The 113,956-nt window shown below is 39.6% G+C and overlaps 8 protein-coding genes and 1 non-coding gene across 12 annotated transcripts; 5 read left to right on the top strand and 4 right to left on the bottom strand.

The window, feature by feature from the left end:
• The first annotated feature begins 14,115 nt into the window (after positions 1 to 14,115).
• Positions 14,116 to 20,238, top strand: mpx (myeloid-specific peroxidase). The gene is made up of 16 exons (XM_031742508.2): positions 14,116 to 14,263; positions 14,395 to 14,460; positions 14,558 to 14,645; positions 14,845 to 15,020; positions 15,206 to 15,338; positions 15,735 to 15,864; positions 15,963 to 16,169; positions 16,265 to 16,622; positions 16,841 to 17,001; positions 17,084 to 17,342; positions 17,430 to 17,600; positions 17,698 to 17,935; positions 18,196 to 18,407; positions 18,536 to 18,570; positions 19,000 to 19,116; positions 19,443 to 20,238. The coding sequence occupies exons 2-16, from the start codon at positions 14,397 to 14,399 to the stop codon at positions 19,449 to 19,451; spliced, it is 2,358 nt and encodes a 785-aa protein (XP_031598368.1). The 5' UTR covers positions 14,116 to 14,263; positions 14,395 to 14,396; the 3' UTR covers positions 19,452 to 20,238.
• Positions 20,239 to 26,833: 6,595 nt separating this feature from the next.
• trnad-guc lies at positions 26,834 to 26,905 on the bottom strand. Its single transcript has one exon. It is a non-coding gene; the product is annotated as a tRNA-Asp (tRNA).
• Positions 26,906 to 30,467: 3,562 nt separating this feature from the next.
• On the top strand, positions 30,468 to 36,726 carry loxa (lysyl oxidase a). The gene is made up of 7 exons (XM_031742542.2): positions 30,468 to 31,386; positions 31,672 to 31,780; positions 32,240 to 32,371; positions 33,811 to 33,967; positions 35,724 to 35,819; positions 35,924 to 36,039; positions 36,157 to 36,726. Exons 1-7 carry the CDS (start codon positions 30,768 to 30,770, stop codon positions 36,161 to 36,163), a joined length of 1,236 nt encoding a protein of 411 aa, XP_031598402.1. The 5' UTR covers positions 30,468 to 30,767; the 3' UTR covers positions 36,164 to 36,726.
• A 2,009-nt stretch (positions 36,727 to 38,735) lies between these two features.
• On the top strand, positions 38,736 to 46,028 carry snx24 (sorting nexin 24). The gene is made up of 7 exons (XM_031742456.2): positions 38,736 to 38,927; positions 40,849 to 40,932; positions 44,151 to 44,255; positions 44,393 to 44,487; positions 44,601 to 44,630; positions 44,777 to 44,841; positions 44,958 to 46,028. The coding sequence occupies exons 1-7, from the start codon at positions 38,859 to 38,861 to the stop codon at positions 45,026 to 45,028; spliced, it is 519 nt and encodes a 172-aa protein (XP_031598316.1). The 5' UTR covers positions 38,736 to 38,858; the 3' UTR covers positions 45,029 to 46,028.
• Positions 46,029 to 46,861: 833 nt separating this feature from the next.
• ggcx (gamma-glutamyl carboxylase) lies at positions 46,862 to 53,702 on the bottom strand. The gene is made up of 15 exons (XM_031742455.2): positions 53,489 to 53,702; positions 53,067 to 53,270; positions 52,823 to 52,981; positions 51,269 to 51,434; positions 51,105 to 51,183; positions 50,909 to 51,015; positions 50,667 to 50,830; positions 50,291 to 50,592; positions 49,957 to 50,088; positions 49,499 to 49,650; positions 49,247 to 49,416; positions 49,014 to 49,144; positions 48,785 to 48,932; positions 47,755 to 47,959; positions 46,862 to 47,662 (listed from the first exon to the last, which is right to left on the bottom strand). Exons 1-15 carry the CDS (start codon positions 53,511 to 53,513, stop codon positions 47,503 to 47,505), a joined length of 2,304 nt encoding a protein of 767 aa, XP_031598315.1. The 5' UTR covers positions 53,514 to 53,702; the 3' UTR covers positions 46,862 to 47,502.
• A 4,626-nt stretch (positions 53,703 to 58,328) lies between these two features.
• gmcl1 (germ cell-less, spermatogenesis associated) lies at positions 58,329 to 67,723 on the top strand. 3 transcript variants are annotated; one of them, XM_031742503.2, is made up of 15 exons: positions 58,329 to 58,669; positions 59,919 to 60,096; positions 60,200 to 60,323; positions 60,409 to 60,505; positions 60,586 to 60,683; positions 60,781 to 60,893; positions 61,018 to 61,083; positions 61,999 to 62,083; positions 62,171 to 62,261; positions 62,663 to 62,803; positions 62,910 to 62,979; positions 63,108 to 63,183; positions 63,264 to 63,409; positions 64,918 to 65,005; positions 65,087 to 67,723. In XM_031742503.2, exons 2-15 carry the CDS (start codon positions 59,921 to 59,923, stop codon positions 65,225 to 65,227), a joined length of 1,512 nt encoding a protein of 503 aa, XP_031598363.1. In that variant the 5' UTR covers positions 58,329 to 58,669; positions 59,919 to 59,920; the 3' UTR covers positions 65,228 to 67,723. The 3 variants fall into 3 exon arrangements, with proteins under 3 accessions (XP_031598363.1, XP_031598364.1, XP_039471690.1); XM_031742504.2 differs by having other exon boundaries at positions 59,914 to 60,096; positions 65,087 to 65,227; XM_039615756.1 differs by lacking the exon at positions 58,329 to 58,669 and adding an exon at positions 59,377 to 59,419 and having other exon boundaries at positions 65,087 to 65,227.
• A 73-nt stretch (positions 67,724 to 67,796) lies between these two features.
• Positions 67,797 to 69,684, bottom strand: fam136a (family with sequence similarity 136 member A). Its single transcript, XM_031742505.2, has 3 exons — positions 69,413 to 69,684; positions 69,195 to 69,335; positions 67,797 to 68,118 (listed from the first exon to the last, which is right to left on the bottom strand). The coding sequence occupies exons 1-3, from the start codon at positions 69,497 to 69,499 to the stop codon at positions 67,930 to 67,932; spliced, it is 417 nt and encodes a 138-aa protein (XP_031598365.1). The 5' UTR covers positions 69,500 to 69,684; the 3' UTR covers positions 67,797 to 67,929.
• A 421-nt stretch (positions 69,685 to 70,105) lies between these two features.
• pcyox1 (prenylcysteine oxidase 1) lies at positions 70,106 to 74,125 on the top strand. 2 transcript variants are annotated; one of them, XM_031742452.2, is made up of 7 exons: positions 70,106 to 70,348; positions 70,554 to 70,698; positions 72,293 to 72,499; positions 72,581 to 72,755; positions 72,842 to 73,053; positions 73,144 to 73,296; positions 73,401 to 74,125. In XM_031742452.2, exons 2-7 carry the CDS (start codon positions 70,578 to 70,580, stop codon positions 74,069 to 74,071), a joined length of 1,539 nt encoding a protein of 512 aa, XP_031598312.1. In that variant the 5' UTR covers positions 70,106 to 70,348; positions 70,554 to 70,577; the 3' UTR covers positions 74,072 to 74,125. The 2 variants fall into 2 exon arrangements, with proteins under 2 accessions (XP_031598312.1, XP_031598313.1); XM_031742453.2 differs by having other exon boundaries at positions 70,106 to 70,409.
• Positions 74,126 to 84,458: 10,333 nt separating this feature from the next.
• slc20a1b (solute carrier family 20 member 1b) lies at positions 84,459 to 95,752 on the bottom strand. Its single transcript, XM_031742509.2, has 11 exons — positions 95,436 to 95,752; positions 93,665 to 94,374; positions 93,315 to 93,455; positions 91,385 to 91,470; positions 91,018 to 91,114; positions 87,578 to 87,697; positions 86,110 to 86,367; positions 85,345 to 85,975; positions 85,065 to 85,250; positions 84,850 to 84,934; positions 84,459 to 84,645 (listed from the first exon to the last, which is right to left on the bottom strand). The coding sequence occupies exons 2-11, from the start codon at positions 94,005 to 94,007 to the stop codon at positions 84,490 to 84,492; spliced, it is 2,103 nt and encodes a 700-aa protein (XP_031598369.1). The 5' UTR covers positions 94,008 to 94,374; positions 95,436 to 95,752; the 3' UTR covers positions 84,459 to 84,489.
• Between the last annotated feature and the right edge of the window lie 18,204 nt (positions 95,753 to 113,956).

Genomic DNA, 113,956 nt, shown 5'->3' with positions numbered 1-113,956 from the left:
ACTGATGCTTTCTGTAAAGGTTTACAAAGCCATTTCTAATGAACCATGGTGACAGCCATTATCTACAAACAGGTAAACCTTGGAAGAGTGCTGACCCTTCCCAGAATTTGTGAATTTCCCACCTCAAAATGAATCCAAGAGCACATTCACAACTCACAAAAGAACCCAGAACAACATATACAGATCTGCAGGCCTCCCTTCCCTCTGTTAGGGTCAACAATAAAAAAAAGATTAGACGGAGGGACTTTCGCACTGGAGAGGTTGGCTGAGACTTTCATCCTGATTTGCTCTGCTTCTGTCTGTGATAATTTATTAATCCGTGTGGTGTGGCTGTGATGAGGTCCACTATGGGCAACTGTTGCGGAGAAATGGCGAAATTGAGTCCTTTGGCTAAAACCCTCTTTTCAGGTTCAGTGAGATTCCGGTCTGAAAAGTTCTTTACCCATTCTCCCGACTGTCTTCAGGTGTGTTTTCTTCTCTGAGTTGTGTGGTTTCAGACTGAGGAGTGTGGGTTTTTGAAAGCAAGGTGTGAAATTTCCTGCGTTGTCTTTCTTTTCCTTGAGAGTGTTGGGCCCTTGAGCCTTGTCCACAAACTTGTGAACCTCTTCTAAGATTGGAGAGGGTAGAAGGGTTTCCAATTCCTGCAGAGTCTGGCTGATCTTGATCTGGAGGGCATCTATAGTGAAATGGACCTGTCTTATCCTTTCACTTAGAAGGTGATTCTGTGCTCTCTGTAGAATCAAGTCTGCTCTGTGTCCCCTGACAGTGGATCCAAGGCGCAAGCTCTTAGGAACAACTCTGCTTTGTCTGCATCTTAGGTTGAAAGCAAGGTAATCCTATAATCCGCCAGTTTCCTTGATTCCTTTCATACTCCCGTACCAGTTGAAGGGTGTTCCTCCCAAAATGTATGAGCAATATGTCTGTGAAGGTGCTCAGTCATCAGGTCATCGTAGTCAAAGGATGACTGACTACGATGACCTGGATGACTGAGAACCTTCACAGACAATAAAAAAAGAGACTGACCAAAAAAGCATTTCATAAAAAGAACGTCACGCTAACAGTCAAACACGGTGGTGGTAGTGTGATGGCCTGGGGCTGCTTTGCTGCTTCAGGACCTGGATGAATTGGCATAATTTGTTGGAACTGTGAATTCTGCTCTCTATGCAGCAGGACAATGATCCAAATACACCTGAAAATCCACGTCTGAATTGCTCAAAAGCAACAAATCAAAGTTTTGGAGTGGCTTAGGAAAAGTCTGGACATGAGATGCTTTTGGCATGACCTTAAACAGGCTGTTTAACCTTTAACCGTAAAAATGTGGCTGTAATAAAGCTGTTCTGCAAAGAGGACTGGGACAAAATTCCTCCACAGTGATGTGAAAGACTCATGATTACAGTTCTTGTTGCCATGGGTGGGACAACCAGTTATTAGGATTAGGGAGCAATTATGTAAGTAGTTTTAGCTTTTTCCTCTTAATAAATGAAATCATTTAAACTGATTTTTTTATTTGGTTATCTTTTTCTAAAATTAAAATGTATTTGATGGTCCTGAAACATGTAATTATGACAAATATGCAAAAAAAAAAAACATCATTAAGTTTCAGCAGGTTCCTGGTCACTAATTCGTGCAGAGTAGTGTGGGGGTTTTTTTGGTGAAGATGTGCATTATTATTTCACTGACTGCTGTAGAAGATAACCGAGGCCAGATTGTTTGCACTACATTTTGTAACACCTGCGCAATCACATGTTCAGGTTCAAATAAAATGTAAGTCAAAAGCAGCACGAGGCTTCAGTTACAGGAAATCACGACACTAGTTCCCTTTCTTGCTTCTTCAACTTTTATGTTTGCATTGCAACACAAGACTGCTCAGTGACACCTCAGATGTACCTGCTCCCACAAGTTTAGACAAGAAATAATCCGAAAGCTATTCAACTGGAAATTGTACCAAATATCAACATACAGGGAGTTCGTGGAGTGATTTTGTTGGAAAGACGCGGCTCTCTGGACTTTACAGAAATCTTTTTTTTTTTTTTCATATAGTTAAATTGTAATGCAAATTGTTGAAGTCGTTTATTTCTATACAAGACAATGTAGAAAATTAGAATTTAGAAAACTGTAAGCCTATTCAATTATAACAACTTAATAAGGACTTTATATACATTTTTAATGGATTTGGCTGATTTAACCAAATTCTATAAACCTTTGAGTCATATTTATCTAGATTACAATTATTTTGTATTATTTAAAAAGAAATATTTTGTACCTTTGTGTTTCTGCTTGGTTCAGAAAAATGTCTCTCACTCTTTTGATAACATCCTGATTTTTTTTTTTTTTTTGATTAAATCTCACACCAAACCAAGTGAAGTTCTGAAAATTGCCCTGTTCACAGCTGTGGACACAGATAAGGGGAAGCGTCACCGTTTTGAACAGCAGTGGTCTGAGACTGCAAACCTCTTCCAGGGCCTGAAATTCCCTCCACAACAGGCACGAATTGAGACCATGAAGACTTGCAACAGAAAGACATCTGGATTTGGATGCATTCCTGATATGTTCTTGAGAATTTTGATTGTTTGTTTGCTTTTTCCTTTAACAATCAATGTGCATTTGTGAAGATATGCTGGGAAACATGCAGTTTTATAAAGCCCAATTCCAAAAAAAAGCCTGGATCCACATCAAACAGCCCAGCAGGTAGCTCTGCGTGTTTGATTTAGCAGATTTTTTTATGCTCGATGTCCTTCCTGTTGCAATCTGGGATCACCAGGCAAATGTGTAAACCACTAAACTTGGTGCAGCTCATGCTGTTTTTATATAGTCTCTACCTGATTAACCTTGGAGGGGAAATCTTAGGTCATTAAGTCACCGTGAGTATTTTCAATGTTTCTGTTTCTCTCATTCTTGTTGTTCACAAATTTCCAAAACCGTATTTTCACAGCACAGTCAATGACTTTACACACAGCACAGATATGTGCAAGTTTTCCATATAATAAAATCATTCCCTATATAAAAAAAGAGTAATATAATAAAACAATAACAAAATATGAACACAGTGCAAATTGCAGATGGTTTCAAAATGACTCAGGTAATGCAATAATATGGTTGCAGTGCAGGTTTGCAGTGTGGTAGTTAAAACTGTGTCTAAACAGTTGTTATGCGGACATTTGATGGACTAGTTAAATGTGTTTATGGCTCTTGGCTCGTACTTCAGAGCTTCAAGGTCTATGTGTGAAAGGTTGCTCTAGTTTGCTGGATGAGAGAAGTTCAATTTGGCTGTGCATGGGTGTGCTTGGCCCTTGCAGATGGTGTTGACTTTCCTCAGTCAGTGCCTGCTGTAAATGTTTTCCAGAGCTGAAAGCTGTCCCCCGACAGACTTCCCCTTTCTCGATATAACCTGAGTTTTCCTGTGAGAAACCACAAAAATACAGTAGCAGCACCTGTCAGAGGAGAACATATCACTTCAGTTATTTCAATATGCCTTACAGTTTCAGTCTAGATGCCAACAGTGAGACAGTTTTACATAAATGTCATTCCCTTTCATCCCCATTACAGTCTTGGTGCACAGCTCCTTATCATTACTGGAGTGTTTTTCTGTATTCTTGCAGCAAATCTGCCTGCTATTTAGATTTGAGGTAACATCCAGGAAATTTGTCCTCCTTAACAATAAAAATACAAATAAATCTTTGTAATTCAACTTTTGTTTTGAGTGACTATTTTTTTAGAATATTATACATAATGATCAAGAATTTGTTATATAGTTTCTAGAGTTTCAGTTACAAATAAAGCAGTGAGCTACAAAGAAGTGAAAGGACTCTGTTTGTAACCCATGCTTGATTTACACTGTGCAACTGTAACTGCAACTTTTTACAGTAAAGTTCTGCTTTTTTTAAAACTTATGCTTGTAAATTTATGGTGGTCGGAGAGTTTGCTGCCTCTTCTGTGCTGTGACTCAGAGTTCTCATCATAGGGGGGACTTTCTACTTCACGTCCCTTATGTCTGTCACCAAACTTTGCCTGTCTCCTGCGCCCTCAGATATACAGCCGGGGCATATTCACCTGGAAGAACAGGGAAATCCTAAGCTTCCTGTTGTTCTTCTTTATCTCTTGTATTGGTATAGATATAGCTTAGTTATTGATTATTCCCTAACCCACTCAGGTGTAATAGGAGATAATACTGTTCTGTTTCTATTCTCAGCCAGTGTTTGGTTCAATCACTCATTTACCGGTAGGGTGTGTTGTGACACCCATAGACTTGACACAGATAGTTTATCAGTTCTTGACCTTGGTAAGAATGGCTTTTACTGAAACACTTAAGCCTGGGGACGAACTTCCCATCCAAGTCACGTGAGCAAATCCAGGAAAACCAGAGCTGACAGCAGGTGAGCTGTTCACGTCAGGCAGGGTACTCACCACAGGGATGGACAGTGGTGACCTCTGGTGGGGGGAAAATTGAAACAGGGACCATCCAGGCTCTGTGAATGACTGGAAGGTTTAATTATTACAGTCTTCACTATCACTGGAACAGATAACTATCTTAGGTGACATCATTATTGACACACTGCCAGTAAGTGTTAGAAATCCTGCTAAGAAATCAATTCTCTGGAATGTGTGTTACAATGGCAAAGGTGTGTGATGGCCAGAGCTTCAGCTTTGCAACCTGGTTGAGCACGTGATCACGTGCCACAAGGCTTGGTGCAGCAGTCTAGGTGTGATTCTGTCTCTGAGCCCAAACCATAGTTCAAAAGTAAAAGTCAGAACCAAACAGTGATTCTGGAGTATCATTTAATCCCAAATGATTACTGAAAAAACTCCAGGGCTTGAGCACAGTTCTTTGTTGGTGCTACATTGACCTTTGCAGACATATGTAGCTGTCAGGTGTCTAAATCTGTAGAACAACTGGAAATGTAGGCTCCTCTTCTTCATGTTTCTGTTTGTGTTTAACCTTTAGCCTAAGTGCTGCACAGATGACCTTAATTCAGTGTGGGTAAAGCACTTCTTTGTAACAAAGTGAAACAGCGGCATGCATGGAAAGGGAAATAACCACTCCTGACCAAAAAGTCTCACATTTGTCAACAAACATCTTGATGATCCCCAAGACTTTTATGGACTCAGGAGACAAAAGTTGAACTTTCTTGGAGGTTGGAGTCCCGTTACATCTGCATAAAACTAATACAGCATTTGATAAAAAGAACATCACACCAACAGTCAAACATGGTGTTATGGCCTGGGGCTGCTTTGCTGCTTCAGGACCTGGATGAATTGCCGTAATTTGTTGGACAATGATCCAAACACACCTAAAAATCCACATCTGAATTGCTCAAAAACAACAAAATGAAAGTTTTGGTGTGGCCTAGTGAAAGTCTGGACATGAGATGCTTTTGGCTGTCCATGCTTGAAAACCCTCCAATGTGACTAAATTAAAACTGTTCTGCAAAGAGGAGTGGGACAAATTTCCTCCACAGTGATGTGAAAGACTCACCGGCAGTCATCACAATTGCATGATTACAGTTCTTTCTGCCATGGGTGGGACAACCAGTTATTAGGATTAGGGAGCAATTATGTAAGTAGTTTTGGATAGAGTTTTCCCCTTAATAAATGAACTCATTTAAACTGATTTTTTTATTTGGTTATCTTTTTCTAAAATTAAAATGTATTTGATGGTCCTGAAACATGTAATTATGACAAATATGCAAAAAAAAAAAAAATCCCAATCACAAAAATCACAAATGCATGATTACAGTTCTTGCTGCCATGGGTGGGACAACCAGTTATTAGGATTAGGGAGCAATTATGTAGGTAGGTTTGGATAGCCTTTCCCCTTAATAAATCAAATAATGAAACTGAACTGAACTGAATTTTACATTTACTCAGGTTATGTTTGTCTAATATTAACATTTATATGTTTTCCTGAAACATGTAATTATGACAAATATGCAAAACAAAAAAACAAAAAACAAAAAAACCACTAAGAAACTAGTAGTGACCTCTGGTGGGTGAAAGGATTAATTATTACACTCTTCACTATCACTGGAACAGATAACTTAGGTGAGAACATTACTGACGCACTGGCAGTAATAACAGTAACAACCATTGTGTTTTTAACCCAATCATTGAAGCCTTAAGTCAGTTTTAGTGCCAGTTTAGTGCACCTGATTAAGCAGGTGACCGTGTGCCACAAGGCTTGGTGCAGTAGGCTGGGTATGATTCTTTCCTCTTCTACTTTTCGGTCTAAAAACTCTTCCGTCCTATTAAAGGTGGAAAAACTTTTTTTTTCTTTTTTTTTTTTAAGGAATATTTAAAAAAAATCTAAAGGATAGAGTGAGAGAGAAGCCAAGACTCGGCTGATGTGATCACATCTGATAAAAGTGATAAAACGCCACTGCCGTGTTTTGAATTCATAATCAGGAAGGAAGTGGCGTTTCTTCACTCTGAGGGTTTTTGTCCTATTCGTGGCGCAATCATTATTATCATACCTGTTGCAAAAAACATTTTTATCCACTTCCCCAGAACCAAACTGTGATTCAAAAGTCAAAGTCAGACCCACACAATGATTCTGGAGTTTTGTTTATTACTAACTTATTACTGATGAAACTCCAGGGCTTGAACATGGCTCTTGGTTGGTGCTACGTTGACCTTTGCAGACACATGTAGCTGTCAGGTGTCCAAATCTGTGGAAGAACTGGAAATGTAGGCTCCTCTTCTTCATGTTTCTGTTTGTGTTTATCCTTCAGCTTAACTTCTGCACAGATGACTTTAATTCAGTGTGGGTAAAGCACTTCTTTGTAACAAAGTGAAACTGTTACAAAAAAACTGTCTGCTGCCACCATTGTCTGAGCTTCTTTAATGTGTCGTTTTCCCTCACATGTTCCTCTTTTGTGGTCAGCTCTGTTGCCTTTGTTCCCTTTCATGTTCCAGCTTACTTTTCAAGTAATCACACAGCTGATTGATTTATTGTTTTAACTGCTGGCCTCCTAGGAAAGTAATTAGAATATTAGTATTCAGTGTCAAGCGTACATCACGTTCATGTAAATCATGTATGTTCATGAGCCGCATACAACGTACTTTGATCTTAAGTGGTCTTTCTGTCAGTGCAAAGTAGTTTAACTGCAAATTGAATTCCTGAGAGGTCTCAGTATAAGAGAAAGAAGTGCCATTTCAACAGTACCTCTCAGTTTTGTTTTTTACATGATAAAGAAACACTGCTGAAGTAAATGAAAGATGTCTGTCAGGGCTTGAGCTTAAATTGTAAGAAATAAATGTGTAAAATTACAGAAGTTTTTTAAGTCATAGAAAATGTCCTATTTTATTTGATTTTATTTATTTTTGCTGTCAGCAAACTGCTGAAAAAGAGTGGAAAAAACAGGAGCTTTTCTTTTATTTAATTGTTCACCTATTACTTCAGTTTAGTTTTATGAATGGCTGTGGGGAAGGACAGGCTGTAAAATTTATGAAAATACGGTTAAAAGTCCAAAATTTATGGCCCGCTCAGGCTTTATGTTTGAGGATACAAGTCGACATACAGCGGGAAAAGGAGAGTTTGTTCCTGGATCAAAATGGGCCTTTGTGGGCTGACTCTTTATGTAAGCATAACTGGTCTGCATAGTGATTCTGTATTGTGCTACTTAAAAGAAGTTAAAAACAAAAATCTATATATTATTTTGATTAAATAAACCGTGAGCCCAAAGCTTTCTTGGAGGAGCTGCCAATTTATTTTTCATTTTATTTTTGCGTGCATGCAGGAAAAACCCAGTAAATGTTGCACAATATCTAAAAAATACTGAGCAAAGCTGGTCTGAGATGTTTTAAACTGTCCACTGCCAGCCAGAGATCAAGAAACAGAGTGGCTATTTCTTTTTTGACAGCTTAATTGCTTGTTAAATATTCTTCCAAGAACTGCCTTGAAAAGCTGCTAAGAAATGCAGTTTGGCATCACTATCCTCATTGTGAATTGTATCAACCACATGGTTTAACATCCAACGTCACCTCATAACCTGGTTCTTTAATACTGCAGGAAGATCCTTCCTCATCTTTGCTATTCTGCAAAACCCCACAGTCATTTAGTTAATCACATGATCACTTAATAACTTATCTTTGTACAATAAGAAATGCACTGCCCTGTGAGTAATAACGTACTTTTATGATGGTTGTTAAAGGTTGAATAGGTATCTCACGCCAACTAGGTGACTGCAGTAAAGAGTGTTGGATTTGTTTTGCAGAGGCGTGTACTGAAATGAAAAATGATTAATATTTTCTTTTTGTTCTTCTGCTTCACTACTCAACCCTATAAAAATAAAACTTCCTGGTGAGCATGTGTATCATGTAATCTGAATCAGAGGAGATGACAGACATTAACAGAAAGCCATAGTATCGTGTTCCTAGTGTCACAATAGATACAGTAAATAAAAAGGCTGGAATTCCACTGAATATTGCATCACTCATTGTTTAAACCCATTGTTTTTTCTTTCTCCAAGGTACTTTTTCTTTCACAGCTTGTGAAATCAGTTTGGAATTCTGCACATTTCCTCTTCCTTCAACCTCACAATTTGTGACGCGATCAAGCTCATCTGTTCATTGTAGATCACAGTACGGGTATTTTTTTTTTCTTTTGTCATTCATGTATAACCAGAAACAATAAATACTTGTATTTGCAGTGAAGCGAGGACACCAATCACCAAACAAAAGCTGGAAAACAGTTGCTACATGCAGTACAGTCTTGTAATACAGTCTCGTGAAATTTGAATGGATATTTGAAATTTGATGCTCAGAAGATAAAGCCAGTAGCAAATATAGTTTAATTTCAGGGGTGGGACACGTGGAAGCTGCTTCTCTGAGGAATATGAATTGAAGCTGAAAAACAAACATAGATTTAATATACATATTATCTTTGTGTCTGTCTCTATTGCTCTGTGTGTTTCTGTGCACACTTGCTGGAATCCTTTTGTCTTCAGAGATGCCTGAATACTTCATGACACAGATTCAAAAAGGTGCGGGAACCATTCCTCAGACATTTTGGTCCATATGGGCACGATAGCATCACACAGATACTGTAGATTTGATGGTTGTGTCCATGAACTAAATCTCCTGTTCTAATACATCAAAGATGCTTTACTGGATTGAGATCTAATGACGGTGGAGTCAGTTTGAGTGAACTCATTCTCATGCTCAGGAAATCAATTTGAGATGATTTGAGGTTTGTTTTTTTTCTGCTACACTGTGGTCATATGGGGATGGACATGGCTAGCAACAATATATAGGCTCTGGCATTGCTGAATTGCTAAATTGGTACTAAGGGGTTCAGAGTGTGCTATTAAAATACCCCCTACATGATTACTCCACTGCCAGCAGCCTGAACTGTTGATACAAGACAGGATGGATCCATGGTTTCATCTTGTTTACATCCAATTCTGACCCTGCCATTCAAATGTTTCAGCAGAAATCGAGACTCTTGAGATGAAGGGATATTTTTCTAGGCTTCTATTGCCCAATTTTGGCGAGTCCGTAAATTAACTTCTTTCCTCGTCGTGACGCTCTGTATGAACTTCAGCAGGCGTGCGTAATGAAGTGGCCAGTGTGTTTATTATGACCTACTTCAGAACTCTTATCTATATGAGGTAGAAAGTTTTAGAATTACTCATTGATATAAACACGATATCCAACTACCAACCTCTGTATATTTTATATATTTATTTTATTTTTACTCTATTTAATTTGTAAAATATGTATACACACACACACACACATATATACACACACGTAGACATACATATTTAGTATACACATTCAGTAATATGCATACACTCTTATATTGTACATATATTTATTCATATAATTCTCAGATTTAGCCATTCTTATATTTGCTTGTTCTTATGTTATCGTACTTTGCAAACCTCTGTTGCTTGTGAAGCTCGCACACAAGAATTTCACTCACATGTACTGTACCAGTGTACCTGCACATGTGATGTGACAATAAAAGTGATTTGATTTGTTTTGATTTGATATAAACAAGTGTAGTCACAACCATTTGAATCGCATATTAAACCGTTGTGCTGCAAATGTAAATACTGACTGTAAAGTATCTGCATTTGTGTTTGGGTCAGTTATTAACTGGAGCAACACAGAACTAAAGTTCAAAGAGGTGACGTGATGCCAGAGCTGACAGAAATCCTTTTCTGCTGTAATTTATAGATTTTTTATTTTTGAATCAAGCATTTGAAATGGTAAATAATAATGAACACACACTCTTCGTATGCAGGCTGGTTACACTATAACGTTTGTCTTTGTTTAAAAACAGGAAACACACATGAGAAAACAGACATGCTCCTTTGTCTTTTAGTTTCATAAGACGCGTCGAAACTTCAATAACGGAGTTCCTGAAATCCAGTTTAATACCTTTAATGCTTTTTATCAAATGTCAATGTGTTCCCTGAATATTAGGATTTTGTTCAGGCTGAAATCAGGTCAAGCAGCTAAGTTTTCAATTCCAAAAAGAAAAGTCCGGGTTCTTTCAGGTAAAATGGGCCCCTTTTTTAGCCATTAAAAAAACAAAAATGTATTTTATGACAAAGCAAATGAAACCTTGCTTTAAAAAATGGTTACAAAGATTTTTTATTATAGCCCCGATGACCCTAAACTGCTTTGGTGGAAAGAAAAACAAGGGGAGTGAACCAGATTCAGAAAAACAAACATAAGAAATGTTAATATGGTTTAACCATTAGGACAATGTGATAAAGGTGGTGAGTTAAGATAAGATTTCGTGCATGCTGAACTCCTTCTACCAAAGCAAGTGTGACGATTTATTGTCTCTAGTTCCCAGTCCACTGTTTGCTTACTGTGTTTATAATGAAGGTGAGTATAAAGCACCAGTGGAATTATTAACTGAACTAAGAGGCATTGTTCAATCTCACAAAATAATTTTAGACAAAAGAGATCATTAAAAATGAAAGTGCTGCATACAGTTTGTATCCACCTTTAATTTTGCACTGATTGTGCAGCTTTGTTACTAAAATCTAAAAGCAGAATCAGGTGTAAAACATAACACCTCGAAACTTACTACCCAACCCTGTGGTGAAATCTGATTTCTTGCTAAACCTTGAAGTTAGTTAACAGCATTTCAGTCGTTGCTATTTATTTCTGCTTTTTTACTTCCTTCAAAGTCTGATTTGGACACGGCTGCAAGTGAAATCCTTCAGTTAATGTTGTGAAAAACAGAGGTTTCTTCACAAAAAGAACGAAAAATAAAACTTTTTTTTTACCACCGGCAGACAGTCTGAACGAAAACATGAAGCATATTTCTTAATGTTTAAGGTTTTAGACACATCCAAAGATTTGCATGCACTGTCAGTCACTAATCTCAGTTCATTAACAGTAATGTGTTTTGATGTGCGGGAAATGTTCTTATTTTGAGTCAAGCTTTTCATTACCACATCAAAGCAAGCATTAAACTGTCTCATAACAAAAATATAGAGTCACCGGGCTCTTTGTGAGGTGCACCTGTTCAACTGCTCATCGATGCAACTCATTTAGGTATGCAAAAATGGTCAAGATCACCTGCTGACCGTTGAAATGGGTAAGAATGGTGATTTAAGTGAGTTGGAATGTGGCTGCTTCAAGTTGAAGCAACAGGAGATTCTCATCATGGACGTACGGCCGACAAATCTGTCACATCAGTATGGACCCAAATCTCTGAGGAATGTTTTAGCTGCTTTAGCTTTAGCTGTCAGACAGATGGCTTCACATTTGACCTTAGAGTACTTTGGTATACAGAGGAGCTCATGCTTGACTCAGTGACTGCAAGGTGTCCAGGTCACTCCACCGTCGTGCTTCACATTGCACCATGCACTATGGCCAAACATCTCCACTTTGGTCTCGACTGTCTAAAGGACATTGTTTCACAAGTCTTGTTATTGGTTCAGATGCAACTTTGCAAACCTAAGCTGTGCTGACATGTTCTTTGTAGAGAGAAGAGGCTTTCTCCCTGAAAGCCTTCCAAAGAAATCACACGTGTTCAGTCTAATTGTCCTGCCATGAACTTTAAAAGTTAACTGAGAGTCTGAGGTGTAGTCCTTGCTGATATCTTTCCTCCTTGGTATTTTATTAACACACACCTGACGTGCTTATCATTGTTGATGATTAATTAAATGAGTGCATTTGATTAGCATCACTTAACTGAAACTTACCTTCTTAGTTACTATGGAAACAGTAAGGATGTCCTTAGTTTTTCCACCCTCTGCTTCTGCATTTTGACTTATGTCTGTTAAACAAATAAAATAATGGCACAGTATAATAAGGCATGTGTTGCTGTTCATCTGAAGTTGTGTGTACCTTACTTAGTATCTAGTAAGGATGTTTTTTTGTTTTTTTAAATTAATATTACGCCCTGAAATGTAAAACCTTAGACTCACAAGTCCTGTCTTTTTTAGATTAAAAAAAATGAAATAAAAAAAATAAAACCCCAGCGTGGCAAAGATACCCACCCTGTGAAATGTCCTTCTTGAAGACAATGGTGGCAAAAATGGTGCAGAAGTGAAGTTGTTTTGCAGCTTGAAAATGTACCTGTTTAATTTTTGCACCTCAATTTTTAAAAAATATTTCAAAAACAAAGGTCAAAATATTTTGTTGGATGGATGATCAGTCTGCTCGCAGTATACAAATCACTTCCAGGATAAACACAGTAAACATGCAAAGGATGACCTGAAACACAATGAATGGAAAAAAGATGGTTTTCTTCACACGCATAATGAATCCAGTCTCAAGAAGTGAATATTTGTAGCTGACCTAAAATAAAAACAAAATGATTTATTTCTTTGTTCGATCAGACATATAAAAACACATGCGATTAGTTCCAGCTAGGTCAGCTTCTAATGTAATCCTGCAGTCTGTCAACAGAAATATGAAGTCTAATAATAAATGAAAGGTGTTTTTCATCATAGACTGTCACGACTCGCGTTTTCAGCTAATCTTTGAGCTTAACGAGAATAAGTTTCGTATTCCTGTGACTACGTGCACATAGTTATTGTTATCCAGGTTGATGGTCTTCTCACAGACTTGTTCCTTGTGTTATTATCCCTTTTGTCACAGGTTGCCTTGACAAATAACACAAAGTCACTGTATATACAAAAGCTACAGGAATCTCCACCCAAACACAGATACACAGGTACAAGGTAAAATTATGGTTCACTGCATTTCCTCATTGCTCAAGCATGTCTCACAAATATAACCTATTACTTATTTACTTGTTCCTCTGTGGCTAACGCCTTCAGTTAATAAAGCATTGATGCGAACTGCCCAGAAGTAAACAATGGTAAAAAACATAATTACTGATTTTTATGCTTAGTTTTCAATGACGATTTTCATTTCTTCTCAATAAAAAAAAAAAATCTGCCCCAAGTTTCGCAGGAAGTTTGTATTGTAATGCTGCGCGTCGCTAACTACATCAGTAAATGAAACAAAAAGAAAGATCCTGTAAATGCTTTAAAGCCTTTTATAAGAACTGCCTGAATGAGGCAACACTAACATTGCTCCCAACCCAGCACAGTCTGACTTTTATTTATTAAAAGAAATAAGAAGAAAAAAGAAAGTTAGTGTGCTTGTCTCTGATGGCCAAAGCTGAAAGTGATAAATGTGAACCAAAACGTGCAAGGTTCATATCTACATAGAGGCCATTTTTTGCATAGCATTCCCGCTCCTATCTCCTTTAATTTATTTAAATTATTTCCATTGTTTCGGATGCAGCAGGTCTGTGTTGAGCAGAATGAAATATAAAGTGCAGAAAAGCCAAATGCAACGTGCTCTGATAAGACTGCAAAGTCAGCTCAGGAGATTAATCTGAATAAAAAAAACATCATTATGTTTGATGACAGGAAGCAATTAAATAATACTGAAAAAGAAGATAAATCATTTTATTTAAATCCCTAAATGAAATTACAAATATAATTTTTTTTTTTTTCTCTGCTGTTGCCATGATGACAACCACCTTAAGTGGTACGTATGGCAAAATATTTATATTGTTTCCCAAGAAGTATTGTCAGTCCTATCAGTTGACCAGAAGAAGTAACTGATTAGATAAAAAACAAAGCATTTCCTTCAACACATATAGAAGGAAGAAGGAAGAGCTCTTTACTGACAGTATCTGTACCTGCTCTATCTGTGGGGGCGAGGCCTCTGGCCTCTCACAGAATATAAAAAGGATGAAAATGTGAGAGGCAGCATCACTACCCTCAGGTTTCAAAGAGCATCTGAAGCCCTGAGAGAGCATCTGAAACCTTCACGGGTAACAACATTTTTTTCTTTCTTAGATATTTTTATGTGACACCAAATTAAAAAAAATTTTAAAAGTTTTTTGTTATTTTGTTTGTTTGTTGCTGTGTTTTTAATTGGATTCTGATTAAATGTTTGTTTCAGAAATGCATTTTTCTGTCCTGCTTATGCTGGGCATCTGCCTGGTGCCCGCTGAGCTTAAACCAGCAAGTAAGTCTTCACGCTGCTGTTTGTCACTAATACTCATCCTGACCTGATATTTTTTCCCCCCCAGTCATCTCATAAGATTGTTATTCTTTGTCTGCAGATGAATATCTTGGCAGTCCTTTTCTTCAACGATCTTTTGAAGAAGCAAGGAAAATTGTGGATGATGCATACAAGTATTCCAGAGAAGAGTGAGTTAATCTCATAGGCTTTCTTTTAAAGTAACCCCACATACCTACACCGTGAAATGCTGTTTATTTGGCTTGTAAGCCAGTAGTAATGCCATAATTCATCAGTTGAAAAAAAAAGAAGAAGAAGAAAAGACAAAATCTCCAAACAGACCTCCACTTTGCACCTTTTTCTCCAACTGTGTGACTTTTTTCCCTCCAGGAGTCTGAGACGAGTCCGCAGGGATGTGGTGAGTCCTCATGATGCTCTTCGTCTCCTGAAGCAGCCCCGAGGTGACACACGCTCAGCTGTGCGATCTGCAGACTACATGGCACAAACCATCCGTCTTGTGCAGGAGAAAGTGCATCATGTGCACAAGCGCTCACTCAATGCAACAGGTTAGACATGCAGCGCCCACACAAATGCAACACAAACAGTCTTTGCGGCAACTTGTACTGGCTGGAGTTGAGAATCTTTAGTGTTTCATGATGCAAGACTCAATTCTCTCTTAATGTAATTAACTATTAGACTTGTGAAGGTGACAAAGTTGCACGCATTTAACCGTTTCTGTCACATTTTCCAGATTTGCTCACTCCCGAAGATCTTCAAAAACTTGCTCAGATTACTGGATGTGCCGCTCGAGTCAAAGCTCCGCAGTGCGTCACCACACCGGACCTCATCAAGTACCGCACAATCACCAGCGTGTGCAACAACCTGTAAGAGAAACTTTCTACTTTAACCTCTGTAGCATTTCTTTTATGCATATGCAACAACGCACACCATTTTGCATTTCAAACATATAATATAAAACCATTCTCATTTTTTAAGAGAAAAATACTGCATTATTCATCATGTAGTCTATTTTAATTTTCATGGATAATAATGTATTGCTGGGGGTGGGGGTGGGAATTTAGATATAATTCCAAAAAGAAAATTAAAAGATCTTGTGAGGAATTAGTTGATTTTGAGACCAACTACAGTCTAAATTCAAAGGAAATCCTTATGCAATACACCTAAACATTTGAAACCTCCTATAGCAGAAGATGTGTACACTTCCCTTGGAGTTTCTCAAGTGGTGTTTCCAAACATGGTTGTTTCTTGTTTGCTTTTAGAAAGAACCCACGCCTCGGTGCTTCCAACACACCCTTCACCCGTTGGCTGCCTGCTGAGTATGACGATGGCGTCTCCGAACCCAAAGGATGGAACAGGACCCGGAAATTCAACAACTTCTTGCTCCCACTGGTAGGACGCAGACATATCAGACTTTAATTTTAAATTTGATGAATATATTTACTAGTTTTTATACCAGAATTGTGCATTCTTACTTTCTTTACTCTCAGGTCCGACAAGTGTCCAACAACATCCTAAGCACACAAGACGCAGGCATAAGTAACGATTCCGTGTACTCTCACATGGTGACCTTGTTTGGCCAGTGGAACGACCATGATCTCACCTTCACACCCTTCTCACCCAGCATCCGTTCCTTCAGCAATGGGGTGAACTGTGACGAAAGCTGTGAGCAGACCGAGCCATGCACCCCCATCCCGGTTAGTGTCTGAAGCACGAAACCAAACAGTGGCATGTTGTTTTCGCTATCCATGACCAGCAGTTTTTTCACCCATATTTTCTTGTCTATGAACAGCTTCCTCCCGGCGACCCTCGCTTATCCTTCTCTCAGTGCATCCCTGCGTTCAGATCCGCCCCGGCTTGCGGCACAGGATACAGTGCCTTAAATTTTGGTGGTGAGCCAAACAGGAGAGAGCAGGTCAACGCGCTGACAGCCTTCCTCGATCTCAGCCAGGTGTACGGCTCTGAAGATAAGCTGGCTCTAACTCTTCGCAATCTCACTGATGATGGCGGACTGTTGCGCGTAAACACAGAGTTCACAGACAACGGGCGTGAGCTGCTGCCCTTCCACAGTCTCCAAGTGCAAATGTGCGCTACTCGCAAAAGAGTCACCAATGATACAAACGCCAGGGAGATTCCTTGTTTCATCGCAGGTTAGTAATTTCAGGGATTTTTTAAATTGTAATTCGCAAATAGTGAAAAAAGCAGCCTCAAGCACTCATTAAAGGAACTGCACTTAGCGGCACTTTGGTTTTATTTTTTAATGCCAGAAGTGGCTGCTCAGTTATTACTAATCCATTAAACTGCTCAAAATTTACAATCTAAGCAGGAGATGAACACTATTGATGTTTGTTTTCTTTCTGTTCGTAAGGTGATCCCCGTGTGGATGAAAACATCGGCCTGACGTCCCTTCACACGCTGTTTTTGCGTGAGCATAACCGCCTTGCTCGTGCACTGAAGAGGATAAACCCCCACTGGGACAGCGAGACACTCTACCAAGAGGCTCGCAAGATCATGGGTGCTTACACACAGGTAACTAAACTTCAGAATCAGCTTTTATATTCTCCAACATTTGCTCATATTTACTCAAATTAAAGCTCTCTGTCTCTCTCAGTTGTTTGTGTTCAGAGACTATCTGCCGCACATTGTTGGCACCGATGCAATGCGCAGACAGCTTGGCCGCTACCCCGGCTATAATCCCGCCGTTGACCCCAGCATCTCCAACGTCTTTGCAACCGCAGCTTACCGCTTCGCCCACTTAGCTATTCAGCCACTTATGTTCCGCCTGGATACAAACTTCCGGGAACACCCTCAGTTCCCTAGTGTGCCCTTGTTTAAGGCCTTCTTCACACCCTGGAGAATTGCTTTCGAGGGTGAGTTGCATGAAGAAAACTTGTGTTGAATTTTCTTTTTATCCTGTCTTAAACTGTCAGCCTAATCTTTTTCTCTTTTATTTCCAGGTGGAATTGACCCTCTGCTGCGTGGTTTGTTTGGCAGTCCCGCTAAACTGAACACCCAGGATCACATGATGGTGACCGCTCTGAGAGACAAGCTGTTCCAGTTTGTACAGCATATATCCTTGGACCTCGGTTCTCTCAACATGCAGCGGTCGCGTGACCACGGCATCCCTGGTACATCCCTCATTCACTTTTAGGTTTTTCCTTCTAGCATTTCATCATCTCAGAATTGTTCTCATCTGTGCTAACTTTATGTATTTTTCTTCTTCAGGCTACAACGCCTGGCGAAGGTTCTGTGGTCTGTCTCAGCCCAAGAATCAAGAAGAGCTGGGTAGGGTGCTGAACAACAACGACCTGGCCCGCAGGCTGCTGGAGCTCTATGGAACCCCCGACAACATTGATGTTTGGCTTGGAGGCGTTGCAGAGCCATTTGCCCAGGGTGGTCGTGTCGGGCCTCTGTTTGCTTGCCTCATCGCAACCCAATTCCAAAGGATTCGCCAGGGTGACAGGTCTGTATGGGTATGAGTGCTTGCAAAACGGGGTTGGATATGGTGTTTATAGTTTATAGTTATGGTGTTTATAATTTATACATCATGAACGTGCCTTTTTTTCCCTAGAAAACTAAGATAAGAAGTCTGAAAACAGAAAATCTGAAACTTTACTAATGCATGTGTATTTATATTATTTTATTGACATCAGTATATCATTTAAGATATAGATTCTGTTGACACTAATCTCTTCCTTCCTCCACTTGGTGAAAATTTCTCAGGCTGTGGTACGAGAATCCAGGTGTCTTCACCACACAGCAGAAAGCGGCTCTGTCTCGTGTGACACTGTCCAGTATTATCTGCGAAAACACCGGGATTCAATCTGTCACCCGTGATGCCTTCACTGTCACGTCTGCAAGCAACCGGCTCACGACATGCTCAGCGGTGCCTCGTCTGAATCTGGCCGCTTGGCGGGAGAGACGCTGCAGCTCAGGTGAGACAGCACTAGAACAAACACTCAGCACCAAAATCACACTGATTTTTCACCCACAGCAGTTTAATGTAACAATTTTACATCTTCTGTCAAATTAAAAATAACAAATGTGGTTTTTGATCTTTCAGACGACTGTTTTCCACCCAACGAAGCCAAAGCAGACGTGAGTATTAATCACTAACTGCTAGTCACAATATAAAAGCACAACACCTATTTACATATCTTGTGGCTCAGATGGGAACGTCATTTAATCCCTGCTTCCACTAAACTGCATGTCAAAGTGTGCTTAGGCAAGATAGTGAAGTATACTTTTGACTTAATCTTCACACACTCACACCCCGATCCGTCCATGCAGTTTCCATACTGTGTCAGTGAGGTTAAAGATCCTTAGGTAAAGTAAAAAGCCCTTGTATGATTGAATAAATGAGGCTTGAGAAAGAATTTTGAGTGCTCAATTTGACTACAAAGTGTAATGAAAGTATCCATTAGTTTCACATCTTGCTAAAGCTGCTACACAAAAACTTAAAAACCAATAATTGTTTACTAATATGTGCATTTTTGAATTAAAATTCTGAAATTTCTTGAAATACAGATTCTGAACAAGCTGCAAAGCCTCAAGGGCAAGAAGGTTGGTGAAGACCTTCAGGACGATGGGATTGCTGAAGACCTGGAGGCCAATGGGGTCACACACGACGTGCAGGGCAATGAGGTATTCTACTCCTTTATCTTACTGTGCTGCTCTCAGATCATCCTTTTCCATCCAATTAACAATACTGAATGTTTTCTAAATAGCTCAAAAATATTGAAATAATATCAAATCTAATAGTGTACAGACCCAAAACAAAACAGCTGTTTACTGTAGCTGATATGAAGTTAGAAACTTGTTCCCATTTCTAAACTGTTTAGTTTTGACCTTGAGGGTGAAAACTTCTCTCAAATAATCTGAGAGGTGGAATTGTGAAAAATTAAAAGTCTGCAATATTTAATGTGTGTTTACAATATTCTCAAGTGATTTACATTTTTGCTTCTCTTTAGTTACAGTAGGACTACAATGGCCCCAAAGACCCACCTTGACCTCCAGCATTCATGCCTGAATGAGTACATCCATATCCAGAGAGAATCACTTGTTCCCATTAGCTCATGTACAACAAACAAACCCACTGGAGTGCACAGACAGCCCTTTCTACATGCATTATCCCTGGAGTCTATGGGTTTGGCTTCATCGGTGCAGAAAGTGTAGGCCTGTGACACAGAAACAAGCTGCTGCTGTACATTTTGAAGGTCTACCAGGGAGTTCAGCATTGGTCATTGGGAGACATGGCACTTAACTAAAAAAATCTGCTCTTCCCTGTATGACACACTGAACTGCAGACTGTCTGTCTGTCTTTGGATCTGTTATCATTACTCTGCACTTTGCTTTACGTTAATCCGGTCATAAAAATTGAGCATTATTGGGGAGGACATACTGTTTTTTTTCTGTATGGCTAGGTTAGGGCACATTGTACAACTACATTTTATATTATCCTGAGAGATTAACATATTATTTGAATTTTAGCAATCAGCTTTAAGAGTGTGAAATGTGATTTCAGCAGATATGTTCAACTCTGTTACAGTATGCAGTTTATCATACCAAAATTATTATTTTATCAGATTTGATGATGAGATTTACTAGTGCTGTTACGAAGATTTTATGCACAGATGAGATGTAAGCATACCTTGAAAATGTTGTATATTTTGCTTTGTCTGCTTTTCATGGAACTTGTCCATCTTATGTTGCATTTTGCATTCAATAAAAAATAACTGAGCTGCAATAAACAGTGTGCTCCTTGTTTCTCCAACTGTGAGCTCCAGCAACAGCCTAATTATTTATTGTGTGAACTATAAAGTCTCAAGACAGTTTACTTGATTATCATTCCTCCGGGTTTCACCCGATTTTTTTTTCCTCAGTGTTTTAAATCAACTCAGCATGTTTACTGCTCACAAGTAAAGATGGAGTATTTCAGTTACACAAAATCTTAACACAAACTATTAAATCTGAGCCAAATAAATAAAGTCAAGCCAGGATACCTGTGACATTTAACTACAGATTCAGTAGAAGTATAGATACTAGTGTCACAAATATACTCCACAACTTCTTTACTTAAGTAAAGGTGAAACAGTACAGGCTCCGAAAAGTACTGCAAGTAAGAAAGTAAAAAGTAGCTCTTTGAAGGATGTTTCTACCAGCTATTTTTACGTAAAACTAGCTGAACCTTGAGCTATATTAATGATATAATGAAATAATATTAGTAGATGGAAATACAAAATTTACTTTAATCAAAATTTGAAATATAATCAATATTCTCAGCTTTAATCAGTTAGGTAGAACATGAGCAGAGAAAACAAAGGAAAATAGCATCTGTTTTCTGTTGTCTACACTGTACAGGGGCCTTTGAACAGAAAATGTGGACAGTCAGGGGCTAAATGGGATTCAGCAGGTTGGGGAACTCAGTGTGGGGAAACGAACCATAACTCACAATAATTTCTATTGAGAGCTTCAGTAGATTTTCTTAGTGCACAGGCTGTGATCAGCTGAACTGCTGCTCTTTGTGGATGTACACAACTTAATTGAGCAACTTAGTTTGTCTTGCAGCACATTTCACAATATAGCACAATGTCACATGTACATATATATCAAACATCTGATTTAAAAACATGTGGACTTAGATGTAAACTTTAAGTTTCCAGTTTATCAAATAGCACTGAGCAGTCCTTACCTTTAAATCTAACCTCTCTTCTTCTTCTCCTGTTCTCTTTCTTTTCTTTCTCCATCTGGGAGTGAGGTTACCTCTCTTTCTTTTCTCCCTGTGAAATACAGCTGGACCTTTAGCTCAGTGTTTCCCAACCTTTTCAAGGCTACGGCATATATTTCACATTAGAAAAATCACACCACCAAACAGAAATGTCACAAAAAGCATATTGATAATTTTTTCCCCGCACCAGGCATAGCAGAGTTGGCTCGGTTTGTCCCCAGTATACCTTTATTGTTTTCTTCTGATCACTACTCATGCTCAGGACCCCGGTCAGATTGACTACTTTTTCTTTTCAAATATTTATCTATTGCTATTACACGCTGCTTCGTCTCACAGCATGATGAAACTTCTTTTTCGTCTTCTTGTTTGACTGGCAGTTGACAACCCATTTAATTAGAGCAGGTAGTTGTACTGCCCTCTAGTGGAAGAGAATGCAATTGTTCTGCCCGTTACTCAGGCCAGTCGCTTAGAGTACTAATCAGGTGAAACCAGATAATCTTCCACGGCATAGCTGATCATTTCTCACAGCACACCTCTGTGCCGTGGCACAGTAGTTGGGAAACACTGCTTTAGCTAGCAACACACTGTGCTATAAGTGTGCTAAAAAAACAGCCCACTTTAACCCCTGACTATGGGACACAGTTTTGCCTTTTTTATTCTTTTTATGCAACATCCCGTGGTGAGGAATAAACGAACAGGATTGCCTTTCCTGTGTTACTGTTTAGGCTCAAATCGTTATGATGCTTGAAGGCCAGCAATGGTGGGAATAACAACTCCCCTCTCCTCAAATGTGTTAAAGCAATGATGGTAAATGTAAGGATGAAAGCCAGTTTTTTATAAATGCAGCGAGTAAAAGTCCCTAAGGTCAGAAAAATAAATACCCAGGTTTTCTACTTAAGCGCTAACAAATGCGCTTGTACTTCGCTTTCTGACCTCTGCAGATTGTAATTAAAAAAAGTGTATTCAAGTTTAACTTCAGCAATTCAATTGATCTGTGATTGTGCTTTTACTGTTTGTGACCTGTAGATGGAGCCATCCTTCTTTCTAAACAAAATTATCTTAAGTGAAGTGACAGTCAGACCTTCAAAGCACGCATCTATATGTATCTATGCCTGCCGATTTATAGAAATGGCCAAATTGATAAGACACCTCTCATTTATTTTTGTTTTTGTTTCATAGGAGCCAGATTGTATTGGAAATTTTTAAAGTGGTCTTGAGCAGTAGTTGTTCAGACTTTTTGAAGTTCTTTCAAAGTTTTTTTTTTTTGTTGTTTTGCTTCTTTTTTAATGCTTTTTTACTCATTTTCAGTCCAGTCCACATACTTGGTCTTTTTCAGAGGAATATGCTTTTTGTTTGTTAAGTCAATTAATACTGACCTATAAATTGTTTAAACATAAAAAGGCCACTAACTCAAGGAATAAATCAATATTTTGTCTACACATAGCAAAGAACTCATTTTAATTTGTATCTTTAGACACTTTTTCTTTAGACACAGATCATTTGTTCCCATTTCTATAGCTGAATCTAATAACACAGTTTTGATTCCCAAAGAGCAATTAGCTGAAAACTTGACATATCTCGATATGGTGTACAGTGTGTCCTTACAAATTTGAGGAAAGTAGACAAGTGGAGGACAAAAAAAGAAGTAGCAGTCCTAAAAACACTGTGTACAACAGGTGAACAGTATCTAAAACTAATGTCCATAAGAAATAGGAAAAAGTCCACAGAAAAATCTGATACAGGACCTGAGAAATGTATCTGGCTCGTCAATTGATCCATCTACTGTTCACTTACGCTTCATCACAAAAGGTCTCAGTGGAAAGATGTCTGTCAAGAAGTCATGCTTAAGGAGGGGAAGAAAGGGGGGGGAAAGGCTGAGGTATCCCACATTACACAAGAACTGGACTGAAAGTCAGTGGAAACAGTCTTATAGAGGGATGAATCCAAACTTTCAATTTCTTTCCAATATTGTTGTCAGTATGTATCGAGGCAGTCGGGAGAGAGGTACAACAGTGAGTGTGAGTAGAGGCTCTGTCATGGTTTGGAGCTCCATTTCAGCAAGGGGTGTTTGGGCATCTGATTGTTAACAGCTTCATTTTCAGCATGAAAACAATCCCAAACATACTATCGATGCAATAAAAGCATGCCTGGATAGAAACACACACAGTGGAACTATGCTATGAGTCATGGACTGGCCTCCCCAGAGTCCAGACCTCAACAATATTGTAGCAGTGTGGGATCATTTGACAGAGAACAGAACAAAAGGCAGCCAACATCCAAACAAGAGCTTTGATTTTCCTTTAAGAAGCCTGGAGAAAGAGAAAGCTGCCAGACTGTGCTGAAGAATATAGGTGGTCACACCAAATATTGACCTTCAAACTCACTACAATTGTACAGATTCTGTTTTGGTTTTTAATGTAATTCTCAAAAAACACTATTTTAGGTGGTTTGCACTAGTTTGTGCAAACCAAACCCCTTTATGAAAGTCAAAGCAAATCCGTGGCACAGCAGAAATGATCTCCTGCTGGTTGTTTATGTTGCCAGGTGAAAAGCTTAAACTTAAGTATGAATGAGAAAAATAACGTGTTTGTTAATTTGCTGATTTATTGATTTGGTTTTGTCATTCTAAAGGTATCACAGAAGTCTAACCTGCCATCATGAGCTGGATATGATGGAAATGACAGACAGGCTAACAATTACTTAGTAAGACTTACACCTGTGTTTAGCTTACTGCATGTTTTCCAGCCCACTTGGGCGGCATGTGTTCTCACTGCGGGAGGAAAATGGAGTATATAGAGGAAAGGGGGGTGAACGTGGGAAGAAACATGCAAACCTGTACAGGGACGAGGGACCGAGATTTACACTCAGAACTTTCTGACTTGTGGCACCACGTTCAAAGTTCAACAGTGCATTTATTCCCGATTTTCTGATGCTTTATTGCTCAGGAAACCCTCAAACTTCAGCAAAATTAAGCAAAGACATCCATTAAATGAACTTAGCCTTCTCTTTCTTGATAAATGACATGTAAACAGCACGAAGGTGGATGAATAGTGGTTTACTAGACTATGATTACAAAGTGGAAGCTTTCTTTGCAGGCAGTTATCTCACCCCCACTGTGGCTGCCCCCAGCTTTACTTTACTGCTTTTCATCTGATGCCTTGGCATCCTCCTCACAACCCAACTTTACTGTTCTGGTTCACTTTCACTGCTCTCATAGTTTTCAGTCAGTTTTCAGTTAAAAGGCTCTAAAAACCAACCATATCCCATCTGCTCAGTACCAAACAGCGTGGTTAGCAATTACCTTGCGGAAATAGTGAACTATTAGCAGCTAATGAGAGAGCTGTTTTCTTTGGGTGTTAGTTGACAAAAATAAGGCAAAGCAAAATTTACAAAAAAACAAAAAAAACAAAAAGCTAAATCACATTATTTCAAGAGCAAAGTCTCCACCTTTGCCCGAGTCCCAGTTAAAGTCAGATCAGGGATGTTGATAACAGTGCAGTTTCAGTGTATTCACCAAACAGTAACTTGCAGGATTATTAGAAACAGCTGTTTCTTGTTGTGTGATTGAACAAACAGATCCCTTCAGAAATCAAATAAAAGCAGATACTGGGAGTGAGAAATATAAATCAGCATGAGTCACTGCATAATGTAAAGTTTGCTTGGTTCTGTCTTGATAAAGCACTCCTTCTCCTCCTCCTCCCGGTTACAAAAACTGCAGTGTATGTGCAGATTGCCACGTAGTCCACCAGACTGTGTGTGTTTGTGTGTGTGTAGTGCAAGTCCCAGCTTAGGTACTCCAACAGTAATGGAAACCCAGCATTTATGAGAGAGGAGAAAATATTTGAATTGTCTGTTTCTGTCATAGAGGTCTGAGCTGAGCTTTATTCGATGAGGGAGGAGGGGAAGCCTGAGTGTAAATCTGAGAGTGTACAAATCTGTGATCAGGAGAAGCAAACTGTTGTGGGACTGAAGGTTGGAATCCTGGGAGCAGAAGAGAGGAAGTAGGCTTTAATTTAATGTGTGTGTGTCTGTGTGTGTGTGTGTGGTCCTCTTTCACTGCGATGAGATGATCAGGATGTCATGAAACTGAATGCAGGAGACATTTAAGAAAGTTATATTCATTATAAAGCTGAACCTGGATTTTAAACATGTTTTAAGGACTTATTTAAGTCCCAAAGTACCTCTGTGGGGATTACATCATACTAGTAGTTGCTTATAAAAAAGAATCAGACATAAGTACAGATGTTGAGTCAATGATGGCACTGAAAACTGGCGCTGATTTTTGATACATTTAGCATTATGAAAGTATCTTTTTTGTGTTTTACACAGTGGTGTTATTATGCAGGAGTCTGTCCCCTCCTCCATATTCTGCATCCCAGACGTGGATTTTTTGTCAAATTCTTTTAGCCCAAATGAGTGCCCAGAAAGTCAGGAACCGGGGTGAATTCCAGCGACGTGGACAAAAGAACTGGGTTAATTCCTTGCAGATGTGTCTCCGAGCTGTGTGAGCAAACGCTGCGCTGCCCTCGAAGGAGGGAGAGAGAAGAAATTTCAATGAAATATGAACAAAATACATCAGTGACCTAGTACAGCTGGTTCTGGCTGTCTCTCCGGTGTTCCAAGGAAGGGAGGAGGAGGCAACCCGGGAACACGTGTACAAAGTTTTCACTCTCTGGAATAACTGTTGTTATGCAGAATGTATGTTAGTCATCCTAAAAGCAACAGCACAATCATGTCTTGGCTAAAAAGCGGGCTTTAATAGCAGATTTATTCTGGAAAAGATCCCAAATAGTTCAGATTCAAATGGTTAGACGGCATCTAGAAGACAAACTGAAGACAGACAACAATTGCGCAACAGCAGTGGATTATATTGCTGTTGCTGCTGTAGCTTTTTCATAAGAGTTTGCTTTTCTATCATTCATGCCATTGTTTTTTATCCTGATTATTGTGAAGCCAGGTTCCATCTATCACCTGGATAAATGAGACTTTGGGACCTTCCTCTGTATCCACATGTACCTTTAGATCAACAGATTCACTACAAGGTCAATATACTTTTTCAAACTCTTGTAACTGGCTCTGACTCAGAGTTTGCACAAGCTTAAACCTCCCTCCAGCAGCGAGATGATGTGTGTCTGTCATTATCCAAGAACAATACGGCTGGCTTAACTGTAATTTACAGTATGATTCAATCAGTTTACTCTACCATTAAATCGAGCCCATTTTTAGCCTATAAAGTATTTTTAGCATCCATTTTCTCTTTACTTATTTTATTTTACATTTAATTCAGAAATGTTTGTCAAAAGTTTTTTTAACACTCTTGAAATGTTAGGTCAAATATTCATAACTTAATATAGGGAAGAACAAGATGGCTAGCAACGGGACTGGTTAATGGTAGTTTAGATCAGCCACAGGACCGTTATATAGTTTGGTTATAATTTTGCTTTATTTCTTATTTGGTCACTCGTCTAATCCTCATTTATTGTGTTTTTTATTTACTTGTGTTTATTTAATCTTTTCTAAAGCCTGTTTTGATTTGCTTTTTAAAATAAAACTGATGGGCTTTCATTTTGTGTCTGCACATGGTGCTAAGTTAACTAATCTCATATATTAGTTATAAAGAAAAAAAAAAATTGCCTCCCCGTCGGGGAATCGAACCCCGGTCTCCCGCGTGACAGGCGGGGATACTAACCACTATACTAACGAGGATTAGCTGTTATGCTAGCTTCCGCATTGCAATGCTATTTGTGTCAACGAGAAGTTGTTTCCTTCCCAAGCGGCGCTTTTTGCTGTGAAAAAAATGTGACCATGGTTCGAATTCTTTCTACATGTCTTCATTTTTATAAAGAGACTGAGTTCGAATCATTCCACTGTACTATGATTCTGGTTGTTACGTTGCTAACTATGGCTGACTAAATAGTCACCAAGCCATCGGAGGCACATGTGCAAAATGCTATCAAGAAAGCTGCCACTTCTCCAGAAGAACGAGTCCTACTGAAATGTTTTTTATGTGAGCTAGATGATTCATAACCAGCATAAAAATGTAAAAGACTGTGTAGCTTGACATCAGTGTTTTTAATAAATCCAAACAGAGTGCAGCATGGATGCACCAAAACGGCAATATTATTGTTGTAAATCACATAGCCATTTATTTGTATTAATTCGAGTGCAATGCTTAAAAGAGTACCTACATGGTATTTTTTCATCTTTTTAAATGTGTTATTTTTATGTAAAAAGCAGCTTTGTGATATAGTGACACACTGATGTAGTGCAATACATTATAACGACCAGAGAAGTTAAATAATGTCCTGTAAATACTGGTTAATATTACTAAAAATGCAAACCGTAGTCTACAGTCCCACACACCAACACAAACCCCTAATCCTAATGAGGACACATATGCAATCTTTCTTTTAGTATTTAGGTATGTAAACAACGCAAAGATGGAAACCAGCACGAATAAGCTTTACCGTTATCACCACAGTGTTTCAACTTTAGAAACCTGAACAGGTAGAAACAGCGGCTGTAAGCTTGACTGTTTATCACTGCCTTTCTTACCTGTTAAAGTTCAGGGTCTGGCTGCAGGCCTGGGCTCCACACTCTGCTTTATCATCACTCGGGGTTCTCTGCTAGCTTAGCGTTAGCTAACATGCTGTCTGCGTAGATGGTTGCAAAGAGTTGACGCTGTGTTAGCAGTTTAATGTAGCAGTTTCTCTCCTGGACGCAGTTTTCAGTTTATTAACGTCCTCTTGTCTTTTTGTGCAATAAAAATAAAAGTACAGTGCATATCTCCACTCTTGAAGACGGCCACCATTTGCCCTCCTCCTGCACACGCACTAACATCAGCTAATTGTAGCAAGTGAACAGGAAGATATTTGTTAGCTGTTTCTATCTTTCTGTCCACCTGGGATGCAGACAACTGAAGAACCTTTGTAACCCAAGTAACGACATAACTGTAGCTATAATGTGATTGCTAAATTTAGTACAGTACGTGACTGAGTTATTAAAAAATGTAATGTAATTACAGTAATGTGTTACTTTGTAAAGTGTTATAACCAAATCTGGTTTCAAACCTTGGTACAGAAAACTGCTGATAGAATTTCCTTTTAAGTTAGTGTGTAACATCACAATGAATAGGTGATGGACAGGTTAACAGCTGAGGTCAGGCAGGAGGCTCCGTGGACTATGATGTTCACAGACGATATCGTGATATGTAGTGAAAATAGGGACCAGGTGGGAAAGAGCCTGGAGAAGTTGGGGTGTTCTCAGGAAAGAAGAGGAACAAAAGTCGGTAGAACAAGACAGAATACATGTGTGTGAATGAGAGGGAAGCAGATGGAAAAGTGAAGCTGCAAGAAGTAGAAGTAGTGAAGGCAGACCAGTTCAAATACCAGTGGTAATCCAAAGCAACAGACAAAGCACAAGAGAGGTAAATAAGAGAGTGCAGGCAGGGTGGAGACAAGTGTTAGGGTGATTTTTGACAGGGAAATTCAGTTTCCAATAGCACAGCACTGACAGAAGTAAGTTACAGAATGTGAGCAGGTGAATTATTATTTTATGGTGAATATGTACAACACCCTGTAAAGGTTGAAGATTTCCATAGTACTTAACTTATCCAACAAGTAACACAAGTCATTTTGGGATGAAAGAAGAAAGAGAAAACAACAAATTTAAATTACCCCCCATAATCATCATCATCATCATCATGGTCAACAATGAGACAACCTTGAGGAAAACCCAGAACCCCCAAAATAACAACCATAAGCTGCTCCAGTGTTGGTGCTCACTTTCAAACAGATCAGACTAACTTAATTGCATTCAGGTATAATGTGTGTGTGTGTGTGTGTGTGTGTGTGTGTGTGTGTGTGTGTGTGTGTGTGTGTGTGTGTGTGTGTGTGTGTGAACTGAAATAAAGGTTAAATGTTCTAAATAGTGTTATTACCATTTTTTGTGACACTAATTACCGGCACTTAACTCCACAGCTGAAGGTAACTCCCAGGCGCAGATTTCAGTTTCAGCAACATTTTTTTTTTTTTGCCAAATTTTGAGACACAGATTTAAAACCCATCAAGAACTAGAAGTAAATCAAAGAAAATAAGTACAGGTGTAGAATTTGCCTGTCAGGTAATTTTTTCGGGTACTGTTTAGAGAAATAAAATGCAGTATTGTTTGCAGTCATCTGCTAGCAATAAGACACCAAATGATCTGTGATACAGAACATTTGTTTTTATTTTTTCCTGTATTCATTAAACAGCCGTGTGTCACATGAAGTCAAATTCTTTTTTTAATGCTCTTTTTTCCTTTTTTCTTCACATCTTGACTAAAATGAATCAAGATGTGTTGTGCAGCTACGTTGCTTGCTTGTGAACTTTGTGTTTTTAAAGATATATTGCATGCGTACATGTTGGAAGCATATATAATCTAATACAGTCCAGATTCTTTCCCTTTAAGTCGGTTGTTCTCATAAAACTTTGCGATTTGAGAAGCTGTAAAATCCTTGTGACCGTTTACTGTGGTTTAGCAGCAGGCTTCCTGTGGTCAACTGTGTACATGCTAGAAAGAATTTCCTAGTTTGCGAGAGAGAGAGCGAGAAAGAAAGAACCGTGGATTAAGTTTCCCAACATATGCATTATACATCTGGTGTCACCACCAGGGCAGTGATTTGACTAGGCTGCAGCAAATGACTTGGATTTATCAGCAGAAGAGCAGAGTTTAGCAGTCAGCCGCCAGACACAGTCAAGCAGATATCAAGTATCACTAGAGGTTCCTCGGAACAGACTAATTGTGACTTTTGCTAAAAATTTGCATGTGATGTGTGTTTCACGTTTTCAGCAAAGCTCCAGTGCAGATAGGGTTGAAGTTGGAGGGTGGATATGTGGCAGATGGTTTCCCAGAAAGTGTTGCATGGCCATCAAAGAGTCATGTTTAGGTTTGAAATTCTCCTATGAAAGAAAAATAATGGATGAGTGGATAAAGTTTTGGCACAGGGTGTTGCAATATGTTTGGGAGTTCATCCAACAGTCAGGACAAAAGTTTATCATGACTTTTTATAAATCTGGCTGGAAAAAGAAAGAAATGAAGACAGTATAGAGATATTTCAAAGAAATGGGGACATATTATTCATCATGACTAAAACGAAATGGATTCACAAAAACAGCTTTCGTCTGCTGCTGTGTCTGTGTGATGCACAGGCATACGTGTTTGCTCTTTGTGCTGAAGAAAAAAGGTTTTACTGCTGTTAAACTTGCCAGACTGAGCAGTTATCAAACACTCTTGGCTGGGCACGATCACACTTCCAGTTGTTATATGAGCAGCAGCACCAGACTTGTGCAACAGAACCAGCAACTCCAAATGCTGAACTCCTCCTCCTCGTCATCATCATCACCGTCGTCTCACAGAGAGCATCTGCTGCAGGAGGAGAGCGTTATGAGTTTACACGGATACACTGAAACTTAGCTTTTCCTCACTGCTCGCGTAATATCCTTCAGACATAAATGAAGGATAACTGAGTCAAAGACAACCTCGTTATAACAGTCGCTTTGTCACCGTCGGTTTCCTTTAACCGTGCACAATGGGATTGCGCGTGTTTGGCACACCGCTTTACGCATACTCCTGGGTCTATTTATTTGTTTTCATCCTGCAGGCTGCTCAGTCTCAGAGGAATCCGGGAACACAGCAAGGGAATGACCAAAGAGGGGCCCTCCGGCAGACGCTACAGTGGTCACACAACGGCAAGATATTTAGCATTCTAAGCCAAGGGTCTGAGTATCAGCCGGCCAGACGTAGGGGCGCAACGCAGGAGCAAGTGCAGGAGCGACCTGTCACAATCATCCGGGATGCGGACACCCAGAGACAACCGGTGGCCCAGCAGCAGCCTCCCCGGCCGGCCTCCAACCCGCAGGGCCAGCGCAGCCTCCCGCTGCCGATCCAGAGGCTCGTGAGAGGCCAGGAGCACCGCCAGCATCACCAAGCGCGTCCCGGTGAGCGCACAGGGACGCAGAGGAGCCGCAGAGTAAATGAGACCCAAGAGCAGGTCGATGTCAGAAGAGAAGACATGATGGTGGGAGACGATCCATACGATCCCTACAAGTCCATCGACACCGATAATCCATATTACAATTACTATGACGTTTACGAGAGACCGAGGGAGAGATCGAGACCCGGATATGGCACAAGGTATCATCAGTACGGTAAGAGTGGGAAAAGTGCCCTTAAGACATTTAAATTATCAGAAAGATAGATGTTAAACACAGAGTGGAGCAGGGAAATATATGAATAGCTACTATATCAAAAGATTAAGATTAAAATATAAGATGGAAGCATGTTTCATATCAAAAACAGTCACTCAAGTAATCAGTTTGCCTCTAAATTTCAGCATTTTTTGCTTTTTATGTGTGAAAATTATCCTACTTGTTGATCCGTTTCTATTGCATTCTAATGGAGATTATGTGTCATCATTATTTGGTGTATTGTAGGTCTCCCTGATCTGGTTCCTGACCCATATTACATCCAAGCGTCGGCCTACGTCCAGAGAGTCCCGATGTACAACCTGAGATGTGCGGCTGAAGAAAATTGTTTGTCAAGGTAGACTGCTGTCAGGACTAGTCCACGGAGGGGGAAAAAAAGTGAAAGAAAATAGCGCACCCGCTTTTGAGTGTGATTCAGAGAGTTGTCAGCCATAACAACCACTTTAAAGTGTTTGTGGGTGAAAGCTGCCCAGTGGGAGCATGAGATGAGGTAAAATTAACCAAATCCTGCCGCTGATGGTGCAGAGGGGGTGGAGTGGAGGATTTCTGTAAAAGTTTAATCATAGCCTCCTCTGGGAGAGAAAGCCTGAATGGTAAACACATTATTGAAAACTAACCCAAACAACCACTTTGCCTTTTAAAAAATGTTTTCCACCCACCATTTACACATGAACTCGCTCCACTCAGAAGAGGGTATGTAGCAGGGAAAACAAATCTTAGTGACATCACTGTGTCCACCTATAATAGTGTTTTGGGGTTTTTAAAAAATCTTTTTATCTTTGCATCCTGTCTACAGCTCCGCCTATAGAGCACGAGACTACGATAGCCGCATGCTGCTGAGGTTTCCTCAGAAAGTCAAGAACCAGGGCACCGCGGACTTCCTCCCCAACAGGCCACGTTACTCCTGGGAGTGGCACAGCTGTCACCAGTGAGTATAATGTCATGCCAGTGCTGTCCACCTCATCCTCACTCAGACAAAGAGTCTCTGTGACATGTCATTGCATTAAACCTCCCGAGTTCAAACTGATTTTATGCGCGCCTTTTTGTCTTCATGAGACACTTGTTAAGGTGTCTGCAGGTTTCCATAAACCCAAAGTACCAAAAAAACAGAAAGACACACATGTATAGAAAAGCTTGAGATGATTGTTTCTCCGGATACTGCAGGGGGAAAAGATGAAAAGTGGGTTGATCCAGAAAATATTCAAACATTAATAATATTCTCAGAAAAATTGGATTTTGGATGCACTTACAATACATCTCAGCTTGACTCTGCATGCTAAATAAGAACATCAGAAACACAGCTGAAAAATCAAAAACACTGAGTGTATTAATATATAAATACATGAACTTAGGAGGGATTTTTAAAAAGGCATTTAAATGAACAAAAAACGGCTCTAAACTCAGTCTGGGAATTCTGCCCTGAGTGTGAAGTGAGAAGCTTTGGAAAGTCACGTCTCAGTCCATCCATCAATCCATCGACACTTCTTCTTCTACTTCCAGGCTGATGTTTATCAAGACTATGATTTAAAGGACAGGGGCGGTGTTTGGACATTAAAAGTGTTTTTCAGGAGATGCTACCAGAATTACTGGTTGTCTGTTGCAGTCTGCAGTTGTGGTATGGCACCCCCTGTTGAACCACAGCTGTGTTACTTTTGGCTGTTTTTCTCTTTTTGCAGAGATTTGATATCTGGAACAATGTCTCAACACAAGTTTTAGCTGTATCTTTAGGCGTTTGAAGAGGAAATCTTCTGTTTTTTCAAGCTCAACATTAAAACACAAAGAGCCTGTCTTTTCAATCTAAATCTAAAGTAGCCTAATTAAATATTTCATTCATTTACATCTGCAAAGTCATTAAAGCTGCATGACGAGGATATTATGCCCAAAGGAAAACCTGCTAGTATTTTTGTCCCATGTTTGAACTTACAGAAATGTGACTGGTTTTTCCAGAAAAACTACCTCAGTCCATAGTTATGCTGTGAAGCAAGCGGTCCTCTGAGCGACTCCCCAAGATGGAGCACTTTTGACAGACAGCCAGGAAACCGTTTATGTAGACTCTATAGATTTTTTTCCGTGTTTTGAAAGTCAGCTGATGTTAAAAACCAGACTGCTTTTGTTTCATTTAACAAACTCTTTCTTCCTGATAGTGGAGGTGAACCAGATGCCTATTCCTATAACCGTCTACATGAGGAATAAAATATAGTTTTAGTCACTGTGACTTGAAGCCTTTTGATCCGAATGTATTTGACACATTAGTCTTCGTTTATTGGCTGACAAATGAAAACCTTTGAAAACTTCACACCGATGCGAAGTTCACTGAGTTTAGTGACTTGTTCCCTAAGTTGCTGTCACTGTGCTGCTGATCCACAGGCACTACCACAGCATGGATGAGTTCAGCCACTACGATCTGCTGGATGCCACCACTCATCAGTCAGTGGCAGAGGGCCACAAGGCCAGCTTCTGCTTGGAGGACACTTCCTGTGACTATGGATACTACAGGCGATACGCCTGCACCTCACATACTCAGGTCTCAGAGATAAGTGCTGTAAATGTAACTGTAAAGGTTGTACCTTACTTTGAAAAGGGTCACATGACAAGATTGCGCATACGTGAAAGGTCTTATACGTGGTAATATATCCACAGAGGAAGGAGAAAGGTGATCATCAGCACATTTAAGCACTTTAGAGTCTTTCAGGTTCATTGCTTTAAATTTAAAGGCCAGCTTCACTCTTTTGGCTCAGCTGCAGCAATTTAAAGCATGAAAGTATTTAAAAATCATAAACTACATGTAAAATATGGACTAGCTACCATGACAACCAACATTATGATTTAAGAAGTCTCATTCTGAAGCCTTAGTTTGAGCGTATTGGGTGTTGCCTTCTTAGTTTTCTGAAAAGTGTATGATGAGTGAGGGGAAGCTACTTTCATGTGCAGTGGTTTACATGTTCGCCTAACATGTGAAAAATCCCCCATTTGAGACCATTAATAGACACAAATCCCTTAGGGGTTGCATGAGAAAGTGCATCTGGTGTAAAAATTTGCCAGATCGCTGATGCGCTGCCATCTGCTGTGGCAACATCTTTTAGAGAAGTGTACAACTGTGAGATCACAAAGTAGCAGCTTGTTCATCATAAGGTAGCTGTGCCCTAAAGCACACCCTGCTTTATTGTCCTCTAGACTCTAATGGAGACCATGTTTTACAAGGTGACCATCATTTTGTATTTAATAAGACCTGAAACTAGCGGCTGAGTCTGTAAACTCAGATACAAATCACATAGGCAGCAACGCTGTCTTCTGTAAAGAGATCTTTCTGTAGACAGAGAAGTCGTCTGCTGCCTCCCTTTAAAAACAAATCCAGGTTTAGCTGCTCAGAAAGCGTTGGTTAGCATTTAGTAGAAACACAGCTCATATGTTCATGCTTTATCTGCCAGATGTACAGCTGTTTCCTAACAAGTTCACTGTGTAAACAACTGGTTTTGGCTGCCTCTTTGTGCCACAGTGTACTAAATTTATCCAGTTAGCTCCTGTTAGAAGAAAGTTGGAAAAAGTTTGAATTTTGCAACTAGCTGGTGCTTTACAAGCTCACTTACTATATACCTCTGTAGAAACCATAGTTTTTATTTTTGACTTGAATTTCATGGATTACTTTTTTGGTGGGCACTTCATTTTGATAGGAAACAACAATAGATCTGTTACACTCAAGTATCCCAGTTCAGCACAATTCAGTTTAAAAAGTAAAAAAAAAAAACTTTCTTGGCAGATTGCATGTATAAGAGACATGTCTGTGAGCTCCCAGACTTCAGTACCTCTGATTCATTTAGATTCTGAAGAATCTGACGTATGATTTGGTTTCTTAAGTGTCTAAAAAGGAGAGTTGGGCTAACATAAATAAGCGCTGCTGTTTTCCCGAGGCTCCTGCGTTTGAGAGAACAGCTTTAGAATTTCCTTTCTGCATGAGCCAGTTCTGATGGTGATTTAATGATTTCCTGTCTCTCCTGATGATTCACCTGCGTGACCGTCTGTGGTCAGTTTTTCAGCGCGTTGACTAATTTTCCATCAGGTTTTTTTTGTAATTTTAACTTGTATTTTGGTCTCTCTTCTTGTTGACATTGGATCCAAAATCACCTCCAGGACTGAACCAAAAACGTTATTTTTATATACTGATGGGAAAAACAGGTTGATATCAAATACTGTTGTGTTTTTTTTGCATGTAAAAAACATTAAATGATTTAATATAAAGTTTGCTTATACTTTGTTCTATATGGATGCTGTCCAACGTGCAGGGCCTGAGCCCGGGATGTTATGATACCTACAACGCAGACATCGACTGCCAGTGGATTGACATCACAGATGTGAAACCTGGCAACTATGTCCTGAAGGTTTGTTAGAAATACCACGACTTCCTCCCAAAGCACCTTTAAAGGAGTTTCACTTATCAATATTTCTTGTTTTACTAACAGATCTTTTACCATATTGTCCACAGATCAGTGTAAATCCTTACTACCAGGTCCCAGAATCGGACTACAGCAACAATATTGTGCGCTGTGATGTTCGCTACACAGGCAGCTATGCCTACGTGTCAGGTTGTCACATGTCAACGTAAGTACGATGTCTGAAGTGACACTTTTAGTCCTAATATTTCTCACTGTCTCCATCAGTTATCGTGTTTTTATTCAGATTTTCACACAAAAACTATTTATGTGTTCACTTTTTTAGATATTAAAGAACGACAGTCATCCACAGCGGCTCAGCGGACAAACTGTGTAAATGACAAAGAAGAGGACTGCACATGAAGGCATATAAAGCAACATAGAAAAACTTTTTTTTGTTTGTTTTCTTAAGACATGCATTCACTTTAAAATGTAATCACTCCCAGTTTAGGAAAGAACAAGTAGGAATCATCTGATTATTATAGCAGCAGATAAAGTTGAATTTTTCTTTGCTTGTGTGGGAAGAGAAATCTTTGTTTTTTTTCCTTAATGAAAATCATATAACCTCAGCTTTTTTCTTTTTTTTTTTGCTTTGTTTTTGAAGGGGGGGTATTTTTCATAGCTCACTTCTGTTGGATTGTACTGTATGCTTGCCTTTTACTGCCACTTGTTAGAAGAAATAAAATCCATAAAAAAATGAGCCTAAAAGAGAAAAATCGCAGCATAAATCATGTATATCACAATGTTATATTGAACCCAGTTGTTTAAAGCAAAATATATTTATATGCAACAGATGAAACTCTCTTTACGCAAGAGCTTTTGTTGAAACTTACTTGAATAAAACTGTAATATTGTATCGAAGTTTTAGGCTGATTATTGTGATCGTGGTGACTTTGTTCCCAACATGTATGTATATGTTATTGTCTTTGATTAAGCCACTGATTCTTTTTTTTAAACTGGATAAAATTTCTGAAAATAGTAAAGAAAAAGCTGATTGTTTTAATGTGTGACACTAATATAAAGCAGAGAAAAGCAGCACAGAACCACTGCAGCAAAACAGAGACTCTCATTTCTTCACTTTTTGTCTCTCTTATTCAAAATTACTGGAAAGATAGATTTCTATTACCTTCCTAGAGTGGTGAGCACCCATCAAATACACTCTTGACTGCTTGTAACAGGCTTTGCATAATAAATTTGTAATGTCAATCTGCAATATCGCCGCTGAAAACACCGTGATGTCATCAAAGTTGTTTCCTGGGTTGGCAAATTTCCTTCAGTGCGAGGGAAACTTCACTTTCCACATGCTACAGATCACGTATAACTGGTATCAGTGCCTGATGTCAGTGAAGTCACTCTTTACACAATGGTATATACATTTCTATGAGCATATATGTTTTCATGAGTTTCATGCATTTGGTGTAACGTTTCCTGGGTGACTCTGTTGTGACCCTGTTGTCAACACCATAACTAAAGGCTGGTTTAAAAGTACATATTAAATGACACACTAATGAAATACGTCTTCATAGATGTTTGAACTGGTTAAAAGTATTGTGTATTTTACTGATAATATCACTCAATATTACTTATTACTAGTTCATTGAGGTTTGCAGGCATTCCTTTATACTCAGCTCTCTTAAGGTCCCACCACAGCACTGATTCACACATTCAAACGACACATTGATTCTTTTCTTTTTCAGCAATTCTGTTGTAGATTTGCTGCTGTGCTTGTGATCGTTGTCCTGCTGCATGATCCAATTTCAGCCAAGCTTTAGCTGTCAGAGAAATGGCTTCACATTGAATCTTTGGTATACAGTGGAGTTCATGGTCGACTCAATGTCTGCAAGGTTCACAGGTCCTGCGGCTGTAAAACAAGCTAAAATCATTACCCCTCTACCACGCTTCACAGTTTGTATGAGGTGTTATGTGCTGATATGCTGTGTTTTTTTTCCTCCTGCATGGCGTTGTGCATTATTGCCAAACATCTACACTTTGGTGTCCAAAGGACATTGTTCCCGAAGTCCCAAGGTTCAGATGCAACTTTGCAAGGTTTAGCCATGATGCCAACCCTTCAAACAAGCCATACTTGTTCAGTCTTTTTCTAATTGTAATATTGTGAGCTTTAACACTTAACATGCTAACTGAGGCTTGTAGAGTAGAGTTGTGTTTTTGCTGTTCTTCCAAGCATTTCAAAGTCTTGAAAAGCGGATATATTGGACAAAGGATGTTGAGGATGGAGCTGGAAAAGAGGAAGACCACAGAAAAGATTTGCACATGTAGTGAAGGAAGACATGCAGATGACTGGGGTGACAGCAGAGGATGGTAGAGATGGCGTGAAATGAATGCAGATGACGGGCTGTGGCAACCCATAAACGGAGCAGTTGAAAGAAGAAGAAGAAAATATTCTAACCCAACATTCACACACTTACATCAGAGGCAACTCAGAATTCAGTATCTTGCCCAAGGATCCTTTCTCATGTAGATTAAAGAAGCCAGGGCTCAAACCACCATCCAACTGGTAGACAGCCTTCTCTGTCTCCACAGCCACCACAGATGCTAAATTATCGAAATAACAATAAAACCAAAGCCCATGACATTAAAAAATACACAATTTGACACAATGTACCCATGCCATTGCTCCTCTAATTCCCAATTGTCGAAGTTAATTAATTAATTAATTGTTTTATAATTAAAGGGAAATACATTCACGATTAAAAATGACCCCACTGGGCCAGCTGAAGGTTAAACTGTCCTCCGTGGCGCTTTCTTCAAGATAATCCTTACAACGGTGTGCCCTCCGGTCCAGCAGGGGGCATCACTGAGATCGCTTTCGTCACATTTGAATTCTGTGATTTTTATCAGCCAAACTGGAGTAATCCACCAGCACTGAGTGAGTGAGTGCGTGCGTGTGTGTGTCTATGTGTTTGTGTGCGCCAGAGGATCAAGATCAAACATCACCTACCTGAAAATCACGCCTCAGTTCGAGTGAAGATGCATCCGGTGCGAGTGTCGATCCCGTCTTTTCGCTCAGAAAACAGCTCGGTGGAGAAAGGATACACGGTGAGCTGCTCCCTAATAAACCCTGTGTGTCTGTGTGTCGCCTGTCCTGCCGCTGTCATCAGTTTTAATGTCAACTCTGCCGCTGTCTCTCTTGTTAGATCATAAACTGCACTCTGCTCGCTTCAAATTAGCACTGAATTCGCACTTTATGGCGCAAATGAGGCAAAAGTTACTCTGACTTTAGAATCTGTGTCTAATCAAAGAGGCTCCAGAGTTTTAAAACCAGCCCTCCACACCCAGCTGACATCTTGACATCTGTAAAATAACAATAATAATAATAATAATGAAAAGAAGAAGAAGAATGATAGACACCGCTCCTGAAAAGAGTAACTTATTCCATCTAGAGTAAAGAATAAATAAGATAAAGAGAAATACTTTAATGAGGTTATAAGTAGCTGAGATATGCTCAGTTTTTAAAGATATATAGTGTAGGGAGTCCTTGATTGGGAATAAACACAGGTAAGGATTTAATCCAGGCAGCACTCCTTCACCCTTAAATGTTTTCTTTTGTAAAATATTGTCTAAAATCACTTCCAGTAAAGGCTGCTGTCACTGCAAACACATGAGGGTTTCAGCTTTTTAAAATCAGTCATCTGTACTCATTTAGAGATCAAACTAATTGTACTGCAGTCTTCCAACATCAGAATCAGTAAGATATATATCTATCTTTTACTCATCTTGTGACTACAACATTTTATCTAAGGACGTCAAACTCATTTTGCCACTGTTACAGCCCACTTTGACCTTAAGTGGGCCAAACCACTGTCAGTGTAAAGAAGTTGGACTGCGCATTTAATACCAATTAATATTAAAAGAAGACCAATTTCAACAGTATAGCTCAGTTTTTCTAGACAATAAAGAAATGCTGCTGTAAAAAAAAAAGTAAGAAATCTGCAAGCACAGATAAATAAATGTGTTCTGGTGGCTCACTGCCCAGAAAATTGACTATTTTCCCCCTGCTGTGGACCCATTGTAAAAGAAAATATAAATATATATTAATTTTTATAGTAGATGGTAAGAAAAAACTTTTCTGTGGTTTAATTGTTATTGTTTATTTATTACTTTGGTGTAGAATGAATGGCAGTGGTGGACTTCATCAGTAGGAAACGCAGTAAAATCTATGAAAATACAGTTAAAAGCACAAAATCTATGCCCTCCTTTACATTTTCCACAGCCGTGCGGGTCTTTGTGGGCCGTGTCAAACATGGGCCTTGTGTTTGACACCCCTGCTCTAAGGAGTCCTATCCCCTTTATTGGGAACCACTGTTCAATTAGGCAACAGTTCCCAGTTTTGTGGTATCATTTTGAGGAAGGCTTTTTTTTCCCTGTTTTAATGTCATGATGTTTTATTGCTGGAAGTCATGAGGACCTTAGAGCAGTGCTTTTGAGTGTGACTTCCTGACCTCCAAGATATTGTGTAATACCCATAAAAAATAACGTTTTCTGAATTTATTTCTCAGTTTTCACGTATGGGCACTGTGTTCAGGTTTATGAGATGATTATATATTTTATTTAAAATATATTTTTAAATAAGATCCAACACCTGTTTGGATTCTTCCAGCATTTGTTAATAATGATTACTTGTTGGCTTTTCCATCTTGGATGATGCGGTGTGTGTGTGTTCACAGCGCTGCCGTCATTTATAGTGAATTTCCTCCTTTGCAAAATGCTGTCCAGAACGGCAGCGTGCGTGCTGTGAATCTCTTACTGACGGAAGGGAAGTGGAGGGCAGCCTGTTTCGGGATGTTGACAGTAACTCTGACAGATCAATTTGTTTTTTCTGTCACAACAGCCAGATGTTTCCTCTTGTTGTGGAATTAATGCTGACATCAGTGTTACTGCCACTGCTGAGTGTATGGGTAGAGCGGAGAAATTTTCAGCTGAATGAGTCACTAAGCTGACTTATCTTTTTTTCTTTCAGGTCTTTAAAATTGACGTGTTGATGAACGGCAGACAGCATACTGTTGAGAAACGCTACAGCGAATTCCACGCTTTGCATAAAATGGTGAGATTCAGCTTTCAGTTCTGATTCTTTTTTTTTTTTGCACAATGATTCTTTCCTGTGAGCTAAAAACCTACTAAAGCGTTCAAGTGTTTAACTTCTGCCATTAATGTGTGAAAAACCTAAAGATTTTACACATCAACCATGATATTCTAATTTAACTTAACACTGGTTTATGAATCACTCAAACATAAAACACACCTGCCTGAACCAGTGTTGTGTTTACACATAACAACTTAGCAAAGCAACCAGTTTTAAATCCTTAGGCGCTTAGGAGCCTGTTGCAAAAACACATTCTCCATTTCTTTAGTTGAATCTACAAAAAATGTCAAAGATAACACAGTTTGACAGGTATGTGATAGAGTTTTTGCACCAACTTTGTGATTCCCAAATAGCTATTAGCTGAAAACATGCCATATATATTACCAGAGAGTGCTGTTGCAGTGTGTCCTTAAGAGATTGAGGAAACTGGACAGATAAGGACAAACGAATAAGTGTCAGGCCTTAAAAAGAAACTATCTTGCACAGACGAAGTTGTCCTTAAGAAATAATGAAAAAATCCAGCAAAGACCTGACAGAGGAGGTGAGAGATGCATCTGGGCCTTCAGCTGATCCATCTACTGTTCACTGAAGCCTCATCAGGAATGGTCTCGGTGGAATGGCAGCTGACAAGAAGCCATGCTTAAGGGAGGAAAACACACAAAGATTATTTATAGGACAGCAGGGCTGAACTGGGACAAAAAATCGGCCCGGGCATTTTGACTAGAGACTGGCCCACCAGGTACTATAGAAAAAGCCATAAAGCCTTTGAATGAAAACAAACGTTGTCGTGACAGTGATGTACAGTCTTGTTGGTATATGTATGTATGTATGATTTCTATACATTTTACATCAGATGAAAACGTTGGTTGTAAGATTCAGATAATTATTTGTTTCAAAGCGAGACATTTTAAATGAGAATAATAAAGAAAAGTATTTCCTTGTCCCCCCCTCTCCCTGTTAATGCCCTACCTGGCCCCCTGGCAAAACTTTGCTAGACCCGCCCCTGCACAGTTACCAACTGTCAGCTACATAGAAAAGGATCCTGGTATTATTTGTCTCTCAGAAACAGTTCATAACTTCCCTTCAACTCATTCATGTCACGTAAAAGGTAAACCTGTTTCTCCATCACCTGTTCAGCTCTGATGATTCAGTAAGGACATCTCCTGGTTTCATCTTCATGTTTCCCTCTCACCAGATAACCAAACCGACATCATGACCAGCAGCTTTTACAGCTGTGGCTCCAACAAACATCAGCTGAAGCTAGAAAGTAATATTAAATAAATTCTAACAACAGCTGATCAAGCTTAAACGTGCTGCTGTTGTTTAGCGCGACATTCACTGGTTTCCTCTTTCTGGCGCAAAGTGGGCGATAAACAAACAAGAGAGATGGGACTTGTGTCAGAAACGGGTCTCTCCTCCTCCTGCCTCCCCTTTCCCTCATCCACGTGCTGGCCTCTGTGGAAGCTCCACCATAGCCACCACCAAACACCAGAGTTATTTGTACACATGTGCCAACATCTGACCAATCCACCACCTTTCATTTTTTTATACCGTTACAAAAACAACAACAACAACAAAAAACATCGGCCCATAAAAACGAAAAATCACCATCGACCCACCGGGCAAATGCCTGGAATGCCCGATGGCCAGTCCAGCTATGTAGGACAGCATGGTTAGCACTGTGACCTCACAGTAAGATGTGTGTGCATATATATATATATATATACACACATACTGTGTGGTGTGTGTGTGTGTGTGTGTGTGTGTGTGTGTGTGTGTGTGTGTCAAGCAAAATGGACAGACTGTGTTCTAGCTGATCATTTCTACATGACATAGAGAGAAACAGTCCATTAGTGGTCCTAATATGGAGCCTTTTTCAGGGAACTCCTTTTCTTATTAACTTTTTCTTATGATACTGGAAGAAAAGAGGAGGAAGATCAAGCAAAATGGACAGACTGTGTTCTAGCTGATCATTTCAAAACCAGCTTAGAGCATAGACAGAAAAGTTCACATTGTGTAATCTGTTTACTGACTAAGGTGGCACAAACACACAGTCCATTGTCTCAGCAACGTCATTCACTACATTTATTAGCAGCAGTTATTGTGCTGTGCTGTTTTCCAAACCTGACTGATGTTTGGAAAGAACAGACACTTTTTCAAATTGTTTTTTACTTATTATTTTATAAACATTTAAAGAATCTTTGATAAAATACACAATTTAGATAGTCATAGGCTATTTTTAAATGACTAATAATTACTTTATAATAGTAATAACCACACTATGGTCCCACTGTTTTCTTGGTCATTGTTCTATAATATCAGTAATCCAAAATGGACATTTTTAAGGATTTTATTTTAAATTACTAAATATTTTCAGTTTTAAAATAACATGATGAAAGTTCGTGCCTGTGTCTGTTTTCCAAGACGCTTCACCTCTCTGGGGACATCTCAGCCCTCAGGTTTGGAGGTCCATCTCCCCACCACTTCCCCGCCGTGGCGGACGCCTCACAAGTTTTCCCTTAACAAGTTGACTTCAGTTCTGCCTTTATCTACAAATGATCAGGGCTGATAAACCGCAATAAGCCCAGGAAACACCCAAAAACGGTTGCATTTGCAACTGCAAGGAGAGTAAGGAGTTGCAGAGAGGGCATAACATACAAAAGCTTATTAGCTGAAATGTTCCAAACCAGTTAACTATGAGCAGCTTCTCAGAGCTAAACGTTTGTTCTTCTGTTTTCGATGTGGTTTGTTCAGCAAGTGACCCCAAAATTTGGTATAAATTTGGGCATCTTTCTTTGCATTTGATGAAAAGTCATTTAAAATACAAAAGCTTATTAGTGAAATCAATTAAATAAATGTCTTCTGGTTTCGTGTGGTTTGTTCGGTGACATCCAGCTTTAAAATATGTGCTTTTAAATGCATCCAAAGAAAATGTTATGCTAGCACTTTTGTTGAGCAAAATCCTCCGCAAAGGTAAATTTGTTAGGTGAGAGAGAGTATGTAGAAGGTCTTCTTATTTTTCTTTCATTGAATGAGAGAGTTGACACTGCGTCAGACAGGAACTCTGTGAGACTGACGTCAGACTTGCCGTTGGTTTTCTTCTGGGCAAAATAGTTTAACTGTGCACATAACTTTGAAGCAACTGTACACATTTGTGTAACACTTTTAAATCCCACCAGCTGAAGAAGACCATAAAGCCACCCGAGATCCCCTCGAAACATGTGAGAAACTGGGTTCCCAAGGTCCTGGAGCAGAGGAGACATGGCTTGGAGCTCTACCTGCAGGTATTTGGACTCACATTCCCTCAACCTGTCAGGGCTGTTTGTCTCAGATATAAAGAAGTTAAATGGATTCAAACTCGCCCCTGGAGTGCTTCGTTTTGGTGCTGCGTACACACTGAAATTTGCTTTTGTTCTGTTAGACTATAATTATGGAAAACGAGGTCCTTCCAAAGATATTCCTGGATTTCCTGAACATCCGCCATTTTCCTTCAGTGCCAAAAACAGAAAGTTGTGGGTGAGTGTAAACTGCTGGTTTACTTTAGAATAAAAGACCAGTTTGTGGCATTTGCGCTTGTTCCCAGGGTCGTGGAGGGCTATGTGGCATAACTTTTATTTTTCTTCTTTAAGGTCGTTTGATACAGAATCACTGGAGTCGAGGTGAGTTGTTTTTTTCCTCCCACAGGTCACGTTCTTAATCTGCACTTTAACCAGTTAAAACATAAGTAACTATTTGCTCTACACTTGAACTTCACTCGGGTTGATTGGCACAGACCTCCTGATTTCTCCTTCTTCCTCTCTTTTAGTAAACTTTCACATCAGCCGGTCATGCTGTTTCTGAGAGACCCCTACCTGCTGCCGGCTGGACACGGTGTGTTTAGGCCGCTCACACATAACATCTTAAAAGGCTTTCCTTTCTTCTCCATTTAAAACACAATGTACTCATTCTTTGTTTGACCTATTTTTCTTTCTTCTTCACCTTTTCAGATGAATTTTCTAACGTTGTGATCGAAGGCGTGGTGCACGGAGTTTACTACCCAGATCTTCAGCCAAGGTAGAGCCTCCAAGCCGAATCTGAGGGGACGTCACTACAAACGGGATGCTTCTTTTTTTTCCTGCACCATTTTAGGTGTGCTTCATGAAGAACGTAACACGTTAGGACACACTGAGCCCTTCACATCTTCCAAAGCAAATAACGAGAATCCATTGTTTTATTTTTGTAAGAAAGGACGCCTGGACTCAGCACATTTTAAAGCATAAACGCTATATTATCCGTTGTCCACTAACAAACTCTCCACTGTAAAAATGAAGTGAAACTGTTTGACTGGTTACTTGGATGTGTTGAAGCACACAGGCCTATTTTCAGAAAAAACAGAGCTTGATATATTGTAACTAACTTTATTTCGTAAAAAACGTAACCAGCAAAATTAACAGAGGATCAACTGGAATTAGAAATGTGAGGCTCATAAGAGCAACGGACCTGATTGTACTCTTTTTTTGGTTTGTTTGTTTTAGTCACCCTACAATGTATTCTGAATGACCCTTGCACTCTCATGAACTGAAAAAGGGTTAGTGTGCCAGACGCACAGGAGCATTTCTGGCGTCTAAAGCACAGGGTTAGACTGAGGAGATTGTTGGATCATGGCCTGCAAACAGGGAGGTGCCCTTCTCTATTTTATCTCCAGTGATGTGGTGTTTCTGTTTATTTCGAGCTGCCAAAAGGAGCCTGCTGTGGGAGTGCAGTGGGTGAATTTTTTTTTTTTTTTTAGGGACTGAAGAGGGTGTTTGTGCGTTTTGGTGGAGCCGACAGCAAGACGTTAGGGTGGAAATGATTGACTTTTTAAACAGACTCTGGCTGTGATATTCACGTCTTTCATGAAGTCCGTGAGAAGTACTGTAGTGTTGATATTCGTGCTAGTGAGCTCGCTATGATGAAGTGACAAAGACTGAAATATGTGCCACAGCTGACTAGTAGACGCAGATGGGAACGGTGCAATTACTTTGGCTTCACTTGCATTTTCCGTTCCCTCAGCAGATCTTCCCACATTAAAAAAAACAGGGAATCTCAGCCTTTTGAAATTAAGGGTTTGCTCTGTCGTCATCTTAAACGCACACCACCGACTTGGATGATAAGAGAGCCTCTAGTTCTCAACCCAGCAGAGAAAAAAATAAGAAATGTGTGTAAAAGCTGTAGGTACACGTAGATTTCTCACTTATTGTTTGTGCATGACTTTGCAGATCGTGTTCATTTGTTTTATGGAAACTATTTGTGACCCATCTCTAACACTAACGTACTTGTATTAATGTTTAAATCACAAATATAATCGAGGGTCAGTTAAGTTGTGGTAACTGGAAGCATAGTTGGCGCCGCCGTAAAAGGGATGCAAAGTGTTTCATTTTGCAGACAGATGGTGATTTAGCAGACTTACAGCCAGTAAAATAACAGTGCAATATGATATGAAACACAAAACTTTGTCTTTATCTTGCTGCCTGGAATTTATTTCATGTAAAACTTTAAAATCTAACACCCTTTGATGACTGGTAGCTTTTGATGAAACTTTGTCACTGGACACTCTTCAGACAGCAATTAATAACCTAATAGTTTTGGGGGTTTTTGACGTGACTGGACCTCCACTACACATTTGTAGCCAAACAACTCCTGAATAATGAAGAGATTGTGATTGTGTGTCTTAGCAAATCATTGCCTGGAAATCCATGTTGTAGATTTATATGTATTTATATTGTGTGCCGTGTGTCATTCTGTGCCATAATGCCAGCCTACAGTGAACACTGGACGTCTGCTGTAGCACTTTATGAAGGGTAATGTGTACAATACTGACACCAATAAAAGGAAAAAGAATTCCCTATTTTCCGCAAGCTTGTCGTCAGACTCATTTCAATATCAAAATTTATTTTCATCAATAGATCTCCATAAGAAAAATGACAGAAAAGACTTTTCTCCCTTGCACTGTACCAAAGCTGGTTAGAACGTTAAACTGACTGAAGTATCATGAATATTTGTAAACATAATTTATCTCAAATTGTTCTAATCTAGTTGGAGCTGGCAGATAAACAGAAAAGGAAGAGGAGTTTTTGACCACAGGGATCCTGTTCACTGAGATCTGTCCCTTTGAAACATAAAACCCTTCCTATTCAGTCACATGCTTCCACCTGCTTCACTTCTGTCATTCAAAACAGCATTAGCATTTTTGCACACACACATATGCTCCTCTAGAAAATAATGCCTGGTATCTGTTTAAGCGCACTTATTTTTAAGAACAACACTTTTTTTTAAAAAACGGTCATTAACAAAAGCTCTAACCACGTAGTGACTTTACATTTGGACGTAATCTGAAATGTTTCAGAAGAGAAAACAGGAAAAAAAAGACGCTGTGATCTCCGGGCAGTGATGTCCCAGTGTAGTAACAGTCCAGTAGTAACAGTGCGGACACACACGCACTCACATTGATGGGAATGTGTCATCCAGCACCTACAGGCAGTTCACCGAGTATTTTTTTTGGCCTCAGTGGCATTAAAGTTCTGCATGACCGACTTCATCTTTGAGCCGTTCGTCTTGACTGGCTTCTGCTTGAGGTTCCTTCATGTTGGCGTAGGCAACTTCCCTCGTCAGCTGCTCGAGCGGAGGCAGACCCACTGCCAGGTTTCTCATTGCAATGGCCGTCATCAGGATTCTGGAAGACAAATGCAGAGTTCGCGTGTTTGTTTAGTTGGTTTTTCTACACTTTGTCTGCATCTGTGCGTTCTCAGAGAGCTCAGCACTCACCCTCTGCGTATTGTGTAATACTTCTTCACGGCAAATCGCTGCAGTCGCTCCAGCACGCCGGCCTCCCTGCGTTTCTTAACTTCCTTCATCCGTCGCTGCCTCTTCAGGAACAGCCGCACAATCGGGTCAGTGGCGTTGACCTCCGAACCCTCGTCATCATCTGCAGCCATGAGAGGCTGCAGCTCGGGAGGAAGTGGTTCAGTTTCTGTGGGGTGAGACGGATTCAAGTAAAGCAGGCACACCAGGAGAGAGCTGAATGGGATTTTTAGTGACATGCAGATCAGCCACCGACAGGTGAATGGAAATATATTGATTGTTTCATTAAAATGTAAAGTCACCTCGACTTTGTTATACACCACCAGACTAAGCACACACCCCCACCCCACGAGTAGCATCATAAACTTTTATATACAGTATCTACTGTATTGTTTACAGTGTCGGCCTTCTTTACTGATTTTTAACTGCATTTTCTTTTGGTTATGTATTGCTACATCCTTAATGAGCTAGAGAGGCCAGTTTGAGATAGTTTGGACATGAGAAGCTGTCAGGCACAAGGAACAGAGGAATGTGAAGTGAAGGAGGACATGCAAAGGAGGAGGCAGATCATCTGCTATAGCGACCTCTAAAGGGAGCAGCTGAAAGAAAAACAGAAGGCCTCCAGCACGTACACACATCTGCGGTTGTAACTGGAGTAACAACTTTTTAAAGTATTCCAGCAGGAAGTTGTGTCTCACCACAATGCAAAAACTACTCTGGAACGGCTCAGGGAGCTAAGGGAACAACTTTAACTTGTGCCTCCAAATTCCAAAGATCCAAACCCAATTGAGCATCCATGGAAAGAAAGGGGAGAACAAAAGCAAGCCACAATCTGAAGAATCCTCTGCCCTGTTTTGTGGGTACATGGGTAACCTACACAGCACTGAGCATGTATGTTTTCAAATCTTTCTCAGGAACCTTACCACTATTCTGTAACCACCTAAAATAATCCACTAAATGCTATGCAATGTGTTATTTTTGAAAGCATCTTCACCTGTTCCATTGCGAACACGCTCCTGGATTTCATACAGCTTGGTGAAGTTCTTCTGTAGTGCCGCCTCTGTGGTGTTTACATAGACGTACATGTAGCAAGAGGGGTCCTCGGACACTGTGTACACCTTATGATAAGCCCCGGCAGGTACCTACACAAAGCCACAGTAAGGTAAATACTAAAACAAGATAAAGAGCAAAGCATGAACAGTGACAATGGTGAGCAGCTGTACCTTTATCTGCTCACCGGGCTGCAGAGTGTAGTTCTTCTTCTCCTCCACTATCTCTACATTCACCTGGCCCTGCAACACCTGGATGCTGGTGTTGCCCAAATCTTCACTCACAAAGTTTTCCAAGTGGAGACCTAAAAAGGGAAGATAACAATAACACATAATGAGGAACAAAACAACACACCATACATGGCTTTTTCATCCAAAAGAAAAACTGTAAAAGTGAGGTTTGTAACCTGGGAAGTCAGCAATAAAGACAATCTCGGTCTGATTGTCCAAACTTCCCTCGATCTCCTGGAACTTGGTCCTCCAAGGCGAGAGGTCCACCAGCAGAGGCATGAGCCATTTGTTCGGTTTGAAAGGTGACCATTCAGCCCTCACAATGTCCACACGAGGATCAAAGATCCTTAGAAAAGCATTCAGAGCAGATTTAAACCTCATCCTTTTACAATTTTGACAGAAGGCTAAAAAACAAAAAGCTCTCGTACCTTTGCTGGAAGCGTTCATTGATGGACACCCAGATGTCAAAGTAGATTTCAGGATCGGAGATGTTATAGCGAGGCAGGTACTGATGGAGGCATGTAGCATACTGCTTCAGCATGTCTCCGTGGTCCTTCCAGCGACGGCTCTGTGTGAACACCTACAGCAGGCAGATTGTAAATTGGAAGAGCAAGAATTTAGGAAAGACTGCAATCTAAAAAGGTCAAGGAAAGGCAGTTTTGTTTATTAAAGAAACATCCATATACAGATGGAGACACTGTCGGGAGAAATTAAAGGAATTCCAAACAGCACAACTTAAAACAAAAATAGCACAGATTACAGTTATAACTAATGCATAATATTAATAATAACAAAGCACTTCTGTAAGCACTACTTTTTGTTTTGTTTTTTTTTAGCTCAGATAGCAAACGTTATCGAATCTGACAGTGTTTCCCCTCTAACTCACCCCTGGGTTCAGATATCCAGTTTCACCCGTTTTCCTGTCTTTGTAGGTGATTTTAACATGCTGATGGCTGCGAGAGTGAACCATCATGTCCCATGAATATCCGTACAGGCCATTAGTCCAGTTGTTATAACCCTTGACAAAAAAAAGAAGTTTAAATAAAGTCATAAATCACATCACCATTTTCACACTTCAAATTCACCACTGAGTGTAGTGGGCTTTCAGCTCTCTGTTGACAACAGATTGAGCAACCAATGGTCTCAGCAGATAACTCAGAGAGGGCTTCATGGATGAATGTGTTATCTATACAAGCATTTCGAAACAAAGATCTTAGTACCTGTGTGATGAAGTGGGAGTAGGGCATGAAGAACTGTTCCATTAAGTAAAGAACAGTAAAAATGGCTCCCAGCTTGTGTTTTAGTCTCAATTTGGATGGTTTGGCAGCAGCTGGGGTCTGTCTTTGCTGAGTGCCACTGCCTTGGATTTCTTCGTAAACACAGGAAGGGCTGGGCTGGGACCCCGGTGAAGTGAGGGGCAGGACTGGCCTGAGGAATGATGGAAAATGGGCAAAAAAATTTCTTGGCCAGTCAGGGTAGCAGAAGAGAGGACTGGTGGCCAGCATTGTGTAGGGAAACATCCCTGTGGAGGATTAAGACGGAGGTAAAACGACAGCACAGAATTAAAAGTATTCCTTTAAAAAAAGAATAACTCACCAATGCTGAAGAGCTGCGAGTTCATACAGTGGAAGTAGCTGACAAAGAAAAATGCGTAAGGCCGAGTAACGTCAAAAAACAGCAGATAGCCAGCGGTCAGATCCAAAATGAGACCGCCTCCATGCACCACCAACAGGCTTACTAACTCCACAGGAAGAATCAGTCTGATAAAGGAGGGGAAGGCATGATCAGAAACAAAGTACTGGGAAAATCACAGGTAAAGGCTTCAAAAAAATACCTACTTGAAGGGGTCAAACAGCCAATGGTGAGCCAGGTATGACATTGAGTATCCCTCCACCCAATCAGCATCCAACTTCTTCACTCCAGCAATGAAGTATACTATAAATATCTTTGAGGAACAACAGAGATGTCATTAGGTGACTTATGAATCCATAAGATGAAAAACATGTATCATATATATGAGCTAAATAAACAAACCTGAGCTCGCAGCAGTGTGTAATTCCACAGAGGCACATGAGCATTTCGTACAGAGGGTCTCCGCAGTCCATCGATAGACCTACAAAAACACACGCGCAGGCATCAATGAGAGAAACAAACAAGCACAAACACACACTCAGGTAGATTACTAAACATCACCGTACCAGTATCTGTTGCCATCCATGAGTGTGAGCTGAAATCCAATGAGGCCGTAGAGGTAGGAGTGATTGTTCCAGGTGGTTTTGTCCAGGAAGAAGATGTACCAGTACGTGGAGAGGAACATGAGGCAGGAGAGGCGGTAGAAGCAGCCGAGCATGATTCCCGAAGCGCCTTAAGTCAAAAACAAGAATCGCAAAAATAAATAAATTCTTATCGTTAATGAGTCTGTTTTTACACATGAATAGTATCTCCTAACTATCCTGACTCTATGGAAGCTTGTTTCCCCCACTGAAAACAAAAACGCTTTTCATATCAGGTTATTTACTCAAAGTTTGAGTGAGTAAGTCAAGATTTTGTAGATAATAAGCTAAAATGTTGACTCATGGATGGCAAAACACTTTATTTTTCCAGTGGTGGAAACAAACTTTAAAAAAACTCAGCTTGTGAAGACTTTTTTTTAAAAGGGAACTTGTCACATTGAATTCAGAGTGAAGTCATTGCAATTAAGTTTGTTGTAAAGCGACATTTTAAATGGAAATGATTAGTTTAACTAGGCATCAAGGGCTAATCAAGATGCTGGTGTTGCATTATGGGAAATGTAGGACCCAGCTTCTTTTTTTTAAACAGTAACTTTTGGCTTTTTACCAGACTGACCCACCGCTCAGTGACATCACAAGCAAACAGTGGATCGGACTGACTAACCGAGGGACACTGCAATGAGGCAACTTGTTAATGTGACAGTGACTTTATCAAGACACTAATCATTAATAAAACAGTTGTAAGCACAAAAGTGAATGAAAAGTAATTTTATAAAAGTAAAAAGTTGTCAACACCACATGCATACCCCGCTTTATCTTTCTTTGACTCTAATGGGATCATTCATCACTAAAAGAATATTATGTTGTATTTAGTAACTTAGTTACTTAAACTTACTTCTAAGTTATTAAATGGTTAAAAGCAGCAATGGCTGATGTTTTCTGACTTTCAGGATCTCATAACAGCAGAAACCCAAAAAATGCTCAACTCTGAGGGTGAGTGGTCGGGCTGCATGCTACGTATGTGCAAATCTGGCCTCTAGTTTCATTCCTTTACTGTCTCTCTCTCTCTCTCTCTCTCTGCAGCTTGTATCCAAACTCCTGGGTCCAAAAGAAACAGCCAAGACTGAGCGACTACTCTGGGGGGGATAAGAGGTCCAATTTTATAGAAATCTATGCAAAATTGCCCTTCCACTCATTTAATCTAATTACTAGTCAACACTTTTAAACTTGTTGGTTATACGTGAAAAACATGTATAACTTTAATAAGGCTGATGTGTCCTAGCTTTGTATCTGCTGTCTGTTTGCTTTCTTGCTCAATCTTTAGTGAGCTCTACCTTTTCATTGATTTAAAACTTGCAAGAGTCGGCTGGCTTGGGGGGAAAAAATGTAAGTGGAAAAATGCAGGCATGTGTTTCCCACAGAGAGCGCTTCCTATTAAAAAAAAGACTGCATCCACTCAGACTCAAAAACAGGTGTTCTCTCAAGTCGGGAATAAACCTAAAAACACTCAGCCTGACCCACCGAGGAACATCACCACGTACACCAGGTACATCCAGTCCAGTGGCAAGGGCTGTAAGAAGTTGAAGAGAGGAAAGCGACACACGGGGGCCCCATCCAGGTACTTGTAGTCCAGGTTACTGAGGCCACGTTCCTGTGTAATGTCTATGACCATCAGCAAACCTGCACAAAGTATCAAAAGCATCACAGCAGGTCTGAGACAGTCAGTATACCCAGCAGGCAGACTGTACAGGTGTGATTAATTTACCAAACAAGCAGCGGAAGATGCCCAGAGATGCAGGATCCGTGGGGCGGTTCAGGAGAGACACAAAGCTGTGCCAGGAAGTCAGGTCCTCCTTCTTGAAGCCAAATATTTGCTCCATCTTGCTTCTGGTGGGCGTTTGTTCACGTTTAGGAGCTTTGTGCTGGTCCTTTGCAGTTTGATCATCTCCATCACGGCGCACAAAAGCGCCTGCAGGGCACAAATTGGAGTTTTTATGTACTAAACACGAAGTGAATTAACTCACTCACGCAGAGTCCCTGCGTGAGTTACAAACCTTCCAGCTCTCATTTACACACTGAACACGGCTCGGGTTTAGACATTATTTGCTACATGTTGGTCTAACTGGTTATTACGTTATTACATAAACAACAACCCCGCACGATGTGCCACTGCAACAATAACCTCACCTGCCGTAGCGTCTCCCGCCTCCATGTTAGACAAATGCCGGGTTCTGGTTCGGGACAGGGGGGAGGAGGGTCTCTCTGCTCTCCCTGACCCAGGTGCGGGAGTTCTGTGCGGTCACCGACAAAGTTTACGTGTCACAGCTCCACACACAGTAGTGTGTCAGGCGGACAGGAGGACAGGAGGAGGCGGCGGAGGAGGAGGATGGGACAGGAGCGATTGGAATGTTGTGAAAGAGGTGCTTTTCGTCTATTGGCTGATTCCCACTCTGGCCCCACCCACCAGAGGGCGTTTCTTAGACGTCACATCCTGGTTGAGACTCAAGAATTTCGTCGTCCCTGAATTAGGTCATATCTTGGTGTCGTACGTGACCGAACCGAGCTACCTGAAAATGAGAAAGCTCAGCCGTCACGTCTGTTTGTGTGTTCGTGATGTTACTGTAGCTTTATTTCATTTTATCCTCCAATTTAGATCCAGATTCAATCACTCCGTTCCGTTTTTGACGATTGAAATCCCCCCCAAAAAAGATGTATAACTGAATGTTTAGAAAGTATAAAATACAATGCAACATTATAACATGACTTTTTTCATGTTCTAATTTTTTCAAGGTACTTAATTAGTTATTTAAGATAAGACTGCTTTGTTAGGAAGACAACAGTAAGAGAAATAACAACTTGTTACAACAAAGGGTTGCAGAAGAGCATGTCTGAATGCACAATATGTCAAATCTTTAAGCAGATGGGTTGCAGCAGCAAAAGAGCACACCAGATGCGGCTCCTGTCAGCTAAGAATGAGAAAACTGAAGCTAAAATTCAAATGGGCTTGTCAAAAATGAACAAGAGTGGATTGCGAAGACATTGCCTGGTCAGGTTAGTCTCAAATATATGTACATGTGGATATTTTCATTTTGGGATGTGGCACCAATCCACACCCCATAGTCTGGACTTGGGCCACCTCTCCAGCAGCGTGGGCATTGTGGTGAAGAGAAAGCTGAACATGAAAGCAAAACCATCTATTTACTCTGGGGCAGACCCAGGACACACTGGAGAGACTGCATCTCTCAGCTGGCTGGGGATTTTTCCCTGGATGACTTGTCTGGGCTTCTCTGTTCAGGCTGATGCCTCTGTGATGGACGGACAGACAGAAGGACTGACTTTGGATTGTGGTGGAACAAGAAATTCTCATCATGGATGTGCAGTCAGTATTTCTGCACCAACTGTTTGATGCTATCGTAACGATATAGACCAAATTATCTTGGCAATGTTTCCAGCACCTTATTGAATCTGTGCCATGAAGCGTTAAGACAGTTCTTAAAGCAAAAGCGGGTCCAGCCATTGACTGGCGAGGCCCGTGGCTTTATATTGTAGAGCTAAGTAGAAAGAGGGACCCTCAGGCAAGCAGCTGGTGATGGTGGGGAGAAGGAAGACACCCCTGTAATTGTGCTTGCATTTTGTGCACTGGATCACTTTAAATTCCAGTTCATCTGTTTAAATTAGGAAGGCCGTTCACATTCATCATATTCAATCCCATAAAACCTTATACAAAGTTTTTATTTAAAAGTACTGTTAAGATAAACTTGTTTATGTAAATTTATCTCAGTATATTTAACAGGTAATTTAGAACATGTAAATTACACGTAATAACACATTACACATCTTCCAGGAAACTGTACCCTGCAACACATAACTGCATTTGAAATTATTAAATCACAACGCGTCACTATTTCATTTACGTGTGTAATTCCGCCGTCTTACAGTAGATGGCGCCGCTGAGCTCAGCTGCTACATCAATGTGCTACTTACGTGACGTAAAACCGTTACTAGATACCACCGATAGACGAAGAAGAATTACAAAAGTTACCCCTGGAATTTCAGGAGGTTCTCCTGCCAGATTAAGTTAAAATAGGATGCATAAGCTTTCCGGTTAGAGCGTATGTATCGCCGCCCCTCAGGTGCTATAAATGCCAAAGATATGGGCACATCGCTGCAGTTTTCAAGGGGAAACAGAGGTGCCCCAAGTGTGGAGGTGAAAACAGATTTGTGTGGGGATGATGTACAGGATAAATGCAGTAATTGTGGGGGGCAGCACAGGGTAAGTTATGGGGGCTGTGAAGTCAGAAAGAAGGCCATGGAGGTTGAACAAGTCAAAGCAGCTCACAACATAAGTCCCGCAGAGGCTGTCAAGAGGGTACAGAAGGCAAAGGACGCAACAGGACAGGTTCAACCAATGTCGACATCAGATTTAGTACAGACACGTGGAACTCATACAGGACTGACAGTGGAGAAGATTATTTTGTTTATTGCCGATGTTATAAATTGCACAGATCAAATGAAACACAAAACAGAGAAAATTAAAATAACTGTGAAAGGAGCAGAGAGGTTTTTTGGCATTAAAGATATGTCTTGGGAACATATCAATAAAAGACTTGGAGGGGAGGGGAAAGCAGGAGGACCAGGGGAGAGGACAATATGATTATCTGAATGCCAGAAGTTTGATTGCAAATGGACAAGAGTTTAAAGATTCATCAAAAAATGCAAAAAGAAACCAGAAATAATTATTATAAATAAGTATTATTAAGTGGTGCTTCAGTAATGTGGATTGGGACACATTTAGATTAGTTAGTGATCAGGAAATGCAAAAGATTGATATGAATGCTGGGGTGGATGATTTCAATTATTCTATTGGCAAGGCAGTTTTAGAGGCAGCAAACTGGGCGATAAAGAAGAAAGAAGGTATAAGGGAAAAGAAGGTCGTACCTTGGTGGACAAAGGAGTGTGATAAAGTGATTAAGCATCGAAATAAAGCTTTTAAGATATCAGAGAGGAATCACAGTTTTCAGAATTTCACTGAATATAAAAGATTTCAAGCTGAGGTAAGAAGAAACATTAAAAATGTAAAGAGGGACTTCTGGAGGGGGGTTTGTAATTCAGTAGGGAGGGAGACAAAAGTACTGAATGGTTGGTCAATGATTAGAAGGATGAATGGTATAAAAAGGGAGTATGGATATCCAATATTGGATGGAGAAGCAAGAGCTGTAAAAGATGAGGAAAACTATGTTAAAATCCATAGTTCAGGCAATGTTAGTGAAGAAGGGCGAAGAGGAAGAGAAAAGGCAATCATAGAGAATAGGGATTTACTGAAACATGTAGAAGATACAGATGATTTATTGAATATTCCTTTTACAAAAACAGAATTGAATCAAGTGCTTCGGAAATCCAAATTATCAGCACCGTGAAAAGATCAGGTTTGCTATATCATGATAAACTATCTCAGTGAGTCAGCTAGAGATCTTTTATTAGAATTATATAACTATATAGTTATATAATTCTAATATAGTTCTATAGTTTGGGAGGGTGGGAAACAGCTGCAAAGCTGGAAGGAGGCAGTGGATGTGCCCATACATAAACCAGGAAAGGATGATACAAATCCAGAAAATTACAGACCTATAGCTTTAACATCTAATATCTGTAAAATAATAGAGTGAATGGTAAATGAAAGACAAATGTACTATATAGAAAGTAAAGGATATATTTCTAAACATCAAAGTGGTTTCAGAAGAGGGAGGAACACAATGGATCCGGTATTGTGTTTGGAACATGAAGTCAGGAAAGCACAAATAAACAGAGTGTAGTGGTGGTGTTTTGGGGCATAGAAAAAGCCTACAATATGATGTGGAGGGAAGGCCTTCTAGTTAAAGTCAGGAAACTGGGTATCAGTGGGAAGATGTTCAGATGGATAAAGGATTTTTTAAGGGGAAGACAGATACAAGTGAGAATTGGGAAGATTCACTCAGAGAGGTTTCCTGTAGAAAACGTTACACCTCAAGTTAGCATAGTGAGCCCTTTGTTATTTTCTTTAATGATAAATGATGTGTTTAATGACATAGAGGGTGGGATAGGGTTTTCACTGTTTGCAGGTGATGGTGTAATGTGGAAGAGGGGGAATAAAGTAGAGTTTATTGTAAAGAAATTGCAGGGAGCAACTGGAAAAGTTGAAGAGTGGTCATTTAAGTGGGGTTTTAAATTTTCAGTTGATAAGACCGAGACAATGTTTTTTACAAGGAGAAGAATTGGTGAGGACGTCAAGCTTAAGTTATATGGTTAAGAATTAGAAAGAGTGAGTAAATTTAAGTTTCTTGGATTGTGGTTGGATGAAAGGGTAACATGGGCTGTACACATTCAGAAAATGGTGGATGAATGCAAAAAGGTATTAAATATAATGTATCTGTATAATCTATATAAATAAAATTGAATTGAATTGAACATGATGGGACTTACAGTTGTGTTTTTATGGATTCCAGCTCATTACAAATTTCCTACGTGTGGGACTAATAAAGGTTACCTTTACCTTATCTTATCTTATTATGGAGTATAAGCAAATGAAATGGCAGATAGAGCTGCAAAGGAAGCCACAAAACATGGGGAAGTTGACCTGGCTATTAGCTTCAGTCAGACAGAGATAAAGAGTATTGTAAGGCAAGAAATGAAGAAAAGATGGCAAAAACTGTGGGAGGAGGAAAGGAGGGGATGGTGGTTGTATAAAATTCAAAGGAGGGCAGGAGAAATGAGAACCACAGGAAGTTGTAGGAGAACGAAGAAAATCAGAATGAGAAAAATGAAACTAGATCTTATTGATTTACTGCAAAAGGACTCTAGAAGTAACAGTTATCAGGACTTATTCCAGTTTTAAAAGAGAGTAAATTGCTTGGGAGGATTTGAATTTTTTTGTTTTTTGTTTTTTGTTTTTTTGAGCGACGTTCCAGTCACACTCCACACCAGTTGGTGGCGGTAATGCACCATTCAGTTATTTGTCAACCGCCAATAACATTTAGAAGAAGAAGACGACGACGAAGAAGAAGAAGAACCAAAAAAAAAAACAGCCTCAGAAATTTTTTAGTTAGACATCATCTGCTAAATTATATGACTTTCGCTATAATTTAGAAAAATGTAACTGGAAGCAGAGGCAGCTGTGCTGTCTGGAGACCTGTACGGAGCAGCAGCCAGTCAGAATAAGCGCTGTTACTGTTTTTATACTATTGTGAATGTGGCAGCTAAGCTAGCTGTGAGGCTGGATCGCCTCTTAACTGGCTCGTCAACGTTTGAGCTGAGATAATCAGCCGGTGTTTACGGTCCACATTAACACGTCACACGTCTCCCTCTCAGCCTTCTCCCTGTCATAATCAGCAGGTGAGTCAGCCAAGTCGTTGTTTGGGTGATAAACATAACTCGCATCAGACTCTGTTGTGGACACTCTTAGCAAACTTCATTCAAGGCTTTGTTTTGTAAAATATTTTGTGCCTGTGTTTTAAAATATAAAACGACAAAAATTGGGTCGAGATGACGACAAAAATTGGGTCGAGATGTGATAGTGGCTTACTGTTAACCAAGGAGTGTGCCACTTGCTTTTTTCTGGATATCTAACTAGTTACATGAGGCCAATGTTGGTGAAAGCTACAAAGGCAAGTGTAGCACAAGAATAAGGAAAAGTGGTGTGGTTTATTAGTCTGTTGCTTTCATAATAAATAATGATGTTCAAGCATGTGTATTCATTTCACTTCACAGTCAGTCAAGTTATACAAGTTATGCAGGGAAGCGTTTCTTCCTTATCTGCCACAAAACCTGTTTTAGTTTCTACTTTTATTTAAGCTCCTCATTGCGTTACACTCATCTTTTCGCATGGTGTTATTAATATTTATAATCTAATTTGTTGAGAGTCTTTATTTTATTCACGTTTTTCTATATAATTGAGCTCCTAGTCTTCAGGAATAGTTCTCCAGGCTTCTTGAAGGACATTCAAAGCTCTTCTTTGGATATTGGCTGCCTTTCGTTTTGTTTTTTGAAAAGATGATCCCACACTACTTCTGTGATGTTGAGGTCCGGGCTCTGGGGGAGCTGATCCATGACTGATAGTGTTTCACTGTGTGCTTTTCTACCCAGGTATGCTTTTACTGCATTGGCAGTGTGTTTCATTGTCATGCTGAAAAATGAAGCTGTTACCAGTCAGAAGCTTATGAGATGGTATTGCATGGTGGATCAAAATCTGATGGTACTTTTCTGTGCTGGCATTTAATTTTCACAAAAACAGAACTTTGAAAGACATTTGTAAAGCCTGGAGAACTATTGCTCAAGACCACTTTAAAAATTCAGAGGTCGTCTGGCTCACTGAAAGCAAAGCATAAAGAAATGGTGGCAGCTCAAGACTTTTGCACAGTACCATATCTGTGGATTTCTTTGACCGTTGAGCAAAACAGGCAGTTTGTCTGGATGTAACCTGTGGTGCCTCGAAATTTTATGTGCTTGCACGACAATTAAACATTTACTTAACACAGCAGCTAAAGTACCACTCCAAAAGTATTGATTCTGATGAACTGTGAAACTACAGTATACATAACTGACTTGATATTTTTGATTGCTTTATGTCTCTTTGAAAGCACAGAAATGGGAATTCTGGGCAGCAGGTTTCAGCTGTCCTCTCAGGGACCAGAAGAGGCCACAGAGGGCACAAGTACCAACCGCAAACATAGCTGCGAGTGTAAGAAGAGGAAACGAAATGCTCAGTGTGACTGTGACAGTGAGCAAGAGGAGGATGATGGCATACTCGATACACCTCGCAGGCAAGTCCGGCCAGTTCAGAATCAGATATCTTTAAGTTGTCTGTGTTTTGTCTTACTCTCGTTTTTTTCTGTTCTCTGGTTTTTTTATGTTTTCCTCGAGCAGGAAGAAATTAAAAAGCACATCAAAGTACATTTATCAGACCTTGTTTCTGAATGGGGAAAACAGTGACATTCGTATCTGCGCTCTAGGACAGGAGTGGAACCTCCACAAAGTGTACCTCTGCCAGGTAAAACAAACACACGCCGAGGCATCTTCAAAGCAGCCAGTGTTACATTATCTTGTATGAGTTATCATATCCCTGCACTTTACAGTCGGGGTATTTCTCCAGCATGTTCAGCGGGTCCTGGAAGGAGTCCAGCATGATGGAAATCAACCTGGAGATCCCAGATCAGAACATTGATACTGAAGGTGAGAGTCACAGAAAACGGGTGCTAACTGGCCTGCTTTGTACTTGTACTTGGCTGATGGCTTTGTACGTCCCTGTGTAGCTCTACAAGTCGTGTTTGGATCCCTGTACCGTGATGACGTTCTGATCAAACCCAGCAGAGTCGTCAGTATTCTTGCTGCTGCTTGTATGCTACAGCTGGTAAGTACGTGTAAAAACAAGTCACTGAAAGGAGAGACAGATATCTGTATTTTGAATGATACTAAATCTTAATAAATTTCATGGTCTGTGTTCACAGGATGATTTGATCCAGCAGTGTGGCGAAACCATGAAGGAAAACATCAGTGCAAAGACTGTGTGTGGCTACTATGCTTGTGCTAGCATCTATGGCCTGGATTCAGTCATTAAAAAGTGAGAATGTTGACATAATTGGGTTGTTTATGTCACATAAGAAAGTGTGTACATGTGTGGAAATGCTTACATATACATATATATATATATATGTGTGTGTGTGTTTGTGTGTCTCTTTCCCCAGATGTCTCGAGTGGCTTCTAAACAACCTGATGACCCACCAAAATGTCGACCTGATGAAAGAACTTGGGTGTGTTTGACTTGTTCTGACTTTCAGTGTAGCTTCTCTGTTCATGAACTAACAGAGTTAGATTTTGTTTATGGAAACTATATTCAGAGTATTTAATGAATACTTGTAAATTTACCTTCATACTATACAAATTGTACCCGTTTCAGACTCTGATTACTTAGATATAAATTACTTAATCTTAGTGCCAGATTTTACATTCTTTTTTTTTTCTGGCATTTTTTAGCCCTCATTACCAAGAACAGGTGATATCCACATGAAAAACACATCTAAGCTCTGTTTGAAAACTGGAAACCCATCAATTTCACACCAGCTTTTATGGTCACCATGCACCTCGTCACAGGTGGCGCAATGCTGAAGCGATGTTGCATCTGCTGGCGCTTGCCAGCCGTGCATCTCTTGATTTTTGTAATTGGACGTGTTTTTACTGCCATTTTAGTTATATTTTGCTACAGAACTTTAAAGTCACAGACAAAAGAGATTATAAAGAGGGAGATTTTGCAACAATTTGAAAACATGAGACTATATGGGGGAAAAAACCCCACTTGACAATGTCTTGGCTTCCGGTTTCGACTTCTTCTCTTCCTACATCAGCGCTGATGTGCCACTATTGTCTGAGTGACGACACCTATCATTCAGGAAAACTGGCCTGCTCCAATGAATACCTGCACCTTAATGGCGAGCATAAAGAAAAATGCCTTTGTGATGATGTTGCAGCGGTGTGTGAAGTGATCAGAGGGTATACTAGCAATTTAAATGTCACAGTCTAAAGTCAAAAGCTAGTTTCCATCCAGCATGATCTTAATCTGTTATCAACTTTGAGCGCCAGTATCATGGGGTAGAAACTCCAATTGTAGCGTGTATGATGTGGCTCCTTTCACTGTTTACAATACATAAACTTGTCTCTATCTGTTACAGGGTGGAGGTCATGGAGCAACTCATCCAGTCCTCTGACTTGTTTGTCATGCAGGTGGAGATGGATGTTTACACTGCTCTGAAAAAGGTAGAACAAGCACAGTCATAGACATTTTTCCTGTTACAGTCACTGCAATATGATGCATATTTTAAGCATTCTCGCCTCTTTCTGCAGTGGATGTTTCTGCAGCTCAATCCACTGTGGGACGGCCCCATCAAGCAGCTTCTGGCTGACGCTGATGCCTGGCTTTGCAAGCGCAGGACAGGTACTGTAATGCACATCGGGTGAAATCACCAAGGTTATTATAACTAAAATTAAATTACAAACCAAAGGAAACATTTTAGTTATTTAGTTATTTGGCCGCTTGATGAGGCTTGTTTGTTGAGGCCACTGTCACAAAGTGTTTTCACAGTAATGCTAATTTTTAGCTTTTTATATCTTGCTCCTATAAATAAACCCTGTATCATAATAAAAGGCTAAAATGAACAATTAAACGAATGAAAACTAAAGTAACTTAAATGAGCAGACCCACTCTGCAACTAACTCAAAGTGAACTAAACTGAAAACAAGAATTCAAAAATAAATTCAAAATAAAATGGAAATTAAAGCTAATTAGATTAGCTGTGTTAATCACACTCTGTCTTTCTAATTAACCTTTATCAACAGATCTTTGTGAGAAGGAACCCTTCTTGAACACAGATGAGGGCGTTCCTTTTCGGTCAGTGTTCAACTTTGTGCGCCTGCAGTACATCATCAATGACCTCGCGTCTGCACGCATCTTGGAGAGGGACAACATTTTGCCTCCTGGTAATTTATGGCTCCGGCTGATGTCATTTCATCATAAATGTGCAGCTTTTTTCGTGTGTGGTTATTTTAACATGTGTTTCTCGTGTTTATGTACTTTATGTTCCAGACTGGTTGACGTCCGTGTATAAGAACCAGTGGTTTGCCATGCTCCGGACAGAGTTTGAGAATGATAACGGGTAAGAACCTGAAACTTTAAACGAGTCAGTAGATTGAATTTGGACTGATTTAGTGGTGTTTTATGCGACACATGGATCACGTGCATTGCTTTAATGCTGTTGTGATGACAAACACTTCTGTTTATTAGACCTCAGGAGCCCAACAAAGACGAGTTTGAGCAGAGCAGCATGAGGTGTGGCAGGAAGCTCATTAAAGATGGAGATGTGAGTTTGTTTCCATACAGTTTTTGTTTATGGATTCATTTCTACAAAGGGAAAACATGGTGATATTCCCCTTTTCTCAGTACTGCTGGAGGTGGACGGGCTTTAACTTTGGTTTCGACCTGCTGGTGACCTACACAAATCGCTTCATCGTCTTCAAGAGGAATACTCTGAGTCAGCCATGTGGGGGCGCTGTCAGTCTACAAGCACGAAGACACTTGGCATACAGGTCAGTGGTGCAGGCAACCAGACTGTATAATCCCGCTTTAATTGTAGAATCTTTACCTTAAAAAATGCCTCGAGGTGACTGTTGTTGTGATTTGGTGCTATATAAATAAAATTTCATTGCATAGAAAAAATGCAAATAGAGAAACTACAATCATTATATTGAGATAAATGTGCAAACACACTCTCGAGCTAAGCAATATTTGGTCATAAAGCATTTGCTAAAGTTGATTTATTGCATTTATCGTTGATTTAGTTGCTATACTTCTCAGTTGGCTACAGTTATTTTATTAGGATACAGTGATGAAGTGGGCCAGTACTGACTGTGAACATGTGACTGATCAGCATTGGTCACTGTAATAGTACAACGAATTGGAAACTGTCCCACGTCGGCACAACACAAACAACACAACACAACAGAGTAACTTAACTTAATAAATAAAAAGAATGAGTGTATGTTTGTTTTTAAAGGGAGCGTCCTGAGTTTGCTTTCTAGAATGTGTTAATAGTCTTGGCCGCAGCATTTTTTTAAAGCTTATAGACAGAGAAAGAGATGATTTGTCCATGCCGGTAAACAGGGCATTACAATAATCACGATATGAATAAATACGATGTCACAAGTGCATGAGTAATGATTTCCAGCTTAGCTGAGGGGACTATATGTCGCAATTTATCGAATTGTTCTTTAAATTAATGAAACAGGGACAAAGATTTTACTTGCAGGTCAAAGCCCAGAAAATAATCAAATATTACACCAACATTTCAAATGCTTGACTTAAAAGTTGAACAAAAATAAGGAAGAGCCCAGCTGATTTTAGGATATAGTTCAAAAGTAGCTTTAATCATGATCTCAGTCATAGGACGATCCAAACCACAGCAGCAAATTTACAACGCAGCAGAATCAATGTGTCGCAATAGTCCAGTCAAAGTCCAGACCTCAACCTGAAGAAATGAAAGCTGTGTATAAATAAATGCCTGCAAACCTCAATGAACTGAAGCAAAGTTACAAAGACGAGTGGGTCGAAATTCCTCCACAACCATGTGAGACACTAATGAAGTCACACAGAAAAGGATCACTTACTTACTGCTGCTAAAGTTGCTTCTACAAACTACTGAGTCATAGGGTATACTTTGCTTTTCACATGACTTTGTCTGCATTTATTGTGTTGTGTTAACCTACTTTAAACTTGGAAATGACTGGATCATTTTTATTATGTGTATATACTCTTTGGGTGTATACTCTACTCTTTGACATGAATGTCTCATGTCTACTTCTATACATGTTTTTGTTATGTATACTTTAATATATTATATATTAAATTGTGTATGTATTCAAATTTACAATAGAAACTGATGTATAGTTTATAGTGTTCAGCTGATAATGTATTGACCCTGTGACAGTGAATGCTGTTAAACTTCATGTCACCTCTTTGCAACAAAGCGAACTAACCTGGTGGCAAGCTGTTGAAATGTTTGAAAGCTTTACCTATCTTCAAACATCTTTGTCTCCAGGTTACGTCTTGCCTCCTTTGACAGTCGTGGAAAGCTGGTCTGCAGTCGCTCAACAGGTTACCAGCTGCTCACTCTAGAGAAAGACCAGGTCAGTGAATACTCACTAGTCACCATTTCTAAAAGGAAATTGTGAACTTGGTAACATGCTTCGATTCCTTCAATTCTATAGGAGTATGTGGTGATGAACCTGGACAGTCGGTTGTTATCGTTCCCCCTCTACGTGTGCTGTAACTTCCTGTATACATCACCTCAGTCAGATCACCGTCCAGACTCCTCAGAAAAAGACAGGTCTGCTCACAGTGTGTCTTGATGCCTGCTCACCAGCCATTAGCTGCTGCCATTCTTCTGTTACCGCAGAGACACTTGACACAAGCTTGTATGTACAATCTACAGCCTCATTTAACACATTTTGACACTGGACATACCGTCTGCATGCTCTCTAAACTCAGCGAGATGTTTTTAGGGAAAAAACATTTTGTTTATATGTCTACATGGGGTTTACAGTATCATGAAGCCCTATACTAGTGGTCAAGAGGGATCGGACCACCTTTTGCTCTCAGAGAAGCTTCTCTCCACCTTGTACCTCTGCTGTTAACCATCTGCACCGGGATGCTGGACCATTCTTAAAGATGGGAAACCTCCAGGTGTTTGGAGAAGCTCATAGTTTGCTTTGACTTATCACTTATGAACTTGTGTTCATTAAGCAGACTTTGTAGGGCTTGATTTTACACTTTGTTTTTTTAATGTGTACAGGACATCGTCATCTGGGAGCACAAACAAACACAGTGAAACTGAGTAGTTCCATCACATTTCAGAGCTTTTGACAATTTCCTAAGAGGAAACACACATCTGTTCTTAGAAGGAGAAATTGTGCATTAAGTAAGGACAAGAGTAAACTCACCTTTGCGTTGCTGCTGCATAAGAAGCCACACACCTGCTCAATGCAATGTGCGGCTGCTGGTCATAACAGTTGACGAAAAGATCAAGCGACAAATGCAGAGGCAGGATTTTATCACCCTGTAGCTTCCATGGGTCACTCTGAGTTGGTCATTTCCACCACCTTGTATAAAATTCATAATCCACGATATCCACCAGCATCACAAGTTAAAAAGAAAGTCAGATCCAGACTCAGTAATCCTCCCCAGTTAAAGCTGAGGTTGCAGTAAATACTTGTGCTATCTGGTGCTCTCAGCATAATCTCATTTTTGAGACTCACAAAATAAAAAAATTCCAGATTTCCTTTCTGCAGTATTTATCAGCTACACTCCCCACTGTGTGTTTACTGGTATTAAGGCAGTCACCTGCTCACTCTTTTACAGTGCAGCTGCTTCTTGTATGGCACTCTACCATCTATACTTTAAGTACCATTTAAGTTCTGTTTTTGAATACTTATCATATTAATTTGGGAAATATTTGTTTGGCGGTTTTCTAAATCTGTTGTTACCTCATGTGGTTTTGATATCTAATGGAGGTGAAAGCTTTTATTTGGCCATTATTTATTATTTTGTACTTCATTTTTATTCGTATGGATGTATTTTTGCAAACAATTTCTCCACTGCCAATAAAATTGCCCTCTGACACGGGCTGTGGTGCTATCACGAAATCTCTGTATCTAGTGAAGGTCTTTATTGCAGCTGCAAGGTGATGTTTTAACTACAGTTGATAGATAGGCATGTTATCAGTTTCATATGGCCAATTCAATAACGTAAGAAACTTGAAGCCTGATCAGTTGCTGTTTGTTTCACTCTTTAGTCAAAAGGTTCAAAGGTCACTGTGCTGTTGGCATATCATTTGTTTTAGTTGGCTCATCTCCAGAGTCTGTTCTGGTCTCTGCAGTAATAAATGAATTTAAGACTCAGAGGTTTAACGGCTAATAAGAGCCCAGCTCACCAAAGAGATGTTTATCTAATCTGGGTTCTCTTTTATCTCTCTGTTGTCAGCGTGCCTAATCTAGTGCTGAACACAGTCATTGTAATGGGGGAAAAAAGTGAAATTCTCAGAGGCAGGCCACATAAGGAGAAATTGCCCCCAACTTCTGCTAACTAATGGTTGGTTCTCAGCCCTGTAGAAATATGGGCTGGTTCTCATAAGGTACCGAGGTAGAACCAGCATCACATCACTGAAAGAAAGAGTTTAGAGAACACTCGTTTCCCAGCTGTACATTTATATGACGCAAGGACCAAAAGTCTTCTAAGTTGTGAGGTCACAAACACACAGTTACTCGTCATCTCCTACCTGCTGACTACTTCTCGGGTTTGATTCGCTGTGCATTTTCCGGTCATTTGTACAAACATGAGTTCATTTCCATTCTACCAGATAGGCTGCATAATTACACGTGTGCAATTTAAGCATTTTCTAAATAAACATATTAGATTTCAAGTAGTAAAATTATCTGTGTGGTTTACATCAGGTCTGCATTGTGTTTATTGCTCCTTTTATATTATTTACTCAGGCTGAAAAGCTGACAGTGTTGCCTTTGTTGTACCACCATGTGTGTATATAAGAGTATACTCCACTGTTGTCATTAAAATATATGCTGTGTTATTTACTATCACTTTTTTTCAGTGTTGCTGGAGTAATGCATCCAAAGGAGGTTTGGGTTCTTTTTATTCAGATATATAAACTCACAATTGAGAAAGGAGAAAAAATGAGGGATCATGATTTTAAGGAGTTTCATCGAGAATAAAAAATCCTTCACGTGGATTACACAGGTTGGTTTTCTTTACATGTTGAAATGCAATACACACATCTGCATTAAATACATTAACCGTGTTTAACAAATGCACACCTTAAGACTCCTTGTGCATTACTGGACTTCTTTCTCGCTGCAGGTAAAGTTGGATCTAACAGGCCAGAAACTTTCATTTCAAAGTTGAAATCTCTACACATCACCATTAATAACCACAGTCTTTGAACTCTCCCTCTGCACCTTCAGCCCTTCACTCCTTAGATGAATAAACTCCATGCCCCCGAGCTTTCCCCAGGATGGACTGCAGTCATTTATCCCGCCCCTCACTGCCGTATAGAGTCCAAGTTCTCTTTTAGTCGCCGGGTCATGCTGGGGATCAGGTTAACGTGGTCATCCACACAACTGCCCACGCAGCGGTCCATCAGTGATCGAACAGCTGGCTCCTTGGCACCGGAGTCAAAGAGATCCTTTGCCTTATCGTTGCAGGACATCGTACATCTAGTTAGACGGTCCTGAAGGTGGGCCAGGAAGGATTGGACTTTAGATTTTTTTTTTAAATGTTATTCATTTATTTATTTTTACAGATGTCTACTGCAAATCTAACCAGCTGTAGATGTTTTTTAAATATTAGGTCTTATGTAGTTCAATATTACTAGTGATGGGTCACATGATCCAAACATTACAACAACCAGAGTCACGAAGAACTTCAGCCACACTAAAAATGAAGAGTTGCTGGCAACTGAGAGACTTAAAGGAGACTAAAAAGTAATATTGTGGATTTAGGCGAGCCCTAAACCCACCGGACAGCTTATCTGACTGGTGCTTTGAAAGGCTGTGCAAGTATAGCTTGGGGGACTGACATTTTAAACTGCTGTACTTTATTTTAAAATCAGTTATATTTACTTGTATTGATGCTCAAGTCTAAGCAAAGGGGTCAATTAAGGGTTCCAAACTGGAGATCCAACATGGTTTGCTTTATATCCTATTACCTAAAGACCAATATCAAAAAGACTCAAATGAAAAGACAAACAGCAACACAGTTTCAGTTAGGAAAATCAAAATAATAAGCCATCTTTTTTACCACCAATGTTATAAACCACAAGTTTATACATTATTTATGCTCAGTTAACACCCAAGTACCCCGTAACAGACATTTGATTTGTAACACTTGGAGAATAAATGGGAAAACTGCAAAAATATAAAAACATGCCCACTTATTTTTGCCTAGGATATCATTTACTACAGCTATTCTTTAAGTTAAATATTCACTTATATTAATTTTATGTTTACACCATATGTCAGAATATAGGTTACATGTTGGATCACGTGCTTCCATCTCTCCTTATCCCTTGCATCCTCCCTTTCACAACTCTCTGGATGTCCTCCCTCATTACATCCATGCACCTCCCCTGACTTCTCCCTTATCCCTCCCCGCCTACCAGCTCCATCTTTAACATCCTTTGTCCAGTAAGACCACTATCCCTCCTCTGTACATGTCCAAGCCATCTCAGCCTTGCCTCTCTAACTTTTTCAATCTTAGTTACCTGGCACAGACAAAGTGATGACAGGTGTTTGCACGGTGATTTACCTGAAACTTCTCCAGCTCTGAAGTGACCAGGCCCTGAGCTTTGGCCAGGGGTGTGTGACACGTCTCAATGCACTGATGCACCTGAGCCATGCTGTCTGTGGAGCGATCGCAGCACTCTGCGCTGCACCTGAACATGCGCCCCTGCAGCGAGAACAAACAACCTGTTACCACCCAGACTCGAACCTGCATACACCACCGAGAACCCGCAGACACCCCACCTGCATTTTACGGATGTGGTCCTTCTCCAGGCTTTGGACCATGTCTTCGATCACATTCTGCACGCGAGCCTGATGAGCCTCTGCCATTTCTGCTCACTCTGGAGACACCTTCAAGGTCCGCTTAGATATTCACCACAAGTTTATTATCAAACCCGGACCGGCCTCACCTGCCTGCGGGGTCCCCAACTTTCTTTACTTTACAATTTGGTAATAAGTAAGGTCACCTCCATTCAAGCATGGTTCAAGAGGAGAAGTACTTGCGTCACTTCCGATTTTCTTCCGTACTTAAAAAAAGTACTTTACTTCAAAATTAGGGAACGGGGTTGAAAAGTGTCAACACATTTAAATAAACACAATTTTTTTTAACTAACTCGTCTTTATCTATATTTATTTTACCGTGATTAAGTAAATAACTACTTCCGCTCAGCTCCTAAAAAAAGGACATTTGAGCCCATTTCCTGTTCATATATCTTTCAAAATAAAACAAAATAAATGTAGTGCAAGGACGCTAAAAAGCAGAGAAAACAATATAGATAACAATTATGTTAGCTATTAGTCATTATTACAGACAAGATAAATCCTACAGTAGGCAGCTTTAAAATGTTTCGAAATGTGTGTGCACACATTTCTCATTAATCGCTTGAAACGAATTTCCGATGCTTTTATTATGACATTCAAAGCAACCGTGCCCGGAAGTGTGTCTTAATAATTAGCGACGTTCAGGGTGGGCATACGTGGTCCAACCGTTAAACGAGTTTAGTTAGTTTTCGTTTGGGTTTTACAGGGGCCTCTGTGAATAGCTCAGTCTTGTATTTAAGCAGTCTGACAAAAGTTTTAGTGAGCTTTAAAACGAGTTTTTACATTTGTTTTGAAGCTTGACACCCTGAAGGCTACTTGTCGACCAACAGTAGTTCCCCACCATTGACTTCCGAAATTGTAAGTCCAGCGCCCTGTACCCCTCAGTAATTTCTCTTTTAGGTTTAAAACGTTTAGTCAGGTGAGTGTGTTAATGCTAGTTTCACCTGTGTAAAAAGCTGTGCCATTATTTCCTTTGCTGTTCGATTTTTGAAGCCCTGAATGCAACCTTTGATCCAGGCTGATAGGCACTTGAAGTATCTCACGTTTTCGCCCTCCTTTGCAGATGCTTCTTAGTGCAGAGCTGTAGATGCCCACAATGAGACTACAAACCCTGGCACTGAGAGCGCTGCTATTCCTGGGGCTTTGGCAGACAGGAAGGAGAAGTCTCGCCTCAGCCCCAGAGCTGCAGGAACAGCCTAAGAAGATAGGTAAGGCAAAAAATAAAATAAAATAAAAATAAAACATGGACTCGTGCTTTCTGTCACTCTTCAGCTTCTTTAGAGGACAGAAAAGTACTTTCATTCTGTCAGCCCTCTTAAACTTATCTTTGTGGCAGGTTTCTTGGTTGTTTCATCATCAGTTAGTTCCACGACTAACTGAACAATAATTTTGCCCCTGTATACCTGCACAATGGGGTTTTTTTAATCAAACAGTCAAGATATGATTGAAGTGCACACTTTCATCTTTAATTTAAGGGGTTTAACAAACGTATTTCATCTGCTGTTCACGAACAACAGCCAGCTTAATGCATAGTCCCCCACTTCCAATTTCTCTAGTGAAACTGGACAAACTTAATTGGGTTTTAAATAATAAGGATTGCTTTTAACAGGCTAAACTACCAAAGAAGTCCAGTGCACTCTGTTTTTGAATAAAATTTAAAAAAGTAAATATAATCAAATGAAAATAAAGGGGGTTGTTTCACTGATGAGTGATATGTTCAAAATCCGAGCTGTGAAAATGACCGTTCCATGAAAATAAAGGGGTTTTCTGATTTAGTTCAGAGCTGTTGAATGGAGAGTCGTGTCATTGGGGGTTCAGAACGTGGGATTGTCACGTGACTCATGTAGACTTGCGATAGATCCCAGAAGTTCATAGCAGGATGTGAATATGTTAATAAAAAGCTATAATAAAACTGCCTTTTTCTCTGTAATTACTAATCAAAAAATGCATTGATCTACAATAGACTGTATGCCACAGTGAGGTTATATTTATTTATAAGTCAAATATTCAAGGATTAGATTTAACCCCAAGGCTTACCCACCTCCTCCACATATTTTGAACTTGTTGATTTTTGTTTTTTAACATTGCATTCTAACCAACAGAAGACTAATCGTAATATGTTTTACTATACATTGATGGAACAAAATAACTATTCCGAAGATCATTTTTTTATCTTCCAGTTTTGGGAAGAACAGAATGAGACTGAAAAGTGACTCTCAATGATGACAGCATAATGATTCACTGCACTAGTGTTAGCGTACGTGCACTTTCTTGTTAAATACATTGCACACTTAATGATTTATTTTTTTTAAAAAATCTGCTTTTCGCTTTTTGTGCGACATGTATGTATAGAAATATGACGCTAAATTAGAACACATCAAAACATCTGTACTGGGCAGATTACTGTGCCAGGCTTGAATGTGTATATACAGAAGACAGACACCCTACCCTCTCTCTACATTTAAGACAAGGCTTCAAACTTCTTTTTTTGGTAAAGCTTGTAGTTAGGCCTGAATCAGGTGACCCTGAAGAATAACTTAGTTATGCTGTTATACTTACTTCAAGTTATTATTACTTACATTGTGTACTCAGGCTACATTTGTTATGACACTTTTTCCACTACAGACAGTCAGAACGTGGATTATCCAACTCCACTCTTTTTAGCTGTTGTACTTCTCATCTCTTCCATCGCTGGTAGAACGGGAGGAGGAATAAACTTTCTGATTGTGCTCTAGCCCTCAATCTGAAAGATGTGCAGGTTAATTCATGTTAGCTCACGTTCCTGTCACTGTTCTTTTAAAGCTGTGGTTGGAGCAGGAATTGGCGGCGCAGCGACAGCATATTACCTGAGGCAAGAGTTTGGACCTGGGGTCAAGATCGACGTGTTCGAAGATGGCAGTGTTGGCGGGCGACTTGCGACGGTGAAGATCGGAGATTATGAATACGAGACGGGAGGCTCAGTGATCCATCCTCTGAACCTACATATGAAGCACTTTGTTGATAAATTGGGTAAATTTAACATCCCCTAAACTGCGTGGATTAAAGATAAGAAGTGTGTAAATTGTAGCTTTATGTTTTATGTTTTCACAGGTATTCCTCAGAGAAAAGACGTCCCCTCTAAAATGGCGATCTTTGATGGAAAGCACATCGTGTTTGAAGAGAGCGACTGGTTCATAGTAAATTTCTTCCGCATGCTCTGGCGATACGGGTTGAACTTTCTTCGAATGCAGATGTGGGTGGAGAGTGTTCTGGATAAATTTATGAGGTGAGGATGCTGGTTTCTTTTTGGTGGCTTCTAAATTTCACTGCTGTTAGGTTGCCCTAATTATCTTTAAATCCTTTTCTGAACAGAATCTACCAGTACCAGCAGTATGGCTACTCATTCTCCACCGTAGAGAGGCTGTTGCATGCCATGGGAGGTGATAGTTTCCTCACTCTGATGAATCAGACCCTGGAGGAAGCCATGATGGGAGAAGGATTTACTCAGGTCTTCATCAATGACATTGTTGCACCAATCACTCGTGTCAACTATGGGCAGAGTGTCCGCATCAATGGCTTTGTGGGTATGTTACAAAACCTGTGATTTAGCACAGATCTCACTGTTTTTTTTGGTTGTTGGTTGATGAAATGGAGTGGGCATGTCTTGTTTTTAGGGGCGGTGTCATTAGCAGGGGCAGATTCAGGCCTGTGGGCAGTGGATGGAGGCAATAAGAAAGTTTGCTCAGGACTTCTTTACAACAGCAAAAGTGAGCTCATCCCTGCTAAAGTCACCTCCATTTCAGTGAAAGTTCGACCGTCTAAGAGAGGTACCGTTAACATTCCTTCCTGTCATATAGATCCGGCCTTTTTCTCTTTCACTTTCTTGATTCTCCATATTTCATCCTGATATCCCTTTGTGTCCCACTTTCAGGCACCCCTGTCAGTTTATACGAGATTAACTATGTTGACCAATCAGGAGCTGCACATTCCCTTTATGATATCGTGATAGTAGCAACGCCTCTTCACCAAGGGAAATCTGACATCACATTTTCAGGCTTTTCCCCTCCAATCCCTTCTCACTACCCCGGGCGCTACCACCAGACGGTCGCCACTCTTGTCCACGGCTTGCTCAACATGTCTTACCTGGGGACCACAGAAGCTGCCTCAGAGTTCACCGTGTCTGATGTCCTCACCACAGACTCAAACGGTTCCATCATCAACAGCCTGAGCTCTCTGGATCCTGTGCACATCCCCAAAGGTTACAAGCGCCCCCCTGCTAGCCAAGCTAATGTCTGGAAGGTGTTCTCCAAAAAGCCGCTGTCCCAGGAGCAGCTGGAGAACATGTTCCTCTCCTATGATTCGGTGTCTGAGACCAAATGGCTGGCATACCCTGCGTACCATCCGCCACACCGCCAGACCCCTCCTTTCATCCTGCACCACCGGCTGTACTACCTCAACGCTGTGGAGTGGGCAGCGAGTGCCATGGAGATGAGCGCCATCGCTGCCAGGAACGTGGCCCTGCTGGCACACCACCGCTGGCACGAAGAAACCGGCAAGATCGATCAGGAAGACCTGCACACGCGCCTGAGAGGAGAGCTCTGAAAAGTGAGAACTACTTGAGAGTAGAATCAGAAGCAATAAAATAAGATCAGTCGAGCCCATTTTTATATGTTAGATAACATCATAGTCACCAGAGGAAATGCTGATCTGTGGGAGCATGGTGACACTAGAGCCGCAACTTTAGTTGATCAGTGGTTTCAGCTTTTCTAGTTTGGTAAATATTTGTCTTACATTATTGAAAAATTTTATACCTGTGTGTGTGGACAAATGGGGCATTTGATTATGCCAGTCTTTTTTAAATTTAATGTTTATATTTTGGCTATATTTAATACATGGATCCCCAAAAAAGATTCAGACACTCTAAAGTTTGGCACTGCAGTTGCTCCGATCCCCAGCCATACACCAATGGATAAACAGTGGACAAGATAGATGAAGCACACATGCATATAGAGAGTCCTTCATTTATAGCGAGATACCAGTAGCAATTAATTAATATTGGCAATGGCAATTTCATTTATAAAGGACATTTCATTACACAACTCGATGCGTTTAAGATAAAAAAATAAAAAGAAGTGCAAGTCTAGAGTGCCTTAAGGCAAAACCCCCCCAACAAAACAAACTTTACAAAGAAATAAAATACAAGTTGACACAGTCATTAAGTGTAAGTCTGTGAGACTAAAAAGGTTTTGAGTTTTTGAGTGTAGACACAGTTGTAGTTGACCTCAGGTCAGCAGGCAGCTGTGAATGCTTGCTGAGGTTGGAAGCACCCCCAGCACTCTTGAATCTAATTCTGGGGGCAGTTAAAAATCCACCCCTGGTGACCTGAGAGGTCTGACTTATACACACTGAAGAAGCCAGACACGTACTGGGAGACCAAACCACTGAGAGCATTATGATCTATTGAAGGAACAAAGTTACTTCAGTACTGGGCTAATATGTTTTAATTTCCACATGCATTTAAGGACACTGGCGGTTCCAGACTCTAGAAAGTAACATTTTCCTGCTTATGATTTGGATGATCCTGCAAATGTGGCATTACAGTAGTCTAACATGCTTGTTATGAATGCACAGACCAATTTCTTAAGTAATTTTGAAATAATTTTCTAAAATATTGAATATAATCTTTAGTTGCAGGTAACATTGTCTAACAAAATCTGACAACAAACATGGAGTTAATCAAGCCAGCAGTTTACCCACATCACAATTCTATCATTATTTTAATCACTTATTGCACATGGATGATGTAACTACTTCAGATAATTGTAGGTTGGTCTGGTATAACAAAGATGTTTCGTTTACAGGCGGTCATAGAGTTCTCATTTGGTTTTCAAATTGGTTTACAGAAAAGGAAGAAAGGTGGCTCTGTGGGGCAGGTAGAAGGACAAAAAGCAAAATCTAGGGGTTTGCCACTTTAGTTCAGTGGGTGAGCAGGCAACCACAGGCTGGTAACAACATGCAACATGGCTGTTCGAGTTTGACCCGTGGCCCTTGAAATGCAAAATCCAGGAAACTATATGGTGCTAGCATAGCCACAGAAAACAAGTGAAGCACTCTGTCGTTAGGTAATGTGAATAAATTCATGGTCTTAATCACTTATATCCAGTTCAGGGATGCAGGGAGCCAGCTTACATACAAACCTATGACCAATTTAGAATTGCCACTTAACCTAACGTACAACACACTATTGCACGGAAGTAAGTGTAAGCTACTATACTACTACCTGCAGTGTGATCTCTAACCCACAGAGGGCGCTAAAACTGAAAATACAAACTCCACACATGCTAAAATTACTAAAAGGAAAATACTCAAAGAAAAGAAAAGCAGGACAAAATTATAGAAAATAACTTCCATAAACAAAATATGAAATAAAAATCTCTAAATTGTTTAATTTTTCTTTTAAAAATGCTTCTTCAGATGCTTTCTGGCTGTTTTGACTACTTTTCTTTCTTTTTTTTTTTTTAATGCGATGCTTTCCCAGATCACAGAAGTTAACTTGGGCAGTACACTGTTCTCATCAGTGATGCGGGGGGTGGGGAAGGGAAAGGGAGAAAGATCAACTGCATCACAAGCTACAGGCATCACCAGCAACGCAACACAAATCACATTAAATGTTGAAACAAAACTGCACTGTGCTGAATTGTGCAATCGCTGTGAAACATGCTGCACTGCAGGCCAGACACACAAGTGTTTCTCTGTCATTTTCTTTAGTGTGTTGCTCCTGTTCTGTGTAATGTACAGAGAAATAAGTCAGCTTGTCATTTCCCTTTAGCCAAATTCTTGCATGTGGTGTTTACTAATATGCTGATGTCCCTTTGCTGATCTGTTTGTATGTCCTCAGATAGATTTCCAGTCTTTCTACCTCCTCAGCAGACTACTGTATGTTTTTTAGTGGGTACTAGCAGCTGTCAGCAGCAAATGTGCCACCAAGACACTTTCTTTGTAGTAAATCACACTGATGTCTGTTGTGACTCATTGTTAGTCCCACAGTGACTACAGTTGAACAGTCTGTTCCCAGTCCACGATATCTCCTTGATCCATCACAGCTGATTTAAATGGATAAATCCTTCAACATGTCTTGAAGTTCTCCAGAGGCCTGGTAATGAACTAATCATGTGATTCAGGTGTGTTGACCCAGGGTGAGATCTAAAACCTGCAGGGACACCGGCCCTCGTGGACTGGGATTGGGGACCCCTGGTCTAAACCCATTACACACTAGAAAACGTGTGTAAGAATTAATCTAAACTATGATTGTGCCTTAAGCAGGGTAATTGGCATATGTGTTTATTAAATTTTAGTTGCAGTTTAAGAGATGATTTGGTTCTTCCTGTGTGTTTTTAATGATTCTGTACCTGTGATTTGTAAGATGTTGTTTAGAAATACTGTATCTGCCTACGGCGCTTTCATGTTCTTTAACTACTTTGGGACAAGAAAATGTAGTTTGCTAATTTGTTTCCTAAGAACCTTTTAGAGGCGTTTTCTAGATTTGTTTTGAAAATAGTTGAAATATTATTAGTATTATGCACTCTAACTGATTAAAATAATTTTATACTTTCATTTCAACAGTGCTGAAAACTCTCAAACTGAAACTGTATTTCTCTAAAGTGTTTCTAATGACGGTAAAGTGATCAGTGCGACTGGTACTGTTTTTGTGTGTGTGTTTGCTCTAAAGCCTTCAGCTTCAAAATAAAAGTCTAATTAAATTATGTTTGTAGTAATTCTTAATGAATCTGTTTGTAAATAGAAAAAAAGTTGGGGTGCTCTGAATATTGCTGATAAAAACCTGTGGCAATGAGTTGGTTATTATTTAAATTTAAGTTGAAAAAAGTACAAAGTCAACATGTCATGTCACTTTATTAGCTAGATGTTGCTTGTACTGAGTTGGACCCCCTTTTATCTTCAGAACTGCTTTAATTCAGATTCAGAAACATTCCTCAGATTTTTCTAAGTGACCCTAAAAGTGAACAAAATATCTTCCATGTTACCAGCAGCAGCCTGACCTATTAATACAAGATGGATCCATGCTTTCTTGTTATTTATGCCAAATTCTGACCCTGCTATCTGAATGTCAGAGTTGAAATCGAGACTCATCAGACCAGGCAGCAATTTACTATTGCTAAGGTATAATGTGAGCTGCATTCAAAAATGCTCTTCTGCACACCTTCGTTTTAACAAGTTGTTATTTGAATTGTTTCCTTCCTATCATCTTGAAGCAGTCTTTCTCCTCTGATCTCTGCCATAAACAAGGCATTTTCACTCAGAGCTCTGACCCTCACTGGGTATTTTCTCTTTTTCCAACCATTCTCCGTAAACCCTAGACATGGTTATGCGGGAAAATCCCAGCAGATCAGCTGTTTCTAAAATACTCAGACAAGCTCATCTGGCACCAGCAAGTGTTTATTTCATTTTAAAAATGAGCAGCTTATTTAGGTCAAAGACTGTTGATGCACTAATAAAGGTCATCTTTATCTGTTTTTAGAAACTCAGAGTAAATAAAGGAACTTTGTTGGGTTGCTGGTGTAAAAGGAGCAGTAAATTCTTCCCCTTTTTCAGGGAATAGATTAGGCTGCACTTTGCTTTCATCCGCCACTACAATCATATGTCCTAACCGCCCGTAAACAAGTGAGTCATATAAAAACTATTAGAGGTGTGGTGCATTTCCAACGTGATGCTCGTGTAACACGATCTCTCCTGCCTGTCCCCGTTTCATTAACTGCAGTGAGTGAGCACAGCAGCACGTGCAGAGTGTGAGCTACACCGGGTAAACAAAAAGAGCGCCATCCAACCTGTCAGCATAAACTGTGTCTCCCTTGATTTCTTCTGATATGATAACCATCATTCTCTGTATTTGCTTAATCTTTTCTCCCATTATTATTTATAAATATAATTATTGTTGCTTTTTGATCCACTTAAAGACGCAACCGCTTCCCATCTTTACTTACAAAGAATCAGATTAGTTTTTTCACACCCAATCCCATTTGCACATCTTAGCTAATATTAATGGTATATTTTAAAATTGGCTTTGTCTTATTTGCTGTTTTCAGTTAAATGCAGGTTTTAAATAGGTAATTATAATTGTGTATGTCTTCCAACTTATTTTTGCTCTTATAAATCTTTAAAATTGATCATTTAAAATTCAGCTTTTCCTCTGATCTTGAGGTTTTGAAGAGCAGGTCATTTTTTATGACAGATTAAGGATTAAAATGTTTAAAAGCTGCATCAGTTTGCATTGTAATCATGAGATTGGGATCGCTTTGATATGTGTGAGATTAATTGAGGGATTGTCTTGCCGGGCTACATTGTGACCCATCATTTGTAAGCCAAGTTTTCTCGATGAAATCATTTCCATTCGTAAAAAGGGAAACGAACATTGTTGTCAGCTCGGATACACGGAGTCCCTATATTTTTCCCCCTCGAACATCCCAAATAAAGGTCCGTGTGACTGAAGGGCCAACAATGGGTGGCATTGACGGACGGAATAAGGATACGTCTGTGCTGAGATGTGCCACCCAGCTGTCCCCTCAGGTAGGGAGGGACAATGGTACCAGAGCCGCCTGTCCAAGCGCAACATGTGACGGCACTGAAGATATAAAAGACTGCAAAGTGGCAACAACCCCATATACGATATTTGGAGTGACAAGCCCCCCTAAAAATCTTTCACAACCAGAGCAACAAACAAGATGAGATTTCCAGTGCCGCTGTTTGTTTTCCTTGCTGTGGCAGCATTTCACATGGGTAAGAGGAATAAAGAGTTAAGATGCAGTTTTGTGTTATCTTAAAACGTGTTTTTCTTAGATTTCATACTTGTATGTGTGAGTGTGGCTCTTCAGAAACCTGAAGTTGCTGATGTTTATTAAGTTAGCAGATATATGAAATGTTGTGATGGCTTCTAGTGCTCCCAGCATCTCTGGAGTCTGCAGAGAAAGAAGAAAAAGCTGCAAAGTATGGTGAGGGATTCATAATAAGAATAATAATAATAATTATAATAATGATAATGATAACCAGTAAAGATGATGTTGGTAGCAGATGCATTGCTGCAAACTTTTCTTTTCTTTTCATGCAGATGGGCTAGCCGAGCTGCAGAAAATAGGTACAGTATCCATAGAGCACCTTTGTGTTCAGAGTGGACACTTGGTCATTAAAAGTGGCTTAAAAGTAATTAAGATCAAGTAGTATATTCCACAAAATAACCCAGACTGGCTTGCCCTTGTCTTAGTTAACTGTTAATACGTTTCTGTGTGATGTTTCTCGGCTCTTACTTTTGTCATTTTGATCACTTCATGTCTTAAGATCAGATGGAGTTTGAGGTTGCTCAGAAAAACCAGGAAGCTCACATGAATGGTAAGTTTAATACAAAAAGTTGGTCTTGATGAATAAATGAGGAAAGATTTATTCCCAGTACTCATTTTTCACCTTTTCCCATCAAGCTACTGAAGATCAGAGTGGAGATTCCCGCTACCTCGGTGAGGGCAGACTAAAAATATTTAACTTAAACCTTTTAATGAGTGATCCAGTTCCAGGTGGTAATGCTGTCTTTCATTCTCAGAGGCCGCTCAGGATCACTCTGGTAAGCTCCAGTTAATTACATGACGAACACCTGAACTGACTGTTAAGTTAAACGCCTTCATCACCTGTTAACATGTTTCTGTCAGTGGAGGAGAGCGTGGACTCTCAGGATGCCAAGGCAGGTGTGTAAAAAAAAAAAAACCCATCAAAAGGCACATCAAGCAGGTGATTCTTCTTTACCTGAGGGTCAACAAGCAGTACTTAACTGTGAAATCCTCCTCCAGCAGAAGGTGGTGGAAATTCTGATGCTGCAGGTCAAGGAGGTAAGAGAGGATTTACTGTTCAATGGTGAGCCTGCGGGTGGCAGCAAAGCAGAGGGCAGACCTCCAGCTCAAAGCACAGTGACATGCAACACATAATTCAATCCCTGTCCCCTTTCACACAGAGGCAGAGTCTGAGTCCTCTGAGGACGCAGATGGTGAGTCTGTGACATATTTTTTTTTTAGGCAGTGTAATTTAAGCTCCTGTCCTTACACTAGTGTTAAAGTCTGCTTTTATTAATGTTGACAGGGCCACAAAGGCAGGGTAAGTGTTGTAAATCTTTATTACACCACAACAGTTTACACAAATACACTTTGAGCCTGGAGCTAATGAGTAGCTTGTGACTTTTCCACAAAGCCAAGACAATTTGTGCGCTTTTAGTGTCTTTTTAAAATGTATTTAAAGCTTGTTTAGAGGTAAATAAAAACAGGAAGTGTTTTTATTTGAATATTTTCCTAGAACACCACGAGGTTGTAACTGAGGCTGTGGCCAGTTTGGGTAAGATCAAAATGAAAACACTGAAAATTCATTTGAATTAAACACCCCGACTACCTTCAGTCAATCTCCAATCCTGCTTTTTCTCCTCTGTAGATGAAAACACTCAGGATTCAACCAAGGAGCAAGGTAACAGTGTGTAAAATGTTCCACAGATGCATCAATGAATCACACAAAACAGTGAAAGTATCCTGAGCTGTTTACTGTTTATCATGCAGTAAATTGAGCCTGACTCAAAGACTGTGATCAACATTCTTTTTTGTCTTTCGATTCAAAAGTACCTGCTGAGGCAAGATGTGGTAAACTGCTGTGTGCAACTTTAAATTTAAATTGCAGGTTGTGCAATAGAGTGGCGAGTGCAAAAACAAAGCCAGACAGAGCCAGTCTCAGCTGGATTTAAACAGTGTCACAAAAAAAAAAAAACCCAGCCCTCCAAAGATGTTTGTGTATCAACAGTTAAAAATGCCTCAAGTGCAATTACAAGTTTACAGCCTGGCAGCTTGGGGAAACTCTTTTTTAACAGTTTACAAAGTGTCTGAAGAGGTATGTGAGTCACAACAGAGACGGGTTTACTGCTCGACCTCAAAAATAAGATGCTAGGATTGTTTGTTTGAACAGAGTCCTCCTTGTATGTGATAAATCTGGGACAAGAATCCGGGCCACTCGGAGACGTCTGTCCCCAGACATCTGCTTATTGTGCTTGATTTATACTTGTGGTTATTTTAGGACCAAGGATGCATTGTCCCTGTCCTGAAAGTGTGCTAAAAGGACTGTTTTAAAATTGATCCCGTTATTTAGGTGTAAGGTTCTCTAATAAGGGTGATCTCTCCAGCCACTGGTCTGAAAAGACTGAGTGTAGTAGATGATGATGATTGGCATCCTCATGTCGAGAGGCCTGGAAAACTACTAAATTACGGTGTTTGCAGTGTAAAGCTGGCGTAAAGGAATCTCTTCTGTCTGTTCCTGTGTTGCAGATGCACTGGAGTGAGAGGGCACAGCAGCACGTGGATACCAGCACTGGCTCATCATGCAGTGTGCCAACTACCCCGAGCTTACAGTAAATTTTAAAAAAAAGGGACCCATCCTACCTGTCTGTATAACCTGTCTCCTTGTTTCCTGTTTCCTGCCCAACACAAAGTGCTTTTTAAGATTGCAGCTCAGAAAATGCTGCGTCATTTTACCTTCAGGCTGAAATTTGACTCCTTACTTGTACTTAACATGTGTCAAAATTCAGAGAGCCAACCACATACTAAAAGGACACATTGTATGTGATCATAAATAAAGAACAATGTACAAGAGTAGCTGCAGATAAATAAATATAACCTTTTAAAATGAAATGAGTGTAGACTTGTAGCTTTTCAGTATTTAGATTCAGTTTTTGTTTTTTCCAAGTTCAGTGTGAATAAGGGCTACAGCTCATGCCACAATGTCCTGTGACCTGATGTGTGAGCGATAAAATTAAGAATACATGCAGCAATCTCATCATCACTGAGGCGAAGGACTGGATCCAGATGGTCCAGGCCCTTAAATTTTTGGGGGGTTGAACATGGTCAGTTTATTGTAGGCCTCCCAACAGCTTATCAAGGTAAAAGAGAAAACGTATGGAATTAGAAATGCTGTTAATGGTGTTCGAAATGTGTTTGAAAACAAGACATGAAACAGATGATTGATAAAGTTAAAAGTACTACAAGTCCATACTGAAGGCCTTATATCAAAATTTGATATAAAAATGACAAAACAATGAGTAGAAAAATGAGTTTAAAGAAAAGTATGTGCAAAAGAGAATTCTAGAAAACATTAGTGCCAACAGCATTAATAAACAACATGCACACTATTAATTTAAGAGGTGTGCTCACCTGTCACAGGACAGCTGTTGGACAGGTTTCTGTTTATTTTGTGCAGAGAACGGCAGGAATGATTTCCTCAAGGATTCTCTACAGCAGTGCAGTTGTGTAAGAAGAATGAACCCTGCTGCCTCTGTAGTGCAGAATGGAGCAGGTTTGTTCAAACCTTCTGTCCCTCAGCGACTCAAATGCCCCCAGATTCTGGCCAACGTTTGGATTAGTTTGTTGATCCTACTAGCATCTCTGGCAGCAAAGTAAGTGGCACTCATTACCACAGCCTGGCAGATCTCTGACATCTTGCTGCATGCACCGGAAGCACCTAACCTCAAAAAATAGTGTGGAGCAGATATTTGTTTTGTGTTACCAATTGTCAAAATACTGTTAAAAAAAAAGAAAAGTTGGAGATATTATATTTTAAAGTGTTGAAGGCCTTCCAGAGACGTTTAAAAAAATTTAAAAAAAAAAAAAAAAAAAAAAAAAAAAAAAAAAATTCTGTACACAGATATCAGTAGCTGTATACTGTGTTTGTATTGATACACATTGCAGTAATGTCCCCTTCATTGTAGATCAAAGACAAATTCAACAAGTATTCTGTGTTTTTCGATTTTTATTTCCATTTTTCCATCCACAAATGTGGAGTAGTACATCTTGATATGCCTTAAAAAAAACAAAAACTCTTTGGTACCTAATGGAAAATAAAACAATTAAGGCAGCTACAGCATCTAGGTTGTGAAATGCATTCATTACTGCAGTCAATCACACAAACTTCCAGTTTTCAGGTTCCTGCTCCTCATCATGTATCATCCAGAGGAAGGGCGGGGCAACCTAGTTGTCCAGGCAAACTGAATAAAAGCATATCTTAATGCGGACTACAAAAACAAGGCTGAAGCCGACCTAGAGCGATTAACCATTAGGGACGATTAAATCAAGTTTTAACAGGAGACTTAAGGTAATGTTTGGGAACATGTTGTTGCACTAGCTGACGTTCAGCAATGATATTTCTCAACAGATCTTTTATTTCTGCACTGATCAAGAACAGAAAGTCCCAACCTGGAGACACAGAGCGATAACTCACCAACTACCAATTTGGGCTGTGCCATTTCTTACTAGTGTGATGACTTATAACAATTACGTAGTATTCCTCATAATGTTCAGCTGTAGTCATCCAGCACTGTAGGAAAACATGCTCAAACAGCTGAAAAACATTTTGATCTCTTACCCCCCACAGGGTCATAGTTTGTCAGCTGAAAGAAAACCGGCTGTAAACTCTACTCTAAAACGGCGAAACACTTCCACCTAAATACTGCCTTCTTATTTTTCTTGAATCAGTTTCCAGCAAGTGTGATGACTCGAGTGTTACATCTGTAATAGGCTAATACTGCAGTTTAAGTTGTTCATTCCTGCCTAATGTATAAAACAAAATGGCTGTATATAATGATCATACATAACCGCAAAGTAAAAAAAAACATGAATTATTACAAACAGTTGATTTAAGTTTAACTCTTTACAGAATGACGAGATATGAAAAAGAAAGCCAAAGAAATAAAAAGGTCGCAACTACAAGTTATGTGACCCAAATGGAACAGATAGCAAGTTATAGTCTGAAAATGATGCAGCCAAGAACCACAGGCACATGTCACCAAACCCTTTCTAACTTTTTTTTTCCTTTTTCGTACGAAGTTGTTGGCCAGAGGTAAGCGATATATTTTGGCCTTCAAACTTCACTCCTTTCTCTCCGAGTGCGCGTCGGAGCGTTTTTTTTTCCCTCCTCCCCATGCTTGGGGTGCAGCTGAATGCTCACAGAATGACGTGGACGAAGATAGCCATGATAGCAGCACTGATCAGACCAGAGATGGGAACCGTCACAAACCACGCCATGAAGATGTTCCTGAACAGACGCCAGTCTACTGCCTTCTTTGAGCGCAGCCATCCTACTGCCACCACAGAGCCCACCTATTTGAGATAAATAAATAACAGTCAAATGATCCTCCTCTAAATGATCTGTGTGCATCCATATGCCTGAGATTTTATTGAGGAGAAACTTGCTCCACATGTGGAACTTCTACCAGACTGTTTACTCAAGCCTCCCTCTTATGAAATAGTGTCTTCCCTCATCTCTCATTTGAGTTTCCAGACCACAGTGTTTGACCAGCTTACCTTGCAGTGGGTGGTGGAGACAGGCAGGCCAATGTTAGAAGCAACCACGACAGTCAAGGCTGAGGCCAGTTCGATGCTAAAACCACTGCAAGAGAAGAAAGAAAAAACTCATGTGGATGTGTCTGAGCAGCTCAAATATAAGGAGCAGTAATGTCTGGGGAAGATGTGGTTCTGGTGACTTAAGGAAACAACTTATGAACTGTCTGAGTCTTTACCTTGAGGGGGTGATGGGGGTGAGGTCTTTCCCCATTGTCTGAATCACCCGGCGACCCCATACCCAGAGTCCAGCGCAGATACCCACGCCACCATACAGCAGTAACCAAATGGGTGTAGGTTCATTTGAGACCACGCTGCTTGTTTTGTAAACCAACCACAGAGCTACCAAAGGTCCAATGGCATTACTGCAGAGTGGAGAAAATTTTTGTTTTTATTAACAATCTGGCAAAGAAACACAGGTCACCACACACTTGCCTGATACGATGTCATTAAACATACCTAACATCATTTCCTCCATGGGCAAAGGATCCAAAGCAGGCAGTAAGAATTTGAAGGAACTGGAACAAGACTGAGACTTCTGGTTTGTCTTTTTCAGGCCTTTCATCATCCAGGGAGCTCTGGCTGCTACCTGTATCCTTGATCTCCATTTCTAGCCTCACATCACCCTCTACCAGACCTTCAGGAGTTGTGTGCTCTGCCACAGCATTGCAGTAGCTGGTGTAGCTATCCATACGCAGTCGCTTTCTCTCCTGACTGCCTGATCCTGGAGCCTTGTTGCCATCCTCACAAGCACGGAAGTCCCCTTCTTTATGCTTGTCATGCATGCCAATGATGGTCATGGTGTAGGCGGTGTAGCTGTTGTTGCGCCGGATAGGTCTGTCGCCTCCCTCTCCCATGCAGTCGCTCATTTTGGCCAGGTGGAGCTTGTGCAGTAGGTCTTTGTAGAGGGCTGAGTCTGTGTGGACTGTGTGGTACGTGCTATAACCGTTACTTGGTGGCTGTGGAGGTCTGTTGTTGAACTGAACATGATTTTTGAATTGAACCTGATTTTGAGCATTTGTGGAGGCACCATTGCTTTGGGCTTGGTTACTAAAATGGACCTGACTGTTTGATTGAACCTGTGCGGGGGCTGCAGAAAAAAAAAAGAAATGTCATAAAATCATCTGCAAGTTAATCATAAAATTAATAATAAATATCTATAGCAACAGTCATTTTAAGATGACAAAGAGGCATTTAAAACGAATTCTGTTTTGGCATATTTACCATCATTTGAATTGCTGCAGTCTGTGTCATCAGAATCTCCGATGTCAAATGCCACCCTGTATTCCTTATTACTGTCGGCTTCATCAGAGTCTCCGATGTCGAAGGCCACCCTGCGCTCCTCAGGGGCAGGAAGAGGGTCAGCAGAGTTGTAATTGGCAGCTGGTGTGGTAGATGCCTGCTTCAGGATTGGACAGTGGGTTTCTTTAAGCTCCTTCTTTTCCATCAGAGGGCTTTCAGTGGGACTGGACTTGATATCTCCTATTAGGGCAGGAGTTGGATTGAGATATTATTTGGATCGCATCCAAACATATACTTAGCATAGCAGAGACATCCTAACACAGCATCTGTTTTTCCTTCAACTTCAGCTGTAGGGAGTCCAAGTGTTGCATAACCTTAAAGTCAGAAAACCCTTTGTACTGTAAATATAAAGCTCTCTGTGTCCAAGGGTGGACTCCGGTGTTCACAGGATCAGATTAACAGGATTACAAAGGACATATTCATATTACCACTATCATGTTGTCTTAAGAGAGACAATAAACTAAATGTCTGAGGCTCACATGACATTTGTTTGTAGCTTTAAAGTGAACTAGATACTCAGTGCCATTATTTTTTGTTCAATAAATCTAAGTGTGTCGTGGTGAGATTGCATCATCCAAACTGGTCATTGCTGGATCTGAAGCAATAGGTCCCCCTCAAACACACCTCCCAATGCACTGCAAATGCCACGTCAACACAAAGTCAGTGCAGGCTTATTTTTAGTCGAGGAGGTAAAGACCAATTAGTGAATCCTTATGACCCAATTAGTGAGCCTGTCTACTGAATCAAGGCAGATCATGCCTTGTCAGGTAAACCTGCTGCTCCATGAGAGAAGTGATGAATAAAGGATCTGTCAAATACATTTTTAAAAGGAGAACGAACCCTCTCTTCAAAAAAGTTATTACTAATTTTAGGAGAGACATTTCTTCCCATCAAATATGTCATTAATGAACCATTTAGAGTTCTATTAAGTAATAAAAGGCAATATTTGTTAACCTAAGTCATAGGTTGTATCAGACCGCTTTTCTGTAATCAACCCGAGAAGATAACTTATGCCTAGGAGAGACTAAACCTACGAGTCATTAAAATGCAGAAGAACTGCACTGGAGATAACAGAGTGAGCCAAAAATGCATTCATGAGGTTAAAATGAATGGTTATGTCTTAACACCAAATCACACTACTCTGGTTTTTAATTCTATAATCCTGGATTAAAGCAAAGACAAAGACAATATTTTCACATTATTTTCATTAGAGCAAATCCATTGTGAAAAATATATCCCTAAACTCCATTTGCTGGATTAATATAATCCCACACTCGATAGGTGGAGTTGCAGTGCAACGCTCCAGTCATGATTTGTCCAATGGCTTAAGTAAGGAAACTGAGTCACATGGAGTTGAACAGTGAGTCAGATTGTCAAAAATGGGACTTACGTTCAATCTTCTTCTTTAGGCGAGGGCAGACAATAAACCAAACCACAATGGAGGTCAGCAGACCACAGGCCAATGAGATGAGCAGGATGCCCCACCAAGGTATCAAGCCAAATCCCAGCACTGGAGGATCACCAAGTGCCACGCAGATATAAACAAAAGCAAATAAGAGAAAGGCACATTTAAAAAAAACAAAACAAAAACAACTAGGCAGCAGGAGGTACCTTTTCTAGCAGACCACACAAAGTAATACACCAAGATTAAAATATAATGTAGGACAGCAGTTTTATAAATATGTAAAAATATAAGCCACTCTAGAAGAGGTCCTATGAGGGCAATGAAGTCTCGCTTTCATTCATTAACGGCATTTATTTTTGAAAGTACTCAAGTACTCTAAAACAACTTCAGTGACCTTATAGCTACATTGTGCCACATAGTTAAAAATGGAAAGCATGTGTACCCCCAGACATGAACAGTTATGCAACACCAATGTCACCATGACCCTAAAGTGCCCAGCTAACAGTTACACAGAAACAATGAGTTCCTTAAAAGGAGACATAACTTGGGTAGCATAAAAGAAAAGCAAAAAGAAGGGGGGGGGTCGTTGTACTTGAGCACTTTGCTGTAAAAATGAAGGCACTGTCTTGCCAACACTGCAGCAAACCTGGTGCAGCACAAAGATGTAGCGCAATGCATGCTGGCAGAAAGTTACTATTTACATTTCCCTGGAGAAGCAGTTATCCATGTCATACACAAAGTCAGCAGTTTCATTGGGACAAAAACAAATTGTGGATAAAAATAAATTAAAAATAGAAATCTACCACCTTGTGTCAATGTCCGGACATGACCTTGGCCATAAACACCACACTTCCACTAAGATATGGATTGTTTAGGAAGTGTAAGAGAAGAAAAGGAAATGAGGGCCAAGGGGAGGTGATAAGTGTCTCAGTTACTGTGTTTGAGGGCACAGTCCACACAGTGCACTGAGTCACGCTGCAGCATGAGACTGCGGAGCACCTAACTCATGTTTATTTAGTTACGCAATGGAAGCTCACTCCCTTTGAGACAGGAGAGGCATAAGAGTCACTGTCCACTTTTTCCTTAACAGTTAAGTCTTGTCTAGGACTGAGTACACTGACTCACTACTAGAGACATCCAAACACACGTGGTACTGCCATGCATTATTAAACAGGAACTCATCTGATATCAAACAGGATTTTTAAAACTACAGAATAAAGAGGGAAATTATCCACTTGGACGGTAATTTAGAAAAGAAAAAAAAAAAGAAAGAAAAAAAAGTAGCATGATTAAAAAGCTGGGCTGCATTTTATAGTCTGATTAACACTCCTACAGAAAGAAGTGACTTGATACCACAAGCATGCAGTGGGATGACTGAAAGTGGACAGTAAATGAAATTTAACCACAGCTGTGTTCCAAAACCCTTGCAGAAACCTATATTCCATGGCCTGCATTACACAACAACAAGGTTTGTTTGTTTTTTTCCCCCCTCCCAGTACTGTACATGCAGTTAACCACCAACCTCAATTACAATGACAGTTAAAGGAGGAGTTTCAGTCACTTGGCAAGAACCCTTTTGGTTATCTGTCCTTAGGACACTAAGGACTAATGACATTTTTAACTCCTCACAATGAATTAAAATCTGTTACACAAGCGTTGACTATAGCAATCGCTTAAAAGTGGTTTCAGGATCATGGCTCAGGTTAAAACAAGTCATCCGTGCTGTGATGCCGATTGTTTAGTGCCCCCATGGTAACTAAACCCACTGACTGTTTTTCGGTGGGTTATCGAGGCAGAAAATTTGTGCCCTGCTAAACAGATGGAAGTTTATCAATTGAGGTTGGTATGAGGGGCCAGGATGTCCTGTCACTCTGACACTTTGAATACATAAAAAAAAAAAAAAAAAAAAAAAAAAAAAAGGAAAAACAAACAAACAGAAGCGCCACGGTCCAGTTTAGACTTTTGTATAGAGCAGGTGTGAACAATTGAGTGACGTGCAGGAACGAGGACAAAATTTAGGGCAGATTCAGCAGACGTCATAAACAGGGAATTGCGTTCAGCATCTGTGCTCAGAAGGCTTAACGGTACTTTACCTGAACTTCATTTGTCTTCATGACTGAGTGGCATGAAATATGGCTTTTAGGGTATTTTTCCCCTTTTAGAATGTATGGGGCTGCAATGCAGTGACAGCAGCTGAATGATTTATGAAGGAATGAAGTCACACTGAGCCTCATCTGTACAGGACAGTCAGCTGACCCTTAAATTCTCTGGCCCAAATGCTGACTTGAGGTCTCTGGCACTGGTGTTTATATTGAGTATAGGAATGTGCTGTGGGATGTCTGGTATCCAACTTCACCACTATGCTAACATGAAGATCAGGGAATGTCACAGGAAACCAAACACACTGGACTCAGTTAGCTGCAGATACTGTTGCTGCATTCATCAGCAATAATGCGCCGCTGTCGTCCTGGGTGCCAGAGCAGTATAGTAACCAAAACCAAGCCTCAACTATAGGTCTGAAAACCTAAATGTTTTGGGGGGGGGTTAAATTATAATGCAGTGATGAATTTGTGTTACTGGGCCACTGACAAACAACTGAGGAGAGTAGAGTAGAAAACCTGGTCTACTTTACTTTTACAATAAGCCCAAGTTTATATTATAACCTCTGTCTTTGTGTGCAACATGTGGAGTATATGAATGCTAGTTTGTCTTGTGAATATATTTAAAAACAAAATCAAGCATAATCTAGAGACATTACAGAAATTGCAGCTGGCAATTTCACGTGTGGTGAACTTGATATGACTGTACTGTTGTGCCTGACTAACCAGGGGTTTACTGTCTATGTGAGAAGTGCAAGTGTTCTCTTCTTAGTGTGCTGATGTGCATTCACACATCAGCTCACCAGATCTGGTCAAACTCTGGCCTGTAGCCGTCATTTAAATGGCCCAGGCCAGCTAAGATCTTGAACTGTTAGGCCCTGCAGAGAGAAGAAAACAAAAGGAGCGAAAATGGCTCATTTAATAAAGAGTTTCTGGTAAACCAAAAACCAGCAAATATTAAGAGCATTGCCACACAGATTCAGAGCAATAATACAACTACTAGCAGCAGACAACTTTGACAGCACACTCTTTACTTCTCTTTTCCTCCTGCATGCCTGAAGTGATGTCAGGAGTTAAATGAAATCTTATTTCCATCTCCCTGTTGTGCTCCACTCTAAAACTTCATGCCAGCTATGACCCACATAGAACCACAAAGCAAGAGAGCTTCAAAAAAACATGTTAAAATAAACACGGCTTCTGTGAAAATGGTAAACAGTCTGGTTCAGGCTGGAATATGTGTGGGCATCCGGCTGTCTGAGGGAGCAGCTTATTTTAAGCTGTGGCTGTGGGCAGGCATGCAGAGCAAAATGAAACAATGATACTCACCCGGAGCACCAGTGAACATGATGGAGAACAAGTTGATCACCATTGTCATCGCATAGAAGACAGGCAGGGCCTTCAATCCATTGGGTACTGGGTCTTCCTACAGGAAGAAAATAGAATGTTCAGAAATCCAAATTGCCTCAGGTTACATTTCAAGGCACAACAAACACAGTGGAAATCTGAACCATGTGTTCCTATAACGAACTGCTTCAAAGCACGGTAGCTTATTTCCTGCCATGTAATAAACATTTTCCCCAATTGCATTTTGGGTGTGGACCATTACAGTGTTGAAACAGCCTTAAACCACAACTTCAGTCTTCTAGTGTTACATAAACCAAGCGTATCCACAATCTGATAAAAGGAGACTTACTTTCTGTAAGATGAATCTGCGCACAAAATAGAAGACAATGGCTGACATTATTCCAGACAACAGGGGACTCAGGAACCAGGAAGCAACTGTACAAAAAAAATAATAAAAAAATAAAAAAATAAATAGATAAATAAATCCAAACACAAATAGGAGCATTACAAAGCAGTGGAAAAGTAATGAGAGAATTTGTCAAAGAACAGTAGAAAAAAAATATCCTAAATTCCTTTAACTCTTAGTATACATAGAGCTGGGCGATAAAACGATAACGATATGTATTATGAAATAACTTTTTTCTCGATAGAAAAATTAAACTATTGCCATAGGCCTCATCTCTCTTGTCCTCTTAAAAAAAAAAAAAAAAAAAAAAAAGACAGCCAATCCAAATTAAGTAGCGCAGAGCCATAGCGTCACGTCACGACTTGTTACGTAACAAGTGCCAAGGCGCGCGTGTATTTGTTTTGCAGCCGTGCAGCCGGGTAATGAAGGAAAGGAGTTTGCCGACTAGAGAAAAATCAACCGAGAGCGTGAGCGAAGGTTACCAAGAAAAACAGATGATGGTTCCAATGCCGGAGAGCTTGTCGAAAAGGGCCACAAAGTTCCCTAGTGTGAAGGTATTTCGGCTATTTCAAGTCTGACAAAAACAGTAGCGTACTATAAATTGTGCCGAAAGCAAGTCTGGAAATACAATAAAGCGGTGCATGCTAATCTCTGAAAAGCGCTAATGTCATTTGGCTTTTGTCAGACTAAAGTAACTGTTAAAACTGTTTGAAAAGCTAAGCTATACAACAATGATTGAGAATTTCCTTTTAGTTCTCTGTTTATTTGATATTGACAAAAGTTAGTCAATTTTGTCTGTTCTTCTGTAAAACGACCTAAGATTTATTTTTAAATTAATATTTTGTTTCTAAGTGGAATTGACAATTTAGTTTTGTCTGTTTTGTTTGTTCTATTTTGAAACTCAAACGCTTTAGTGGCTGCCTTTTGTGTAAATATTTGCCTTTATTTATCTGAAACTGAAGCCTCATGTTCCTTAAGTACATCTACCCTGTTGAACTTATTATGGGAAATAAATATTTTAATTAAAACAAGCTGCTAATTATTTCACATTTTACTTGTGAGCAACGGCACATTTAAATCTTACAAATATAGTTATTTGGCTGATATCGTGATATATATCGTTAAATAAATGGAAAAAAACATATCGCGATATGAAAAAAATCTTATATCGCCCAGCTCTAACTATACAGCTTATTTTAATGAAGAATGCTTTTATTTAAATAGAGTTAAATGAGCATGATTCATAGAAACCCTGCTCTTTGAAGAGTCTATTAAATTTAACACCTGTTAGGTCTTGACAGTCTAAAATATCACACAGGCAGTCAACATGGCTCATTTTTCAGTCAATAACAGTTCTGAGTGTGTGAAACTCTGGACTCCTGCCATCTTATTAGTGAATTATTTTTGGTTGTGTTACAATGTGGTTTATCCCAAATAAACAGTTTGATGGAACCCAAAGGGAGAAGGAAGAAAGAAAGACACCCACCCCACCCCAAAGGCAACAAATGTGACAATGAAACTGAACTTTAGACCAACCCTTTACAACTGCCTATTGTTCTCCAAGTCATCATATGACCTTATCAAATATCACTCTTTATTTGTACTGCCTCCTCCCAAAGTCCAACACAAAGTGGTTGAAATCACTATTGATTTGTACAATTAATGCTTCCCATGTCTGAATGTGGATTTAGCTGAAACGCTGGACCTGCCATTAATGAACATACTTGATTACTGACCTGGATTTGGGATGGTATTATCACACTGTATTAAGAGTCCTCACACACCGGCATTAATAAAATATACTTAAAATGCCTGTGATGAAATTCAGCTAACCATTAAAGTGAATTCCTATGTCACTTGATTGGTTACGTACCAATACGTAGGAGTTGAAGCCACTTGACGCCCTGCTGGCCTCTGGCAACCAGCGAGTAGCCGATAGTAGCACCAACAATGCAATGTGTTCCAGAGATGGGGAGCTTAAGGAAGGAAGCAGCCAGCTGCCACACAGCAGAACCTAACCAGGATAAATTCATGAAATCAGTTGTATGGTGTCATAATTTCAGCTTTTATACAGTTAAGACTGGTACCAAAAGTATTCAACGACCAGATTCACCACTACTCCAATGCATTTTGACATCTTTAATTTCTACATGCAATACTCTGTCCACAGGGTTCATTGACTGAGAGTTCAAATTACATGAAAGATAAGCTGCAGATACTCACCAACCATTGCACTGACAGATCCAGCCATCAACACATGTTCAGAGCCGTTGTACATGCCCACATCAATGATTCCCGTGCGAATAGTTTCACTCACTTTGGCCCCAAGAAGCACAGACCCCAAGGTCTCAAACACTGTCGCTAGAATACATGCCTGACGCAAAGTGACCACTCCAGAGCCCACGGCTGTACCAAACGAGTTAGCAACATCATTGGCACCGACGGAAAAGGCTAAGATGAAGGCAATGATAAAGCCAACAACCAGCAACCACACATACTCAGTCAGAGGTGTGTAGGTTACTATGGTAGTCGCCAGCGTTATTGCAGTTGCAGTTGTTGAAAACATTTTTTGTAAGTTTTAAAGGAACTGATTCACAATCTTAAAGGAACAAATGCCTGACAAAATAGGTTTTTATATAAATCTAAACAGCAGCTAGTAAAATAAAGAGGTAAATAGAGGTAAATAAATAATTAGCTTTATTTTTAGGCCCACCTGTCTTAACAGAATTTGTGGGATTCAGCAGTGCAAACTTGTAATGGGTTTATCTGGATCTAACCAGAAAACAATTAAAGTAAACTAGAGGTACAGTGAAAAACTACTGCTATCCTAAAATTTTGCTGGATCTGTTATTGTTCTTTGGGTGCCGAGAGATTAAGCAGAACGAAAAGCCAGCCATTGTGCCACTGTGACTGCAGATGAGCAAGGGTACATCCTGAAAAGACAACACACACACACACACACGGAGGATTCTTTAATAACACTAACGTGAAAATATAGGCAACAACGCTTTTACATAAGGAATAAGCCTTTACATCACGAATAAGATAAACGAGTAGAAAACGGGCAGTAACTGTGGACCGGAAGAAGGACCTCTGGTTGCTGCCCTTCCTTAAAACGGAAGCCATTTTTAGTAAATGGCGCATGAAAGACCGCAACTGTATTACACCAATGTCCTTTATTTTGACCCAGGATATTCGCATTTAAAATGTTAATTGCTGTACGGTGGATGATAAGCGACCATGATGGGAAGCTCGAGATACGTTAAGCAGTTTTATGTGGGAGACATTTTAACTTTCCCTACTCGCACACGTGTCGTCATTCATTCACGCAACACGAGCGCCGTCTGTTCGTACAGCTTCACGCTCTGTGCTACAGAAGTGGCTGGACCAATCTTAAAAAACAAAACAAAAAAACGTTTGGACCGATCTCAAATTTGGCGTTTTAATCCACCATAATAGTGGCTGCGTCCATAAACAGCGTTTTACTAGTGTTTGACGTGTTTATTTTCCGTAACAGGGGGACGCAACCGGATATGACTCAGTTTAGGGAACACAACTCAATGCGGCACCGGTTCGTTGTGTCGCGTGTGTCGACCCGGTTTAAAGGTCTATAAAAAGTGCGAACCAGATAGATAGTTCTTGCTGCATTAATTCGCTTAGCGTTAACATTAAGAATAGCAATTACATCGGCGTTATACACTGATACGAACTTAACATTGTATGGGCCAACTGCTAACGGACTCCCACACTTAACAGTCTTAATCAATTCAAAGTCAAAGAAAGTATTTGATCCACATTAAATTTATTTTTTTCTACTGAGTAAAAACGCTAGCCACCATCTGGATCGAATGTATAATACAATGGCTAGGGTTAGCACCAGCGCGCACTTTGACGTACGCCTTAATTACAATAAAGCCTTAGTTACAAAATTCGTAAAATGAACGACTATGAGCTTTTTATTAAAAAGGTACAAAATGTTAAATATAAAACTTACCACACGCTGCAGTTGTCAGTCCCGTAGTGCTCACTAGCCGTTAAGCTAATTAGCGCGCGCACACAGACGTTAAGACAGCGCGGGCGGGATAAAGAAAAACTTAAACGGATTATGAAATGTAACCCGTTCAAAAAACCTGCCCTTAATTTAAAAAAAATAAAATAAAATAACGTGACTACAGAAAAATGATACTTGCGACAAAGTGAGTCGATATGGAGAGAAAAAACCGCCTTATGGAATCGAGAAACTTCTCAGTTTGAATGAATGCCTGACAGACTCCAGAGGAACTCGCTTATACCGGTAAACAGAGATGGGGGTGGCTTCTCTTTTATTGGATCTGTTGTACAAGCCCCACCCGCCAACTGGGCGGGAGTAACTTCCTGTTTTCACGTGAAGGGTGCGTGGTCGTGCTTGCTCGTGTGTGCCCACTGGGAGCTTCCCCCCTCATTGTGAAATCTTATTTAATAAATTTGCAGTTCGCGCCATTGTCTTACTGTCTGGTGACCTGACTACCGACAAACACATAAAAAACTGTTAGATTCCGCCACAAAAAAATTGTTGCACGTTTAGGTGCTCTTCAGAAGAAATAATTTTATGAAAAGAACGAAAAAACTGCGCGTTCTCACGGGGAAATATAGCATACATAGACATAAACCATAATCGTCTATTTCAGAGAAGCTGTCACCTGGAAACTGCATGAAAACAGTCAGTGGTGTTGACGTTAACCGCACTACAGAAGACTTGCCGCTCATTGAAGTGCATTGTCCGGAAATAACATTCACAGTCAACAAAAGTCATTTTCTCTGGTCGCTCTTCTTTTATTATGTTTATCAAGAGAGACGTGATATCCTGGACAGAAGTGTTCAAAAAGCATGACAAAACATGTTGTGCGCTGAGATGCGATAGGTTTATAGTAATTTAGGCAAATAATCTATAGCCTACTAGTATGACAAAGAGTAGGGATTGGATTATACACGTTACAGTAAACAATGTAGTAAACAGCGTAAGTTTATAAAATATACATACATTATTTTATTATACGATGGCCTTGTTAATGTCTTTATTGTCTCTGGCTCTGTGACGTCACTTCTTTGAGGCGCATGGAAATTTTCAACGGCTCCAGTAATTACGATTGCTGTCGGTGAGCTTAAAGGCAGCATTACTGCAAGGTATAGGAGAGGCGACGTCAAAACACAAGTTTCAAGAATTCCTACCATAACCTCTAACGACATAATTTGCGCCTTCTCTAACTCCCACCTCAGCCCAGAAAGCCTCCTTGTTTACTCCCAGAGGCTGGAGACACAGAAATGTGACCTGGCCGTGGCCGTATAGAGGAACTGCCAATGTCAGAATATTTAGAGTTTGTTTAATTGCTTCAACTCAAGGAAATCAATATGGTATACAAACCAGATTCAGAATTGCTCATCCTGAGGTTATAGTTAAACTTATGAGGTCTAAACCACTATTAGTACTGACAAGTAATTATAACCCCACCCTCTTTGGCAGGACTTGGGAGAACAATTTTCAAAATTCAAAAAAAATTATATTATTATAACACAGGTTTAGGGTTAGACCTCAGAAGATTTTCAGGCTACTTTCTGTTCACAAAAGTCAGAGTCACAGAGGAGCACCTGATGGGATAAAATAACCACTTTCATTTGACTACATATGCAAATTGTAGCCAGTCTGATACCTAAAGCAGAAACAAATGGTTGTGTTGAATTCTTCTTTTTTTTAGTTTTAAAGATAAGTTAGGCTAAACAACAGGTTCTGAAAAAAACATCTAGCCTGGCCTATTGATACTGAAGTCCACAGCTTTCATGAGTGACAAACACGTGACTTTAAAGAAGTGAGCAAGCTGAGCCTTACAAAAAAAAGAGAGCTGCTGTATTAGTACGGTATTTTATCACCCTGCCCTGTTTATTGCTTTCAAAGGTCTTAGGCTACATAGAATAACTGAATGAAAATCTAATGAATGGTGGAAGGTTAGTTAGACAAAGAAAAACAAAGTTGGGTAGCATTGCCTCACTGGGAGGTCAAAGAACTTTTTTCTTGGTTATAGGCCTGAAAAAAATTCTCTCTGCTCCTGATGTAGCTAGTTTCATCTCGACCTTTAACTTTAAACAGGTAATTCACATTAACCTGTACTGAAACATTACACTCTGCTTGGTTAAACAGCGCCATCTGGAGTACATTATTATATATAAACAACCCTGGGCCAAGGCTTCCTTGTAGCAAGAGCAGCTCCCAGTGATCAAATTCTTAGAAATGTTTTCACCTTAAAGTTAGGACTGTTCACAAAGCACAGCCCATAGCTCCTCAGCTGAAAACTTGTTAGGCGAGGGGAAGAGGACCTTTAAGAGTCTTAAAAGCTTTAGAAACAATAAAGTCGTAAAACCCATTGACATGCAGGTTAATTAATTATTTTAAGTTTGTCAGGGAACACCATCAGTGTGATGCACAAAAGAGCCAAAAAACAATCTGAATGGACATGCTGTTATATTGATATCAAGGTATGCTGACATCAGCTGAATAGCTTGCAAGAAAGAGTCTGCTGTAAAGATAGAAGGCAGGCCTCACCATTTATACAGTGTCTTATGGGAACTGGAGGAATTTCTGCATTTATTGAAGCATCACACATTTTGAGCATGCAGAAGAGTCATCTGTGGGCTTGAGTAACCTACAAAGAGGAGGGAGAAACAAAGGATGAATAAAACACGTCTTAAAACCCATTTTTACTCCTTGGCATATGACACTGTATGACCCTGATTTTATTGATTTCATTGTTTTTAATCTATTGTGCTCATTTTATTGTTTTTAATTCTAATGATCATTTTATACTTTTTTATTTTGCGCTATTTGTGCTCATTTTATTATTTGTTGTCACTCTTATTTTTTTTATTTTGGGTAAATCTTTTTTTTTTTTTTTTTTTTTAACTTATTCATGTATCATTTTTGGCATGCCAAGTGTACAGCACTTTGTGTTCAGCTGTGTTGTTCTGAAAGTGCTATATAAATAAATTGCTTGCTAGCTAACAGCGAGCTAATTAAAAGCAGCAGGTTAGATTCCTGGAGCACTTTCACAGTTTCACGGTGTGCTTAGTGTTACTGATAAAAGCTGAACATTTTCTCTGTTAATTTCAAAGACACAAATATTAGCAGTAAATATAACTATCAAAAAATTAAATCAAACAAGAAACAGCACATTTAGGCCTGTTTTTCCAAACATTTCATCAGCCTGTGGATGTTTTTAAAATAATTTACACATTATTTATAACTACACCATGTCTAAACCATAAATTAATAAAATCTACTATCATCTGCTTCTGGTTGTTTCAGAACCAAATACTTATTGTTCCTGCTCTAAAACTATGGTCAAATCTGTATTTCAAAACTAATCTATTACTATTTATGGTTTGTGTTTGTGGTGCACTGGTAAAGGCATCAATAGACAGGTCAAATTCAATAGAGGAAATTCTTTAGGCTCTGATGTAAAGAAAGAACCAACCAGCATTAGTAAATTCTGACGTTTAGGGGATAGAGTCTCACATGTTGTTTTTATCACTACCTGTACCCATGCAAATCATATATATATATAACCTTAGAGACATGACGCGTATCTAGAACTGTCAGGGTATGAAGCTTGTAGTGGCGATACTTCTATCTTTCCAAGAATCGCAGATGCAATGAAGTGATAAAACAAACTAAACATGGAGACCAGCATCATTCCGCAGTGAACCACACCTTAAAACAGGGACAACCTGTCTGTACTACCTGTGTGTCTCTTTGTTTTGTAATAACATTTCTAAAAAATATACGCTTTTAAGTAAGTTAATGCGACCTAGATCGCCACCACTTGGGTAGCGATAAAAAGAAAAGATAAAAAGGAACATAACATAGTTTACAAACATAATATTATATTTTATTTTATTACCAAAGAACTATTTGCTGAAAATGTTGCATATCTCAGCATGCTGCACCTGGCAGGGCGGAGGCTTGCTGTGGTGGGGTTGCTGCTGTGGAATTTATGTAGGAGCTGTGTATTTACGTCTGCTATGTCGTCTTCTCTTGGTGGGTGTGGTGCTAGACGTTGGGGATGGTGGGTAATGGCTCCTGCTGGCTTGCCTTTGTGGAGTTTTATGCTGGGTGGCATGCATGGCAAATGGAAAGGTATTTCTTTCTGGACCCTTGTCTGGGCACAATGTTTCCCCTTCCCTTCCTTGGGTGGCCTCCTTCAGTACAGAAATGCGTGGGCCTCTTCTGCCCACTTTCTCCTTCCTTTCTCTTTCCCTTGGTCTGCTCCCTGTGCTGAGCTGGGCCGCATGATGCAAACTTGGAGTCCTTTCTGCAGGACCGGTGGCTGGTCCCTGCACCCAGCCCTCTGGGATGGGGTGGTCTGTCGTGGAATGGTGGGGGGGTTGTGCAGGCACCTTGGCTGGGCTGGCTGGTGTCCACTGTGGCTTGGTCTTCCCTGTCAGTTGTAGCCACTTGGGTTTTCTAAGCTCATGTTGATTCCTATTACCCCCTGGGTTGTGAATTTGGATTCTGGTGATTCAGGTGACCGATGGGAGTTGGGGTGTCCCCACAGCATAAATCACCACACTCGCTGTTATTGTTTCTGCTTGTTTCCTTATCCTTGCTTGAATGTTTTGATCCTGGGTTTCTTTGTCGTGTATTTGGCTCTCTTTGAAGGGAAATGAATATAAGAATAGTAACAATAGGATACTGGGGAAGATAATGCGCACATGTTCACAAGGAAAGAAGGGTCAAATTCAAATTCAATAAAGGATGCTTTCACCCCTGTTATAAAGAGAGAAATTCAACCAGTATTACCACCTGCACCCAGGTATGTAATACAGATCTTTAGAGACATGATTGTGGAGGTTTGAAGCAAGTTGTGGAAATACTTCTATCTTTCCCAGAATCAAAGATATACTGGAGTGATAAAACAAAACATGGAAACTAGCACCATTGTGCAGTGAACCACACCTTAAAACAGGGACAAGCTGTCTGTATTACCTGCGTGTGTCCTTTGGTTTCCTAACTTCTGTACTCAGAAAAGATTTCACAACTACTTACGAGTAATGCTATTCAGATAACCACACAGGCAGTGGCTTTTGATTTGCTGAAACTTATAACGACATCTGTATGTGCCAAAGATGAGGATGTTAACAAACTGTTTGCATAAAACATCTATTTGCCAGTCTTTCACAGAGTGGTCAACTCTTTTGATCTATACTTAATTTCGAAAGACCCAACATCACCTCTTTCTATGCCTAGCCTTCCTGAAAGTGAAGTGTTGCAAATTTTATTAGGTATGCAGTACTGTGCAAAAGTCAAAGTTTACCCCACATTTCTCTTTTATTTTTCTTTAAAGACATCCATAGAGTTTTTAAACTTGTCTTGAGCATTAGGCCACCAGGCTTTCTGAAGGTCTTTCAACCTTTCTTCTTTTGATATGGTTCGGCATGAACTTTCTGTTTTTTAAGCCAATTAACAATAATCTATGAACCAATCAAGAATTAAAACAAAGCACCTAAATCAAGGGATAAACCAATGTTGTTTCTACACAAAGCAGACAACCTACAGTTTAATCTATACAAATGCCAAAGAAACAATTTGACAGCCACAGAACTGTATTTTTGCATCACCAAAGGGATTCTCGAAGGGCTATTAGGCCAAACCTTGGCATATCTCATGGTGTGTAGTGCTTCCTTAAAGAGGACAAAGCTTTTGTTTATATAAAACTGTAAGCATTTTCAGTGTTTTCTTTATTAATTTATACATGACACATTAAAACATTATCGAGTTATGATTTTGACATCATACTTTAGGTTACTCATGTTGGTTTTCTAGGTTTTTAAAAGCTTTAGCTAACTTCTTGGATAATGCTAATGGAATCCTGGACCAACACTATTATGATGATATAGAAACAACATAACCACTTCCACGTTTTGTGTTATGAATTTAAATATTAGTCTGCTACATAAAGCAGTAAGAAAAATAATTGTGTGATTATGAGATTTTTTTATTTTTATTTTGTAGATGATTGGAGCACGAGGTTCTTCAAAAACATCTTGCCTGGTCTTAATGATACTAAAGCCTTTAGGCAGCTTTCATGATTGTGATGAAAAGAGCATGCAGGGCCTTAATGATGTATTTGAACAGTTTAGCAGTGAGAATTTAGATCTGTCATTTTATAAGCTAAAAGATGTTTACGAGTTTATTTAGATAATATTCAAAAATGCGGTATATATAAACTCAAAATTGATAAAGTCTACTGTTATCTTCTTCTATCGCCTTTCTTGAGTATTTTAGCATGGCTTTTCCCTGGGCTAAAACTGCACTGAAAGGGTTGTTTTTAAGTTCATCCAGTTTTTTAGGGCAAAGATGGACTGATAAATGTGATATTTAACTGTGGTAAAAAAAAATTTAAAAAAAATTCAGCATAGGAATCTCTTTGTGGACATTTACTTGTAGTAAACTCTGATCTTTTAGGGGATAGAGAAGGCCTTGCTTTGTGCTTTCATGCACCAGTGCAGTCATCTTTTGTCTCCGTACCCAAGTCAATCATAAAAACCTGAACATGATTCATATCAGTGATTGTGGAGGTTTCATACTTAAAGCAAGTAGCGGAAATTCTTCTGTGTGTAGTGTCACAGATGAAAGGAAGTGATAAACTTGACATGAATATCAGCACCATCAGTTGGCATGTAAATAATACAGTGACCATGCTTGCTCTTATTTTCATGATGACACAACTGTAAGAGGTTTTTATAACTGTTTTCTTAAGTAGTCTGTTCAGATCATCACTGACATGTGGTTCTAAAGTTTCACTTTCACAATGTCATGGTTTTGTTAGTGAGCTGAACAAACACGTAAAACAGCCAGTATACTACAGAATTAGCAATAAACATAAGAAGCAAATGAGCTTTTGATCATTAAACGTCGGAGTGAAGAATGAAATGAGCAACTCATCCTGTCTTTCTTCCTTTATTAGTTCTGTTTTCTTTTTAAATGTGAATATTTTATTGCACCACTAACAACACTGTGCTGCTGTTCAGCACATCCAAGTTTGGACATTCCAAAATAAAAGTCATCTGTTATTGGTTCTATGTTCCTTTATGGCACCTGAAGGCATCATTGCAGCAATATGGGAGAAGTGATTTCAAAACTCAGAGAATGTTCATCGTTTCCTGCATTAACCAAAGGCTGCAGACACAGAAATGTGACCTGGACGTGGCCTTCAGCGCAACTGTCATTGTCAGAATATTTAGAGTTTGTTTAATTGCTTCAACTCAAGGGGAGTCAGAATGAGTTCAGAATGACTGTTTCTGGTTACAGTTAAACTTGTGAGGTCTAAATCACCCTAAGTAACCCTAACCCATTTCGATTAGCAAGAATTGGGAGAACATATTTCAAAACCCCAAAATGACTGTCCCAGCATCCTGACAATAAGGCTGTTTACTGATCAAATATCAAAATCACAGAGAGACACCTAATGGGATAAAACAACAGCTTACATTAGTATTTTTTTCCGCTTTTTGCCCAGACGTATCACTTTATTGGCCAAGATTTGAACAAGCCTAATTGCCATTTTGTTGTAATTTTAGCTGCAAATTTTTATTTTTATTTTTTTTAAAAAGTCTCCTCCTCCAGGAACAATTTGAATTTTCTTCCTTGCCCAAAATGGGTCAGGACTAAGGTAATGTGAAGCACACATGGTAAAATCTAGTTATAGCTGATTCTTTCTGTCTGAGTCCAGACAGCAGTACCTTGTGAATGTCTTGTGCAGCCACAATATATTGAATATCTCTGTAAAGCTTGTCTTGGCTTTTTTCTGAAAGCCATTTAATTTTGTCTTTAGCACAATGGAGCTATGGCCATTTAAAAAGAGGTTGAGAAACGGGCCCACCATGGTACATACCACAAGGGTTAAGACACAAAAGTCCTTCACAGCTTTAATGAGCAACAAACACAAACACACAAGATTTTAAAGAATGTGATGAACTGAACATGCGGTATATTTAATCTGCCTCACCCTCTTCATCAGCACTTTTGGAAGAAAATGACATGCTGTGGTAAAGTCTTTTATTTTATTACCCTTGACCTGTTTTGCTGTCACTGATGTTGGGCTCCACGAAGCGAGACATGATATTAACCTTTCTCTGGGATACTGAGATACTACAGAGTTTTGTTTTAGTTATAAGTCTGTAAAATTCAGACTACCAGAACTGTGTGGTGCACCCAATTTACAGCTTGATCTTTAACTATAAAAAAATAATTCACATAAACCATGTCTGGACGAACAGATATGTGTGGTGAAACAGCGCCACCTGGTGTATATTATTATTCTATTTGTTCTGCACGAATTTGCAAAGCTCCCTAGTGCTAAGAGAAACTCATGAAAACGGACTAAATCCTTTCATAAAAACATTATTAATACCTTTAATTTGATTATGCATTGCTCAAGTTTAATTCTATGTTATTTTATGCATACAGTGATTTTGGTATTTAATTGCTTGTAAGTGCTTTAAAAGGTGCACATAAAAAAAGTGTATCATTGTTATTATGATTATTGTTATTATTGAAAACTGTTAAACAGTGCCACCTGCTGCACATTATTATTACCATTATTTTATATAAAATCCCATTCTGGTATTCACAAAGCTTACAAGTATGAAGAGTAGATCCTCTTGAAAATGAGATTTTCGAAAAATTCCCCTGAAAGTTTTTTTTATCAGTGCATACAGAGGTTCCTTTATTAGATTTAACTTTTCTAACCACAGTTAAGTGAATCAAAAACCCTTGGTCCAGTTAACTTGGTCAATTTGTAAACAATCATTTTAGCAGTTTTAGGAGAAGAATGAATGATTTGTGGTCCTAAAAGATCCAGAAGCAGATGATAGCAGACCTAATCAATTTACTGTTTAGACATGATGAAGTTATAGATACCTAACTAAACAGGAAACATACTTTAGCTCACAAAATGTTTAAAAACACAGACGTGCACAGGTAGTTTCTTATTTCCATGCTGATAGTATGCCATTTATTTACCACTGTGATATTTTTATTGGTGTATTTTATCTATTTGATATAAATAAGAGGAAATTCAGCTCTCCAATTGACTGCCTCACTTCTGCCTATACATTGAATTAAATCATATCAGTAAAACAATTCAATGCAAGCAGTTGCATCACAAATGAAGTCGTGATTTTTTTTCCAGTGATGCAAAGATGTATATTTACTTTAAAATCTGCTGTTTTGTAATTTGAATAATTTGTGCTCTGCTCTGTGTCCACTTGATGGCGCAGTTTGCTCACATAAAAGGTACTATTGGTCTTTCTTGAGTTTATTTAATAGAAGTACTGTAAGTAGTGTTCGCACAACTATTAATGGATTAGTGTGTAATTATGTCTTCCAACTAATCCACTAAAAAGACATGGGAGTGATAGTTTGTGGAAGTTGCCATGTTACCCTAGCATCCTGAATACAGTGACCGTAATGGCCATTACTGTTCTACCGATTCATATTTTATGTACCGTTAGGTCCATTTATATTTGGACTGATACAAGTTTGTTTTTTTTGTTTTTTTACCTGTTCATTGAAACATATTCTATTTATAGTTATTTTTGTAGCTTCACACATGAGGAATATAGTCACGTCTTGTTTACTGAACCTTGTGTCACACGACACAGGCACAGCTTCGTACATCTACCTACGTAGCTTAGTGCCCTCTCTTCTTCTACAGTCTTACATGATGTTCCCTTCTAGAACAGCCTCAATACTCCCCCTGCTGGCATCACTGGTACTGCAACACAAAATGTCCAATATCAACAACCAACCTACTCTTTGTGCGTTTCCTAGGGTGACCATATTTTGATTTCCAATAAAGAGGACACTTGGCTCAGTCATGAAGAACTTTAATAATACTGTTTGGTTAAAGAAAATCTTAACATATTTAAACGATGCGGTTAATGAATGGTGAAATAAAAAAATGTCACATAGGCTTTTACAAGTCAACAAGTGCAAAAAAATAACTTACAAATCTCTGGAATTAAATAATGGTACAGAAATAACGCCTCATCTGTATAAGAAAATTACCAGTACTGGGAAGGTACGAGGGAAATTTCTTTTGCAGTTCGTCTGAGAAATAGTTTGTCCAGAGAAATAACATGAGCTTAAGACGATGGTACCTGCAATTAACAACTGTCCGATATATATACGTTGGTTACATACCACATAATCTGATAGTTTCTTTGCTAAGTGTCTGAGTGCAACAAAAATCGAGTTCACTTTAAAAAGACGTTTCACCGACAACAACTAACAATCAGCAACTAACTTCCAGAAGTTTGCACTGCTGAATCCCACAAAAATACAAATGGGCCTAAAAATAAAGCTAATTATATTTACCTTATTTACCTCTCTGTACCTCTTTACTTTTACTAGCTGCTGTTTAGAAACAGATTTATATAAAAATCTATTTTGTCAGACATTTATTCGTGGTTGGCTTCATCTTTGCCTTCATCTATGCCTTTTCCCTCTTTGCCGATGATGTTGCTAACTCATTTGGCACAGCCGTGGACTCACTTTGCGTCAGGCATGTATTCTAGCGACAGTGTTTGAGACCCTGGGGTCTGTGCTTCTTGGGGCCAAAGTGAGCAATCGATGTGGACATGTACAACGGCTCTGAGCATTGATTGCTTGATATTTTAGCTTAATGGTTGGTGAGTATCTGCAGCTTATCTTTGAATTTGAACTTACATTTGAACTTCAACACTGTAGACACAGCATTGAATCCAGAAAATGCAGAAAATGCCTTGCAGTAGTGTTAAATCTTGGTGGTTGTTGAATATTTTTTTTGTACTGTCTCAACTGTAGAAGCTCTCTTAAGCTCCCCATCTCTAGAACACATTGCATTTTCGAGCTTATTATTGACTTCTTGCTGGTTGCCAAAGGCCAACAGGGGTTGAAGTGGCTTGAACACCAACGTACTGGCAGAGGTGGGAAGTAATGACGTACAAATACTTTATTACTGTACTTAAGTAGAATTTTCAGGTATCTGCACTTTAACTTTTTACTTGCTACATTTTTAAACTATTATCTGTACTTTCTACTCGTTACATTTTCAAAACGTGCTCATTACTTTAGGTTTAACAGACTCAAACAGTTATTATTTTTATGTCACTGCAGGCCTTCAAATGTCAAACTGATGTGAGTCTAAACGGTCACACAGGAATGACAGTCCTGTTTGTGTATTACTTACCAGTTAAAAAGAAAGAAAGAGGCAAAACCGTGTGCCAAAGTCAGGGGTTAAAGTGGTCATCTAGAGACGCAAGGAGCATACAGGAAGTGATATTTTTTAAGGTAATTTCAAATGCAGTTGAATCAGCACTTGACCTTGACATAGAAATGTAATGTAGTGTTTAGCTGAATTGCATCACGGACTACGTCTTGATGCATGCTCAGTCATCCAGGTAAGTAAATCCCATCACATCACAGACTACATGGCAGACTACACATACTGCCATAATGGCAGTGTGTGACGAATTTGTAAATGGCAGGTGCAGCATTTTAGTGAAATCCACAACACATGGGACTGATTTCAACCACTTCGTGCTGGACTTTAGGAGGAATCTGTACAAATAAGTAAGAAGTGATATTTGATAAACTTGAATCAGAGAACAATAGGCAGTTGTACAGTGTTAATTTAAAGTTCAGTTTGTCCGTTTGCTTTTTATTTGTTTTGTGCAGTTTATGTGAACCGAAGTGCTTTTTCTATCAACTTGATAAGCAAAAATGCTTGAGTAAACTTATCCTTTAAGGGCCATCCACCTTTTTATTCATGATAAACCTTAGTAGTACAGTAGGGGAAATAATTATTTAATCCACTGGTAAATAAAAGATATAAAATGATTAGTATGTCATTGAGTAAAATGAGTACATGCCTCCATCAAGAATTCCGGCTCTCACAGACTGTCAGACCAGTTTATACAGAATCATTTTCTTCCATTCTAACCTCTCCTCCACCAGTGACACCAAATATCCGTCAAAGTACATCAAGAACAAGACTGTAGACCTGCACAAGGCTGGAATGGGCTACAATACCATTAGGAAGAAGCTGGGTGAGGAGATGACAACTGCTGGTTGTCATCAGCAGTTGATTATTTAGAAATAATCACACCAGCAGTCTGGTGCAAGATCTTTCCACAAGGTTTATGCTTTTTTGGGGGGGGGGCATCCAGAATGATATTACCACATTGAGGGACGTGAATGATATGTACACGTGATCGGTATTTAGTGTACCAAAAATTTTGGATGACAACCTTTTTCCTTTAGCCAGAATGCTGAAGATCAGTCTTGGATGAGTCTTCCAGCATGATAATGTCCCAATTACTACCAAGGAACAAAGGAGTGGCTAAAGAAGGAAGCACATTAAGGTTTTGAGGTGTTGTTAGCTAGTCTCCAAACCTGTGAAGGGAGCTGAAGCTTCAAGGAGTTTCAATAAAGAGGAGTAGGCCAAAATTCCCCATTAGATGTGAATTTCATCAGATGTGCGCAAAACTAGTGTCAAACTACAAGAAATATAATTTCTTTGAACAAATCTGCAAATTCAGCAAATTATTAATTCATCCTGTGTAGAAAAACAAAAAATATATAAAAAAATAAAATGATAAAAAGGGTCCAGAGTTTTACACAAGAATTCTAATAAGAACTATTATTGACTGAACAGTCAAGCGTAAAATGATCCACGTTGAGTGTTTGTGTGACATTTTAGACCTGAGCTGTGTTACATTTAATAGACCATTCAACGAGTAGAGTTACTATGAATCATTCTCATCTAACTGTATTTAACCCTTTCACGCATAGTGGTCACTACAATGGACACTCTTGTCACTCCATATACATCAGTTGTCCACCTAAGTGGACATGTAAAAAAACTCTTTGAAAAGTACATGTTTAAAAAAAATGAAGTTCAAAAATCTTTTTTTCATGCCTAAAGATGAATAAAAATACTTAAGAAAAAAATCCGGATTGAGGTTGTCATAATTCATGCATGAAAGGGTTAAGTAAAAACATTCTTCATTAAAATAAGCTGTATAGCAAGAGTTAAATGAATTCAGGATTTTTGGGGTTTTTTTTGCTGCTCTCTTCTTTGTCCAATTCTCTCATTACTTTCCCCACTGCTTTATAATGCTCCTATTTGTTTTGTGTTTTTTGTACAGTTGCGTGCTCCTAATAAGACAATGGATGGTGTCCTGTCCTGGGCATAACTGGTCCTGGAGAGTCAGTGGTATCTTCTCATAGTTCACCACCTACTATCATTACGGCTGCTAGAATTAAGATTGTGCACAGGTACAAATATTAGGCATTGTTCTTGATCACAAAATGTATTTTGAGCCTTTTCATCAAAGACTGTTCTTTTTAAGGTTAAATAGAAATTTTAAAATTCTTTCTCTTCCTGCAGTGTTTTTAGCATTGAACTGGCCTCAGCCTTGACTGTCGTAGTTGCTTCTAACATTGGCCTTCCCTGTCTCCACCACCAAATGCAAGGTAAGCTGGTCAAACACTGTGGTCTGGGAACTCCAATGAGAGATGAGGGAAGACACTGTTTCATAAGTCTGTATTTCATTTATTTTGGTCTGATCAATGCTGCTACCATGGTGATCTTCAACCATGTCAGCCTGTAGGCATTAGATTAAGGAGAGAAGTTTTTGGGTCATGATGTTTAGACTTGCTATATTGATTTTAGATTACACACCTGGTGTTCTTCTAACCAATAAATTGTGAGATGTTTTTTTTCTCATCAAAGATCAAATGTGTTTTTTTGGCTGTTTGTAACTCTTTTCTCTACCACATTTTACAATGTCTCTCTGTGACTCTTTGGATGATGATAACATTGTTTTTGGGGCTGATTTTTGTTTTCATCGCTTCATATTTAAAAACACTTTAAAGTGTTTAAACAACACTTTGTAAAACACAAGTTTTCATTATCTTGAATAATAATAATAATTGTCACATCCAGATTAGTTGGAAAATGGCCTTGTAGCACACACATGATGTTATTGGTTGTCATCTGAAATTTGGGTGTTACAAAGACCTACAGATAGAAACACTGGACATTTCTCCAGCGGACAACTTTCCAAACTACAACAAACTAATTGAGTCCGCATCATCCATCCCATGAACTGTCATATTAATAAAAGTCTCTTCTCTCTGTGACTCTTTGGATGATGATAAAATTGTTTTGGCAGCTGGTTTTTGTTTTCATCGCTTCATATTTAAAAACACTTTATAGTGTTTAAAGTGTCTCTGATTCTGATTTATGACAAATAATGATGTGTATTGTTCATATATGCTAATACATTAACTTTTTCTTCCAAGAGAAGCTCAACTTTTGAGCATCATTAGGGAAGCGAAAACAGTCTCATTGAGTTTCAGGATATAATAATAAAAAACTAGACTTTTATTATGCTAGAAAGTAACAAAATACCAAGTTGCGCAAGTTAAAGAGTTGTCTGAAAAAAAAAAACATGGGGTCAAACCAGTGTAAATACATAACTATAACTAAGCTTTATCATGGAGGTTCTGTCATGTTAAAAGCAGATTTTAGATTTGTTTTAACCTCCTAGGATCTGGCGTTTACATATGTTGACATCACTATTGTCATCACTATTGTATTGTATTGTCTAGACCACAATACAAAAATTTTTGATATTTTTTTTCTGATATTCACTTCTGAGGACATTATACTGCCTCCTGGTGGTGGCAAAAGATAATTTCTCATTACACGTTAGATTTAAGATGGCCGACAACACACCCAGAAGTTCAGATGGCAACCCCCGAGCCAAACTTCGACCAGGTAAAAAATTCAATTACATTTCATGGCTGATTCTTGTTCAGATATGTATAAAAGTGTTCAGTGTTTGTTATGGAAGTCAAATTTGACAAAAGTTAGTAACTGTAATGATTTACCATGCCGCTAAACATGTGGTACGCGTATGTGGACAGAGGGAGTTAGCAACATGTGCTAGCAAAATGTGACAATGAAATTATATTTTTGGATGATTTAGGTAGAAAACAATAGTTTACTACAGCACAAGCAGTTAGAGCATGTTTTATTAAAAAAAAAAGGTTTTTTATTTGATTTTTCTCATGATGTTTTTTCCAGAGCGTTTTTCTCTCACAAGAGCAATGGAGTTACTGGGGTTAATTGGTGGAGACAACTCAGATGTGGAAGATTTGTCAGACATTGATGATCCTGTGAGGGATGCTGAATATCAACAGCCACAACAGGAGCTAAGCAGCAGCGAGGAAGACAGTAGTGGGTGTGAGGACCCCGTTCCACAGCCCTCTCAGCCTATCAGGGGACGTAAACATCTCCGCGATGAATATGAAGGATATCGTTCAGATCGTGGCATTGCCAGATCACACAATTCCAGACATCACTCGGACACAGCAGGGGGAGGCTGATGTCTCAGACAATGTCCCTGAAGAGACAACACCAGGACCAAGCCATCAAGAACAGTCCAAGAGAGGGTGTGGCATGAGATGGAAGGCTTCTCTGCTAACACCAAATCAAGCCCAGTTTGAGCATGAGGAAGAAACTGTGCAGGACAGAGAGGGCTGGACCCCACTGGACTACATTGAGCAGTATATTGATAAAGATTTGATGAAAATGATTGCAGATTGCTCTAATGCTACGTCACTGGCTAGAAGTGGGTATCCACTCAACACATCAACTGATGAAATTTATCACTTTTTGGTGCCTGTATTTTGATGTCTTGGGTACTGTATCCTGCAATCGGGATGTACTGGTCCAAAACCTTGAGATTCACTGCCATCACAGAAAGGTTCACATGTGACAGATTCTTCAGGCTCAGGCAATCACTCAAAGTGCTCATTGATGATGATGTTCCAGAGGATCTGAAAGAGTGTGATAAATTCTGGAAAGTGAGGCCTTTTCTGAACCGCATTCTGAAAGGCTGCAAATCTCAGGCTCGCCCAGAATGGTTTCCATTGATGAGCAGATGATTCAATTCACAGAACCTTGTCTGTATCAATGTAATATGTGCTGGACTTTGAAGTTTACCAAGGGGTACCTGCTCTCCTTGAGCAGGTTGAAGAACCAGGGGATCTGGGTTTGGGAGGCTTGGTCATAGATCGTCTGTCTCAAACACTGCATCCTAATACAAAGGTTTACTGTGATCAGTTCTTCATGTCCATCCAAGGTGTGGAACACATGATGAAGAAGCAGATGTATGCAACTGGCACAGTTATGAAGAATGGGGTCGCTGCAGCAGTACAGAAGCTATTAAATGTCAAAACAATGAAAAAGACAGGAAGAGGGACCTCAGCACAAGTTACCACTGAGAATGGAAAGATTTGTGTGGTGAAGTGGTATGACAATAAATCCGTATTGATCCGTATTGAATCCGATTGTCTGCTGTTCATGCTAGAGAGCCAGAAGACACCTGCCAGAGACGGGACAAAAAACTAAAACGATATGTGACCATCTCGCGACCAAGTATTATCTGTGAATACAACTCCAAGATGGGTGGAGTTGACCTTGTCGATAGAATGATGACTTACTATCGCATGAGTGGCCGTACGAAGAAATGGACACTTTTTACTACATCAGGTAAAACGATCATTCTTTGTTTTTACATTCATCAGGTCCCAATCAGACCAAATAGCAAAGAGAAATTAAAAATGCATGATATGAAAGAGTTCGGGTTGTAGGAGGTTAAAAAGAGTGGCACAAATGTGTTTAGTGTGTGTTTTTATAGCAACAATCAACGCAGATGTGTTCTTCATCTTCTTGAAACATGCAGAACATTAAATGTAACAAATTAAGATTGACATAATAAGCTGCTCTATCCATAATAAGCTGCTCTATCCTGTGGACTAACCAACCAACTTCACGTATGATATTTGGTTTACCTATGATGCACGTGAAGCAACCTGCTGTGAGCAATAATTCACAACCTGCAGTTACCCATGCAAACCTTGGTGACTCTTGTGATCCAAAGCCTATCAGAGACCTTAAATCCCAGACACCTCAGACTTCAGTAACCCTCACACAGTCTGAAATGGTATCTACATCACAGCCTGTAAAAAAGGAAGTACATCGAACTTTGAAACTGCTGTGTGGTAACACAACAAACACCAGCCAGAGTAAAGATGTCAAGTTTGGGGTTTCTCATAAAGAGCTTCATGACAAGGTGAAAAAGATAAATGCGCTAGAAGGAGAAAAGGCGTTCTTACTCCAGGAGATAGCAGAGCTGAAAGCACATGACGAAAATCCTAAAGACATGTTGGTGCCGAAAGCACAACCCACCATATCCAGTGTGTAGCCTGCTGTCCAGCATGTAAACAACACTGGTGACTTTAATCAGTTCCCAAAAAATGTACAATGGTTCTCTGAGATAGACCTCCATTACACCTTGGAAGAAAAGACAAAACATAAAACACTACAACAAGAAATATCTGTTCTCTTAACTGAGAGAGAGCAGCTGAAACAAAGTGTTACCAGAAAACTATCTGTAACACAGCAGGATGCATTAGCACAATGGTTCCCAAACTTCTTTTGCTAGGCCCCCCTTTGTCTTAGTAAACCATTAACCAAATAAAATTAAACTGCAATAAATTACAGGTTGCAATAAAATAAACTACTAACTCTTTTACACTACGTCCACACCTACATGGGTATTTTTTGAAAACGTAGCTTTTTCTATGCATTTGGGCCTTTCGTCCACACGTAAATGGCGTTTTCAATCACCGAAAACGGAGATTTTTTAAAACACCTGTCAGGTTGGAAATTTTCTAAAACTCAGTTTTTGCGTTTACGTGTGGACGAGGAATATGGAGTTCGTCATGCAACGTCAAAGGTATGTGCCTTTTTTCACGTCACGGTGTGCGCCACGTTATTATTTACATGAGATGAATTTCTACACTGGCGGATAGAGACAAAATACTGTTACTGTTAATCTGACTATCTGCAGTTTTTACATGCGTACATATACACACGCAGTTACTGTCCCTCTATTTAGGCTACGTTCACACTGCAGGCGAAAGCGCATCAAATCCGATTTTTTTGACCCTATGCGACCCATATCTGATCATGGTATGACAGTGTGAACGGCACAAATCCGATATTTTCAAATCCGATCTGGGTCACTTTCGTATGTGGTACTGAATCCGATACATATCCGATGTTTTAGAAAGCGATTGCTGTTTGAACGGTCATGTCGCATTAAATCCGTCTTTTACGTCACTGACACAAGACAGACGCCAATTATCAGCGCCGGAGAAGCGCCCGAGAAGACGTCGTGAACGCTTCCTGTGTAGATGTCAGTGAAACTGTTGGGAAGACAACGTTGGAGAAACGTGAACATTTTATTTGTACTGTATTATCTGCAGATTCTGACAGAAATCTGCAACTATCCTTTGAAGCACCGCTCCTCTAAAACAGCAATAAGGATAATTATTAGGTTATTTACATTATTATGTAAATAACA

This window comes from Oreochromis aureus, linkage group 7, assembly GCF_013358895.1.
Source record: "Oreochromis aureus strain Israel breed Guangdong linkage group 7, ZZ_aureus, whole genome shotgun sequence".
In the NCBI taxonomy this organism is placed as follows: Eukaryota; Metazoa; Chordata; class Actinopteri; order Cichliformes; family Cichlidae; genus Oreochromis; species Oreochromis aureus.
This window is presented reverse-complemented; position numbering and strand designations above follow the sequence as displayed.

Excerpts from the sequence above, each read along its gene's own strand:
- ggcx (XM_031742455.2), bottom strand. The coding sequence starts at position 53,513 with ATGGAGGCGGGAGACGCTACGGCAG. Across the intron at positions 51,016-51,104 it reads ACACACTGCTGCGAGCTCAG|ATATTTATAGTATACTTCAT; the intron begins GTTTGTTTATTT and ends TGTTCCTCAAAG. Across the intron at positions 50,831-50,908 it reads TGGCTGTTTGACCCCTTCAA|ACTGATTCTTCCTGTGGAGT; the intron begins GTAGGTATTTTT and ends CTCCTTTATCAG.
- pcyox1 (XM_031742452.2), top strand. The coding sequence starts at position 70,578 with ATGCCCACAATGAGACTACAAACCCTGGCACTGAGAGCGCTGCTATTC. Across the intron at positions 72,756-72,841 it reads GTTCTGGATAAATTTATGAG|AATCTACCAGTACCAGCAGT; the intron begins GTGAGGATGCTG and ends TTTTCTGAACAG. Across the intron at positions 73,297-73,400 it reads AGTTCGACCGTCTAAGAGAG|GCACCCCTGTCAGTTTATAC; the intron begins GTACCGTTAACA and ends TCCCACTTTCAG.
- snx24 (XM_031742456.2), top strand. The coding sequence starts at position 38,859 with ATGCATCCGGTGCGAGTGTCGATCCCGTCTTTTCGCTCAGAAAACAGC. Across the intron at positions 38,928-40,848 it reads CGGTGGAGAAAGGATACACG|GTCTTTAAAATTGACGTGTT; the intron begins GTGAGCTGCTCC and ends TTTTTCTTTCAG. Across the intron at positions 44,488-44,600 it reads CCAAAAACAGAAAGTTGTGG|GTCGTTTGATACAGAATCAC; the intron begins GTGAGTGTAAAC and ends TTCTTCTTTAAG.
- loxa (XM_031742542.2), top strand. The coding sequence starts at position 30,768 with ATGGGATTGCGCGTGTTTGGCACACCGCTTTACGCATACTCCTGGGTC. Across the intron at positions 31,781-32,239 it reads GAAGAAAATTGTTTGTCAAG|CTCCGCCTATAGAGCACGAG; the intron begins GTAGACTGCTGT and ends TCCTGTCTACAG. Across the intron at positions 35,820-35,923 it reads CTGGCAACTATGTCCTGAAG|ATCAGTGTAAATCCTTACTA; the intron begins GTTTGTTAGAAA and ends TATTGTCCACAG.
- mpx (XM_031742508.2), top strand. The coding sequence starts at position 14,397 with ATGCATTTTTCTGTCCTGCTTATGCTGGGCATCTGCCTGGTGCCCGCT. Across the intron at positions 15,339-15,734 it reads ACCAGCGTGTGCAACAACCT|AAAGAACCCACGCCTCGGTG; the intron begins GTAAGAGAAACT and ends GTTTGCTTTTAG. Across the intron at positions 18,408-18,535 it reads GGAGAGACGCTGCAGCTCAG|ACGACTGTTTTCCACCCAAC; the intron begins GTGAGACAGCAC and ends TTGATCTTTCAG.
- slc20a1b (XM_031742509.2), bottom strand. The coding sequence starts at position 94,007 with ATGTTTTCAACAACTGCAACTGCAATAACGCTGGCGACTACCATAGTA. Across the intron at positions 87,698-91,017 it reads CATGTTCACTGGTGCTCCGG|TGCTGGGATTTGGCTTGATA; the intron begins GTGAGTATCATT and ends GTGATCCTCCAG. Across the intron at positions 85,251-85,344 it reads CATGGAGGAAATGATGTTAG|TAATGCCATTGGACCTTTGG; the intron begins GTATGTTTAATG and ends TCCACTCTGCAG.
- gmcl1 (XM_031742503.2), top strand. The coding sequence starts at position 59,921 with ATGGGAATTCTGGGCAGCAGGTTTCAGCTGTCCTCTCAGGGACCAGAA. Across the intron at positions 60,894-61,017 it reads CTGGATTCAGTCATTAAAAA|ATGTCTCGAGTGGCTTCTAA; the intron begins GTGAGAATGTTG and ends CTCTTTCCCCAG. Across the intron at positions 63,184-63,263 it reads AGCTCATTAAAGATGGAGAT|TACTGCTGGAGGTGGACGGG; the intron begins GTGAGTTTGTTT and ends CCCTTTTCTCAG.
- fam136a (XM_031742505.2), bottom strand. The coding sequence starts at position 69,499 with ATGGCAGAGGCTCATCAGGCTCGCGTGCAGAATGTGATCGAAGACATG. Across the intron at positions 69,336-69,412 it reads ACCACATCCGTAAAATGCAG|GGGCGCATGTTCAGGTGCAG; the intron begins GTGGGGTGTCTG and ends TTCTCGCTGCAG. Across the intron at positions 68,119-69,194 it reads CAGAGCTGGAGAAGTTTCAG|GACCGTCTAACTAGATGTAC; the intron begins GTAAATCACCGT and ends GCCCACCTTCAG.